At 42.3% G+C, this 144179-nt stretch overlaps 1 protein-coding gene across 1 annotated transcript; it reads right to left on the minus strand.

Annotated features, from left to right (window-relative positions):
* Positions 1-58913: 58913 nt before the first annotated feature.
* On the minus strand, positions 58914-119099 carry kcnk9 (potassium channel, subfamily K, member 9). Its single transcript, XM_041190443.1, has 2 exons — positions 118550-119099; positions 58914-59755 (listed from the first exon to the last, which is right to left on the minus strand). The coding sequence occupies exons 1-2, from the start codon at positions 119097-119099 to the stop codon at positions 58914-58916; spliced, it is 1392 nt and encodes a 463-aa protein (XP_041046377.1).
* Positions 119100-144179: the final 25080 nt, after the last annotated feature.

A 144179-nucleotide genomic window follows, 5' to 3' on the forward strand; every position in this document is an offset into this window, starting at 1 on the left:
GAGGAACTGTTTTTGAAGGTAGCATCATCAGAACAGATGCAGCGCAGGCAAAGGAACTGAGAGAATGGGATGGAGTCCTTACAGGAAGTGGGGTGTGAGGAGCTGTAGTCGAGGTAGCTGTGGGAGTCGGTAGGCTTGTAATGGATATTGATGGACAGTCTATCACCAGAGATTGAGACAGAGAAGTCAAGGAAGGGAAGGGAAGTGTCAGATATAGACCACGTGAAATTGATGGAGGGGTGTAGATTGGAAGCAAAATTAATAAATTTTTCCAAGTCCCGATGAGAGCATGAAGCAGCACCGAAGTAATCATCGATATACCGGAGAAAGAATTGTGGAAGGGGGCCGGAGTAGGACTGGAACAAGGAATATTCCGCATACCCCATAAAGAGACAGGCATAGCTGAGGCCCATGCAGGTACCCATAGCCACACCTCTTATTTGGAGAAAGTGAAAGGAGTTGAAGGAGAAATTGTTCAGTGTGAGAACAAGTTCAGCCAGACGGAGGAGAGTAGTGGTGGATGGGGATTGTTCGGGCCTCTGTTCAAGGAAGAAGCTAAGGGCCCACAGACCAGCCTGGTGAGGGATGGAGGTGTGTCACAGAGGTGTTCATCTCCAGCTTTTGCCACAGACACATCCATCCCTTCCCCTATCCTAACAAAACTCCCTCACCCCCTCCCCACAGGGCCAAGACAGGATCCTTCAACAGTTCAGCGTCCCTAGCACTAACTTCAGCTTCTCCATGTCCAACCTATCTGCCCCCCTCTTGATGGCCTTTGCCAGCACTGCCAGGTTTAGACTGCCCCATTGGTCCTCACCCTCTCATGGGCAGTGTGGGTCCTTTTCTTCTGCAAAGCCAATTGGACAATGATGAGTTTCACACTTGGGGGAATCAACTCCTCAGCATGGTACTCACAAGATCTGGTGCTTCTCTCCCCTGTGTCGCATCGCACGTGCTGTGCCATGTAATCTTCTCCACCCCCATGTCATGGCACCAAAAGTCCGGCAGGGTGCAGATGCTCCATGAGTTGTCATTGCGATCCTGGCTAACATCTCCACACACAACACATGCATACCCTCCCATTGGTACAGGCCCAGATCAATCGTTAGGATTCTCACTCACCTTTGCAGGAAGGAGAAGGCCAGACAGCCTTTTGTGGCACTGAAGCCAGTCCTTCAGATGACCCACAGTTACTGACTACCTCTGCCATCTCCATCTAAGCTTTCTTGGTCAGGAAGTGAAAGTGTCTCTTCCCATCCCAATCTCCCACTGTTTGGTCACAGCCTAGAGAAGAGCACGTAGGGATTTATCATCAAACCGTGGGCTGCCCGGTATCTTGCCTCTACCATTGTTCTAGGTATGTGGTAGTATTGTCTTTCACAGTCTGTACAGTGGGTGAAGAAGTGGCAACAGCCAATGATGATGTTGAGCCCCTTAGGAGGACTGGGGTTGACAAGGATAGCAGTAGCTCCTCTGTCGCAGCAAATTTTTAATGATTGGCCCTACACTGCATGCTGCCTTCCTGATGCAATCCCTCTGAAGGCCTTCCTGCACACTGCTGACAGCTCTTTAATCTGCCTGAGGGCAGCTGCTCCCTGTTCAGCATCCACTCCCGTCACTGCCTGAAATTCTGCTCTGGGCCTCCTATTTGCCAGCAGTGCCATCATCTAGCCATTAATTGATGGGCAAGTACTTAATTACAGCAGGACCACAGGGCTGGGTGTGCTGCTCACTTCCACTGACGTCACCCCTCCATAGAGCCTAAAATCCCAGCCATGGTTATCAGTACTAATACTAGCTTTTTATTCCAGAATTAGTTAATTAATTGAATTTAAATCCTCCAGCTGCTGTGTTTGTTTTTGAACTCATGTCTGCCGATCATTAGTCAAGGCCTCTGGATTACTCGTCCAATAACATTACCACTATGCAAACATCACCTCTTCGTTCCACAACCTCAAAGGCTACCATTTCATTAACATCCAGTTGGTGTATGACCATGCCCAGAAGACCCTGTCGGTGAATGCTGCTACCCTGGCATCAACTCATCTTGTGCCAGCCAGCCATGTCCGCCATCTTTAACCCAGCACGAGGAGCCAGAGACTGGTTGCTTGGTAATAAGGCATATCTCATCTACACCTGGCTTACAACTGTCCTCTGCCACCCAATCATGCATGAACTGCATGCCTACAATGAGAGCTATGGAGGCATCAGGAGTGTCATGGGACAAGCCACAAACATCCTGAAACAACAGTTCTGCTGCGTGGACTGCTTGGGTGAAGCGCTCCAGTACTGACTGGAATGTGCCTCCAAGTATAGAGTGGTCACAAAAACACAAGAACACAAGAAATAGGAGCAGTGGTAGAACAGGTCAGCTGCAGCCTCCACAGTCTCAATCTCATAAGTGCAGAGCACTTGCCACTGGGCTTGCGGAGATTAACAGGAAAGGAAGACACTGCGGAAGCAGAAGATCAAGAAGAGGAAGGGAGAAGGATCCAGGGCCTCTTCACTCTATATAAGCTGCCCTTGAGCAGATATTTCGACTCCATTTCCCCTGAGGTGCCATCCCCACATCACAGATGTTTCTCAATTCCCCACCATTCAATCCATCTGCCAGGTGCCATCAAGACATCCTCTTCGCCAAATTCCAGAAATAAAGCCAGCAATAATAAACCATTCCAAAGTTTATCCAACAATAACACATAAAGAATAAAACTGTTCACCCTTAACCCCTGTTTTGCGGGTACTCTTGCTTGTGTTAGTGCTCATACACAGTACTACCCAATGGCTGCAGCATGGTGGTGAAAGGATTTCATCGGGCGAGGCTGCAGAAGGCCTTGCAGGACTAACTGAAGCAGCTCTGGACCATGTGGGTCCGGCTCCAAGCTGTTCCATATCAAAGTGGATTGCAGCAGTCTGAGCTGACTGGCTCAAAAGTAACAGCAAGGGCACTAGCAGAGTGGCAGTGGTGGGAACACAGACACTGACATCCTGAGAGAGAACAGCAGATCAATGCTCCAAGGAACCATTGGCACTCCCTGTGGGCAGCGCCTCAGTAATCTGTTGGAGGGCAGATTGTTGACTCCTGAGGGAACCCTTTGAGCATTGGGTTCTGCACCCATGATGGCAGCAGCCTGAGTCTACATGGCACCAATCTGGACTTGCATGGCAATAAGCATAGATCTCAAGACTTCAGACTGAGCTTCTACTGCAGCACTAGGATTTTGGATAGCTACAACCTGTGCTGCAGTGGAAGCTGAGGCATCGGCCACCAGACACACATCGTGGGTGGATCTGCAAGCACTGTTATAGAGTTGGTCACCAAGTTCTGTGGAAAGCCCTGTGGCTGGTTGCAACCAGATTCCTCCATGCTCTATGACAACGATAAGAGGCTTTATGGTTGGTTTGCCAATGCACCAAGCATATTGGTGTACATCCTCATCACTGTTCTCCTGCATGCTGCCTATGGAAGTCCTCACCTGAGTTCCTCTGCAGCAGAACTCATCTGAGACTGCCCCCCAATGGGCTGACACATGAACTATCCTTTCCCCCTGGCCCGGTTGCAGTCCATTCATGCATGGTGACTCACCACACACAGATCATGACTCTATATAATCCTTTTAAGGTATGAACAGTGACAGTATTTGAGTTGGTGGCTATGAGTGTCAGATCAAGTGAAGGTGCTTTTTCATCAGAGATCTGATGTAACTCTTGCCCTTCATGGTGATGCTATGCTAGCTGGTCAGGCAGCAAATTTGGGATACCTGAAAGCAGAAAAAACAGAAGGGGAGGGTTAGGCTGATGGAAGTGGGATGAACTGGAATGCAAGAGTTCCATGGTCACACCATCTGCAGCTTGCACTTCATGCTAGATAGCAGGATGAAGGAGAAGTTGGATTTGAGAAGGGGCATAAGGAAGAAATGTATTGCAATCATGAATGTTCTTGATGACACTGAAGTCAATGCCCTCAGTCACAGACAGTCCCATGATGTGGAGCACTAGCTCCTCCAAAGGGCTTGGCCTGCCTGCCAGATCTGTGCTGCTCCCAACAGTTATGTGTGATTTTTTTTCCTGAAAGAAAAATAGCAAAACTCTGCTCTGGCCACACCTGCTGTCATTTTGCACAGAGTATTTACAAGGTTGGCCAAGTGACTAGACTAAACCACATAGGAACCTTATTAAAGTATACAAAACAAGGTCCTGTAGGAACCTGACTGTAATTTTGCGATGTAAAGACGCAGATCTTACTCATCATTTGCATTAAATGTAATTAGGTGATGTAACTGGTCCAGCTGAATTGCAGGAGATGGGTATGAGGCTGGCAGCATTGATATGTGTGTGAGGGTGAGATGGAGTCTTTGAATATTAGGCATGTGCCTTGATTGCTTCTGGGTGGGTGACAGGGTTGTGGCACATTAAACAATGTGTGCAGTTGCTGGTGCGGTAGTAGGACATGTACTTTGAAGTTGCATTTGCTGACCATGCATGTGAGGCCATTGAATTTTTACCAGCACTGCAGCCAGGTTCTTGGGGCCAGGCTCCAGGAATTGACCTTCCTGACCATCAGCTCCAACTGCCCTCTCACTGTCTGCTTTGCGGGCCTCTAGGCCTCCCATGAAAAATTGTTCTTTCTCCTTTTCCTTCCACCTAAATACTAAGGCTTCCTGCTCACATCCAAAAACCTAGAAACCCTTGCCAAGATCTGTTGCTCCATTTTCTGTCCTGGTCTTTCCATCCAAGACTCCATGAGACTGTTGCAACAGTTGTTGTATTCTGAGTGCAGCTCCCCTTTAAGGGAGGCAGGATTGCTATGCACCATGCTAGCCAAGCATCCTCCTAGTTCCCTTGTTGAGCATTTGGCGGTCAGCAGTGTGTTCCATGCTAGGCTGCACACAACAATCATATTGCTGAGCAGGCAGCACAAAGTTTGCATGCTGTTTGCCTCAACCAGACAGGGCACAGGATAATTGCATATCATGAGTTTGTGTCCAAAAATGAACCTTACTGAATATTTTCCCCAAAAGCATAAATTTGACCTTTTACCAGCTCTCTGTGCTGAGGAATTGTAAAGGGTGAGGTGTTTTTCAAGCCTATTACCTCAAATCAGAAACCTCCCACATGGCACCAGCATGGTTCAGCTAAGACCCATGATGTGCACTGTCAGGAGAAAGTAATCCAGCACCACACCTAATTTCTTCTCTTGTGTGTGTTAACATAGCTGATTGCCTTGAACTGGTGTGGGATGCAAGAAGTACTCAGGATGAATTTATCTCCAACCACCTTGGAGGAAAAGGTGGTAGTAACCTTAAAATTTGAGCGCTGTACTTACTCTGCTCTGGCCACACCTGCTGTCATTTTGCACAGGGCATTTACAAGGTTGGCCCAATGACTAGACTGAACCACATAGGAACCTTAGTAAGGTATACAAATCAAGATCCTATAGGAACCTGATTGTAATTTTGAGATATAAAGACGTAGATCTTACTCATCAGTTGCATTAAATGTAAGCAATCTCATCAAAAGGACAGCAAGAGGTAACTTACAAAGTGGTCCAGGTTGATCTATAATTTTTGAGGTCACTGTTACAGGGTTGGTCACCTTGAACCTACAAAATAACCCTATCCATTGTGGCACATGTGAGGGAACACACTTAGGATCACCTCACTTTCCCAGGCTCCAACTTGGCCAACTCAGTGTGAGATCAGCTAATTTCATTACCTTCCAGAACCAATGTGTTGCAACTGGCAACCATTTGGCACCCTCATTTGGAATGGAAATAAGAGCTGGACCTCTAAATGATATGCACTTCCTGCACCTAAGAGTATCCCTCCTCTATTTTCTCCACCAGTAGTTCAATTGGTCTTACTGTACCACCAGCCACTTCAGCTAGATCTAATTCACCATCCCAGAGAAAGGGTGTACTGTGTGGATTTATCTCCTGCAAGCTCAATTTACTTTAACAGGTCGATCATAATATAAATTAATTGTAGGACAGATGATTGAAAATCCTGATTTACCATTCCTTGTTGCATGCTGAATTCAATATTAAGATAATGCAGAGGAGCAATGTGATAATATCGGTCCAATATTGATAGAAAATTAATTTTTGTCTCCAATTAATGCTGATTTCCAATACTATGAACAATGAGTGCCTGGGTCAAGCTTCTAATCTTAGGGGCAGAATTTTACATTGATCAGGCGGGCACCACCCGACCCAATCGGACATGAAATCATGCAAGATTATCTTGGGCGAGCATCCTAACGTCATCCCGCGCTCACGCGTTATTTTGGTAGGCAGCCAGGCGCAAAAATTGGAAGTGCACTCACCGACAATTAAGAGGCCAATTAATGTTATTAAAGATGCAATTGTCTCCAATTTTTCATGGCCCATCAAACCTTATGGTTAGTGGACGAGCACATCTGCCAGGCGGACTTTTGCATTTTTCATGAAACCTCATCCAAGGGTGGGATGAAGTTTCCGTTATTAAATGAAAGAAAAAGAAAAATCTATGGACAGTATTTTTATCATGTATATGTTCATGTGACAGATTGTGATGCTTGGACCTTTTTTTCCTGATTTTAAAAATGCTATTTAATGCTTTTCAGATCTTCGGCTCCCTGAGGCAGCTCTCTGCCTTCAGGGAGCTTTCTGTCAGCGCTCACCCATACCCACGCTGACATCAGTACTCTCCCCGCCCTTCCTCCCGCCCTCATCCTGTTAATTGGCTAGCTAGCGTGAAATTGCAGTCAGGGGCCCGTCGTGGTTGGTGGTCCACTCCCAGCTGATCCCAGACCAGCCAATCACGCCCACCAATCGCGCTTGCTGACCTAAAGATTCTGCCCAGGAACAAACAACCTAGTCCCACCTCTTTCCATTCAAGAGTGGTGAATTGCACAGGGAGATATTAATAGGCGAAGGAATTTTTTAAATGTCAAAGGCACTGTGTTTTATGTTACTGAAACTTAAAAATCTAAATTGTTCAATTACCTACTGTGTTATATGAGCATTTCAATCAGTTCATTTATCATAGAGCATTGTAATGCATAATACATAGAGTGAATTAAATCCTCAGCTATTAGTTATATCCTGTGAAAATTTCCCAAGAATTTTTGCCATTGACTACCTGCTCATTTAACAATAAAATTGAAACCAAATATCTAATTCATCAGAGCCTGTTATTTTCATCCATTTACAGTCTGCTGTAGTTTCCCCCTCAGCTTTCATTATGCTACCTTATATTTGAAAATCCACTGGCAATAATGTTTTTCATCTTTTTCACTTCTGGAATGATGTTCTCGCAAGGAAACTTAGAAGGAAGCCATTTTGGTGATTGTGCCCCTTTAAAAGGCTTTCCTTGAGTTTCTTGATCCTGAAACCACCCAGTGATCACCCTCTAGCTGTCACGAACATTATTTACACACAGCTGTCTTTTACCCAATGGCACTCTAATGGGAGTTTCCTTGACTAACTCCTTAGTGCCTTGGGAAAGTTACACCTGCTTCCAATAAGCATTGCAGTTGTTGAATCAACTGTTCACGGCAGAAGAGATGAGTTCTAGACAGAGAAGAGCCTGAAGTTCCTTTATTGAAGATTTCTGAAGGTGGAATTATTAAATTTTGGCCTTCATATCCTGTGAACAAATAAATAAAAATAAATTTGCCTCTGAGAACAGTTTTATGCAAGCCACCACCACCACCAACCGAACATCAGGGGTAGTCTGGTAAAGCCATGGCATTTTCTTGTGGCATCTACTTGTATGCTTGTTATAGGTCACACCTACAGGTCAGAGCTTTGGCAAATGGTTGGCTCCTCATGCTATATAAAAGGATCCTTGGACTGATATGGTCATTGTCTCATCGCAGCAGTCACCTGGCTGAGAGCAGCTGGTGACTGCAAACTCTGATAGGTGCTCCTAGACAGCTGGTCTCATAGAGTCATAGGGCGGGGCCCGTTTGTTGACACATCAAATGATGCGGGATGATGGGTGGAACCCCCGACATCACCATGCCCCGTTTAAATTTTCAGGAAGGCGGGGGAGCAGCAAAATCAGCTGCGGGCCCGCCGACCTGTCAATGGCCAATTGAAGCCATTGACAGGATCAATTAAGCAATTAAAGGACCTGCCCATCCTACCTTATGGTTGGCGAGTTGGCCAGGAGCCCCGCCGGCAAGTAGAGAACACATGAAACCTCAACCAGCGGCGGGATGAGGTTTCATGTAGGGTTTTAAAAATTGTAATAAAGTTGTTATGGAAATTATGAACATGTCCCAACTCAGATGACATTATCACATAAGGGGATATGTAAGGGATTTTTTTTCTCTATTTTTAATATTTTTAAAATTCAAGGCAATCTCTCTGAGGCTGCACTTAGCCTTAGGGAGATGAGTGCGCTCTTTCGTGCGCATAGCGCCTCCCTGCGGATGTCATGCTGGGCGGGCCTTAATTGGCCGCCAACATAAAATGGGCGGTGCGGCCCCGATCGCCCACCCGCAATTGGGTCAGCTCTACCCACCCGACGAACGGAAAATTCAGCCCATAGAGTTTTACAGCACGGAAAGAGGCCCTTCAGTCCATCATGTCCAAGTCAGTCATCAAGCCCCTATCTACTCTAATCCCATTTTCCAACACTTGGCCTATAGCCCTGTATGCTATGGCATTTCAAGTGTTCATCTAAATACTTCTTAAATGTTGTGAGGGTTCCCGCCTCTACCACCCTTTCAGGCAGTGAGTTCCAGATACCCCCCACCCACTGGGCGAAAAAGTTTTTCCTCACATCGCCTCTAAACCTCCTGCTCCTTACCTTAAGTCTATGCCTCCTGGTTATTGACTCCTCCACTAAGGGGAAAAGTTTTTTCCTATCTACCCTATCTATGCCCCTCATAATTTTGTACACCTCAATCAGGTCCCCTTTCAGCCTTCAAGGATCTATGGACATGCACACCAAGATCCCTCTGATCCTCTGTACTTCCTAGGGCTCCTACCATGCATCGTGTACTCCCTTGCATTGTTAGCCCTCCCAAAGTGCATCACCTCACACTTTTCAGGATTAAATTCCATTTGCCACTGTTCTGCACATCTGACTAGTGCATCTATATCATCCTGTAGCCTAAGGCTTTCCTCCTCGCTATTTACCACACCATTAACTTCCATGTCATTTGCGAACTTACTGATCATACCTCCTATGTTCATGTCTAGATCATTAATATACACTACAAACAGCAAAGAACCCAGTACAGAACCCTGTGGTATGCCACTGGACATAAGCTTCCAGTCACAAAAACAACCTACAACCATTACCCTCTGCGTCCTACCACTAAGCTAATTTAGGATCCAATTTGTCAAATTGTCCTGGATCCCATGGGCCTTCTTGAATAGTCTCTCATGCGAGATCTTATCAAAAGCCTTACTGAAGCCCATGTAGACTACATCAACTTCACTACCCTCACTCCTCAAAAAATTCAATCAAATTTGTTAGACATGATCTCCCCTGACAAAGCCATGCTAACTATTCTTGATCAATCCTTGCCTCTCCAAGTGGAGATTAATTCTGTCCCTCAAAATTGTTTCCAAAAGTTTCCCTACCACTGATGTTAGACTCACTGACCTATAGTTCCCTGATTTATCCCTACCACCCTTGAATAATGGTACCACATTAGCAGTCCTCCATTCCTCTGGCACCTCTCCGGTGGCTAGAGAGGATTTGAAAATTAACATCAGGGTCCCTGCAATCACCTCCCTTGCCTCCCACAGCAGCCTGGAATGCATCTCATCTGGGCCTGGGGATTTATCCACTTTTAAGCCTATTAAAACCATTAATACCTCCTCCCTCTCAATGCTAATTTGTTCAAGTATATCACAGTCCCCCTCCCTGATTTCTATACCTACATCGTTCTTCTCTATAGTGAATACAAATGCAACCTACATCTTCCAGCTCCTCACACAGATTGCCACTTTGGTTCCTAAAGGGCCCTGGATATCCTCTTGCCAGTAATATATTTATAAAATGTCTTTGAACTTTCCTTTATTTTACCCGTCAGTGTTTTTTCTCTCGTAATTCCTTTTTTAAGTAACCCCCCCGCATTTTCTATACTCCTCTAGGGCTTCCGCTGTTTTGAGCCCTTGTATCTACCCTAAGCTTCCTTTTTTTCTTCATCCAATCTTGTACATTCTTCGACATCCAGGGTTCTCTGGACTTGTTGGTCCCACCCTTCAACTTTACTTGAACGTGTTGGCCCTGCACTCTCACTTTTTCTTTTTTGAATGACTCTCATGGCTCTGATGTAGATTTTCCTGCAAGTAGCTGCTCCGAGTCCACTTTGGCCAGATCCTGTCTTATCATATTAAAACTGGCTTTCCACCAATTCAGAACCTTTATTTCTAGTCCAACTTTGTCCTTTTCCAAAACTGTACTAAATCTTACTGAGTTATGGTCACTATCACCAAAATGCTCCCCCACTGACTCTTCAACCACTTGCCCGGCTTCATTCCCTAAAACTAGGCCCAGCATTCTCTTGTAGGACTTTCTGCGTGTTGGCTAAAAAAGCTCTCCTGGATACATTTTAAGAATTCTGCCCCCTCTAGACGCTTCATATTTTGTCTATCAAAGTTAATATTGGGGAAGAAATCCCCTACTATCATTACACTATTATTTTTACACTTCTCTGGGAATTGCCTACATATCTGCCCTTGTACCTCTCCCTGACTTCTGGGGCATCTATAGTACACTCCCAATTATGTGATTGCCAATTGCCATCTTTTTGTTTTTAAGTTCTACCCATATGGCCTCATTTGAGGTACCTTCTAAGATATCATCCCACCTTATTGCAGTAATTGACTCCTTGATCAATATTGTAACACCATCTCTTTTACACCACCACCGTGCTCCGCTGGCACTGTTCACCCCCAGGCTCACTCTGCTCTGCTCCCGCTGCTGCTCCGACTGGTGTCATCTCCCGCTTTCTCCTGGCATGGTGCAGGAAGGATGGGTAGAAAATAAGAATAGGTGAACATGTTTCTCTTGGGATTAAGAAGGCAGTGTAGGGATGTAAGGTTTTAGCTGTGTGATGTAGCACATGGTAGGATAACTGTGTAGCTGCTCAGTCATTAACCTGGTGCAGCAAGATGCTGCCAACCTTAATGTCTCCCATGTCAAAAGACGAGTGACTTGCCACAGGCTGCCTGACCTGGTCCTCAAAAGAGGTAAGGGATTTGTAGGTGCAGGAGCCCCCTCAGGTAGCCTGCTTTTGATGGTTATTGTATAGCAATTTTACCAGCAAAAGGACATATAAATGTGGATAAAGTTAGGAGTTAAGAAATATGTAGCAAATGGCATGGAGATGTGAGGTAATAGATTTGATTTGTACCATTGTTAAAGTGAAGGAAAAGCATGGTGTCAAGCCATTGTTTTGCATTAGGTGAGCTTTGTAGTTATATATGCAGGAAAGTGAATGGAGGATTCCTTAACCAGAAGATTGGGGGAAAATCTTTACCTGGAGAAGCATGTAGGTTTACGTGTGGGTGGAGGATTAAAGTCATCAAAATGTGATTGTGTCCAGAAAACAGTTCCAATCCACCTACTTCCTCATTTAAATCAGGTGCATCAGGCTGGTTGTACTAATCCCCCTCAAGAACAAAGCGAGGATACATGGCAACTGGGTTGTATTAAAAGTGATGCAAATGTTCCAATACATTCTCAGTGTGCATAGGTGCTTTTTTACCTACTAATGGAAAAGAATTTATTCACAGTAATTTTGCTAAAAGCTTGCTTACTGCTCTTTGGATATTTTCTGAATTGCAGCAGGATGGGTGGTGGTTTGGCTGCCTTTAACTGGACATCAGGTGAGTAGCAATATGACTAATAGCGGCAGCAAAAGTCTATGATTGACAGACCTGCTGTTGCATAGGAGGAGCAGCAGAGAGGGGAGCAGAGGATCAATATCAGAACCACATGCGATGCCTGCTCTGCCCATTCACCTTCCACTCCCCAGTGGCACTGACACAGAGCATTCCAGCAAACAATCGACCATTCATTACATGTCTCTCCATCGTCCCCAAATTCATGTTTTATCATTTATCGTCAAGTAATTGAAAAGGTGAATTGCCAGCTGGCAGCCATGAATAGGCAACATGAAAAAGTGACACAAAGTAATCAATTCTAAAGAAAAAACAGTAAAAACTGGAAAATAAGAATACTGGTCTGAACTGGTCCTATTTCCTTAAAATGGAACACCAATAAAAACTGGGAAATAAGAGCACTGGTCCGAACTGTTTTTCCTTCTGGGCGTGACCAAAGAACAGAAGCTTCATAATGTAACCTTTTCTCAAACATTGATATGCACACTTTTGGTGAACTACAAGCTTTATTTTTCCTTTTCCTACCACACCTACCACTCCTGAAGTTATTCTGAACTTGTATTGCACCTAGGTTAGACAGTTGGAGCACTGTGTTTAGGTCTGGTCACCATTTTATAAATAGAACACAGAAACACTGGAGCGATGCAAGAAAGGTATACGATGATGATGCCAGGAATTTGAGGTTATGCCTATGAGAAAAAGATAAACAACCTGACTCTCTTTACTCTTCCAAAAGAGAAGCTTTAATTATTACTAGATAAAGGTCTTTAAATTTATGAAAAAGTTTGGATGGAGCAGACACAGAAAGAATGTTTCCACTTGCGGGGAAGAGCATATCTAGAGGTATCAATATAAGATAGTCACCAAGAAATCCAATAAGGAATTCAGTCAAAATTTCTTTATCCAGAGAGTGGTGAAATTTTGGAACACACTGCTACAGGGAGTAATGGAAGAGAACAGCATAGATTCATTAAAGGGCTAGGAATGTATGAGGAAGAGAGCATAAAAGGATATGCTGATAGAGGTAGATGAGGAAGGATGGGGTTAAAACTCGAAGTTGAGCATAAATGCCAGCATGGAGAGATTGGGCCGAATGTCTTATTTTAGTGCTGTATATTCTATGTAATTCTATGTAACCCCTCTGGCTTTAGCTGGGGTAAAAACAGGCAGCTGAGATACCTGCCCTGATTGTTGAAGTGCACTTGGCCGACGGCCTCTGGATTTTGGGGCCTATGAGGGCTCCACCAAAGACTGCTCCACCTGCACCTGCAAATGGAGACTCAGCCATTGGAAAATGAGGTAATATATCAGGTACTGACTAAGGGTGGGGATGGCAAAATTTGAGAAATCTTTGAGTGGCATCCCCGCATCCATTTTTCCCATCATCTGTCTCATGGACAAGGACACTTACTGCTACCACTCTGCTGGGCAGCAATTTGGTACAGATCAATGAGGCAGAGGGAAAGTAGGGCAAGCTAATCCAGAGCTCCCTGGAGGACAAAAGAGATAAAAATTAAGATGAGGAAGAAAAAGTGTGCTTATGTCAGGTGTCAGGTAGAAACTACAATTGAGAACCAGGCTGAATACAGACGATTCAGAGGGGAGGTGAAAAAGCAAATAAGAAAAGCAAAAAGGGAAATTGTTAAAGAGACTGGCAGTCAATATAAAATGGAATCCCAAAGTATTCTATAGGCGTTTAATAGTAAAACAGAGGTGTCAGGTAAAAGAAGGTGCAGGGCCGATTATGGAACAAAAAGAGGATTTACACATGGGGGTAGAAGGCATAGCAGAGGTATTAAATGAATACTTTGCATCTGTCTTTGCCAAGGAAGTAGATACATCCCAGGCCATGGCGAAAGAGGACATAACTCAGACACCAGAATGGTTTAAAATTAATAAGGAGATATTGGTTAGACTGTCTGTACTTAAAGTTGATAAGGCACCAGGACCAGATGAGATCCAAGGATACTGAGGAAAATTGCGAAGGCACTGGCCATAATTTTTCAGTCTTCCTTGGACTTGGGGTGGTGCCAAAGGACTAGTGAATTACAAAGTTATTCCTTTGTTCAAAAATGGCTATAAAGATAAGCCCCAAAACCACAGGCCAACAATTTAACTTCAGTGATGGGAAATCTTCTAGAAACAATAGCCTGGGACAAAATTAATCATCAATTGGACAAATGTAGGTTAATTAAAGAAAGCCAGCATGGATTTCCTATGGGGAAATTATGTTTAACTAACTTGCTGGAGTTTTTTGAAGAGTAAGAGAGATGCTTGATGAGGGTAATGCTGTTGATATGGTGTACATGTACTTCCAAAGGGCCTTTGATACAGTACCACACAACAGACATGTGAGCAAAGTTATCGCTCATGGAATAAAAGAGACAGTAGCAATGTGGATGTGTAGTTGGCTGTGTGACAGGAAACAGAGAGTAGTAGTAAATGGATATTTTTGAGGCTGGAGGAAGATTTGTAGTGGATTTCCCCAGGTGTCAGTGTTGAGACCCTTGCTTTTCCTGGTATATATTAATGACTTCAACCTTGATGTACAGGGCACAATCTCAAAGTTTGCCGATGATACAAAGCTTGGAAGCATTGTGAACTGTGAGGAGGGTGGTGTAGAACTTCAAAAGGACATAGACAAGTTTTTGGAATGGGCAGATGAAGTTCAATGCGGAGAAATTTGATAGGAAGAACACAGAGAGACAAAATAAAATAAAGAGTACAATTCTGAAGGGGGTGCTGGAGAGAGGAACATTGGTATATATGTGCATAAGTCATTGAAGATGGCAGGGCAGGATCACAGTGTGGTTACTAAAGCATACAGTATCCTGGGCTTTATTAATAGGGGCACAGAGTACAAGAGCAAGGAGGTTATGTTGAACTTGTATGAGACGCTAGTTTGGCCTCGGCTGGAGCATTATGTCCAGTTCTGGCTGCCACACTTTAGGAAGGATGTGGAGACATTGGGAAAATCCAGAAAAGATTCGTGAGAATGGTTCCAAGAAGGAGAAACTTCAGCTATGAAGATGAATTGGAGAAGTTAGGACTGTTTTACTTGGAGGAAAGAAGGCTGGGAGGAGATTTGATAGAGGTATTCAAAATCATGAGGGGCCTGGACAGAGTAGATAGGGAGAAAATATTCCCACTCATGAAAGGATCGGAAATGAGAGGGCACAGATTTAAATTAATTGGAAAAAGAAGCAAAAGTGATGTGAAAAAAGCATTTTCACACAACAAGTGGCTAAGGGCTGGAATGCATGGCCTGAGTGAAATGAGGCAGTAGTCAACAGGCAATTAGACTGCTTTCTGAAAAGGAAGGATGTGCAGAGTTATGGGTAGAACGCAGGAGAATGCCAGAAAGTGAATTGTTCATTTATAGAGCCATTGCAGTCACGATGGGCCGAATGGCGTCCTTCTTCTCTGTAACAATTCAGTGATTCTATGATTCGGGAGACCCTTAAAAATGGGTGCAGGACTCAGGAGCAAACGTCCTGTGCCCATTTCTGCCAGGTTTTATTTTTACCAACAGATGGAAGGGGTTGAAACGTGAATCACACAAGCGGAAACCTGAACTCAGCAGGGTCACTTGAAATTAGTCCTGAGCTGTCAGACCCTGTTTTTGCTATTGCAAGGGCCTGATCCTGCAGTGTGTGAGCCACAAATTTATAGAGCAGACGTAAACACTTGTCAAGGGAGGATAAGGATTGTTTAAGTGTCATGATCTGAATATTATTAAATCCCCAGTCCTTGAAACATGAAATAATGGGCTGAAGCTGTTAGTTAGGGTTAAAAAAAACCATCAGCTGGACTGTTTTGATTGACAGGCCATCTGGTGTAGGTTATAAAACAACCATTACCATCCCTGAAGAAGAGTTATACGGACTCAAATTGTTAACTCTGTCTTGCTCTCCACAGATGCTGTCAGACCTGCTGAGATTTTCCAGCATTTTTTGTTTTTGAACCATTACCATCTGTTCATACAGTTCCAATGGTTATTTGTTGACATTTCCCAAGGGTTGTTATTACAGCTGAGGTAGTTATGAATGTATTGCTGAGCTTCAAAAGCTACAAAAGCATTCATTTCAGTGGTAGTGATGGGGCTGAATTCACATTTTGTTTGACAATTTAAAGAGGCTTTTAAAGGATTAGCTGTCTTTGAAATGACTGCCATGTAATTGGTGTGCACTTGGCAAGCTTAACTTCTTTTATAGCTTTGAGGTCCGTAGATGTTGCATTCTGCTTCTTGGGAACCTTGCATAACTTCACTTGAGTGTCGTCAGCAAATGCTGCACCAAGGCTGGGCAAGGGAGGTAGGCAAAGGCTGGAAGGGCTAGAGGAGGTTAGGGTGGAAGTGTGGAGTGAAGGCTGGACAATGGAGGCAGGCTAAAGGGGGAATGGTGAGGAGAGTGTCCAGGGAAAGAGGGGGAGATTGTCCAGGGAAGAGGGGTAGTGTCTTAGAGAATGTGGTTGGTGGTGTCAACAGTGGGGTCCTTGGGGGGCGAACTCAGGGTACTGCTGATAGTAGGGAACAGTCACAGTCAGAGGAGGCAGTGTATGTGGTAGGGTGGCAGACCCAAGGTGAAAGTCTTGTAGGTGGGGTTCTCATCGGGTGGGTCACAGAGGGGACAAGAGAGGTGGCTTGAATAGTGGGAAGAGGCATGGTCGCGTGGGTATAGGGACAGGGTGTCAACTCTGAGAGGAGGAAAGGCTGTGGAGGTGCATCATGATAGGGTCCATGGGATGGCGGGAGGTTCAAGGGTGGCAGAGGGGAGAGGAATGGTGATATTAGATGGGTCTATGGTGATGGGGGAAGTTGGTGGGTGACTGGGGATAAGTAGAAAGTGGTGGAGCGAGATTGAAAGGTGACATACACCATTTTTCCAAACTGATGGTGACCACGCAGTTGGTCAGTCAGTGAGATCCCTTGAGGTGGGAGGAGGGTGTTTTTGGATGGGTGGAGTTCAAGGTCAGCGCATGCAGCTGACTAAAGGGACATCCTATTTACTATGAGGCAACTGGATGTCAAAGATACTTATTGTGTCCTTTCTATGATGAATCTTGGATTGCAGCAGGTTTGTTCCTGACTCATGGGTCTCATAGCATCGAGATCCCAGCAAGCTGTGGAGCTGCCATTCATTCCGTGCAATATGCCATCAGCTGCAGTCAGAGGCAGGGATGAAGGGAGGAAGGGAGGTGGTGCCTCCAAGGGGCATGGCTGGCGGAGGGCAGCCAACTTGTAACTCTCAACATCTTCCTGGTGAATGGTTATGGCTGACAAGGGATCACGCAGTTACTCTTTCTATGCTGCTTAGCACTTGCCTTCTCGCTTTGAGATGGAGAGAAACCTGTCAAGGACATGCTCACTAAATGTATAACTGCTTTATGTTCACACAACCACTGAGGCGTTGATGATGCAGGCTGTAACCTTGGTGCTGGCTCTCATCCAGATGAGAAGGATGGCCCATTGGAGGCTGGCACAGGGCGAGGAGGAGCAAGGGCCTGAGCAGCAAGTGGCAGCAGGGCCTCAAGAAGTTCAAGATGCTGGTGAACAGGGGATCCTGCAATGGTGATTATTGGCCCGACCATGGGTGTATCGCAAGGGGTGTTCTTATCCACAGATGAGCAAAAGGCATTGCCAGAGTCACCCTTGTAAGTCCCAGGATGTGGCTGCTCACATCTGCCAGCTTCTTCAGTACGAGCTGTGGTCATAAGGCTTCTGGCGGAGTAATGCGGAGCTCCCGGCCTGTATTGAGTGAATGGCTGTTCAGGTGGCATTTAAATATGGCACCAGGACTTTTGAACCCATGAGGTAATGGCAGGGCAGGTGACCTCCTGCCTGCTCCACTTCAAAATACACGGAGCTCCTCGCTGATGTTTAGTGAACTGAACAGCAGAAAATCGCACGCATTTGGCTGTCACACCGCACAGCAGGAACCAAGCCATTTTTCTCACCCACCACCAGTCTTCGACTCCAGAAAGGAAAACTCCACCCATTGATTGTACGCTTGAGTGAATTTACAATCTTTGAATGGCTTTCATGAATGGGAGTTTTTTTCAGTATGAAGCATGTAAGAGTGAGTGCTCTATTAAATTGTTAGAAGTGGGCAAGGGGTTTGTGTTGGCATGGATCGCTGGGTCAAAATCCTGGAACTCCTTCCCCAACAGCACTGTGGGTGTACCTAAACCATAGAGACTGCAGTGGTTCAGGAAGGCAGCTCACCACCACCTTCTCAAGAGCAACTAGGGATGGGGGATAACTGCTGGCCCAGCCAGCAAAGCCCACATCTCGTGAATAGAAAAAAATGGAAGTGGGTGGTGAGTGAGTTGGGGTGAGGGGATGTGAGGGGCGAGGACTAGAGAGTCGAACAGTTTTTAAAATGACTGGGACAAAGTACCAGAGAACCAAGGAGGGCCTTCTACCCAGCCTGCCTCAGCACTCGCCCGAAACCCTGGTTTCCCATGATCCGTTTCTAGGGTCACCAGCCCAACTCTATCCTGGCCCCTCCTCCCCGGAGAGAACATTGAATGCAAAGGAACCCATAAAACAAAGGCAGGTAGCTTGAGCCTGGAAATATTGAAAATCTGGCCTGAACTGTAAGCCAGATGCTAAGATAACTTTTATCCTTTTAACAACAACACTACAACAACAGCTTGCATTTATATAGCACCTTCAGTGTAATAAAATGTAATAAGATATTTCACAGTAGCATTATAAGGAAAAATTTGATGCCAAGCCACATAAAGACATATTAAGGCAGATGACCAAAATCTTGATCAAAGATTTTGGTCTTTGGTTATAAGAGCATCTTAAAAAAGGAAGAAGTGGTAAAGTGGCAGAGGGGTTTTGGGAGGGAATTCCAAAGTTTATGCCTGGGCAGCTGAAGGCACAGCCATCAATAGTGGAACAAATAAAATCAAGAATGCTCAAGAGGCCGGTATTAGAGGAGTGCAAATCCTGGAGGTTTGCGGGGCTGGAGGACATTACAGAAAAAGGGGAGGGGCAAAGCCATGGAGAGGTGTGAAAATAAAGTTGAGAATGTTTTTAAAAGAGGTATTACTTACCAGGAGCCAATGTGACTCAGTGTGCACAGTGGTGATGGGTGACTAGGATCTGGTGCGAGTTAGGCCACAGACAGCAGGGTTTTGGATGCTTTTTACAGAGGATGAAATGTGACAGGTTGGCTAGGCGTGCACCAAACTGGTCAATGAGGTAAACAAAACATGCAAGAGAGTTTCAGCAGCATTTGAGCTGAGAGACCTGAGGATGTTACAGAGGTGGAAATGGGTGATATTTATGATGAGGTGCTAAACATGTTGCAATAAAGAGTGTATACGGCCATGGTCAATGATGTATGGACACTTTTCTTCCTCTTGTGCTTTGAATTGCTCTGAATTCCAACTTTGGTTGAACACTTTAAGTACTGGAGCTGAAACCACATCATGTGGTTCCACACCACACCAGCTGTTGCATAATCAACACCAAACCTGGAAGTAAGATGATAATGAGGTGCCTGCATTAAAATGTCACAAGCAGACCTGCTGGACTTACTTCCAGATTTCGAGGGCAATATTGAACCTTGGAGTTAATATTAGGGATATTATGAATGGTTCATTATGGAATAATTGCTTTAAGAGGATGAAGTGTGTTGCTAGTGCCCAGGGTGGGAAAGGAAGGAAAGGGATAGGTGTGCGGTGTGTTGCTTTTCCTGCCCTGTGAGGATGTGGTGCACTTTGTGGCAGTGTTGTACAGTCCTAGGGGTGGTAAAGTTGACAGTCACTGCCAGTACCGTCTTCTTCCAGGTGGCATGAATAATAATTCTGGGTGCATTGTTGGCATCCACACCCAATACTCTGTTTGTCCTCCTTTCAAAGCCCCCAAGATTGAAGTTGTGCATTCTTCACCTCTTTCTTGCTTTGCTACCCTCTGGGAACAGATGGTACTTGAATATTCAGAGCACTGTCCAAGTGTAATAAAAATTTTAGTAAGACAGGAAATGAAGAGAGAAATTAAAGAGCCAAGCAGCATTCCTGTCTGTTACTAAAAGCTAATGTATTGGTATAAAACATAATTTAAAAAGCAAATAGAATGTTGGCCTTTATCTAAAGTGAATTGAAATACAAGGGGAGGAAGCTGAGAAAGTGGGAGGTAAAAGAGAAGGTGTTGCACCTCAAGCACTTGCAGGGGGTGGTGCCATTGGAAGGAGAGGGATTATTGAGGGTGATTGAAGAGTGGACAAGGGTGCCACAAGGGAAGGATCCTTCCTGAATGCTGAAGGGGAACAGAAGGGGAAGATTTGTTAGGTCGTGATAAGACACTGGAGGTGATGCAAATTGGGGAATATAATCTGGTGTTGTAGAAGGTGAAGACAAGGGATACTCTATCATAGTTCTGGGAGAGAGGGCATCCAATCCTTCTTTACCTCCATCCACCACAAGGATGACCTGAAAGCCCTCTACTTCTTCCTCGAATGGAGGCCCAACCAGCCTCAGCCACCACCCTTCCCTACCTAGCCAAATTTGTTCTTACATTGAAAAGCTTCTCCTTTCACTGCACTCATTTTCTTTAAATAAAGGTGTTGCTATGGTAACCAGTATGTGTCCTAGCTATTCTTGTCTTTGTTGGATATGCAGAATATTTTTTGATCTAATCCTACTCAGATCCTCTCCTCACCTCGTTTTCTGGGATGTTGATGGTGCATCAATGCTGTTTCCTGCTCTCATCCCAAACTGGAAAATTTCATCAACTTTGCTTCTAATTTTCATCCTTCCCTCACCTTTGCATGGTCTATCTCCAACTCTTCCCTTACTCAACTTCTGTATCTTCATTTCTGAGACAATGCTGTTGTCCAATTTCCACTGACTATCCACCAATTTCCACAGTGACCTCCCATATTTCCTCCCACTGTGCTTCCTGTAAGAACCCTATTCCATTTTTCTAATTTCTCTGCCTCTATTGAATTTGTTCTGGTGAAACAAACTTCCACGTCAAAGCTTCCGATACACCTTTCCTTTTCCTCAACTAAGGATTCCCCTTGAATTGACAAGACACTGGACCATGTCCACCCCATTCTCTACATTTCTGTTCTCACCATTACCCTCCCTTCTAGGAATACATTCACCTGCACACATATTTTTCAGTCTAAGTGGCTACAGCAAGAAAAGTTGTGTAAATTCAGGAAGCTTACAATTGCCATTGATTTAACTGGTGGAATGTGGAGCTATAATAATCAGCATTTTGTGGTTATGCAAAACTCCCAGAAATTTTTGCTAGAGCATGATAATGCCATATCTCACATCAAAATTACAGTTTTACAATGTTAGGCAAGTCTAATGCCATAGATGTGGCATTCCAATGGTTAAATTCTCCAGGAAATACTGCACCAATGTATTTCCCATTATTTGCACCTTAGCAATACTGGGTGCCAAGAGTACATTCCTGCCATCTAACGTTGTTAAACACCAGGGGTCAGGGTGGGGTATTAAATTTTAAGATACCACTTTCACTAAGGTCACCATACCTGAATTGATTGCCTTTGTCAAAGGGTTAAATTTTAAAACATTGAAACAATTGTTTTCCATGTTCAGCTGGCAGCATTAACAATATTGCATTACAGTTAGGTATTGCAGCCATTTCCCTCCCTGCACTCTCATCCCGTGGTGCCCACCCCATCCCACGCTTTGCATTGGAAATGCCCCCAGCTTCCACCCTACATTTCTAAATTATCCTGAACTTAGGGAATGGGCCAGAGTCAAGGGTTGGTTACTTGTCCTGCTCTGCCAAAGATCTACGGTTTTAAAAAAACTATGCCGAGACCTTTAACCTCATAGATTACATGTTACAAGACAGCTGCATATGTGAGTTCGAGATGGCGTAATTAACAGTAGCTTATGATGGCACTTTAATTGCTCAATGTATTAGCACTTTGAAGCATGCTCAAGACAAAAACAACAGGCAAATTCTTCAAACTTGATTGTAATTGCACATGCAATACCTGGTAATGTTCAAGCTACTGACGCCACAGAATGTCTATTTATTTTTCATAAGCATGCATATTTTAAATACATATATGTATAAATGCCCAGAGGCATTAGTGATTTAACTAAAGACTTGTAGAGGTTATTTCAGATATAAGATATTTGCCATTAATAATAGATTTGAAGAAAAGTTTCCTTTTCTTTGTATTTTTCCATGTTTCCCATTAAAGGCTAATAAAAGATACTCATGGGCGCTTATCTTTATGTGGAGAGTGTTATCTTGAGACTTCCTCCCACACAATGAACATTGAATAAGACATCATTCAAAGCATTTTTATAGAGTAGTAGAGAATTGAAAGGCAACGCGCTTTATTTCTAAGTGCCATTAAATGCTTTTCTATGTGCATCATACCCAAGTGATAAAAGAAGCAAGAAAGGAACCACATTGAAAAAAAGTCTTTATTATTAATTTTAAGATTTATTGGAATGTATCTAACGAATGTCTTTACTCAGCTGAATACATTAGCTACATATTTTATTCCTGCAATGGGGCCAGCCCAGCTTCCATTCTGAGCATTTAACAACATTTGAATATTTTATTCAATGCTATTAGTGCTATCCTTTATTGGTCAGGAGAAAAGCGCTTACATGGAACAAATTTCAAATGGTGAGAGTACAGATTAAATTATTACTTGCTTTACAAAATTAAGATTTCCAGCAGCACAATATGTTGGAGGTGAAGGAAACCATCATTGCAGTCCTGCCTGTGACTTAACCTGGATGGCAGGTAAGGAAAAATCATGCCAAGTTTTCCAGTCATATCAAAATACTGTGCATGTCACACAAAGTTCCTTAATGTTGTATTTTCAGACACTTAGCTGAGGTGACTACTATTCTGGGCAATTGGATGGAAATCAACTTCTGTCACATTCCTCTTTCCAGCGCATGATGCCTGCTTTTAGGAGCCAGTACAAGCAGATGAGACGGGATTCACAAAAGCTTCAACTCTCATAATAAGGAGAAGGATATTGAGATTCTGGGCATTGAGACAATGGGCAGGATTTTTCCAGCCCTGGGGTGAGTCACAGACTTGAAGTAGGAGAGGGGGTGTCCAGGAAAATAACGGGGAGCCACTTCAGGATAACTTCCTGACGTATTCCCACCACTGATAAGGTTTTCCAGGGGTGGGCAGGGGTTGGTTCATGCCATGCAGGAAGCCAAGCAACTTTAGCTGAGCAGTCTGGTATCAGGCAAGACCCTTGACTCTGAACTTAACAGTGCTCCTCAGCATGGTGGAACTGTCTGTATTTCCAGCAGTTGTCACCATTCATGCCTGTTGCTGCTGGGACTGCAGAGTGGGTTGACAGGGTGGATGTCTGAAGGATGTTTCCCCTTGTGGGAGAATCTAGAACTAGGAGTCACTGTTTAAAAATAAGAGGTCATCCATTTAAGACAGAGATGGGGAGAATTTTTTTTTCTCTAAGAGGGGTGTGACTCTTTGGAACTCTGTTCCTCAAAAGACAGTGGAAGCAGAGTCTTTGAATATTTTTAAGGCAGAGGTAGATGGATCCTTGATAAGCAAGAAGATGAAAGGTAGGTGGGAATGTGGAGTCTTAGTTATAGTAACATCAGCCATGATCTTATTGAATGGCAGAGCAGGCTCGAGAGGCCAAGTGGCCCACTCCTGCTCCTAATTTGTATGTTCATATGTATGTTTGTATGTTTGGCCAATCTGATTGGTCAGCAGCTCTCTAAGATGGGACTTCCTTCCAAGAAAGCGGTGGAAGCCTCCCCTTAAAGCATTTAATTCTGCTCCTAACGTTAAATTGCTGCGGACCGGCCCTCAGGATCATGGTTGGCCTCCCCACTGACTTCTTAGCTGGAGGGAGGGGGGGGGCAGGGACGACAGCGCCCATAAAATCCAGCCCAACAAGTGAATAAGAAACAAAAATAAAAATACCTGGAAAAACTCAGCAGTTCTGGCAGCATCTGCGGAGAGGAACACAGTTAATGTTTCAAGTCCGTATGACTCTTAAACAGAACTAAATAAAAATAAAAAAGAGGTGAAATATAAGCTGATTGAGGGGGATGGGACAGGTAGAGCTGGATAGAGGGCCACTGATAGGTGGAGGTAACCAAAAGATCACTGGCCCTCTATCCAGCTCTACCTTCCCCCACCCCCACCCCCACCCCCCTTTAAACCAGCTTATATTTCAACTCTTTTCTATTTTTCCTTAGTTCTGTTGAAGAGTCATACGAACTTGAAACGTTAACTTTGTTCCTCTCCGCAGTTGCTGCCAGACCTGCTGAGTTTTTCCAGGTATTTTTATTTTTGTTTTGGATTTCCAGCATCCGCAGTTTTTTGCTTTTATCTAAGTGAATAAGAAACTTGGTGAAAGGTCGGAAACAACAAGTACATTTTAAAACAATTTTGTTTGATTGGGGGTAGCTATTGACTGTGATGCCTAAGGTCTCTGGTTTAGAAGCACAATTGTTTCAAAATGTATGTAAGTGACCTGCGTTCAGAAACTCAATGCATAATGATTGAATTTGCATACGATACCAAATTAATGGAGGGCAGCAGAATTGGAATAGGGGATTCAAAAATTACAAAATGAGTCAGGCAATATATGTAAATGAAGTAGCATAAACAGTGAAACAAACCTGTCGGGCCAAATGGCCTGTTTCTACACTGTGAATTGCATGTAAATGGGTTAAGCAATGGAGATAAATTTCAATGCAGACCAGCAGTGTAATGCAGATGCAGTGATCAAACTTAATAACTGGTGCCTTTTACATCAAGCATGTGCTCCATACACCAAAGCAATGCACAATCCCCCACCTTTTGTTGCCATAGCTGCAAATGGGTGGGTCCCCTGAAAGGGTAGTGGAGAAGTGTATGGAACTGAGGGGTAGGGAACAATTAAGCTTTCTTAGCTGGGCCCAGAGGAGCACTCCTGCTTTTATTGGCCCCGCCATGAAAGTTAATAAAGAAACATGTGGGCACCACATTTGTTAACTTTATTAACTCCTTTATTAACTCCCCCTGGTTCCTATTGCTGTAAAATTGTCCTGGCCATTGTGACTCCCTCATGTGGACCTCCAGTTAAAATTGCATTTGGGCCCTGATAACATTATAGGAACTCAATCGTCATATTTCAAGAAGGACCCCACTGGCTTCTGGTAAGTGCCCTTCACCTCTACTCAAAAGAAAGATTAATATCACAACCAGCAGAAAAGCAGTGGGATCAGAGCTGGACCATCTTAACTGTCCACCCATAGTTTTCGCTGGTGAGGACAGTAATAATCAACCCCCTTACTTTTAAAAATCTAGAATTTTCCTTAGGAACGAGCCCCTGGAGCTCTTCATAACTCCCTCAAAATGTAAAACCAATTTTGTGATTTAACCCCTTCAGGCTTCCATATACTTATGTCCTTTCTCAGTCCATTACCAGTGAAGGACTGTTGGGTGCATCTTCAGCTTACATTACAAAACCCAGGCCGGGATTTTCCTGCCCCACTGCGGTGGGACCTGCTGCAGAGGATGCGGCAGCCCAGCCAGAAGTCCATTGACTTTCATGCGGGACCAGATGATCCCGGCATTGGATGGAGCTGGAAAATCCCACCCTATGTAACTAAATGTTAGGATCATTCTTTAAAAGCCTGGTTTTGGGGACTGTGATAACTTGTTTCAAACTGTTGGCAAATCTCTGCTGAGGTCCTCAGTTGTATGAAGTTAAATTGAAGATATCATCAAGAAACAGATTGATTAAACCCTTATTGAAGTTAATTGACTGTACCCTTGTGAATTAGAGCTTAAAGTAAATTAATAATTACAGGAACACTCTAGAGGGACTATTTAAAAGTAAGTCAAACAAAACTTTGAATGGTTTCTTCTCCCCTTATTTTTAACCTCCAGGGTTATTGCTGCTCAGCATTAAGCTATTCCAGATCCAGTACAACTAGATGCTGAGTTAGACTTCTTCCATTCTGCCTTAACAATGTGCCTCAGCCACAAATTCAGAAAAACATAACTTACTCTGCCAGTCTGATTTTTCCTTCCATTTCCCACAGCCACAGGGTGCAATCGTCCCAAATTTGCACTAAGTGCAGTCGCAGGCCAGGAAAGTGACGTTTTACCCACTGGCCGCAATGGCGGCTTTTCACACTGTATCATCCTAAACCCGTCGCATTAATTATGCATCCACGGGAAACACGCCATTTCGATGGCGGGCAGATTTTCACTCACCAGCCACTCCATCACCTTGCTGCTTCATTACACTGGGCACCACATTTAAAGTGAAGCCGCGCGCACACCTCTCAGAACTTCCAGCCAGGACTGTTGCACAGAAGGCAGGATGGTCCTGAAAGGCAAAAAGACTGCAGCCCCCAGTTCAGTGATGCATCCCTTGAGCGCCTTTTGGATGCTGTGGAGGCCTGCCATGATGCCCTCTACCCCAGCTCTGGCTACAGGAGGGGCAGCAGCATCACAAATGTGATAAAAGTCATCAGCTACTTGGGCTCCTGGTTGAGAGGTATTTGCCAAAACCCACCATTCCCCTCAAGCTTGGTAACAAGGATGCTGTTGGCAAGATTTGTCAGACTGTTGTCTACTGACATCATTGGGTGGACTTCCCTCTGCAGTTCTCACAGAGCCTAAGGTGACCATTGGGTTTGGAACTGTAAGCAGACCGGAAAACCACATGGTTGGTGTATGACTGGTGAAATAACAGCACTGCAAAACATGGTCAAGTTCCTCCTTAACCTTTGGCAATAGAGGATGTGGCACCCTTCTGGGAGTAAACAGGCACACTGGCATGGAATTTGGGAGCAGAGAAATGTATATCCATTTTTCAGCTTACCCAGCCCTTGAAAAAGATGCAGAAAACCCTGAATGAATGTGGTCCTGGTGTCCTATGGAAAGATTTCATTGACTTTCTGTATGATGCCCAATTGTACACACGCATTCCTGCTAAGTAGAGAAATACTTTGGTTGTGCAGGACATTAAGGGCCTCTATGACCTGTCACACCTTGTGGCATAGTGTGGATGTAACCTGACTCTTGACATGAAGGTTAGTTCCTCCTGGCCCTTGAGTTTAATATTTGGAGGCTGAACAGGAATTGTGTTGAGTCATGTACGGTGATCCACCTGTATGATACCCCTGCAACCATGTCTAGTTTGAAGCAGGTTGGGAACCCTTTGATCTCTAAATTGACCAATCAGAAGAGTTGGGAATGCTGTTGCACTTCTCCTAGGAAGTGTGAGATGGGCTTTATCTGCTTGTGGTTCATTTCCTGGGAGAACTGTGCATTGCAGTGATTCCGTTGTTTTCTCCATTTGTTGGAGATTTCAACGAGCAGAAGCATTGGAAAAGTCCTGTCCTGCTGCATCTGAAGCATTCCCTGCTGGGCAATCCTGCCATCTGTGTTGTTGTTTCATGCCACAGCTTAAATATTTCAAAGGACACGTGTATACCACCCACCACTCACACTTTGGTGGGACCAGTTAGTCCGATGGTTGGGTTCTCACCAGATGACTGGTTACAAGTGAATCGAACAGATGGTGGTGGCAGGCACAACAGTGCAGAATCCATGTTGAAGAATGAAGCCGTCTCCAAGCTCTGCTCTGCTGGACATAGATGCTGTACCTCAGGGCTGTTGATTAAAAGGATAATTATTGAGCCACAGTAGACAATATGGGATGCATTGACAGCCTTCAAGCACCCTGACCAGGATTGCGGATAGAATGGATGAGTCCACCACAAACATGAATAGTTTTATGTCACAGGACATTGTGATGATAGAATGACGGGTTTCATGGAACATTAAACATTTCAATCAAATGAGTCCATGCACCTCTTGACCATGCCCATGCAGATTCTGGGTGACAGATACCTTAGCCGTGGCCTTATAATTCCGTACAAATCTGCACCAAGTGCTCTCCAGGAGAGTGGCAGCAGTGAAATGCAGCTGGGCCACGAGAGGGATGACAGCAAAAGGGAATGAGGAAGTGGGGACTCTCAAAGGATGTCCACATCTCACCCACTGGTCCCTCAATCAGTCAATACCTGACATGCTGTCACATCCAATGGTCAAACCGCATTGCAAAGAGCAAGTAGAGCACACTTTGAATGGCCCTTACAGGTTCCAAAACCCAGGAGTCATTGGCCAAGAGCGCCTCTGAGCAGGGATGTGAGCAGCCTGCTTCTACCTCTCCTCAAGCAGCAGGTTGCATCCTATAGGAGCAGAAGGAAGAGGAAATCTTTGTAGTTTTACAAGGGCATGCAGATAGGTGTACAATAAAATGCAATTTTGCTAAGTTACTATTATTTAGTTAATCTGCATAAATTTAATGTTTTTGCACCAATTTCCTATTGTGTTAATTCTTGGTTACTGGATGGAAGTTGTAATGCTTTCGAGTACAAACACGTTTCCATCCGTTCCTATTCAGATGAAGTTACATTGTTTCATAGTTTGCCATTGTGAGATTTGAACTCTTGATCTTGGGGTTACAAACCCAGTACCATAACCACTTGGCTATTTAGGCCAAGCCTGGATGGAAGTTGTATTTTAATTAGTTTAATGATGACTGGGAAGACATTAATTGATGGGGACCAATGGGAGGATGTACAAGGAAAGGGTGATTGATTATTTCAAAGACTGCTCTGTGTCAATGGTATTGGGCATGCAATGGGAAGAATGGCCCTAGCATGTGCGTCTAACATCCCTCCAACTGATGCAGCCTAAGTAAGCTTTGCATTAAACCTGGCATCCTGGACAGCAAGGTGAGCAGCTGGGATGCTTTGCCATCATCATGTTCCTCCTCATCATCTTAGTTCTCCTCCGTCCCCTTTGAATCATTCAAGGAGGGTCTGAGCTCTTCACTTTGTTCCTTAAGGGAGTCCAAACTCTGTTGCTATAAAACCATAAGAAGAAGGAGCAGAAGTAGGCCATTCAGCCCATCGAGTCTGCTCCGCCATTCAATGAGATCATGGCTGATCTGATAATCCTGCACTTCACTTTCCTGCCTTTTCCCCATAACCCTTGATTTCCTTACTGATTAAAAATCTGTCTATCTCAGCCTTGAATATATTTAACGACACAGTCTCTATAGCCCTCTGCAGTAAAGAATTCCACAGATTGACTACCCTCCGAGAAAAGAAATTCCTCCTTATCTTTGTTTTAAGTGGGTGCCCCCTTACTCTGAGATTATGCCCTCTGGCCCTAGACTCTCCCACAAGGGGAAACAACCTCTCTGCATCTACCCTGTCAAGCCCCCTAAGAATCTTATATGTTTCAATAAGGTCGCTTCTCGGTCTTCTAAACTCCAATGAGTACAGGCCCAACCTACTCAACCTCTCCTCATAAGAAAATCCCTCCATACCCAAGATCAATCTATTGAACCTTCTCTGGACTGCCTCCAATGCCAGTATATCTTTCCTTAGATAAAGGGACCAAAACTGTTCACAGTATTCTAAGTGTGGTCTAACTAGTGCCTTGTACAGTTTTAGCAAGACTTCCCTATTTTCATACTCCATTCCCTTTGAAATAAAGGCCAACATTCCATTTGCCTTCCCTAATACCTGCTGAACTTGTTTGCTAGCTTTTTGGAATTCACACATGAGGACCCCCAAATCCCTATGCGTTGCAGCCTTCTTCAGTCTTTCCCCATTTAAATAATATTCAGTTCCTCTATTTTTCCTGTCAAAGTGCATAAACTCACACATTCCCACATTATATTCCATCTGCCATGATTTTGCCCACTCACTTAACCTGTCTATATCCCTGTGTAGACTCTTTGTGTCATCCTTAGCACTTGCCTTCCCACCCATTTTTCTGTCATCTGCAAACTTGACGATAGTATATTTATTTCCCTCATCTAAGTCATGAATATATATTGTAAATAATTGTGGCCCCAGTACTGATCCCTGTGCACTCCATTTGTTAGAGTTTGCCATCCTGAAAATGCACCTCCGTATCTCAGCTCTCTGTCTTCTATTAGTTAGTCAGTCCTCTAACCATGCTAACATACTACCCCCAACGCCATGAGCTCTTATCTTATTAAGTAGCCTTATGTGTGGTACCTTATTGAATGCCTTTTGGAAATTCAAATAAATTACATCTACTTGTTCCCCCTTTATCTATCTTGCTTGTTACCTCCTCAAAGCATTCTAATAAATTTGTCAGGCATGATTTCCCCTTCATGAAGCCATGCTAACTCTGCTTGATTAGATTATGCATTTCTAAATGCTCTACTATTACATCCTTTATAATAGACTCCAACATTTTCCCAGTGACAGATGTTAAGCTATCTGGCCTATAGTTACCGGTTTTTTTGTCTTCCTCCCTTTTTGAATAAGGGCATTACACTGGCAGTTTTCTAATTCTTTGTGGGATTTTCCAGAATCTAAGGATTCTTGGAAGATTACTACCAATGCATTCACTATCTCTGCAGTTACTTCCTTTAATATTCTAGGATGCAACCCATCAGGTCCAGCCTTTAGGCCCATTAGTTTCCCTAGCACTTTTTCTCTAGTGATAGTTATTGTATTTATTTCCCCCCAACCTTTTGCCCCCTGATTATTTAGTATTTTTCACATGCTATTAGTGTCTTCTACTGTGAAGACTGATGCAAATTATTTATTCAACTCCTCTGCCATTTCCTAGTTCCCCATTATTATTTTCCCAGTCTCTTTCTCTAAGGGGTTTATATTGACTTTGGCCTCTCTCTTCCTTTTTATATATTAAAAGAAATTCTTACTGTCCATTTTTATATTGCTAGTTTACCCTCAAAGTTGATTTTGTCCCTCTATTTTTTTGGTCATCTTCTGTTGGTTTTTAAAATTTTCCCAATCCTCTAGCTGACCACTAACCTTTGCAACATTGTATGGGCAGGATTTTCCCCCCATCGGGGGGGGATGTTGAGGTCCGGGTGCGCAGAGGTGCGCCTCCAATCAGAGCCACAATCGGGGGCCCTCTGCCATTTTATGTGGGCAGGCCAATTAAGGACCGCCTAACGTGACGTTCACACGGAAGCGCTATGCGTTCCCTGTGTGGGCGGGAGGCGGAATCCCTAAGTGTTGCCCCAGGGAGATCGGCTCTACTGTCAAAAATATTAAAAATAGAGAAAAAAAATTCCCTGACCTGTTCCCTCATGTGAGACTATCACATGAGTTGGGACATGTCCATAACTTTTTCAAAAACTTTAATTACATTTTTTAAAACCTACATGAAACCTCATCCCGCCCGTGGATGAGGTATCATGCTTTTTCTGATTCCCACCTGGACTCCTGGCCTGCCCACTAACCTTAAGATAGGACGGGCAGGTCCATTAATTAGCTTAATGACTCTGTCAGTGACCTCAATTGGCTATTGACAGGTCAGCGGGCACAAGCTGATTTTGCTGAACCCCTGCCTACTGGAAAATTTAAATGGGGAGCTGTGACGTTGGGAGTTCTGCCCGACGTCACCGTGCATCATTTTAAGCGTCGGCAAGCGGGCCCCTCCGCCCCCCCCCCCCCCCCCCCAACTCGCCAACAGGAAGATCCTGCCCTATGTTTTTCTTTTCACTTTGATGTCATCCTTAACTTACTTGGTTAACCATGGTTGGCTTATCCGCTTCCCACTGTCCTTCTTCTTCACTGGGATATATCTTTGTTGTGAGTCATGAACTATTTTCTTAAATGTCTGCCATTGTTCATCAACCATCTTTTCTGCTAAGCTCCTTTCCCAGTCCACTCCAGCCAACTCTGCCCTCATTCCTTTGCAATTACCCTTTTTTAAGTTTAGCACAGATGTTTCTGAAATAAGTTTCTCACTCTGAAGCTGAATGCTAAATTCCGCCATGTTATGGTCACTGTTTCCTCAGGGATCTTTTACTCTGAGATCATTTATTAAACCTGCCTCATTACACGTTACCATAGCCTGATCCCTGGTTGGATCCACAATATATTGTTCTAGGAAACTGTCCCAAATACATACTATGAATTCTTGCTTGTGGCTGCCGCTGCCAGTTTGATTTCTGTACAATGTTGTGCAGGGTGCAGCACACAGGGACCATCCTGGAGATCCTGAGTAGTGTGAATTATAGGCCACCTCCCTGTCTGTCTAGAAACCTGAAATGCAACCTCAGCATGTTGATAGCTTGTTCAATTATTCATCTGGTGGTCATTTCACATTCATTTAGTGCTGGTGTGCTTCATTGTTCAGGTTTCTGATGTCCTCAGCCAGTTTTGAAGTGGGTTTCCCTTGTTCCCTAGCAGACTTAAGAGTGCTTGCCAGTCCAAAGGCATCAGGGAGCTTGGAATGCCACAGGGCAAAATAATAATGGCAACTTACCGTGAATTTTGCAAACATCTGTGATTACACTGCTGTGATTATACTTTTTTAAAATTAATTTACAGGATGTGAACGTCATTGGCTAGGCCAACATTTATTGTCCATCCCTAATTGCCCTTGAGAAGGTGGTGGTGAGATGCCTTTTTGAACCACTGCAGTCCCTGTGGTGCAGGTACACCCACAGTGCTGTTAGGGAGGGGGTTCCAGGATTTTGATTCAGCGACAGTGAAGGAACGGCGATATATTTCCAAGTCAGGATGGTGAGTGGCTTGGACAGGAACTTCCAGGTGGCGGTATCTGCTGGCCTTATCTTTCTAATTGATAGCAGCCGTGGGTTTGGAAGGTGCTGCTTGGTGAATTCCTGCAGTGCATCTCATAGATAGTACACACTGCTGTTACTGTGCATTGGTGGTGGAGGGAGCAAATGTTTGTGGATATGATGCCAGTCAAGCGGGCTATTTTGTCCTGGATGGTGTCAAGCGTCTTGAGTGTTGTGGGAGCTGCACTCATCCAGGCAAGTGGAGAGTACTCCATCGCACTCCTGACTTGTGCCTTGCAGATGGTGGACAGGATTTGGGGATTCAGGGGGTGAGTTACTCACTGCAGAATACCTAACCTCTGGCCTTCACTTGTAGCCACAGTATTTATATAGCTAGTCTCATTCAGTTCCTGGTTAATGGCAACCCCCAGGCTGTTGATAGTGGGGGATTCAGCGATGGTAATGCCATTGAATGTCAAGGTGGGGTGGTTAGATTCTCTCTTGTTGGAGACGGTCATTGCCTGGCACTTGTGTGACACAAATGTTATTTGCCACTTGTCAGCTCAAGCCTGGATATTGTTCAGGTGTTGCTGCATTTGGACATGGACTGCTTCAGTAGTTGAGGAGTCACAAATGGTGGTGAACACTGTGCAATCATCAGCAAACATCCCCACTTCTGCCCTTATGATTGAAGAAAGGTCATTGATGAAGCAGCTGAAGATGGTTAGGCCTAGGACACTACACTAAGAACTCCTGCAATGATGTCCTGAAACTGAGACGGTTGACCTCCAACAACCACAACCATCTTCCTTTGTGCTGGACATGACTCTAACCAATGGAGAGTTTTCCCCTGATTCCCATTGACTCCAGTTTTGCTAGGGCTCCTTGATACCACACTCGGTCAAATGCTGCCTGCAAATGCACACCTGTGAATACACACCTGTGATCACACATCTGTAATTTCACACCTGTGATTACACACCTGTGATTACATGTCAGCTTGACATTAATGGAGTGATTCACAAACACTCCTGATTGCTCTATGGATGCCCGGATTGCCATGTGCTCAGTCAATGATGTCCTGCACATGTGGAAACCTCTGGATGTGACTTTAAATGTAAAGCTAAATTGAAATAATGCTCCAAATGAGTTAATTGAGTTAAATGAGGTAATTGGTGGGCTGGAGCTGGCTTCCTAACACACCTGCATTTTTGGGCCTTTTTAATCTACACTCATATCTAAACCCAGGGGCTCCTCCAGGTTGAAATTCCTCCCAGGGTGCCAGTGCAACAAAAGATTTTCTGCATTATTTAATTATGCTGAATTATTAAATTGCTTCCTTAATTAATAATTAGCAGGTTCAGGGAAAATTTAAATAATAACGATAATAGGATTTGGTGACCGCAAAATGTACATTGAAGTGATTTGATAATTTGATCTGCTTCATCTCTTACATGAAAAAACTGTAAAATTATCTCTTGCATGACAGGAATGGTTATATTTGCTTGCCTTGAAATTTGTTATTACTATTATTTTAAGAAGCTTTTTAAAATAATAGTACTTTTTAAAGAAATGAAGAAATATATGTCCAAAAGTGGGGATCACGTTAGAGCTTGAACAAGCTCTGAAAGTCAAAATGAATATTTAAGTGGATATGTCAGGAGTTTTACAATGTGGTAACCAACCAAAGCATTTCTATTGATTCAGCAGTGATCTAATCACTACCTGTCATTGAGCCATTAGTCATGGTAGTTACTGCTGCAACCTGAGGTGTAGTAACACAAGCTGAAGGAAATAATGACCCTGCATCATGCTGATTTCACACATCATGATGGGTTCTTACCTTTTATCACCAAACAAAAAATTATTGATCACAGAACAGCCACCTATTTGAAAAGAAAATTAGGCAAGATGCCAAATGGGCAGTTAATTCACAGTCACCCATTTTACGCCCGTGAGAAACATTAAAATAATCCCCTTTTTAGCTGTTTTCTTTTGCCCTCCCTGTGTCTCTCACTTATTTTTCATTTTCTCCTCAAATGCTTCTCCCCCTTTCTGTATGATTCACAGACCATTCTCTCCCTTCATCTCTGTATGTTTATCAATCTCTCCTTTCTTTTCTGCCTAACAGAGTTCTGAAGTTAGAAATATTATTGTCTTTTACTGAGTACAAAATCTCTACTTTCAACCTGAACACCACCTTTATCTCCAAAATACCATAATAATATTTCAGTCAAACTATACAATAAAAGACCTATATTATCACCATCGCCATCAGTGATGACCTTTCACAATGCCTTCTCCAGCATTGTCAGGGGACTAAGACCTCACACTCTACATTTTTATAATATATATATATGTAGATATCCTCATGGCTAATTTCTTAAATCTTAAGACTGGATGAAGACCTTTTAAAATGGCCAAAATTGTGCCTGTCTGTGACCCTTGAACAAAAGAGGCCACCTGGCATTTTCGCAGAAACTGACACTTTGTTATCTTGAAAAGACACAAATTACCCCATTTGGGCTGTGGAGACCAAATTCAAAGAGAACTGTACAAAGGCCATTTGCATTTCATAAGCCAGACCTGTCCAACCAGAGCCTAATTGTCTGCCAGGACGAAGGACCCCGCAACCTCCCTTTCAAGTCTTAATGTTTGGAACATTTTACAATCTTAGGGACCCAGATAAAGGGATACACACCCTTTGTCAAAGCCAGGGTGGAGAGGTGGGGGTCATGTGATATGAACCCCTAGCTGGTGGAACAAGTTATATTGCCTTGATGTACTGCAAATTCAAGTCTGCCATTTTACCATTCATAAGCAGCAGCACAGAAAAGAGGTTCTGCTCAGATTAAATACCTCACCCAATCTACACTGTTTTTAGTGGAACTTCTGGACTATCGCTTACAGGACTGATTTATCTCTACATACCCATCACCTTGTGTGACATCAATCCAGTGGAAAAATGAATTACACAACATCAGTTTATAGCTTGCTGAACTATCTTAAAGGAATACCTCACTGGACTTTAATTCTGCACTCTGGACACATGTGAAACAATAATTCTTTTCTCTGCAGCCTTTGCCCTGTAAATCTCTCTTTTCTCTACCACTCTTTTACTGTATGAGTGCACAGGGGGCTAAGTGGCAACCCCCTCCTATGTTTTGAGCGTGTGCAAATAAATTAACCCTTTGAGCTCACCCTTTCATGAGTTTTCTGTGGGGTTATTAATAGAAAGTGGATCACAGCAAAACTGAGGGGTTGGGAAATATACCACTGCTTATAAAGTGGGGAAGCAAATCAAAAACACCTTTCTGTTTATGGACAAGTGACGAGAGGAGAAATCAGGGCGGTTTAAATTAACCCCTCTCCTGTCCATAACAAGCATCATCTGGTTAAAAATCTTTTACTTGATATGAGAGAGAGAGAGTGAGAACAAAGTTAAATCCAGTAGTGACTCCTGGGACCCACCACTTGCAAACCTATTCCAATCCAAAAAATACCCATTTATACTAACTCTTTATTTTCTTTCAAACACCCTTCTGACCATATTCACAGATTTTGGCTTGTACATTAACCTCCAATAGTTCTATGATCCAATTCACCTTCCCTTTGAAAAATTGAAGGAAAATAAAGCAATGGTTTTACTGGATTAATCTGTTGCTGCTAATTTGCTAAATTAATATAAGAAACAACAAACCTGGATTGATGCAATACCTTTCATATTCTTGAGCAAGCCCAAGGTGCTTCAGAGCCAATGAATTATCTTTTGATGTGTAATCACTGTTATTTTATTGGGAAACCCAACAGTTATTTTGTGCACAGCAAGATCCCACAAACAGTAATCGACATGTGTTTAGATAATGGCCCAGGTTTTGCAGACAGCAGTGAAAAAATGACCCCTTCCTTCTACCTCACTGACAGCTGCTCACAAATGTTTCACTATGGGCAGGATTTTGCCCTAGTTTGGTGGGCAGGCCCCAACTGCTCGGCGGTGGGCGGGCATCCAAACTCCGCCACCAAAGCGGGCCCCGCCACCATTTTAAACAGGCGGGCCAATTAAGGCCCGTCCAACGGCCTGCCCAACGGGAAGCACTATGCACTTCCTGTGTGGGGGAGGAGGGATTCCCCATCTGTCAAAGTGCACTCTTTTACGCGAAAGAGCGCACTGCTCCCTGAGGCTAAGTGCTGTCTCAGGGAGACAGTGAAAGTTTCACAAAGTTAAAAAATAGAAAAATAAAAAAATTATTAACAGGTCCCCCTCATGTGACAATGTCACACGAGATGGCAATGTTAATAAATATCACATAAAATTTATTAAATATTTTTAAAGTGGACATGAAACCTCATCCTGCCAGAGGAAGAGGTTTTATGTTTTTTCTATTACCCACTGGGGCTCCTGGCCTGCCCGGCAGCCTTAAGGTTGATTGGGCAGGGCCTTTAACTACCTTAATTATTCTGTCAATTGGCTTAATTGGCCATTGACAGGTCGGTGGGCGGACAGCTGATTTCGCTGTCCACCCACCCTCCTCAATATTTAAATTGACCGGGATGACTTCGGGAGTTCCTCCCGACATCATCCAGCATCATTTTCCTGTTGGTGAGCTTGGCCCTGACCCCAAATCGCCGACGGGAAAATTCAGGCCTATGTTTTGTACACAGACCTGCTCAAATCTGGTATCTGATCCAGTGCGGTGCTCTTTACAATGAGCTAGTGCCATCTGTGAGCAACCAGGCTTATTAACCAATCACATTAAAGAATCCTACTGAGAAACATGGGATGGGAGAAATTTGTTTGCGTAGCAGCACTTCTAATCTGCACCCATTTTTGGGGCCTATCCAGTTTTGATGCCCATTTGTCCAAATAGATTATTTCTGCAGATATATTTAAATAGTTTATATATAATATCCAAATGCATACATGTGTTCATGCATTAATGGGGTTGAGTTTACTCATCAGAGTCACGAGCCCAACATGAGCTAAATTTTAATTCATGAGTCCTAATATGTGTGTGGCGAGATATCTGGTACAATCTTCCCAGAGGAGGCCAATTAAGAAGCTACCTCTGGGATCATGTCCAAGAAAGAATAGTGGGTAGCTTGAAGATGCAGGGTAGCCAGTTAGAGTGCCCAAAGTGAAGGGCAGCTAGCAGACCTACTGTGAATGTTGTGTGCTGCTCAGGTGAATGGAGAAGGAGAGGGCAGCACAAACTGTAGGTCTCACTATTGATGGGACTGGCACCCAATTACTCACACTCGACACTATCTGGTGGATTCATTTGCAGGGGACAAGCAAACAATTGTAAGAATTTCTCTATCGATGTCCTAAGGTTTGCCATTTCTATTCTTTGAAGTTACTACTACAGATGAATCTCATGGTGCTCTGCCCTCGCCTCCCATGAAAGACAAGTTGCAGGCACAGCAGGGGTCCTATGGGCTTCCTGAAAAATTCCATTGCCTTCCAAAAATGCACGTTAATTGCCTCCATAATTACCTTGTTTGGGTTTCCCTGCACTGCTGACTGGGGGCACTTGCCAGGATCAGATCCAGCCCATTCTGGGAAAAGCACAGGGAGGCAAGACCGCATTAGAGACCCAGCTCAACACATTTTTTTCAAACTTTGCCAGCAATCCCACCTCCAAACCTGCCTCCAAGAGGCTGGGAAAATTTCCTAAGTCTGATCTGGTACCTTCACACAGTGAGGGGATATCTGTGGTTTTAGGCCCCCATTAACACAGGTACAGAACTTCACTTTCTGCAATAACAACACTCACGCTGAGCTCTAACTCAACCAAGCACCTCATAAAATATAAATGGTAACCTGTTTCAAGGAATACTGCATGAGAAACAGAGTGCTGAAAATGAATGAGAAGTGCAAGATAATAATAATCAAACAGTTGGAGGGCAGATGTCTTGCAGGTTGCTAGATCTTTTTCTATTCTTCTATTATTATTCCACATGCTTACCTTATATGACCAGTTTTGAGCTATAACAACAACTTAATCAGTAATTTGAATTTACATAGTAATAAAACATCCTATGGTGATTCAGAAGAGCATTATAACACAAAATATGACACCAAAACACATAAGGAGATATTAGGACAGATGACCAAGGGCTTGATCAAAGAGGTAGCTTTTAAGAAACATCAAAAAGGAGAGGTAAAGGTGGATAGCTTTAGAGAGGAAATTCCAGAGCTTGAGGTCTAGAATTGCTAGAAGGCATTCAACATATTGAAAAATGAAACATAGTCTAGCGAAATTTCTTCAAACTAACATAGGCTGCTTTATGATTAAAAATCACAGACATGAAATGTTAACTTTGTTTTTTTCTCCACAGATGCTGTCAGACCTGCTGAGCATTTCCAACTTTTTCTATTTTTATGCGCAGCTTTAGCCTGTTTGGAGGATAAACAGGTAGCCACAAGGGATAGATTCCTGGAACTCATGGATGCCCATTGCTGAACACTAAGGGAGATCGAGGGCCTTGTGGATATATACAATCAGTCATGGCAAGAACCAGAAACCCAAAGCAACAATTTGACTCTTGCTTCAATTGCAATACTGTGCCATCATATAGCTCTGCACAAGTGACAACCAGTACAGCACCTGAAAGCACTGAACCCCCATTGATTGTGCTAAAGAGATTCTTGGTACAGATGCAGGGATGCAAATATATAACAGGAAGTCACATGAATCTAGCCAGCGATATGAATATTGCATATGGCTGCCTGACTTAGTAAATGTCTACATCTGCTGCTTCAGCAGGAGGTGCATTTAGGATTGGAATTCCTAGTGAAGCTCCATAAAGATGTGCATGACTGAAAGGCAGTGGTTAAAGTGGAATTTATTAAGAGGTGTACACTGGAATAAACTTTGACTTTTACAGAATCACAGAATCACACACTACAGAAGAAGCACTTTGGCCCATCAAGTCTGCACCAACACATGAGAAACACCTGACCTACCTACCTAGTCGCATTTACCAGTACTTGGCCCATAGCCTTGAATGTTATGATGTGCCACGTGCTCATCCAGGTACTTTTTAAAGGATGTGAGGCAACCCGCCTCCGCCACCCTCCCAGGCAGCACATTCCAGACTGTCACCACCTTCTGGGTAAAAAAGTTTTTCTTCACATCCACCCTAAACCTCCTGCCCCTCACCTTGAATTTGTGTCCCCTTATGACTGACCCTTCAACTAAGGGAAACAGCTGCTCCCTATCCACCTTGTCCATGCCCCTCAGAATCTTGTACACCTCAATCAGGTCGCCCCTCAGTCTTCTCTGCTCCAACGAGAACAACCCAGGTCTATCCAACCTCTCTTCATAACTTCAATGTTTCATCCCAGGCAACATCCATGTGAATCTCCTCTGCACCCCCTTCAGTGCAATCACATCTTTCCTATAATGTGGCGACCAGAACTGCACACAGTACTCCAACTGTGGCCTCACCAAGGTTCTATACAACTCCAAAATTACCTTCCTACTTTTGTAGTCTATGCCTCAATTGATAAAGGCAAATATCCCATATGCCTTTTTCACCACCCCACTAAAATCCACTGTCCCCCAATCCAAAACATTTTTTTGCACGTGAATTAGGTCCAGTACTGTGCCATCCCTTGTTGGACCCTCTACATATTGACCTAAAAAGTTCTCTTGCCTCTCCAAGTGGAGATAGATTCTCTCCTTCAGAATTTTCTCCTAGTTTCCCTGCCACTGACGTGAGACTCACTGGTCTGTAATTCCTTGACTTATCTCTACAACCCTTCTTAAACAGCGGAACCACATTAACTGTTCCCCAATCCTCTGGCACACCACCCCACTCCCTGCCGTGGCCAGAGAGGAATTAAAAGTTTGGGTTAGAGCCCATGCGATCTCCTCCCTTGCCTCCCTCAGCAGTCTGGGACGCAAATCATCCTGACCTGGAGATTTGTCCACTTTTAAGCCTGCCAACACCTCCAATACCTTGTCACTCCCTATATCAATTTGCTCAAGAGCATCGCAATCTCTCTCCCCAAGTTCGATACCTTCATCCTCACTCTCTTAGGTGAAGACAGATGTGAAATATTTGTTCAACACTCTACCAATGTCCTCTGGCCCCACCCATAGATTGCCTCCTTGGTCCCTAATAGACCCTACTCTTTCCCTGATTATCCTTTTCCGATTGATATACTTATCGAATATCTTGGGATTTTCCCTACTTTTACCAGCCAGAGCTTTCTCATATCCCTTCTTTGCTCTCCTAATTGCTTCCTTAAGCTCCACCCTGCACTTTCTCTACTCCACTAATGCCTCCACTGATTTGCTTCCCTTGTACCTGCTAAAAGCCTCTCTTTTCCTTTTCATCGTATCTTGAATATTTCTGGTCATCGATGGTTCTCTGGGCTTGTTACTCCTTCCTATCACCCTAGAGGGAACATGTTGAGCCTGTACCCTCCCTATTTCCTTTCTGAACACCCCCCTCTGCGCTTTAGATTTCCCTACAAGTAGCTGTTCCCAAACTACTTTGGCCAGATTTAAGAAGTTGGATAGCAAAGAAAAAAGGCAGAGTGCACCTCTTACCTCTTCCCCTCTGCACCAAATTCCCACTGTGCACCAAATTGCCAATACCCACACTTATTCTGGCTGTGTCCCACTCAGGATGAGGTCTCTCTCCTGCTTGTGTGCAAGCTCACTTATCAGGTCCAGGTATTTTTTTCCATTTCCCATGCACACTTTACTAAATCAATTAAGTTCATCATTTGAGAATTATCTTTTTAAAGGCAAGGAGAAAACAGCAAAGTTGATCTGTTCCAAGTTAAAAAGAACTTGTTCAGTGAATTTGAGTGAAACAAGGAATGGAGAAAGGTGAGTAAGTTTCCTCATTAACAGAATGCAAAAGAGTGGAACTTCACTCCCTCAACCTGAATGACTGAAATTCAGTTTAGCCCACTGTGATCCAAATAGGTGTCATTGAGCTGAATGATTCGACTTTCTTTACCATGAATACAGATTTACTGAGATCACATGTTCATCAAACTTATCTGAGTGCCTTGTTTGACTGATGAAACCGCAATAGGTTTGTGCAGCTGAGGGAAGAATTGGGATGAATTAACTGAGTACAAAGCAGCATTTATACAACAAAAACAACTACACTCTTGGTCGCTGTGACTTCAAATTGAAGAACTTTGACTCAGATTTATTGGACTGGAGTCTGGGGTGTAGATATTGTGGTACATTAGAGAACGGGAGGGTTGGCTGTACACTTTGACGGAGGAGGTCACACACCTTAGGTTAGGTAATGGTTTAGACTTGGTTAGTGGTCAGGTACAAGAGGATATGACTGTGGCTCAGGCAAGTAAGGGGACCCCGGGTTCTGGTGGAGTCTCAGCCTTTGTCATTGTTCAACAGGTACAAGGTACTCGCTACCAGTGTGGGTGACAACATAAACTGCGGGGAGGAGGAGCCAATGGAGCATAGCAACATGGTACAAGAGGCCATTTAAGTGGGGAAAGTGAAAAGGAATGTAGGCCTGGTAGGGAGATAATATGGTCAGGGATATAGATACTGTTCTCAGTAGCCAATACCAGGCATCCCAAAAGCTGTGTTGCCTGCTTGTGATTGTCACATTTGGAGGGAAACTCGTTGAAGGATGTGAAGGCTCCCAATGTCATGGTTCATATGGAAACCAATTACATAGGTAGAACTAAGAATGATGTTCTGCTGAGGGAGTTTGAGGAGCTAGGGCACAAATTTAAAAACAGATCCTCAAAGGTAATAATCTCTGAATTACTACTGAGACACACATAAATTGGCATAGGGACAGACAGATTAGAGGTTTAAATGCCAGGCTGAAGGAGTGGTGTGGGAGGCAGAGGGTACAATTCCTTGGGCACTGGCATCATTACTGAGGAAAGAGGATGTTGTTCCAATCAAGTGGAGAACACTTAGAAATTAGGCTGGCACTAATGTCCTGGCACATTACATTACCACGTAATAGATAGGATTTTAAAATAAGAAGGGAGTGGGTCAGGTAAGGCTAAATCTAAAAAAATTAAGAGAAAAATTATCTCTGTAGAGAACAGTGGTGATTTGGGTAAAATCAAATAGATTGTGTCAGGAAGGAACAGAGAGTTTATAAATGCCAGTACAGCATTCATGACCAAGGTCTCATCAGAGAAAAATTTTTTAAAATGTAAAATTAAAGCAGGAAGCTTTCACGTATAGATGAAGTAATGGCAGAAATAGAGATAAATGGGTTTGTTCTAGGAGATATTACTGAAACTAAATATTCCAGGGTACCTGACTTTTCAAAGAGAGGGGCAAAATGGAAGGTGGGGTAGACCTGATATTAAAAGATGAGATAAGATATGTAGGGAGAAAGGATCCTAGCACAGAAAACCAGGGTGTAAAATCAGTATGGGTGGAGATATAAAATAACAAAGAGCAGAAAACATGAGTGGGAGTTACTTTATTGGCCCTCTATCAGTAATCATGGTGTAGAGCAGAAGATGAAATAGAAAATGACAGAATGTATTCAGGTTAAGGTAACAATCCTGGGTAACACTAATCTTTACATAGACTGAGTAAACCAAATTGGTAAAAGTAGTTTGGAGGTTGAGTTCATGGAATGCATATGAGATAGTTTTATAGAATAATATGTTGAGGAACCAACTAGAAAATAGGCTATTTAGATCTAGTAATGTGTAATGAGATAGGGTTCATTTAAAGCCTCTTCCAGGGAGGGGTGATCATAATATGATGGAAATTTCATATTAAGTTTGAACGTGATGTGGTTAGATCCGAAATTAGGGTCTTAAGTTTAAACAATGTGATTATGGAGGCTTGAGGGGCAAGTTGCTGAGGTCGATTGGGAAATTAGATTAAAAGATGTGATGGTAGATAAGCAATGGCAAACATTTTTAAAACATTTTTATTCTCAAAGAATATACTATCCCTTGAGGAATAAACACTCAACTGGAAGTTTGTGCTACTTGCTCATTACCATGGTTGCAATGTGCAGCTAGCACCAACATGCTGTTGATTGGCTGCATGTTTCAGCAGGGGTCTCAAAATCATGAGAGAAATCAAAAACACAAGCTAGAACTAGACTGCACTGCTTAACATGTAGGCTGCACCTCTTAAAGGGGATTTGCATTGTGTCTGAGGCAGTTGGTTGAAGTCCTTATACAATTCACTCTGACATGGAATGACACAACATGGGAGAAAGCATGCTCCAAGTTTTTCAAATGCTGCACTGGAAGCTTAGTGGAGCTTGTACAAAGGTGGAGAGAATACTGTATCCACAAAGGACTAGGAGGCCCTCCAGACTCCATGCTAAAAAGGCAATATGAGTAGATAGCTATAGAGGTCAATGCTGGGAATCAAGCCCTAGTAAAGCAAAAAGTTCAATGGTCACACTAACGTGGTCAAAGTCAGTGCGTTCTATTCAGATGTCATATCCTACCATTTGCCTCATGAACCTCATACACTGACCAATGCACCATAACCCTATCACTCTGCTGCCAGCAATTTTTATCAATCAGGACACTTACCTAACTTTCATAGCTGCACCTCATCCTCACACACTTCGTGCTCTTGAAAGCCACACACCTACATTCCACAACTTACACACACTGTCAGCAGTTCAAACATTACAGTCAAATCACCAAAATAGAATACATTACACTCACTGAAAAATTCCCCCTCTCTCAAAGACAAGGGTGGCATCCAAAGAGAGGTGGGACCTGCACGTGATGAGACAATGTATATTAGTGACCTACAGACAGGCCGTGGAGCAAGAGGCTTCACATGATTTTTGATGCAGAGAACTCTGATCAGCACTTTGACGGGATGGCTACAGAAGAAGGCCAAGGGTATCCATTACGAAAGCTTGCTGCATTAAAGGGTCTGCCAGAAATCTTGCAAGCAATGGCAAGGAAGATGAAAGAGTCCAGCACCAATTTTGCACAAGACTTGGAGTCCATTCTTTCCAGCGTGGAAGTGACAGACAAATCCATTAGCAAACTTGCAGATCCAATCATGATGCAACGTCTGATGGCTGATGTTTCAGCTTCCATTGCAGCATGCAGAAGTCACCCAACATCTGGATGCTGCAGTGGAAGATCAGACTGAAATGCAAGCTCAGCTTGCTGCTATGTTTAGGGCAGCATTTGTCCTCCCACAACTATCACAGCAGCAGTACCTGTGCTGTTGCTTGTCAGCCAGCCAGCCCAGACTGCTGTCACCCTTACCAAAGTGGTGAAGTCAAAAGGCAGGCCTTTTAGGCCCAGAGCTATCCAAGGTCCTCCTCCAAGGCCACCAGCAGTCCCTCCACCACTGAAAGTCAGCAACCTTCCAGATGGTATACTGCAGCCATTGGGTTAGCATTACGTAGGAGCACTAGGACAGGCAAAGGTACACAGAGGGGATTTGTTTACATTTGTATGCGGTATGGCATGGCATGGCTTGATTTATAAATTTGGTTAGAAATGTTTTTTTTTGTTGGCTTTTATTTTTGTATTGCAGCTAAGAGGATGCTTTGATGGCCAGTGACAAGGGAAAGATAAGGTATGGAACTGTTGGTGAATGAGGGATGGGATTTAAATTACTGGTATCACAGTCAGATGAGTTGTTTACAGGCAGCCTGGTCAGAAAGAGGCTGTCTAGGTTGCCCCTTCCCTTTGTCTTTCTCCTCCTCCTGCTCCTTAGCTGTTTACCATATATCTGATGGCAAGGTTGCACACCATACAGCAGACTACAACAAACATTAACACTTGCTCTGCTGAATATTACAGGCTGCTTCCAGAGTGATCCAGACAGTGGAAGCAATTTTTCTGCACACCATTGCTCTATCACATTCCATGTGGCAGATTGGCTTTAATTATATGGGTGCTGCCCACATGTGTGTGGTTTGCATACCAGACTCACAAACCATGTTGTCAGTAGTTAGCCCTTATCACTCAGTAGCTATCCTTTGGTTTGCTGTAGTGGCTCAAACACCGATGCCACAGCAGATTGCTAGGAATGAAGACATTATGACTGCTGCCAGGATACCAGGCACTGACCTGCATAACTGGCTGCCCACACTCACACACCAGTTGGACACTGAGGGAGCAGAATCCCTTTTGTTTGTGGTACATCTCATAACTAACCTGTGGCATCTATAAAGCAACATGTATGTAGTTAACCACCCTGCAGCATGGGGATCACTGCAATCCTCACAAAGATACAGGCTTACTCCATCTATTGATCCCTGGCAAGAGAAAATTAAATGCAATCATCTGTCTCTGAATAGAGATCCTCAGCGACCTCCTTTACCCAACAGTTGGATGGTAAATGGCGAGATGTTACAAACATGTCCAGGTCCAGCCTAGAAGGGTCCAGATACATAAAAGTTTATCACTACGGTCACCTCCACAGCCAATAGCATGCAGTCCTTGCCCCTTTCTGAAGTTGCAGTTCGGACTGCAACAGGATGCAGATTTCAGTGACAGCCTCCTATCTGAAGACATTTCGCACACTGTTTCTTATGAGGTTCACATAGGGGAATTGCTCCCTGAACACCATGGATGGATATGGCCTCCTCCTAAGAGACCTTTTTCCTCTCCTCCTCCCTCTTCTAGCAACTTGTCCTACTTCACATCACCTCTACCTATTCTCCCAGTCATGCTGTATTTCATAAGGAATGCCTACTATTGTAACCATGACAGGGAGCAGAAGCTTGAAAGTCAGGGCCAAGTCCTTTAGCATTGGCCACATTACTCCCTGTAGACTATAGCCACTTTAAAGAACTCTAGAAAGCACCAAACACTCACACAATCATAGCAACAGAAGAACTCAATCAGCAATCACCCTAAAAGTAGTTCTGATCCCTTTAAATAGCACTGGTGGGGGTTCCTTCCAGCTGTTGAATCCATGTTCAGCCATACGTGTTTAGGAGAGGGCCTTAGCTAAAGTGTGGAGCTCCAAAACATCTGCACTAGGATCAAAGCAACGATTGATGTCATGATCTGACTACTCCGCTTAATTAAAGCAGAAGCACACTGTTTACGCTCTAATGCCATCACAAATATAACATCTGGCATGACTTGCACCAGAAGTGTGTGTGTGTGTGTGTGTGTATGTACACACATTGGTGAGACCATAACTAGAGTACTGTGTGCATTTGTGGTTTATTATACCATTGTGGTATATGAGACATTCATTAGACCTCAGCTGGAATATTGTGTACAGTTCTGGGCGCCACATTATAGGAAGGATGTGAACATATTGGAGAGAGTGCAGAAGAGGTTTACAAGATGGTTGCAGGGATGCAAAACTTCAGTTATGAGGATAGGTTGGAGAGGTTGGGACTGTTCTCCTTGGAGAGAAGAAGGCAAAGAAGAGATTTGATAGGGATGTTCAAAATCATGAGGGTGCTGGATGGAGTTGGTATGGAGAATCTGTTCCTGCTCTTAAAAGGATCAAGAACAAGAGGGCACAGATTTAAAGTTATTTGCAAAAGAAGCAAATGTGGCATGAGAAAAAACTTTTTCACATAACAGTTTGTTCAAGCCTGGAATGTGCTGCCTGAAAGTGTGGTGGAGGCAGGTTCAATCGAAGCAATCAAGAGGGCATTCGTTGAGTCAACCCATGAGTGATTCTGGCCTCATGCAAGCACTCTCACACGCACACAGATCCTTCACGTTTCATACTCATCTCAATGTCCTGAGTATTTTCAATGCTGCCTGCTGGGATTCACGTTGTTGTTCACCTGAGTTGACCTGCATCTCCGCACACCCAATGATCACATTCCCATGCAGCACCTGATCTCACCCATCATAAATGTCTTTTCACTTTCGATTTGGACAGCATGGTGCTGATTCAGTTTTACTTTTGCTCCCCTGTCCTTTACCCTTCCCCAGTCACCCATTTCCTCTACCCCATCACAGTTGATCCCCCCCGGCATCACCTTCCACTTCCCCTCTGTTTCCTACCAGCCCCAATCCTATTCCTTTGGGGATGTCCAGGTGAATGTGCATGTTCCCTTCCTTCATGAAAATCCTACCCCCATCCACATTCACCTCCCTGATCTTCTCCTGCCCATCCCCAGGGTCCAAGTCCCCACCAAACCCCCTTACTGTCCCTCCTATGGCTATCATCGAACGCTCACCCTCCCGCGATACCGTCTCACTCTGCCTTTGGTCATTCTCATCCTTCCTCCAGACCATGCCCACATTTAGTTCGCTCCTCAGGAGGCAGACATGGACAAATCAGACCTGTCCCATGCATGTTCACCTGCACAGCCCCCCTCCGCACCCCTCCCTCCGTTGGAACCCCTTCCCCACCAGAACCCCTTCCCCCTTCACACCCCTTCTCCCCTGGAATCCCTTCCCCCCAGGAACCTCTTCCCCTTCCCCTAGTCTTCCCATCCCCTGGACTCCCTCTCCCCGCTAGTCCTTCCCCACTCCAGATTCCTTCCTCCAGCCTTACATCTTCCTCCAGCCTCACTTCTTCCTCCAGCCTTATTCCTTCTCTCTTCCTGACTCCTTCCTCCACTCTTACTTTTTCTTCAACCTTTATTCCCTCCTGTCTCCACACCCCGTCCTCCCCCTGGACATCCTCCCCTCGCCACACTCCTTCCTCCCCCCAGACATCCTCTCCTCTCCACATTCCTTCCTTCCCCTGGACACCCTCCCCTCTCCTTCCCTTGCACCTTCCACCCACCTTACACCTACCTCCCCAGTTGTGGCCTTCGCCCCGGTTACCCCCTTTTCCCCCTGTTTTCCCTCCCCCCAGCACCTTCATTCCCCACCTCCCAACCTCACCCCATCCTGATACCTTCATTCCCCCCTCCCGACAAACTCCCCCAATCCTGACACCTTTATTTCCCCACCCTCCCAACCTCAAACTCCTCCAATCCCGACACCTTAATTTACCCCCTCCCAACAAACCCCCCCACCCCACATCCTGACACCTTCATTCACCCCCTCCCAACCTCCTCCCCCCAACACTTCTTCCTCTCCCAGCCGATCCTAGCCCTTCCTCTCCCATCACCCATTGTGAATATCAACGTTGACTATCAAACTTCCATACGCTGCTTCACAGCAAAGCCATGTCCACGAGAATCCATCCAGTATGCCATGGACGTTCCTCCAGTGTGCCACTGGTGTCGGGCTCCAGCATCTTCTACTCCTCGGATGCCCACAATGTCAGCAAACCCCTGGCAGGTAAGTACCAACTTCTGCACATCACATTTGTTAAAATGTGTTCTATACCAGCGTGCTTTCCCGCCAATGTGGGCAGACGATCCAGTGGATGGGGGGCAATTCCAGTGGGCAGGCCTCAGAATGATATGTTGATGAATTACAATGAGGTTCCCAGTGTCCAATGGCAGAGATTGCGAACTGGTTTCACGCTGTCATGAAACCGATCGCGCCATGTTGTCAGCTCATGCCTGATGCCAGCTGGCATGAAAAATCCTGGCCGTTGGCACAAATAGATTGTTTGTATAAAATATAACCCAATTTTGCTAAAGCAGGCCATCTAATAGTGTCTATCATGAGACAGACACAACAATGCACCCTTCAGTTTAAATTTTAATATGTTAAAAATTTGAACTATGACTTTTTAAAATTTACTAAAACAGTTCACATCACGAAAGAGTGAGACTCCACGCTCATAATAGTTAATGTTTGGTGTCGGAGAGGCGATTGGCAGTCATTATATTTTCATGTCATTAAAAGGGCATCCTTGTAATGACATTCGTAATTACTATCCCTAAATATCTGTGGCCTATTTGGTCCATGCAAATACAGCAACTTCATGACATTCAATGCTTGTCAATCCTGAGGAAGACATTGAAGCACCACAAAGAGCAACTTTTGGATTTGCGCATTTAAGTGGGTATCTGCTCCCTGCATGTTGCACCATTAGCCTCACCATAGTTTGACAGTAATATGTGGCCCATAATAGCTTTCAGCTATTGGCGGGTCATACTACTATTTAAATGCATAATTGAATCTGAAGGTGAGCCTCCTTAATTGTGAAATGATTTTGCATTTCTAATGTAACAACATACATAAAGATAATAGAGAAGGAAGCAGATGTGCAGCACTCTCAAAGTCATAAAGGAATTAATAAAAACTGACCGAGAATCTCATAATCAGAAATCAGTTGACTGATCAGTTATAATGAATCATAACTTTTTCAATTCTCTGTATTGCTTGAAGAAGATTTTTGGTTAAACATGATGACTTAATTGTAGCTTCTGGTTTAGCACATACGTAACTGGTACTGAGTCATTCCCAAGTTTGATTGTATCTTTATTCAGGTTATTTAGCTTCCTTGCAATTAGAGTCAGTAAATGCTTCAAGTCAGTACTCTATGGTGATATCATTACCAGTAATAGCTGAACAGAAACAGTTTAAGTAAAAAAAATCTGACAGAAATAGTCAGAACCATTGCATATCACAGTTAATTACAATTTTGTTGCAATTATTTGATTTTTGAAACAAACTCAGATGCTGTGATTTCCAATTCCATTATTTTGCTTAATTCTAGTCAATACATCAGGCAAAACTTTACCTAATTAGACTGAGAATCAAACATAAATACTGTTACAATTTAAAATCCATAATATAAGTTGCTTGGACCCATATGTCATATAGATAGGCTTTGTGAGCTATAATTAGTTGCATATAGTGCTTCAGCCTAGGGCTGGATATTCCTGACACCTTGGAGACAGGGTTGGAGGTGAGAGGGCTGGAAAAATTGCAGGTTGGGTTGGTTCCCCAGCACATTACTGCAACTGGGGAAGTTCCGCATGGGCAGGTTGGGAACAGGATCAGCTGCCCGCACCATGGAGGCAGGCAGCCACTCAGGGTGATTGAGACTCCAATTAGGGGTGATTTTACAGCCTTCCCAGCATCTTGCTGCTGGCAGAATGGTCACCCACTGTGTGCAGAGCCTGCCAGCTCAATGGAGAAGGTTTTCCTGTAGCAGACTGGGGGCCCATCAGAACTAGAGACTCCATACCCCGTTGACGGCACCTCAAGCATGAAATCAGCAATTGTGGCCAGTCCAGATCCAACAGAGGGGTTTCTCTTCCATTCAGATGGACCTGCCAGCCTCGATCCTGTTAATTTCTGCACTGCAGTGGAAGCCAGCGAGGGTGTCTGGCAGTCCTTGACCTGCCTCAGCAGCGCACACCATTCTCAGTGGGGCTGCCAAGGCTCTAGTGTTGCTGGCCTTCTGATTGGGCTTGCCCATCCACCATCTTTAATTGAACAGTGAGCTTGGAGGTGACTGATTAAGAGGCTGCCTCCCAGAAGATTGCCAAGCCAGACTCGCCGGCAAGTGTGGGCTGAGGACCCCTATTTGGTCCTGACGTAAGGGTCCTAAAAACCATGGGAAAGTCCAGCCCTAAAATTCACTAACCTAATCTATTTCAACAAAATTGTCACTTAAATTATGCATTTAGGCAACTAGGCAAAACAATGACTTGCATAGGCTCATGTTCTGGCTAAATGCTTCAATTAAGTTAACTTCCTATTAAAGACAAACTTTTGAAGACCAATAAATTATTGTAATAACATTAATGTTAAGGGCATTTCTTTAATTTAGCTAAAACATGCACTGAAGCAGGTTTGTGTAAAATGTGATTTTTGAATTGGAATGCTATACATAGGAATATAGGAACAGTATTAAGCCACTCAACCCATTGAGTCTGTCTTTCTATTTAATTAGATCCTGGCTGATCTCCATCTACCAACAATGTACTTTTAAAAACTAAACAATAAAGATGTAAGCCCTGCTTGAAGTATATTCATATGCTGAAGCAACAAACTCAAGACCTTCCTGCTGTATGTCTCAATTATTAATATGGCTTTGGGAATTCCTAGTGTTGACACTGGAAAGCAGGCAACAACCAGAGAGCCTGAAGCCTGACAATATCCTAGGGAGATCTAAGAAATAAATAACTTCCCTTCTTCTTTTCTCTCAGGCTTCTCTGTGGACCCCCCACAAATGCTCTGATCCATGGAGGCCCTGGTACTATATCCAATTCCTGGTTTCTTCAAGCACTTTGTTGATTGGACACCCAATGGAATGATACGAAGGAATATGAGGTAAGGGGTGGTAATGCTTCTCCCACTTCATTTGGATTTCTGAAAGGTGCCTACCTCTTCTTTAGTTGCAGGCTCAGCTACTTCTTGGATAAGTCACAGAAAGTCCAAGGCAAAGTAAAGCAGGCAAAGCTTCAGATCTTGTTTCCTGATCTTTGCACCATAGAAATCGGCATGCAGGCCTTTATCTCCTCATTGTCCTTTATTTTATGAGGAGTTAAACACATTGGCCTGAATTTTATTCTTGGCAGGTGCATGTGATCGGCGGGCCCAGGAGCGTCTGGGAAACAGACCCCTGACTGCAATTGGCCCTTGACTGTGATTTCATGCTGGCTGGCCACTTAATGGCTAGCTAGCATGAAACACCCGCTGAAAAGCTCAGCGTTGTCAGGGTGGGAGCGGGAAGAGGGCAGGCAATGACATCACTGCGGGGGCAGGTGAGTGCTGCGAGAAAGCTCCCTGAAGGCCTTAGGGAGCTGCAGACCTTCAAATATTTAAATAAAGGTTTAAAAAGCTGCAAAAGAAATGTCCATGCATCACAATCAAGCACCTGAAAATATATCTCATTAAAATGCTGTCCACAGATGTTTATTTTTATTTTATTTCATATCAGAGATTTCATCCCGTCCTTGGATGAGATTTGATGAAAAATGCAAAAGCTGCCTAGCCAATTTGCTCATTCGCCAACCGTAAGATTGGATGAGGCATGAAAAATCGGAACTAATTGCCCACTTAATTATCAGTGAGCGTGCTTCTGACTTTTGCGCATGCCCACCAAGCAAAATCTCATGCAATTTTATGCCCGATCGGGTCAGGCATGCACCCGCCCGCGGGATATAAAATTCTGCCCATTGAAGCTCTGTCCAGTATGTCAACACCCTGCATCTCATTTTCTGTATTTCTCTTTCTCTCTTTGGAAGGTGGGTGTGAGATTTTGGAATTTTCTTTCTTGCTATCTCTTACTTGAAAGTAGGAAAATAAGTAAATGCCGGGCTATGCTATCAGTTGTAATACTGAAAGCCCTCCATTAATATGATAAATTCCATCTGAATTGAGAATTTTCAGTCATTTTTTACATATCTCACATTTATGTGTTTTGGGATAGCCCTATCTACCTAGCAGTGCTTTGAATTACTAACACAGTCTAAATATCTATCCTGAAGCACTTATTAAACTCCTGAATGTAGACGAGTTAGTAGGTTCCTATCTGTGTCCTAACTGTTCTACATTGGCAAATTGTCACAAACTGAATGATTTTGATGGTATTGACTGATTTGATTGATAGTAACAATCATGATTACATGTAACTCCCTTATTTGTTATTCTCCCTCACTTTCGCCATCTCTCTTCACCCACTCTCCTCCTCCCCTGAAAATAGGAATCCTAATTGCAACATGGCTCCACAGACATCCAATTTCTCACTCAAGGGAGCATTTATTATATGTGAGTCTTGAGATTGAGTTTTGACAGGCTATCTGTCCAAGAAAGGCAACTAAACTGAGACTGATTTTTCCCTCAACTAAATACACACATGGGGACAGCGAGCTGGAGTTAGTAAATGGTGATCAGGTCTGGGATCCAAACTGTTTTTCTCCTCCCTAGCACAGAGGCACCAGCCACCAGTAGAGGTCCACCCCGAACCCAGCTGAACTCAGCTAAGCTCATGTATTAAACCAAGGACTAACTGGGATCATGATTGTTTATGTTACACATATGATTTGGATGCTGAGTGTCAAATAAAACAGGTAAATCACTGATGATACAAAATAAGGGGAGGGGAAGAGTTCAAAAGTAGCAAATAAAACACAGGGAAATTGGATCATTTGGAAAGCTGAACTCAAAATGGCAATGGTCTGATGCAGCAATGTCCAATAGAAATCACTGACTAGCAACAGCTATGGCTACAGTGACACTATTTTGCCACATACACTGAGCAGAATTTTGCTGTCAGCAAGCGGGGGGTGGGGGCTTACTTGCGGGCCAGCTGACCTGACAGGATCAATTATACAATTAAAGGACCTGTCCGTCCTACCTTAAGGTTGATGGGCAGGCCAGGAGCCCCGGAGGCAAATAGAAAAAACATGAAACCTCACCCAGTGGCGGGATGAGGTTTCATGTAGGATTTTAAAAAGTTTAATAAAGTTATTACGTAAATTATGAACATGCCCCATCTCATGTGATATTGTCACATGAGGAGGACATGTTAAGGATTTTTTTTCCTATTTTTAAAACTTTTAAGAGTGTCAGTTATCTCCCTGAGACTGCACTTAGCCTCAGGGAGATGTGCGCTCTTTCGTGCACATGCGCAAAAGAGTGCACTCTCGCTTTTGGGGAATTCCCCGCCCCCACCCACACAGGAAGCACATAGAGCTTCCCGCCGGGCGTCACGCTGGACGGGCCTTATTTGGCCCGCCCACATAAAATAGCGGCAGGGCCCGCTTCTCTGGTGGGGATCGGCTTCCCGCCGGCCAGAGATTGGATCAGGCCTGCCTGCCAGACAGGCAGAAAATTCTGCCCACTAACTTTATACATACATGTGCACAATACAGGTAAATGTGTTTCACTTGTATGTTTACTTAACAAACACTTATCATCATTCACTATGAAACTTTGGATTTTCTTCTCTTTCCCCAAAGTTTGGATTTCTGGCATGAACTTACCGGACACACACATCTTACTGCAGCTTCTAAGATTTTGCCCAGCAGCATCGAGCAGTATTTTGAGTCCATCAGAGTGACTGCTGAAAATGTCCTCTTGCACAACAAGATCCATCAGATCGCATGTGCTCCCGATCCAGTGGCTATATTGGACAACAGGAGTCTAATGTCAATAAATGCAGAGTATGGCAAAAAGGCAAGAGTAAAATTAGAAAGAGTATAAAATATTGCTGAAGAAAGACATTTTGTTGAAGCTTTTCATCTTGCACTCATCAGAATCGCAAGAATGCCAATGTCAGAGGAAGCAACAACTTTATACTGTTGGTGCTTCCCCTAACATTGGTATTCTTGCAATTGTGCTAATGAGTGCAAGATGAAAAGCTTTGACAAAATGTCTTTTTTCAGCAATGCTCAAGTCCTGTATAACCAAACAACTAAAGAATATAAACTTAGTAGTCACAATCTAAAGGATGAGATACTGGAAGGTTATCTAGAGGCACTAGATGAAACAGTAAACACAGCAAACATGATTTTGCATAGAAATTCAAAGGATTAAATCATACATATCAGGATATGGTACTGAATTTTATGCAGAGTATTGGTCTAACCTTCTCATAGAAACTATAGAATTCTAGCCACTGTACTACAGTGGGGACGTCTATGTCCCAAATTTCCTGTCAGGCTATGCTGGCTGGGCAGAAGAGATAAAGTTCTCAGACAAACATACAACCTCGAGCCATAGCACTTTTTCATTTACTGCTGGAAATTATATCAGACATAAAATACATCCACCCTACTCAAATAATATAGTGAAAGGCATCAGAGAAGTCACTACATTTTGAAGTTTTTTTAAGAAAGTGTTCAGAGACCCAAGATCAGTATACCCTTTTGCAAGATGCTACCATGATTGCCCTCCCTCTCATCCAAGGTAGATGATGCAGAAGCACTGTAAATGGCCCAGTCACTGGCCTCCTTCCCATCCTCCTGACCCACTCCTAGTCTTTCCTCTAGAAAATTACCATCTGCAACCTCCAACCCCTCCTGTCAGACTATACAACATTTCTGCTCCCTCACACCCAATCCTCCAACACACTCTGCCTATCTAGTCAAATTTTGCCCCTCAAGACAAATTTCTGGCCTCCATCCCAGGTTTTCAACCTGCTTCCAACCCCCTATCAAGAAAGATTTCAACTCCTTGCCAAAATAGAAATAGTTTGAAGAATGTAAGTGAAAGGATGCAGCAATTATGTTAGATATTGAAATGTTGAAGGAACAGTATTTGCCTGCATTTGATTAAAATGAACAGCAAAGAAACTTCCCACCCTATACCTGCATCTTTCCCTATGACTTAGAAAGCAATTTCCTTCACTAAACAGATATGACGGATCCTTCCCAATTAGCAGTAAGTCATAGATTGCACTCTTCCCTATGCACTCATTGGAAGTTCCTGTTATGGAAACTGACTTTACAAAATTGTCACATTGTAATTATAACCTTCTGCCAGGGGTGATGCTGCAGTGTGCCACTTCTGTGTCTCTTATCTCCTCAATCTGTATTGCAGAGAAATACATGAACTCTAACCAGCTCTACATCTCTGTTTCCCAAACTGCCTGTTTTGTTATTTAAATATATCAATCAAAATATAATATTAAAATATTATGACTTTAAAATATACAGTGAATATGTATATACTTTATATTATGTGGCCCTGACTTTCAGCGGGCTTTCAGTCACAGCATTGTGGTAACCTCGCTGATAATTTAACAAAAACCCATCTTCAGGAAACACGCCTTCAGTGAAGTTAGGGGAATGCAGCAGCAAAATGTCCAATGAAATTCAGGGTGATATAGGAGGAGGTGATAGCATAGTGGTATTGTCACTGGCCTAGGGTTCCAGAAACCCAAGGTAATGCCCAGGTTTGAATCCCACCATGGCAGATGGTAAAATCTGAACCCAATAAAAATCTGGAGTTAAAAGCATAATGATGACTCTGAAACCATTGCCAATTGTTGTAAAAACCTATCTGGTTCACTTCCCTTTAGGAAATTTGCTACTTTTATTTGGTCTGGCCTACATGTGATTCCAGACCCACAGCAATGTGGTTGACTCTTAAATGCCCTCTGAATTATGGATGGATAATAAATACTGGGTCAGCTAGTGATGCCCACAACCCATGAGCAAATTTTTTAAAAATCCTATTAACAATGTTGCATATGCTGGTCTAACTCTAACCTCTATCTGCAATGCGCTAAAGACTGCCCTTGGTCTGACATCATCCCATTACCATCCCATCTCCTCCTATGCAACACTATGGGGCATTGACGAGTATTAATAATGTTTGCTAGGTCACAGTTAAAAATGCTAACCTATTTATTTTAAATTCTTAATGCCTCCATTAAAATAGTAGACAAAGGAATGCACTAAGCATTCAACCATTAACATCGCCAACAATAATACCTAGTCACACATTTTATAAGTGAAAAAAAACTCTAACTTAAAGGGCAAAAGATACGGAGGCATTAAAAATTACATTGCTTTACACACATGATAGGGAAGGTACGCAATAGACCGCAATGGAAGACTGTGGTATGTTTAAAGCGAGCTAAACGGTTAGTTGGTGAAGGAAATGAGTGATGGGGATAGGAGGTGAGGTTGTATACAACATTTTCTGACTTTGCAGAATGGTCTGAAGAATCATTATCCAGTCCAGTGCTTTCCAGTCCATGTCTGTACAGTTCAACTGCACACTGGGCCATCAAAGGAATGATACGGAGTTCGTTTATTGAAGCGCATACAGCAGTAAATGATGGTCAAGAAAGGTTTTTTTGCACTTATCTGAAGTTGATCATTTTGATAATTTGTATTACATCAAAGGTTTGTTTCTTACAAAGGCTGATTAGGCTGGAAATGTGACTTGATATCTGCAGGCCATTTATGTACAAGTGCATGAAGATCTCTAGCACTGTACATCATAATAAGCTTGTACAGTGCAGTCTGAGTGAAGTCAATCCTTTGCGCTGGTAAAGCTAACATGAGTTTACTTTGACTTCACTATGTGGCCTGTACTGAGTGTAATATGTTATTACAATCAAATTATGAAAAAGTTGCAGGCATTTCTTTAGCACCTGTCGTCACTATCACCCATAGTTAAACAATTAAACCAAAAAGTTCTTTAATCCATTAATGAAAAAAATCAAACTCTCTGGCCATATTTGTTAACACAGGTGCTGCCATTATGTTACATGGAAGAGAGGGTACTGCATGGGAAACTGATTATCATTTATCTGTGTATTCATTTGTCCAATCATTGTAAACGATGACTGAGATTGACTATAAAGTTTAATTGACTGTAAATCTGATTTGGGAAAGTTTGTGAATGTCACTTTGCACATAAGAGTTGTCAAAAATGTAATTTTTATTGCATGCAAAATATTTGTCATTTATAACATCTCTTTATACTTAAATTCATCAGTTAAATCTTCTCTGTACATTTTCATTCAAATTTGAATATATTATATATATTCATAAATCTCTATGAAGTCTGTTCTTTTGTACAAAATACTACTACTGAAGTTAGCTTCTGTGGTGCAAATTTACATGATTTCTGTTAACCATGTACATTCATTATAAAAGCAACAATGTACATCTTGAAACGTGCCATATTTTAATGAAAAAATTAGAAAAGTGCATTATTTTACAACATCGCAGTAATTGGAAAGACAATGTAAAATATATACATGTTAGTGCAATCATTACAAAAAAGAAGCAACCCCAATAATTACATTTTGTACATAAGTCTGAGAGCTACCTTGAGTTGTAAACATTTTGTTACAGCTTCCTATCATTTGAACTATATCATAGAACAGCAAAAAAAAAATCAGTTTTGGAAATAACAGTTAAAATCACTTAAACTGTTAGACCTTCTAAAGAGGAAAATCTTTTTTGTTGTTGATTTTCTAGTCTTATTGTTTTTATCCAGGCATTCAAAAAGTAATTCCAGGTCATGCCAGTCATAACTGCACTAAAGTTACTAAATGCAACTCCAGCCATTCATTTTCACTCCCCACACTCCACCAAATCCCCACAAAAGGCAAGAAATAACGAATGGCTGGAATTTCTGCAAAAGCATAAATACTCATCATAAATCAATAAATGTTAATGGTTTTATTAATTTCATTGCTAGTTAAGTTGTGTTTTCAGGTAAGTTACAATGCATACCAGTTGTACAAAGCGCATGCATTTTAACTGGCATGCTAAAATGATCTTTCTGCACTTTACAATCCAGTAATAAAGAGCCAGCTGTTGAAAATACAATGGCACATCCGGTATACCGGCTGCTTCATGTGTTATCGCGCATGCTGTTTTGGCAACAGGATTTGGGTTCTTCTGTTCTGTTAGTCAAATCTGAAACTCAGTATTTAAACTGTTTTACAAAATTAATACCTGATGCATTGTTTCCACACACATCCCACTTCCATAATAACACTCTCTCATTCTAACAGTTTACTATCTTTGCCAAGCAGATTAATGCCAATCTATTGAGTCCTCTTGCTTGTAGTTTCAGTGGATGCGCAACGTGTTGCTTGTTCCTAAAATTCCAACTGCCACCTGTAAGGCATTTTGTCGCTACTGTAGAGCTTTTATTAACCATGCTTCATGCTTGGTTTCTGAGTTCCAGAGAAAGGTTGCTTTATTTTCCTCATCTTCTCCAGCACGCTCAAAAACAAATCAAATTAAAAAATGTTTCAAATGGACTTTCTCCTTCTCATGAGCCTGTGATTCTCATTGAAGCTATGTAAACCTGGTGAAACAGAACTCACCGGGGACGGGAACAGACTGTTTTTCAATGTGCTCGGTGAAATCTCTTCTATCTTGTAAGATACTGAGTGAAAGTACTGTGGATTGAGTTGGGAACTGAACGAATTCTGGTGAGATACCACCTGATTGGTATATTCATGGGACCTGTAGCACATGCAAGAGCAAACGGACTGCAGGTCTGTCACCTCGGTTTTGTACCGCTGCCGACCCTGTTGGGGATCCTCCTGGATGTGGATGATCATGCTGTTCCTATTTCCCGCCAAAGAAGCTCGCTCTTCGGCATCCCGCCGCTCGTCTTCACTGTTCATGGTCAAAAACCTGAGAACTACCAAGTTGAGGAAAGCTCCAATAACCGTTAAACCCACTAAAATATACATAAAGCTAAAGGCCACATAGAGTGGCCTTTTCTGCAGAGCCTTATCTTTTTGGAGAGCCACAAAGTCCCCGAACCCTATTGTAGTCAATGTGATGAAGCAGTAGTAATATGCATGAAAAAAGTTCCAGTCTTCATAATGTGCGAAGGCAGCTGCTCCGATGCACAGGGTCCCCATGCAAGAGAAGAAGCCCACGGTCACCATGTTCTCCATAGACACATCCGTGCTTTTCATGCCAAGGCATTTCTTTATTCGTTTCAAAAGGTATTTCACAAATGTGTTCATCCGTTCTCCCAGACTCTGGAACATGACTAGGGTCAGTGGTATTCCCAGCACGGCATAAAACATGCAAAAAGCTTTACCTGCATCAGTGTCTGGAGCTGCATGGCCATATCCTGCAAAGCAAAAAAAAAACACATTCATTAATCAAATTGCACTCAGAATCTTTGGGTGTTTGTGGACTTAATCTTCAAATCTTACAAAATTCCCTGGAGAGTTAATATCAGCCATTTCTGACTGGAATACATATGTTTTATTTCTTGTTGGCCTTTGGCACCTGAAACAGGTATTGTGCTCTCTCTACGTTGCAACTTGTTTGTCTTTGAAATGTTTAAAATGTGCGCATCACCAACACATAGGAACATAGGGCTGAAAAATTCTCAGATGTTTTTGTCATTAAAGTATGAAATAACAAATGTCTTTAATTTCTAAATGATTTCATATCAATTTTGAATGTCAACAACAGTAAAATGAAAGCATAGAGATAGTATAAATTAAATAAACACAACAATCCAAAAACAGCCTGGGGTCTGGCAAATCTAAATTTTCATGTTTTAAGGAGAAAACAGCTGAAAATTATTATACTGTGAATTCATGTTGACTTGGGAACTGGAAACTGGGGACTTGATTGAGATCAACCAAACTCAACTAAATTTAACATATGACATTGGTAAAAGCAATGTTCATTACCAGAACATTCATGGACCCATGTCTCCAGAGGTTTCAATTTACAACATCACTCAACTTCTACATATGTACTCTTCAATCCTAATAAATACTTAACTGGATTGCCAAGGTTTGAACTGTGATTTCTATACGCAATAGACAAAAATTGCCTCTAGCTATTCTTTCATTCAGTCAGCAATTCAAAAATATATGTGGCAGAAAATTTTAAACAAAGAGTAGTTTGGCTTCTAAAATGTGATGCAATTTCAGGTTAAATGTAGCAACATATTATCAAGTAACCTGTAGATTTGTAAGGAAAAAAGAGAGCAATTTATTTCTGTGCATTGTCTTGTTTGGTCATTTTAAACAAGGGCGAAAAATGGGAAATGCGTTGGTACAATTGCTTTTTACATTTAGATCCCCCAAAGTGAACAAAGGTTATTCAAGTTCTAATAATAGCATGAATAACATTAATAACATTAATAACAACCATGTCAGGACCCACTGCAGTGTCAGAGGGTAGGCCTGTCCCACTCTTCTGATTGAAGGGGAAATTGGCATGGAGGGAACACACAGTAAAATCACTGTATGAAACATTCATTAAATGAAGGCAAAATTACAGTTAAATATTTGAAGGCATTTGATTTCTTCACATCTACACAAACTTGCAAGATTCTTACATTAATCAGCACCAAGTAACATATTAGCCAGGAGTTTCCTGGAAAGATTTGGTGTAATTACACCGTGAAATTAGAATTGTGCCATTTTGTACCAAATTTTCACATTTCTGATTTACACCAGTTTTTCCTCAATTATTTGTGCCACTCTTTAGTTATGTCTGCCAAAATCCAAATTAATGCAGATAGCCCTGTCCAAAAGTCCAGAGAATGTAGGTTACTTGCAGTTGTTCTGAATGAACATAAATTTCTCCCAAAGGTATAGGTGCAACAGGATCCAAAGTCACTATTTCTGGTGTTTTATACTGATTTTTATTTATTTCTCCATACTGTGACCAGCTCTGCATTTCCCATGAGCAGAATTTTCCGCTCGTCGGGTGGGTACGCGCCCGACCCGAACGAGCATAAAATTACGTGCGTAGCCTTTGGGCAAATGTCCCACTTGCATGATATTTTGGTCGGTGGGCACACGCAGGAATCAGCAGTGCACCTGCCAACAGTTAACAGGCCTATTAAGGCCAATAAAGTAACAAAGTACCCATCCAACCTAGCAGCCTTTGGATTTTTTGGGAACCCTCATCCACGGACAGGATGAGGATTCTAACAGCAATTAAAAATTAAATAAAAATGTTAACATTTCATTCATAACATGGTCCCTGCTCATGTCACAGAGTCACATTAGGGGACATGTTTTTTAACATTTTAAAATGCTTTATTTTTCATTTTTTAAATCTCCAGCTTTCTGAGGCAGCTCTGAGCCTCAGGGAGCTTTCATTGCGTGCACTTGTGCTTGAACTTGTGCGCTTGCCCTCCTCCTCCTACCCACCCACCCCCCCGCCCCCCCGCCACCGCCCCCCCCAACTCACACACAGGCATTGCTGAGCACTGCACATGTTTCACAGTGAGAATGCCTTAATTAGCCCACCAGCGTGAAATCATGGTCGTGCCCTGATCGCGGGCAGCAGTCAGCTTCCCACCCCTGCCGAGCCCGCCCAACGAGGGAAAAATTCTGCCCTATATCTTTGAAAATTTTTCTGAATTTATAACGTTAAAAAGACAAAAACATCTGCTATGATATTTTCTTTGACATGCAATGCTTAATGTGGATAAATGATTATGTGATAGCTTCAAACTTTATTTTTCAGTGCATCAATAAGATAAGGAAGATAACTAAAGAAGGAAGAAGACCTATATTCTGCACTTTTCCTTGTGCACCAATTGTTTACACTGCTTTCCGCCTGTATTACACTATTTTTTTTAATACTTACAGGCACTGAGACTGTCAGGAAATTCTAGCGTGAGTTGTCATCATCAAGCTCAGTATAATTTTGTCATGAGTCAGCTTGAGGAAATCCCTTCCCATTAGTTAGTTTGTCATCTGATTGATGCCTGTGGGATCTTCTATTACATGAAATTGCTGCTGCATTTGCCTACATAACAACTAAATACCTTAGCCGATTATTTTTACAATAATAGGCTCTTAATACATTAAAATTGTTGCTGTAGGCATTGTGCTTCATGGGAAGTCATTGTATGTGAAATATTTTGAGACATTTCAGACATATTTAAATAAATGCAACTTGATTTTTACCCACAAAAATACCTTTACCAATGTAATTCCTTCCACCTCACACCTCACACCTCAAAACAATTAGGGATTGAGATTCCACCATTTGCTAAACTGTTGTATCTTTGCAATGATAGGAGTGTTGGAGCAGGCATAGGCCACTCAGTCCCTCAGGTTTGTTCCATCATTCAATGAGATCATAGCTAATCTGTGACCTACCTCCATGGGCAAAATTTTTAACTCGGTGGGCAAGCACGTGCCCGACCCACTCGAGTGTAAAATGATGCACGTTGACGTCAGACTGAGCCCACTGGACAAGGGCTAAATTCTGTCCCATATGACCGCTTATGCTCCAAATCCCTTACTGCTTTTGGTTAACAAAATCTCCATTTTTTAAATGTATCAATTGAGTACCAATTGCCATTTGTGGAAGACAGTTCCAAACTTCTATCACCCTTTATAAGTAGAAGTGTTTCCAAATTTCACTTCTAAGAGGCCTGGCTCTAATTTTTAGACTATGTGCCCTTGTCCTGGTTTTCCAACCAGCAAAAATAGTTCTTCTCTGTCTGTCCTTTCTGTTGCCCTTAATATTTTGAATTCAAAGCTATACAACACTTGTTTGTGTAATTTGACCTCATAATTTAACCATCGGAGTTAATTTAAACCTATGCTGCATGGCCTTCAAGGCCAATATATTCTTCTGAAGGTGTGGTGTCCTGAAATGCTCATAGTACTTCAGGTGTGGTCTAGGCAGGGCTTTGTATAGCTGAAGCAAGACTTTTACCCTTTGTCTTCCAGTCCCCTACCTATAACAGCCAGCATTCCATTAGGCTTTTTGATTATTTTTTTTTAACCTGTTCAAGACATTTTAATGACCTATATATCTGGACCTCCAAGAGTCTTTGGGCCTCCATTGTTTTTAACCTTTCACTATTTAGAAAGTACACTGTCAATTCTTTTTAAGTCCAAAGTGGATGACCTCACTTTTGTCCATAGTTTTGCCTGGTTGCTTAATTTATCAATATCCCTTCATAATGTTATGCTTCCACCTACACTGCTTACAATTCTGTCTACGTTTGTGTCATTGGCAAAGTTGGATTTGTGGCTTTCTATCCAATCATCAAAGTTGTTAATAAATACAGTAAATAGTTGAGGCCCTAACACATATCTTTTCAGGACACCACTGGTAACATCCTACCAATTTGAGTACTTGTCCATTATCCTTGCCCAGCCAATTTTTAACCAGATCAATACTTGGCCTTTAGTTCCACTGATTTCAACTTTAGCTAGCAGTCTCTTATGAGGGACATTATCAAATCCCTTCTGGAAGTCCATATAAATAATATTCATAGATATCCTCTATCCACTACTTTCATCACCTCTTCAAAATTTCCATTAGATTTGTTTAGGGATGACCAATGCTTTAGAAATCCATGTTCGCTCTCTCTGATCAACTGAAAATTTATAAAGGTATCCAGTCACATTATCCCTAATTTAGAGTCTAGTAATTTCTGGATGACAGATGTCAGGCTAACTGACCACAGATTCCTTCACTCATCTTCTTTAAATAGCGGAGTGACATGTGCAATTTTCCAATCTAAGGAAACGGTTCCTGAATAGAGAGAACTTTGGAAGGTGATAGTTAGGACATCCATTAAAGCTTCACTTACTTTGTTCAAAATCCTGGGATGGAAACTATCTGCTTCTAGAGATAGGTTGGTTTTTAGTGTCATTATTTTCTTCATTACTGTTAGTTTATGTTAGTTTGGGTGTGTCACTGACGCTGACTCAATATTAGTTTTCTTGGAGTATCTGGCATTTTTAAAATTCATTTCATGGGATGTGGGCGTCACTGACGAGGCCAGCATTTATTGCCCTTCCCTAATTTCTCTTGAGAAGGTAGTGGTGAGCTGCCTTCTTGTATCACTAGTCCATGTGATGCATGTACACCCACAGTGCTGTTACAAAGGGAGTTCCAGGATTTTGACCCAGCGACACTGAAGGAATGACGGTATACTTCCAAGTCAGGATGGTGAATGGCTTGGAAGGGCACTTCCAGGTAGTGGTGTTCCCATGTGTCTGCTGCCCTTGTCCTCCTAGATGGTACCGGTCATGGGTCTGGAAGGTGCTGTCTAAGGAGCCTTGGAGAGTTCCTGCAGATCATCTTGTAGATGGTACACACTACTGCCACTGTGCATCAGTGGTGAAGGGAGTGAATGTTTGTGGATGGGGTGCCAATGAAGCAGGGTGCTTTGTCCTGAATGGTGTCAAGCTTCTTGAGTGCCAATGGAGCTGCACTCATCCAGGCAAGTGGAGAGTATTCTATCACACTCCTGACTTGTGCCTTGTAGATGGTGGACAGCCTTTGGGGAGTCAGGAGGTGAGTTACTCGCCACAGGACCCATAGCCTCTGATCTACTCTTGTAACCACAGTATTTATATGGCTAGTCCAGTTCAGTTTCTAGTCATTGGTAGCCCCTGGGATGTTAATATTGGGGTATTCAGTAATGGTAATTCCAAGGGACAATGGCTAGATTCTCTCTTGTTGGCAATGGTCATTGCCTGTCATTTGTGTGGCGCAAATGTTACTTGCCACTTGTCAACCCAAGCCTGAATATTGTCCAGGTCTTGCTGCATTTGAACATGGACTGCTTCAGTATCTGAGGAGTTGTGAATGGTGCTGAACATTGTGCAATCATCAGCAAACATCTCCACTTCTGACCTTATGATAGAAGGAAAGTCATTGATGAAGCAGCTGAAAGCTGTTGGGCCTAGGACACTATCCTGAGGAACTCCTGCAGTGATGTTCTGGAACTGAGATGATTGACTTCCAACAACCACAACAATCTTCCATGGAAGTAGGTATGACTCCAACCAGTAGAAAGTTCTCCCCCTGATTCCCATTGACTCCAGTTTTGCTAGGACTCCTGGATGCCATTCAAATGCTGCCTTGATGTCAAGGGCAGTCATTCTCACCTCACCTCGGAGGTTCAGTTCTTTTGTCTATGTTTGAACCAAGGCTGTAATGAGGTGAGGAGCTGAATGGCCCTGGCGGAACCCAAACTGAGCAGTTATTGCTAAGCAAGTGATGCTAGAAAGCGCTGTTGATGACCCCTTCCATCACTTTACTGGTGATCAAGAGTAGACTAATGGGGTGGTAACTGGCCGGGTTAGATTTGTCTTGCTTTTTTGTGTACAGGACATACCTGGGCACTTTTCCACATAGCCGGGTAGATGCTAGTGCTGTAGCTGTACTGGAACAGCTTGCTTAGGGGTGCGGCAAGTTCTGGAGCACAAGTCTTCAGTACTATTGCCGGAATATTGTCAGGGTCCATAGCCTTTGCAGTATCCAGTGCCTTCAGCTGCTTCTTGATATCACATGGAGTGAGTAGAATTGGCTGAAGACTGGCATCTGTGATCCTGGGGATCTCCGAAGGAGGCAGAGATGGATCATCTGCTCGGCACATCTGGCTGAGAATGGTTGCAAATGCTTCAGCCTTACCTTTTACATTGATGTGCTGGGCTCCCCCATCATTGAGGATGGGATTATTTGTGAAGCCTCCTGCTCCTGTGAGTTGTTTAATTGTCCATCACTATTCATGATAGGACGTGGCAGAATTGCAGAGCTTAGGTCTGATCCGTTGGTTATGAAATCACTTAGCTCTGTCTATCATTTGCTGCTCATGCTGTTTGGCACAAAAGTAGTCCTGTGTTATAGCTTCACCAGGATGACTTCATTTTTAGGTATGCTTGGTGCTGCTCCTGGCATGCCCTCCTGCACTCTTCCTTGAACCAGGGTTGATCCCCCAATTTGACAGCAGTGGTACAGTGGAGGATATGCCAGGCCATGAGGTTACAGATTGTGGTTGAGTACAATTCTGCTCATGCGGATGGTCCACAGGGCCTCATGGATGCCCAGTCTTGAATTGCTAGATCTGTTCAAAATCTATGCCTTTTAGCACTGTGGTAGTTCCACACAACATGATGGATGGTATCCTCAATGTGAAGACAGGACTTTGTCTCCACAACGACTGTATGGTGGTCACTCCTACAGACACTGTCATGGACAGATGCATCTGCGGCAGGCAGGTTGCTAAGGATGAGATCAAGTATGTTTTTCCCTCTTGTTGGTTCCCTCACAACCTGCCACAGACCCAGTCTAGCAGTCATGTCCTTTAGGATTCAGCCAGCTCGGTCTGTTGTGGTGCTACTGAGCCACGCTTGGTGATGGACATTGAAGTCCGCCACTCAGAATACATTCTGCGCCCTTGCCACCTTCAGTGCTTCCTCCAAGTGGTGTTCAATTCACTACTGTAAATGCAGAAGCAAAGTTACTGCTTAGCATGTTTGTCATTCCCATATTTTCATTAATAATATCACCATTATCAGTTTTCAAGTGGCCCACATTGCTCCTGAACACCCTCTTTTTCCAATGTAATTATATTTTGTGTGCTGATTTTGATACCTATTGCAAGTTTTATACTTCCTTTCTGTAGCTCTTATCTGTTTAGTCACCCTTTGCTGTTGTTTGCATCTTTCCCAGTTGTCACAATCTGTGCAATATTTTGCATTTTGTATGCTTTTTCTTTCAGTTTTTTGCCTCTTACCTCTTTAATTGTCCATGAGGTTACGATCTCTGTAGAAAACAATAACTTTTAAAAAGAGATTCAAACTTCCAGTTATTAGCTGAAAGAATGACACAAGATTGTATGTTTTAAAGCTTTTACTGCAACAAATGATTAAATAAAACATTAAATACTATTTCCTTTTTGGCAGCAACTTATACTTTAAACTACAGAAAGTGACGTTCCCCTTTTATACTTATCATCCATTGCACTCTCCACGGAATTACAGTCCTTTTAGCAAACAATCCACAGTTGTTCCCAGCTTCCAGTGAGTTCCTATATCCACATTTCTGCAAGTGATAATTTTGAGTGACTGTCTCCAGGCACTTTCCTCAGTTTCAGAGTGTTTCTTAAATCCACCACTGGCAGTGAAGCCTGTTCTAATGATTCTTCTTCCCCTTACCCATGCCAGGATGAATCTCTCAGAACCCTTAGATGGCTATAGGATACAGCTCTTTGGCTAGAGACTGCCTGTCTCCCTCCTGCATCTGGCAGTGGTAGTTTGCAAAACTAAAACAGCCTCTTCTCTCTGCTGACCACACAGAACTGCTGTTGGTCTGTGATATTCATTGATTTGTAGGGAAGCTTGTAACCTAATCTCAAAAATGAATTCCTCTGCCCTCTTCCCCATGGCAACATGAAACACATTAACATTGCATCCAGGTATAAATGCTGATTAGTTATTTGTGACCCCAATTCTTTTATCTTGGAAGTAAGTGGGCAGTTTACAGCACAACTGTTTACAACCCAATACCTCCAACATTTTTCTGGGACTTTGGGAGACTCAGAGTTGACCCATTGTGAACTCAGAAAGTGCTGCTATTGTCTCCAAGCATAAATATCTTGCACCTTCTTCCCAGGGAAACAATCTAAGCCTTCCTTTGGTCTCTGACAATCAAATTACCCAGACTTACTATCAAGCAGATTTCAGAATAGGTCACATGACCCCTTTCATTTAAAGATACAGTCCAAAACATAATAATCTCATAAACCTGATGACTCTAACAGTGGTTGTTTTGCCCCTTTTGGGTATAAATTGTTTCTGTATTGCATTAAATTATTTTTGAACATCTCCCACTGCTTTTACCCATGTCCAGATTTCTCCAATATACTGTGGATGATTATTTTTTTCCTGTTGCAATTTCTAACTGAGGTAGTTCAGCTATTATTTTATATATCTTCAACTCTTCCCATGTCTTGGTGGCACATGAGGCAGAAAAAGCACACATGCCTATGTCTGTTTCATACAGCTAGGTTTTACCTGGAACAGGTCACTATCCAGTGCCAGAGGTTATAGCTTGAGGGTCACTCTTCCACATCAAGCATAGCTAACCAGAAGTTTCTTATGCTCTTACTACCTGCCATAGACATTGGAAGGATCTACAGGTTAATAATCAGCCTGTTTGGCCACCTTCCATGCCATCAAGTCCAGGAGTGGAAGTCAAACCCAGATTTTCTTGCCCAGGGGCAGGGACACTACCCTCTGCTCCACAAGACTTCTCATGTTATATATGGCCATGTTTATTATGTTCTGTATTGTTCATTTTAATTTAGGATTGTTACTGATTGATAGCATTTTCAATTGAAAGATTATACTGGACACAATGGGCCAATGGCTCAGATGCTTAGAGTGTGGTGTTTAATAACCCCAACAGTGTGGGCTAAATCCCTATACTAGCTGAGGTAATTTTGGGACCTACCTCTTCTATATGCCTCATTGTGATATTATGGCATCCTGGAAAAACTGTAGAGATAGAAATGTATAGCATGATAAGCAGCCTTTAGACAACCAAAAGAGAGAGAGAGAGTACTCTATACTGTATTTCTTTGAAGGCATATATTTAAGATATGGGCACATAAATACTATTGTTTCTTTGGGTATAGATAAATATTAAACTGTCAAACTGTGAGAGCAAAAGTAGAACAGTACAATACCTCAAACCCAGCTATCTGAAAAGCAGCAGTGTCCGAAAACCAGACATTTTTTTAAGCAGACCATGCAAGATTTTTAATTCCTATTAAATGAGTGAAGACACTTACTAGCTTGTTCAAGGAGTTCCTGCATTAGCATGGTGGCCAATAGTTATCCCATTTGTGCACCTGACATTTCCTGCACTCCAAGTGGCTCCACTTATCTTAGTTTTCTGCAGGAGTGGATTCACAATGAAACACACTGGGCAGAATTCCCCCCCCCCCATTGGGGGGGATGTTGATGGGCGGGCGCGTGCAGGCCCGCTTCCAATCGGAGGCACGGTGCCATTTTATGTGGATGGGCCAATTAAGGCCCGCCCAGTGTGATGTCTATAAGGAAGCGTTATGTGCTCCCTGTGCAGGCCGGGGGGAATGCCTAAAATCGAGAGTGCGCTCTTTCGCGCATGCACACAAAAGAGCACATTCATCTCCCTGAGGCTAAGTGCATCCTCAGGGAGATCACCTCTACTTTTAAAAATAGAAAAAAAAATTACCTTACTTGTCCCCTCATGTGACAATGTCACATGAGTTGGGACATGTTCATAATTTCCAAGAAAACTTTATTAAAATTTTTAAAACCCTACATGAAACCTCATCCCGCCTGTGAATGAGGTTTCATGTTTTCTCTATTTGCCGCTGTGGCTCCTGGCCTGCCCGCCAACCTTAAGGTTGGACGGCCAGGTCACTAATGACTTTAATTGATCTGACAATGGCTTCAATTGGCCATTGACAGGTCGGCTGGCGCGCAACTGATTTTGCTGCACCCCCGCCTTCCTGAAAATTTAAATGAGGCGCGGTGACATCAGGAGCTCCACCCGACATCACCGCACATCATTTTACATGTCAGAAAGCGGGCCTGTGGCATGATGCCCACACAAAGGAGAACCCAAAATTAATGAGTTTCAAAGACATTCAAACTGGGTGCGCGAACTGATGCTGCATTTGCAAAGTTAAAAAGGGAAGCACCGAGTTAATGAGTTATTTTTGGGACCAAGTCCCCTGTGTGACGGGAATGACAGGCACCCAGAGTGGTCTCAGCAACATCTCTGCCTCTGATCAGCTACAAAAACATGCCTGAAGAAAACACCATTCAGATGCACTCGCTTTACTGACAAATGATCAATTCGCAAAGCGGGTCTGTCTCAGTCTCTGTCAAACTTTCACAAAGTAACTAGTAAGACTCCGCTATTCTACCAGGAAAATTATGCTTAGAAAAGTAAGTTTGAAATGAGATTGAAGTGTTCAGAAATGATATTAACAGATAACTAAGAATTTTTCCTTTTCTAGCCAGTTGCTACAGCAATTATATTTCCCCTTTTTTTTGATAATTTCCTCTCCTCCCACATACACCCTCTCTCTGATACAAGGCATGCTACTTGCTAACAAGCATAAAGCAGACCACAAGGGGCACATGGTGAGTCAACTCGCTTTACCCGACAGTAGTGAAATCTGAAACAAAAACAAAAACAGCTGGAAAAACTCAGCAGGTCTGACAGCATCTGTGGAGAGGAATACAGTTAATGTTTTGAGTCCGGATGACTCTTAATCAGAATAGTGAAGTCTGTCCGCTCCCCTCAGCCCATGATCGCCAAAACAAGTAGGAAGCTCACTCATTTGTTTGAATGAATAGCCAGGGCCATAGATTAAAAGTTGTCGGCCGTGGCTCCAGTGCTGGCAGTCTAGCCTCTGGGTCAGATAATTGTGTGTTCAAGTCCCACTCCTGTCCAATCGGACACTCTAGGGAAGTGCTGACCTGTCAGAGGTGCCACCTTTGGCTGTAAAAGATCCCATGAGGCTATTTTGAAGAAGAGCAGGTGAGTTACCCTTGGTGGTCCGGCCAATATTTATCCCTCAGTCAACATCACACAAACCAGATTTTCATCATTATCACATTGTTTGTGGGAGCTGACTTAATGCAAACTGGCTGCGGTGTTTCCCATATTTCCACTTCAAAAGTATTGCATTGGCTGTACAGCTTTGGAACTTCTGGTGGTCATGAAAGGCACTATATAATTGCAAGTCTTTAAATTTTGGTATGGCCATGAGGTGGTTTTAAAAGTACCAGACCACCATGCTGGGACAGGAGGATTGTCGGCAACACACACACTTACAGCAAGCTTCTTACCTCAATAATGCCAAGTTAGGACAGAACAGGAAATAAATAGAGACAATGTTGGCCTGACAATGCTCTGGGCTATATCCTATCAGCTGGTTTCATAGTCACATCTTCAGAATCATTCCTTGGCTCTCACTCTGGACATTGTGTCCAGAGAGACACCAGTTTCTGGATTGGAAAACAGACCATGGTCGGATGTTGGAGGGAAGGTGCTGGGCATTCCCAGAGCCTCACTCCACATATTCCCATTCTCTCTTAATAATCAGCAAGCTTTGATGGGGAGAGGAGTTTCAGTAAAACCTCGGACAGTTTGGTCAGAGGTTAAAGCCTTGACCTCGAGCCGAGTTTTAATTTGATTTTAATTGAAATGATTGCAATGCGGGCCAGCCTGAAACCACAACAGCAGCTCATGCTCAGTGTTCACTGAGTGACACTATTATGAGATTTTCTAGCGAGTGATGAGGTCTCAGGAAATTGCAATGTTTCTCAAATCTCCTAGGTAACAGATGTGTTGTCAGTGACGTTTTACCTCAGTAAACTGCTGGCACCGGAGCAGGACTCCAGTCTGCTATCTCCATCTCTGAACAAAATTATACCAATAGACTGACATATCGATGTTCGAGTGGGCATCAAGTCAGGTCCCCTCTCCTACCTGCAAACATTCTCTCTCTCCCTCTCTCTCTCTCTCCATGTACAATCTGTCCTTGGTTTTTGGCTTTTCTCATCAGCAAGTTCCATGTTCGCTTGCCTCGCATTGCAATATTTACAATCTTTACCATCATTCAGACAAGAGGTAAGCTTAGATTTCATCAAGGCAATTGTTCATGCAGGCATGTTTTTATCTGAAGAAGCACTGATCAATTTGTGTATTTTCTTGGCTTCGCCTTTTGCGTCCTGGTGGTGGGGGAGGGAGCGAAGGGTGGGGGCGCAAAAATGAAGTTAAGCACAAGGCCCCACTAACTGTAAATCTGCCACTGATTTTCCAGCAGCTCCACTAGCACACTCGTAATTTAAATCCAACACACCCTGTGAGTCAGCCTTGCCTACCTTACCAGTGAAGACGGCTGAACTATTTCCAGAGTTGGCCGAGACAATTGATGAAAATGATTGGAATTTGAATGAAGTCAGTGCAGATATGGCAGAGATGGTTCAGCTCAACCAGGAAGAACAAAAGATGCTTGCAGAATATTTACCTATGTATTCTGCCCGGAACATATTTTCAGTAAGGATAAAATCAGCAGCGCAATTGTGGAGAAAAATTAAGAAGTTAAAATCCAGCAGAAGAGTGCAAATTCATCAGTCTGCACTATAAGTAAGAAAAGTCTACCTGAAAATAAAATCAATGTGTCAGATCCATCTTTGTTAACATCAACAGAAGGGACTGGTGAAGCACCTTGGCAGGAAAGTGTTCTAGAAAGGCTAGAAAATCTGATAGATAGAAAACACTTCAATTTATATTCTAAAGGAACTTATTCTCTTGATTTAAAAGCAAAATACTGCAGATGCAGGAAATCTAGAACAAAAACAAAAATACCTGGAAAAACTCAGCAGGTCTGACAGCATCTGCGGAGAGGGACACAGTTGATGTTTCGAGTCCATATAAGCCTTCATCAGCACTAAGAAATATAGAAATGAGATTAAATATAAGCTGGTAGAGGGGTGTGGGACAGGAGGAGATCGATAGGGGGCCAGTGATAGGTGGACGCCAAGAAAAGACTGCCAAAGATGTCATAGACAAAAGGACAAAGGGGTGTTGGCGGTGGTGATATTATCTATAGGATGTGCTAATGGGGACATTGAGGGTAGCAAGCAGGACAAGCTAGTGGCAGATGGCCCTAGCGGGGGTGGGGGAAAGGATCGAAATGGGCTAAAAGGTGCGATGAAACAATAGATCAAAAAAAATTGAAAAATAGGTGGGAAAAGAAAAATATATTTGTAAAAACACATTTCTAAATTATTGAAAAAAGGGGGATCGGAAAGAGGGTGGGGATGGAGGAAAGATTTCATGATCTGAAATTGTTAAACTTAATATTAAGGCCGAAAGACTGTAAAGTGCCTAGTCGGAAGATGAGGTGCTGTTCCTCCAGTTTGTGTTGAGCTTCACTGGAACTTTGCAGCAGGCAAAGGATGGAGATGTGGGCATGAGAGCAGGGTGGCATGATAAAATGGCAAGTGACAGGGAGATCTGGGTCTTGCTTGTGGACAGACAAAAGGTGTTCTGCAAAGTGGTCACCCAATTTGCGTTTGGTAGAAGAGACCACATTGGGAACAGCGAATGCAGTAGACTAAATTGAGGGAAGTGCTGCTTCACTTGAAAGGAGTGTTTGTGCCCTTGGACAGTAAGGAGGAGGGAAGTAAAGAGGCAGGTGTTGCACCTTCTGCGGTTGCATGGGAAGGTGCCGTGGGAGGGGGTTGAGGTGTAGGGAGTGATGGAGGAGTGGACCAGGGTGTCCTGGAGGGAACAATCCCTGCGGAAAGCCGCCGGGGGGGGTGAAGGGAAGATATGTTTGGTGGTGGCGTCATGCTGGAGTTGGCAGAAATGGTGGAGGATGATCCTTTGAACGCGGAGGCTGATGGGGTAATAAGTGAGGACAAGGGGGACGCTATCATGGTTCTGGGAGGGAGAGGAAAGTGTGAGGGCGGATGCGCGGGAGGTGGGCCGGACACGGTTGAGGGCCCTGTCAACCACCTTCTGTGGAAAACCTCAGTTAAGGAAGAAGGAAGACATGTCAGGGGAACTGTTTTGGAAAATAGTATCATCAGAACAGATGCGACAGAGGCGAAGGAACTGAGAGAATGGGATGGAGTCCTTTCAGGAAGCGGGGTGTGAGAAGCTGTAGTCGAGGTAGCTGTGGGAGTTAGTAGGCTTGTAATGAATATTGGTGGATAGTCTATTACCAGAACTTGAGACAGAGAGGTCAAGGAAGGAAAGCGAAGTGTCAGTGATGAACCACGTGAAAATGATGGAGGGGTGGAAATTGGATGCAAAATTAATAAATTTCTCCAGATCCATACGTGAGCATGAAGTGACACCAAAGCAGTCATCGATGTACTGGAGAAAGAATTGTGGGAGGGTCCGCAGTAGGACTGGAACAAGGAATGTTCCACATACCCCATAAAGAGACTGGCATAACTGGGGCCCATGCAGGTACCCATAGCCACACCTCTTATTTGGAGGAAGTGAGACGAGTTTAAGGAGAAATTGTTCAGTGAGAGAACAAGTTCAGCCAGATGGAGTAGAGTAGTGGTGGATGGGGATTGTTCGGGCCTCTGTTCAAGGAAGAAGCGGAGAGCCATCAGACAATCCTGGTGGGGGATGGAGGTGTAGAGGGATTGCACGTCCATGGTGAAGAGGAGGCGGTTGGGGCCAGGGGACTGGAAATTGTTGATATGATGCAGGGTGCGAGAGGAATCGTGGATGTAGGTGGGAAGAGACTGGACAAGGGGATAGAGAATGGAGTCAAGATAGCAAGAAATGAGTTCTGTGGGGCAGGAACAGGCTGATACGATCGGTCTGCCGGGACAGTCTTGTTTGTGGATTTTGGGTAGGAGGTAGAAGCGGGCCGTCCAAGGTTGGGAGGCTATGAGGTTGGAAGCTGTGGAGGGAAGATCTCCAGAGGAGATGAGGTCAGTGACAGTCCTGGAAACAATGGCTTGATGTTCAGTGGTGGGGTCATGGTCCAGGGGGAGGTAGGAGGAAGTGTCGCGAGTTGATGCTCAGCCTCCACGAGGTAGAGGTCAGTGCGCCAGACAACAACAGCACCACCCTTGTCAGCGGGTTTGATGACAAAGTCAGGGTTGGACCTGAGAGAACTGAATGTGGCAAGTTCAGAAAGAGACTGGTTAGAGTGGGAGAGAGGAGCAGAGAAATTGAGATGACTTCTCAATATTCGCTTGATTTCATGTGCCCTTATTCATTGAATTAAGATTCCAATCTTTTTTCGAAACTAGCAAAATCCAAAATTCGGCACGGACTCAGTCCTGAGGTTTCCAGTTTTGAGAACTTCCTGTAGAAGGACTGCAGTTCTTATAATATAACAGTAGTATGTGCCCAGAACTGCAATATGATTGTGGTTCAACAAGAAAGGTGGCAATGATGGACCTAGCTCTAGGAAATTGATTGGAGCAATAGGTATTGTAAGGGATGATGAACATCCAGGAAATAATAACCATAATATAATTAGGAAGGGGACCAATTAGCTGATGGCTAGCATGTGGTTCAGCTTAATGTAAACAGCATGGGTTTGATCCCCATTCTGGCTGAGTAGACTTGGGATTTACCTCCTCGACTTGCCCTTGAGGCTGGAAGGCAATGGCAAAGCACCACTGACAAAACTACCAAGAAAATGGTTCTGGATGAAGCATCAGCAGACAATGAGTTGGGCCTGTTGTTGGGCAGAACACACATGAATGAATGATTGAAAAATATAATCCGGTTTAGTATAAAAATTGAAGTTAAATGTTAACCATACTTAAGTTAAGAAAAGCCAATTTTAATGCGATAAATAGTAAACTATTTTGGATAAATTAGAAATAAGAATTGGCAGATAAGAGGGTGCTTAAACTGTGGGAAGCTGTCAAACAGGAGATGCTTACTATATAAACCAGAGGCAGCTGCACATGAAGCAAAGTTTTTTTTAGCAAAAGCTGAGGCTCCTTGAATGAACAGAAAACTTAAAAGGGTAATAAAGAAACAAATGACAAATCTATATCTAGTAGTAGAAAAGAAAATCAAGCAGAATGTTGAAAATAATATTATGAGGAAGGAGAAAAAAGAGCTTAGAAGATTAAGACATGGTATGAAGAAAAACTGATGTATGGTATAGAGGGAAATACAGTTGCAAACAGTTAAAACATTCATTTCCTATATTGGCCAAAAAGCAATAACCATTATACAAAAACAGAAAATGCTGGAAAAACTCAACAGGTCCAACAGCAACTGCGGAGAGAAAAACAGAGTTAACGTTTCAAGTCTGTATGACTCCATATGGACTTGAAACGTTATCTCTGTTTTTTTCTCCACAGATGCTGTTAGACCTGCTGAGTTTTTCTAGCATTTTCTGTTTTTGTTTCAGATTTCCAGCATCCGCAGTATTTTGTTTTTTGCTTTAACTATTATACGTTTATATTACTGTCAATTTCAAAGTTGCTGTTTATAATGTTTTTAGTGCTACTTTTATTTCAGACAGAAACAGTTGTGTTTACTCAGTTGTTCACGTAATTATATAAAATAAATCTGAGAATCAAATCCCACAATGACTTCCAAGTATATTAAATCCATAAGCCTCTGTTGTCTATTTGGTGTAGCACACCTAATACATTAATTAGGATTACATAGGATAAATGGCACAGAAATAGGCCATTCGGTCCAACCAGTCCATGCTGGTATTTATGCTCACTCAAGCCCCCTCTGATCTTTCCACATCTAAATCTGGCATCATAACCCTCTATCCCATTCTCTATCCCTTAACTGCATCTAGACTATTCACTTCAACCACTCCTTCAGGCAGCAAGTTCGACATCCTCACCACTTCTGGGTCAAGAGGTTTCTTCTGAAATCTGATTGGATTTCTTGGTGACTATCTAATACTGATGGGGTATAGTTATTCTCTTCCCCACAAGAGGAAACATTCTCTCTGTATTCATTCTATCAAAACTTTTCATAATTTTGAAGACCTCTATTTGATCACATTTCAGCCTTCTTATTTTGAGAGATAGACCAAACTAATCAACCCTTTGCTTATATGTATACATATGCTTTTCTGGTATCAACCTTGTAAAATATCTCTGCGCCCCATCTAGTGTCCCTATATCCATGGCACAATATGACAACCAGAACTGCATGCAGTACTCTGGCCCAGACCTTCCTAGAAGTAGCAATGATCATGGGATTGCCACTTCGCTTGTAAATTCCCCCAACTTAACACTGCTTTGCATTTCTTCCAATGCCTTCCGAGCCCAGCTTCCACAGAAATACGCAACACAGTGCAAATTGGGGAATTCCACAGTAGATTAAGGGGAAGACAGGACACACCCCTCTTCTATGGCACTAACAGCGCATAATGAATTTAATGGTCCTGTTTGAATGTTAGTGAATGAATATTATGAGTGAATGAGTAAGTGGATGAATGTCAATGGGTGAATGACTGACTGGGTAGGATGAGTGAGGTGTTAGGTGGGTGAAGTGAGTAGGGTGGGTGAGGTGGGTGCTGTGGGCATGTGTGCAGAGTGGGTAGAGGGTGGTTCGGGGCTGAGATGGTAAGTGGTTAAGGTGAATGGGTAGGTGGGTATGGTGGTTCAGGTTGGGGGGGCAAAGGTGGATGAGGTGGGTAGGGTGGGTAAGGTGGGTGAATGTGTAGTCAGATCGAGGGGTAGTTCGGTCAGGTCAGGGAGGTAGTCGGATGGGCTAGGGTCGGGAAGTAGTTGAGCTGTCGGGGGGCTAGTCTGGTCCCGGGGGTAGTCGGGTTAGATTGAGGACATAGTGGGTCAGGTCAGTTGGGTGGTCCAGGGAGATAGTCAGGTGCAGGGGGAGGGGTAGTCGGGTCAGGTCAGGTAGATTGCCGGGTCCGATCGGAGTGGGGTAACTGGTCGAGGAGGTAGTCAGGTTCTGGGGTAATTGGGTTGGGGGTAGTCGGGTCAGGTTGAGGGGTAATGGGAGGCACCAGTTGTGTAGTTACCCAGGTGTTAGACTAGGCTTTAATTTGCCTAATATTCCCTGGGTAACTATTCAGGCAAGAAGTGTGGATCTATCCAAAATCTGCGACTCTAGCTCAGAGTCAGAGACTTTCATGCAGGGTCTCAAGGAGCACGGGAATTTCCCATCAGAAGTGAAAATTCCAACTCCCACATAGAGAACAGCACTTCAGAATTTCCACAGGTGCCAGATGCACATCTTCAGTTGCAGGTCTGGTCTCTGGCGATTTGGAGACTGGAAGATTGGCCCTCTAAGTGTGGTCTAATCAAGGTTCAATACAGAGTTAGCAAAACTTCCCTACTTTTCAATTCTATCCCTCTAGAAATGAAATTTAGTGTTCAGTTTGCTTTTTTTATGGCCTTGAAAACCTGTGATGCTTCTTTTTGTGATTGGTATATTTGTGCTCAGAGATCCATTTGCTCCTCTTCCTGACCTAGACTTCCACTTTCCAAGTAAGGACTGACCTTTCATTTCTCTTACCAAAATGCACAACCTCATTTTTTTTTTTCTGTGTTGAACTTCATTTGCCAATTATTTGCTCATTTTCCAAGTTTGTTAATGTCCTCCTGTAATTTGTTGCAGTCCTCCTCAATATTGGCTATCACCACCACACCCCCCCCCCCCACCCCATCCAATTTGGTGTCATCTGCAAATTTAGAAATTGTGTTTTTGTTTCCAAAGTCCATATCATTCATGTAAATCGCAAACAGCAGTGGCTCCAGCACTGGCCCACTCTACTTTCTGCCTTGCAATTCATTCTGCCACTTGTCTCCTGACTCCACATTCTCTGACCTTATTCATAAGCCTATTATCTGGCACCTTATCAAAAATGAAAATCCAAAAAAGTTACATCTGCATCTTTACCTTTGTCTATTCTCTCTGTTACCTGGTCAAAAATTCAATAAGTTTTGTCAAGCAAGTTTTTCCCTATTTCAATCCATGCTAACTATTCATTACCATATTTTTTAAATCTCTAGATGTTTTCTATTCTCTCCTTTGGTAGGGATTCATTTATTTTTCATCTCACCAATGTTAAGCTAACTGGTCTATAATTCCCAGTGCATGTTCTACCCCCCTTCTTAAATATAGGAATTGCATTAACTATCCTCCAATCTACTGGCATTACATCTCTTCCTAATTGTTAAACATATGTAGTAATGTCCTTTCTCTAGATTCTTTTAAAATATTTGGATACAATCCATCCAGACCAGAGGTAATATCCTTTTTATGTTTGATTACTATATTCAAAAATATTCTTCTGTTTCATTTTAAATGCATTTTGCTCATTTCATCAGTTAGTGCCATGTTTACCTTTTCCAAAATAATTATTTAATGTTTCTGCCATCTCTCTATTAATATGTGGTATTTTGCTGTCTATTACTTAATAGTCCTATTCCCAGCACAGCCTTCCTTTATTATTGATGTGCCTGTAATATATTTTACTGTTTTGTTTAATGTTCCTTGATAATTTCATTACTTGTTCCTCTTTGCCCTCGAAATTGTTTTTTTCTACTTCTCTCCCAAATGCTTTTCTCTCTTATCATGCACTCCTCTGCTGTCTCTATCCTTCATGTATATCATTTTCATAACATTCAAATGTTCCCTTATGTCTTTATTCATCCTTGGAGTCTCGCTAGTGTTTAGTTTGTTCTTTTGTTTTCGTGGAATATATATTTTCCCGCACTCTGTTGAACACAGTTGTTCTACGTGATTTTTTCCAGTATGGTTGTCTATTTTATTTCCTTAAATTCTATTCTCTGCCACTCATAATCAGCTTTTTGCCAATCTATAAAGCTGGTTTTCATCATACATATGTCCTTCTCTATCGTCATCTTAAAGAGTATGATTATCCAGGAAGTTAAAAATGTTTTAATGCTGGAGTAAAGTGGGCAGTTTGTGCATTCCTAACATGATAAAGTATTTTTTGGGGAATAGAGCTCTTTGCGTATGACCAAAGATGGTCTGCTAATGTGTATTGTTACAATCCTCATGAAGAAAATAACTTTTTAAAAAGAAGGAAAACCACTTGACTCCAATGGAAAGGAAAGCACTGGGCAAGATTTCACTTTTTAAAACTTCTACTGTGACAAATCAACTAACATGAAAACATAATTCAAACATTAATTAACAGGTGAAGGCTATTGCAAATAAGAAAGGTAAGTTTCACTTTAAAAAGTCAATACAACAAAGATAAGTCTCACACAGTTACACTCACGTTACTTCCTGCACAAATGTGGGACCACATTCAATCTCTGTCTATCCAACTCAGCCTTTGCTTTGTACGATCTCTCACTCCCACTCAATCATTTTTGCCCTTGAATCACATTCATCAGCAGTTGCATTCCACCGAAGACCCGCAATTCGGTTACTGCCGACAAGACTCAGGTGTGGGCCCCCTCTTTCAGTCAGGTGTCCTGGCACTGTATCCCCAAAGATTCCCTTCTCCAACCCTTTTAGATAGTCCAGTGAGCTCTAGCAAAACTGAAACAGCAGCAATGGGTCTTGTCCAATCCATTGCCCTTCCTGTCTCCAGTTCACTGCTCTTCCAACAGTATAACAAACACAGTAACATAGTCTGTGCTCTATTCTCAGAAACCTGCTTCAACGCCAGGACCTGTTTGAAGACTGGCAAACATAAAATTGTTCCAATTGGGGAGAGCCTTGCTTGTTTTGTCTTCACCTGAATTCTCAATTTGTGCTGAATTGCCAAACAGAAAAACACAGGCTGACCCAATCCCATTGCAGTTAGCTTTCTTTTTACCCTTTGCTTCTAAGCTGTTCATCCCCATAATAACATCAGGTCAAAAGGGCACTTTTTGAACCTAATAATGCCATAATCAGAAAATCAATTAACCCTTTTCCCGAATTCTTCCAAGCCCACTTTGGTCTAAAAGGGACATTGCATAAAAGAAAATACAGGGGCCTGAATTTTTCCCGCTTTGGGTGGGCTCAGCAGGAGGGGGTGGGGGCAGCCGGGGAGCTGAACCGCCACCCGTGGTCAATTCTGCACCGCACTGCAATTTCACGCAGGTGGGCCAATTAAGGCCCACCCTGCATGGATCACGAGCATGGAGCTGCCTCAGGGAGATTGAAACGTTTTTTGAAAAAATTAATAAATACAATAAAAATTCAATGAAGCATGTCCCCTCATGTGACTGTGTCACATGAGATGGGGCATGTGTTCAATTTCCAAAAAAAGTTTTTATTTAATTTGTAATAGCTTCAGGAAACCTCATCTTGCTCATGGATGAGGTCTCCTAAAAAATGTAAAGGCCGCTTTGCCTTTTCGCCTACCCGCCAACCGTTAGGTTGGACGGGCAGTGTAAATTTCAAGTTAATTAGGACGTTAATGGCCTTAATAGGCCTTTCAATTATCGGCAGACACGCAGCCGACTCCGGCACACACGTGCTGATCAAAATATCGTGCTAGCGTGCCATGATGTTGGGACGCACACCTGATGTCATCGTGCATCATATTATGTTCCAGCGTTCGGGGGTGCACCCACACGCCAAAGGTAAAATTCAGGCTACGCATTTCTCAGCACATGGATTATCACATTATTGCACTTCACGCATTGTAGTTAAAACTGCATCAAAGTTGTTTTTTGTCCCCACACAGGACACTTTGTCTTAGTCATGACATTAGTCTTTACTTACAAGTTCTACCCAATAACTACACAGGAGCAATTAATGGGAATGATTTTTAATTTTATTAATATCACCACATTTTACAAGCCATCGGCAGACAAATTGCTCCCATATGAACACAGTGACTAGGAGCAATAGGGGCGATAATGAAGGATTTTATTTTTTTAAAAAACTAAAAGAACAGTTAATGGAAGTGTGGCACTGATCAGAGATGGAAAAGGAATTCTCACAGAAGATGAAGGAATGGCAAAGATATTAAATAAGTTATTTGTCTTAATTTTCATAAAATCATGATAGTGAAATTACATGCATCTTAGAAGGCTGGAAAATCTCAGAAAAATACTATCAACGGCTCTAGGCAACAATCCCTCAAACACCCTTTGATATGAATCTTACACCAGAGAATAGAGGGTTGCCAATGTAACATGCTGTTCAAGAAAAAATAAAGAAATTGGGTAGCTTTATTTCAGCCAGCCCAGAATTGGTAGTGGGTGAGTTATAGAGGCCATAGTATGGGTGAAAATGAATACTTACTTAGAAAAACATCTTTTATTATGGGCAGCCAACATGAATAGACTAGTTGTACCTAACAAATGTATTAGACTTTTTTGAGGATAAAATAAGTGCATTGTTTGATTACAGTAGTCTACTTTCTTTTTCCTTTCCACCTTTTATCTCCTGAAGAATTAACTCCATATAAATGTATTCTTCCATTTATGCTAGCTAACCTTCAGTACATCTCCCAAATGTTCATTATTTAAATGTGAATACTGCCCAAGTCAAAATTAATTGGCTTAAAAGCAAAAGCAATATAAGAAAAAAGCTTTTTCATGCAGTGACCGTTTAAGGTCGGGAATGCACTCCCTAAGAGTATGGTGGATGCAGGTTCAATCAAAGCATTCAAAAGGGAATTAAATTGTTATCTGAAAAGGAAGAATGTGCAGGATTATTGGGAGAAAGCAAGGGAATGGCACTAAACAAGTAGGTCATTTGGAGAGCCAGTGCAGACACAATGGCCTCATCCTGTTCTGTAATAATTCTGTGATTCCATGATAAAGAAGACTGTAAGCAACATTAGAAGGAAATGTTAATAAATTGGGCACATACATATCAGATGAAATGAAATGCAGGGAAAATGCAAGGTGATATATTCTTGAAAGGGAAATAATGAAATGTGCACTAAATGGTAGAATCTTAAAAGGGGTATCATAACAGAGAGATAGATATTCAGAAATGCAAATCCTTAAAAGTAGAAAGATAAGCTGATAAACCTTTGGATTTTTTAAATTGAGCAACAAGTACAAAAGCAGAGAGGTAATGCTGAACTTAATCAACTCACTGGTTATTCCATTAAAAATTTGGAATATGATTTCCAGCTTTGGATGCTATGAAAGGGTACAGAATAGATTCATTAAAATACTACAAGGGATGAAAGATTTTAGTTATGATAGCGGACTGAAGATGCAAGGGTTCATGTTAGAACAAAAAAAGGTCAAGGGGAGATATAATAGAGGTGTTCAAATTATGAGGGACTCTGATAAGGTCAATAGCGAAAAATTCTTTCCACTGGTTGGTGAGTCAGTAAACAGAAGTCATGAATTTAAGATCATTAAAGAACAGATGAGAGGTTAGACATTTTTCATGCATAAGATATGTTAGGATACGAAGTACCCTATCAGAAACATTGACAGAAACAGGTTGCATAACAATTTTTAAGAAGAGAAATAGATTAAAAGGTGAAAAATATGATTTTTAAGGGATATCGGGGAAGTGTTGGGCTAACAGATTAACTGGCCAGCAATTTAAGCAAGCTGGAAATGGGTATGATGGGCCAAATAACCTCTATCTGTCATGTAAAATTCTACAATCTCATAAGTTACAAAAGTCATAAAACACAGGAAAGTTGACAATTGTCAAAAGATGGCCTACTACTCACAAGTTTGGAACATCCACCTTTCACCTTGGAGACCCGAATTATACCAGGTTTCAGTGCAGACTGAATCATGCTTAGGTTTCCCCTAGGGCCATACAGTGCTCAAACAGAGATCCTAATGGATGGCCCATTGGAAGTGTCATTAGGTTGGCCCATTTCATCCTCCTGATAGATAATATTACATAGAAGTTTAAATGTTATGAAGAGACATAGCTTTTGAGAAAAGAGAGAAAGCATAGAGAGAAGAATTACTGGCCAACAATTAGTTATAAAAGTGAATTTACTACTGTTAATAAGATTAAGCCAATTTTTTGACTAAATTTTTAAAGCTCTTAGCATAACTTTGTTGAACAACAACTTGCATTTACCTAGCTCTTTTAATATAATAAAACACCACAAAGTGCTTCACAAAGAGGAGCTGAACATCAAGCAGGAATTGAAGGAACTTTATGACAGGAAAACACAGATGGATTTAAAAAATGAGGTTTTGAAAGTGTGAGAAGATTTTGACAATGGTGTGCCAGAATATTGAATGTCCAATATTGAATGTCAATTTCATTAGCATTCCCTTTTTTAGTGTTGTGACTAAACTCAGAACTTGAAGTAGTTTGAGAATAGCTTTTAGTACCTAGCTATGGACACTGTATGTCCAAAATGCAAAGTGTTGTGTTCCTAGCACTAACATCCTTTACTGATAACTTCAAAAATATAAAGCACAAAACTATTTTTCTAGATTGTTTTTCTCACTGTGAGGATATAAATTGATATCACCTGTGGTTAATTTTGTTTCAACATCTGACAGAGGAAAATATGATTGAGTTCATTCTGCATGTTGATATTGCACTTTGTGCAAACGTTATATGAAACAAAGTAATATGTCTTTCTATTAAGGAATTCTATTATGTGTCATCTGGCACAAATGTTCCAAAGTCCTGTATCATCCAATTTCACAAAACTATTTAATTCTGTTGTTTGTGTCACATTGCATTAAACAAAGTTCTTATACATTTTTTTCCTCAAATCACATCACAATCATAAATAAAAGATCATAAATATTTTAATACATGACTTCCTGGTTTACAACATTCCTCCTATTTTCTATACCTTGTATTTAGTATAGCTAATCACCACTCACACAATATAAACAGTGATAAAATTTGAATCAAACATGACTTTTGTCACATATTTCTTACACCTAATAACAGTTTTCTGGTTGAAGCTGATGGACAACAACTCATTTCAAAATGCCTACTTCTGAAAAAGTCAAGTTAAAAGTTGAATTTTGCCACTTCTAAATATTCCAAGAACTATGTCAGACTTTGGGGAATAGGAATACTCAGATTTCTACAACTGTGGGAATTGTCATTTGATATGTAGGTCCATTGAAAACTTTAACTCGTCATTTAAATATTCCCGTGATATCAAATTGGGCAAAGACGCTAATAAGTAGAGACAAAGGCACAAAGACCAAAAGATCCAAAGTTTGATTCCTACAAAAATTGATATCAGTTAGGTACCATTAGGAGTGCTGTAAATTCTCTTAATACCATGGGGCAGAAAGAAAAACAAGAGGGTTCCCAGTTCCTGATCGCTAATTTGCTGAAAACTTGTGTGCATGGAAGTCAAATAATGCAGGAGGCAAGAAATTTGGATCGTTTGTACATTTTATGGGGAAATATGAGTGCTCTTTGAGCTCCCAGATGGCGTCCATGATGCATGAACAAACTTTAGGGGGAGGTGGTGGCATGGTGGTAATGTTATTGGACTAGCAATCCAGAGGCCCAGATTAATACTCTGGGACAGCAGCTGGTGGAATTTAAATTCTATTAGTAAATCTGGAATTAAAAGGTAGTGTATCTATGCTCCTTTTGGCCTTGTGCTTCTAGGTGATAGCGGTCAAGGGTTTGGAAGGTACTTTGAAGAACGCTTGGCAAATTGCTGCAGTGCATCTTGTAGATGGTACACACTGCAGCTACCTTGTGCTGATGGTGGAGGGAGTGAATGTTTAAGGTGCTGGATGGGATGCCAATCAAGTGTGATGCTTTGTCCTGGATGGTGTTGAACTTCTTGAGTGTCCTAGGCAAATGGATAGTGTTTGATTATACTGTTGACTTGGGGAAAGTCTTTCAGAAGATAGGAGGTGAGTTACTCTCCAAAAAAATACAGAGCTTCTGATCTGCTTTTATAGCCACAGTATTTAGATGGCTGGCCCTGTTAAGTTTCTGATCAATGGTAAGCCACAGAATGTTGATGGTGAGGATTTCAATGATGGTAATACCACTGAGTTTTAAGAGGAAATGGTTAAACTTTCTCTTGTTGGAGATGGCATTTTTGAATACATGAATAATACTTTCCACTTAATAGCCCAAGCCTGGATCCTTCAAGGCTGTAGCTGGAGGTATTTGCAACATTTTGCAGTTTGCTATACGTTTTACATAAGGGAGGTCACTGATGCTCTGTACTGATTGACAGGTAGCTACATTTTATTCTTGCTTCCCAGAAATAAGTAGACAGAGCAAGCATGCTGCTTTGCTAGGATTGCATGCTCCTCATGTTGCACTGTACCATCTTTGAGAGGGCTGGATGTCAACTCTGCCTTATACTGGAACCAAAAGAAATTCCGCTTCCTCAAAGTCCATCTGCTGTGTTACCATAGGCAAAGAATTATTCATGTCAATGCCCGCTTTCCTGTGGCAGTTTCCTGTACCAGCTACCACAGCTAATCTAACGGGGGCTACTGGGGAACAAGGCTATTTGCTGACAAAATAGATGATAAATCCAACATGCAACTCACACACATGTGCACAGCAGGCCGATAATGAAAGCCTTGCTGTCATATGAAATGTGATAGAAAGGCCATTCACATACTGAAACATTGCGTCTGCTGCCTGGACTGCACTGGAGGAACCCTGCAGTACTCAGTAACATGGGTGACAAGATCCATGGTGGTTTGCTGCATGCTGCACAGCTTCACTATCATGAGGGGACGTCTCTTGCAACCAGCTATACAGCGAGCAACTCAGGAGCAAGAGCATGATGAAGGGAAGAATGAGCAGGAGCATGAGGAGGAGCAGGAGGAGAGGAGGAAGAGGAGAACGAGGAAAACAGTTGGCAATTTAGATAACCTCATTCTGACCAACTGCCCATGAAGAGTTCATCTGAGTGCAATACCAGTAACTACGATAGGCCAAATTACCTCCTTCTACACTGTAATAATCCCTGATTCTGTGATTCTGAATTACCACCCCAGCTCCGTCTTCACCAACAGTCCCACATATTACCTTTCCTCTGAAACTGACTGTCACAGCATCCACTTGACCACAATGCAAAAATAAAAGCCAACACAAAATAAACATTCCAAACAAAATTTATAAGTGAAATCATGTTGTATTGCTTACAGAATTAAACTAGTCATACTTCTGCATTTGTTTGTGGCTGTTTTCCGTTTGCTTCTGCCTGTCCTAACACTCCTGCATTGCTGCATCTGTGGCTGCAGCCTAACTGGCAGAAGGTTGCTGACTTTCAATGGGTCAAAGAGTGCAGATGACCTTGAGGACAACCTCAAACAGCTCTGGGCCTAGGAGTCCTGGTTGCAGACTCCACTGTCTCAGTCTGGCTGGCAGGGTTGCAGGATAAATGTTGCCCTCTTGAGAAAGGACAGCCAGTTTATGTTCCATGAAGCCACTCCCTCAGGGCAGCACCTCAGTAATCTGAAGAAGGACAGATTGATGGATTGCTGTGAAGCCCCTTTGCAAATTGTATTCCACAGCTACGATGGCAACAGTCTGAGCTTGCATGGCTGTGGTCTGAGCTTTCACTATAGCATTCAGATATTGGATGACTGCTGCTTGTGTGGCAATAGAAGTTGCAATATTACCATCAGATGGGGCATCATGGTTGGGTTCACACTATGTGAATGGAGTTGCTGACCATTTCTGGAAAGGATGTACTCCAAGCTCTGTGCAAAGCCCTCTGCCAAGTTTGTACTGGACCCTGCCATACTCCCTAATGTTGACTATAATTTTTCAGTCAGCTTACCAATGCACCAAGCATTCATTATGCATACCCATTGGTGTTCTTAAGTAGGTTACCCCTTTGAAGTGTTTTGCAGCAGAACACTCATGTCTGCACTCATGTCTGTGTCTCACCATGTGCAGATATTGCCTCTATGCTATCCTCCAAATGATATGCAATGTCAGTGTCTGAATTAGTAGCTGCAGATATAAATTCAAGTAATCATGTATCGCCTTCATCACTGTGTTCTTGCTGTTCTTCCACTACCTTGCCAGTTCATACTTCTTGGATATGTGAAGGGAAATAGCAAAGGATAAGGTTGTGTTGGAGCAGGGGTGAAAATAAGAGGTGCGTACTTACATCATCTGTAGCTTGAAAATCAGTATAAGTACGGGGTGAGGGTGAAGTGTGATGTGCGAAGGAGGATTTGTTATGAGGATACCATCATATTTGAGTTACAAGCCCATCGAACGAAACTAAAGGACAATAAAAGACATCTTCAGTAGAAATGCCAAACAATTAAATATTGAATAAGGACTAAAACCTGAACAGCATACAGGATTTTTCTATGATAGAAACTGAAAACCCCAGCATTGGTCACAGCCTCAACAATGGCCATTCCAATATTGGCCAGCACCATCATCTTCGTAGGTATTAAGCCATACACAGTTGTCACAATGTGAGAGTTTTCAACTTGGAATCATGATCAAAATAAAGTGACACACTTTACGGGTTCTTAGTTATTCTAAATTGGTTGCAGTAGTGTTAACACACTTTAAGTCTGCAACTTCCGTATGTCTCTTTCTACTTTGCATGAACAGCAGACAAGGAGGCCCAAAGATCTGACAGATCCACTGAAGCAGAAAACAAACAAGGAAAGAAAAAGAAGAGACAACGGTGAATAAAATGACCAGGCAAAGGCTTGACAGCTCCAGATGCAAATAAGTAACAATGAGGAGGGCAACTGTACTTTGAAATTAAGACAAGGTTACATTGAGAACTAAAGGGAGAATGGTGGAAAAAATATTTGGGATCGCGGAGAACACCTTTGTCCTCATATCTACTAATCTAAAAATGTCATTATATGTTCTCAAGAACTGGCAGCCATATTGAGTATTACTAGCCTGCACAGAGAATTTATTTTACTTATTTAGAAATGCAGTTTCTAAATTTGGAAAGAATTTCTTTTCTTTGGAGTTACAGGCCCATCGAATGAAACTAAAGGACAATAAAAGACCTCTTCAGTAGAAATGCCAAACAATTAAATATCGAATAAAGAGTAAAACCTGAACAGCATACAGGATTTTTCTATGATAGAAACTGAAAGCCGGTTTGGGTTTAACTTAACCAATTAATGGGCAAGAGATTTTTTTCCCAGTAAAGCTTCTTCAGATTTTAGTTGAAATTCCTAAATTTAAATCTGCACACTTTGAAAACAGAAATGATCTAATTATCCCATAATTATATCATCATCCCATAGTTATAGTGTTTATGAATGCAGACTCAGACCATATTACATTTTGTGCATGTGGTCAGGTAAAGATTTGTTTCAACATAAACTTTAACCCTCATGTACAACTAGTATTCCTTTGTGATGTCTCCAGGCTATTCAAATAGAATTTGCAGCACGGAAAGAAGCCATTTGGCCAACAGGTTTATCCTGGTGTTTATGCTTCAAACAAAACTCCTCCTGCTCACTTCATCTCAATCTATCAGTATTGCCTTCTATTCCTTTCTCCCTCATAAACTTATCTGACTTCCCTTTAAATACATCTCTGTTTTTTGCCTCAACCACTCAGTGTGGTTTTGAGTTCCACATTCTCATTGTTCTATGAATAAAGAAGTTTATTTTGTGTTCCTCATTGAATGTTTGCTTTATTTATACGGCATTTATAAAATTCTTAGTTAAAATTAAATTTACTTTTATCAAAAATAACCCAAGCAATTAGTGGCCTGAAATCACATATGTCCTGTCTTTTAACGTTATGTTGCAAATGCCATTTTCTTAAGAAAAAAAGCACGAAAACAGATTAGCTGATCAAGCCTGTTCCTTGCCTAAGTCTGTGTAATCTACCCTGCTGTGGACAATATTTCACTATTTAATCATTTCAGAAGAAATGCTGCATAAAATCTTACTTTATTTAATTCATTCATGGGATATGGCCCATCCATAATTGCTCTTGAGAAGTTGGTGGTGAGCTGCCTTCTTGAACCACTGCAGTCCCTGTGGTGTAGGTATACCCACAGTGCTGTTAGGGAGGGAGATCCAGGATTTTGACCCAGCGAAGGAACGATGATATATTTCCAAGTCAGGATGGTGAGTGGCTTGGAGGGGAACTTCTAGGTGGTGGTGTTCCCATGTGTCTGCTGCCCTTGTCCTTCTAGATGGTGGTGGTCATGGGTTTGGAAGGCGCTGCCAGAGGATCCATGGTGAGTTCCTGCAGTGCATCTTGTAGATGGCACACACTGCTGCCACTGTGCGTTAGTGGTGGAGGGACTGAATGTTTGTGGATGTGGTGCCAATCAAACGGGCTGTTTTGTCCTGGATGGAGTCAAGCTTCTTGAGTATTGTTGGAGCTGCACTCACCTAGGCAAATGGAGAGTATTCCATCACACTCCTGGCCTGTGCATTGTAGATGGGGACCTAGCCCCTAACCTGCTCTTGTAGCCACAGTATTTACATGGCTAGTCCAGGTCAGTTTCTGCTCAATGGTAACCCCCAGGATGTTGATAATTACCGTTGACCAGAAGCTGAACTGGACTAGCCATATAAATACTGCAGCAACAAGGGCAGGTCAGAGGCTTGGAATCCTAGGAACTAATCCTCAAAGATCTCCATAATATTTATCCATCAACTCAAACCAACAATGATCTGCTGCATTCTGAGCAAAATTCTCTCTCTCATGGCTTAGCAGCACAGAAATCATTTTTTTCAGTGAAGTACTGTGAGACTGCTGATCAAATGAATTTGTAATGAAGCCAGGTCACCTGTTGTCAATTATTATTTCAACATCATGTTCAGATTATAAATACTATTAGGTAGCCATCAATTAATTTAAGCTACAAATCTAGTCAAGGGGTTTAAATGGCATGTAAACTGTTTGAATTTATTGTCATCTAAACAGCTCAGTTGGATCATTTGTCTTGTTATGCACTGAGAGATGATTAGTGTCCTCCCTTCCTCCCTACACTTTTAACATAAACATCCACATTACTTGAGTTGACTGATTGTGAGAATGCTTTTACAAGTGATTCCCAAGTCCAACAAATTATCAATGCTTAACATCAATTATAAAGTATCTCTTAGAGATGGAAGAGGTAACTCCTGTAAATCACACCAATAAATATTGAAATGAACATTTTTAAGTATCTATAACAGCAAATTGTGTCTAAAGAGGATAGAGCCATATCTTTACTGGAAAGAATGCACAAATAGATGGACAAATAATGAAATATGTGCAATGGTGACAATGGAAGTTTGAAATGAAAGTTATATACTTAAAATTGTGGGGTTGATTTTAACTCTCAGGCAGAACACAGGCCAGCAAGCAGACGGTGCATCTCAAAGTGAAACCATGGAAGCTTTGTCAGCTTTAGTGAGCAGGCCTCATTTACATTCTGCAAGATGGTTTCTCACACGAACTGAATGGGAATGATGAAGATACTGGCAGGAAGACAGGAGCAGGAGATCAACACCAGACACCCAAGGAAATGGCCTCCAGCGTCAAGTAAGTGATGATGAAGAGGGCCAGAGACGATGACATGAAGCAAAAGGAAAGACCACAATTTCATTATGAGCCTGGAGAAGCACTTCTCCTCCTTCTAGCCCAAAAGGAAATAATTTTGTTTTCAAACTTACTTTGCCAGGCCGCTTCTGACCCTAACTCCTGTTTTGGGCAGGTCTGGTGTGATGGGAAAGCCATGTGGGTTTCCTCCTGCAGGCCTGGGGTTAATATTGACATAATTGGAACCCAATCTACATATTTAAACAAGGACCATACTGACTTCCATTGTATGCCCTTAGCACCTGCAAGTTAAATTACAGTCAGCAGGACCCAGGCAGGAAGGGCCTGGGTAATACCCCTGCTCTAATTTAATTGTCCAGAAACCAGGCAAGGAGTTAAAATTTTCCCCCTATAACTCTTATAACCATACATTTAAAATAACACTACTTATATTGCCATATACTTAAAATGACACAATATTTGTCACCACCCCCTTAAATGAAAGTACCAGTATTAGTCTATACTTAAAATGACATACCAACATTGCTATATATATAAAGTTATATTACCATACATTCAGACATTCAGAACCAGTAAATGCCATAAAAAAGAATAAGGGAAGAGGCTTGACTTTAAGATAAACAAACTTGTACAGTTAAATGGAGTATTAGTGAGAGGCAGCATGGTTTTCATGTCTCACTAACTTGATCGAGTTTTTCGAGGAAGTGACAAAGATGATCAACGATGGAAGGGCAGTGGATGTTATATACATGGATTTCAGTAAGGCCTTAGACAAGGTCCCTCATGGCAAACTGGTACAGAAGGTAAAGTTGCACGGGATCAGAGGTGAGCTGGCAAGATGGATACAGAATTGGCTTGGTCATAGAAGACAGAGGGTAGCAGTGGAAGGGTGCTTTTCTGAATGGAGAGCTAGTGGAATTCCACAGGGATCAGTACTGGTACCTTTGCTGTTTGTAGTATACATAAATGATTTGGAGGAAAATGTAACTGGGCTAATTAGTAAGTTTGCAGACGACACTAAGGTTGGAGGAGTTGCAGACAGTGAAGAGGATTGTCAAAGGATACAACGGGAAATAGATCGGTTGGAGACGTGGGCGGAGAAATGGCAGATGGAGTTTAATCTGGACAAATGTGAGGTAATGCATTTTGGAAGGTCTAATAAAGGCAGTAATTATACAGTAAATGGCAGAACCCTTACATGCATCGACGGGCAGACTGATCTGGGTGTACATGTCCACAGGTCACTGAAAGTGGCAACGCAGGTGGATAAGGTAGTCAGGAAGGCATATGGCACGCTTGCCTTCATTGGTAGGGGTATTGAGTATAAAAGCTGGGAAGTCATGCTGCAGCTGTATAGAACCTTGGTTAGGTCACACTTGGAGTATTGCGTGCAATTCTGGTCGCCACGTTACCAGAAGGATATGGAGGCATTGGAGAGGGTGCAGAGGAGGTTTACCAGGATGCTGCCTGGTCTGGAAGTTATTAGCTATGAGGAGAGGTTGGAGAAACTCAGATTGTTCTCACTAGAGCGACGGAGATTGAGGGGCGACTTGATAGAAATTTACAAAATCATGACTGGCATGGACAGAGTAGATAGTCAGAAGCTTTTTCTCAAGGTGGAAGAGTCAATTACTAGGGGACATAGATTTAAGGTGAGAGGAGAAAGCTATAGAGGAGATATACGGGGCAAGTTTTTTACGCAGACGGTAATGAGTGTCTGGAATTCGCTGTCAGAAGAGGTGGTGGAATCAGGTATGATAGTGGTGTTTAAGAGGCAGCTTGACAAATACATGAATAGGATGGGAATAGAGGGATATGGACCCTGGAAGTGCAAAATGTTTTAATTGACGGGCAATATGATTGGCGCAGGCTTGGAGGGCGGAAAGGTCTGTTCCTGTGCTGTACTTTTCTTTGTTCTTTGTTCTTTGTTCTATATTGTAATTGAGACTCTCTGCTGAAGTGTACAATTATTAATCATTGTTTCCATCAATTCAATGCTTGTTAATATGACTGGGGTTTCAAAATGTAATACCCAGTCACCAGCTTTAACTGATTTTTAAATTAATAGTAGACTGTTAATAAACTGGAAGGCTAGCTTCAAAAATGGGTTACTTTGCTTATCTTTTGAAAGCTGAGGGAAGGGCATTACGCACACATGAAATGAGTTGCTAGAACCTGCATACTTATATGCTAAACTTCAATAGTTTCTGAACTATTTTACACAGCACAGATGAGCTTTGCTCACTATGTGATAACCTGAATATTTGGAACTAGTTTGCTCCAATATCAATGTCCCATTTAACTTTAACAGTGTAAATTCAACTCTATTTTTATATAAACACAGACTCTATCATTGTTTGTGAACCATAAAAGGATTAAAGGAAATGACGTGGCTGACAAGAAACAATTAAGTGCCATTTCCAGTCTGTGTCTAAAAGTACTTATTATCTGCAATATTTTTAATGATTTACGTCAGTTGTATATAACATTACATATTATGGCTGAGAAACCTACTTCAGGTCAATCTATAATGGCTTTAAATATATCGTTGCTAGGAAACACTGCATTAGAATCTAGGTGGTATTAGGTTTTTTTTAAGTTCAACACCAAACACTGATTTGAATAAAGTGGCAAGTTTTTCCTACAGTGGAAGAGGCTTTGTACAAATATGTCACAAACTCTTGTGCTCTATAACCTTATTTATAAAACCTAAATTATGTTGGCCAAATTATGGTATTTTCTACCTGATGTCAATTTTTTGGGAATTATTTATTTGCATCCCAAGGTGTCTCTGCTCCTCTAAATGCATCAGCACCTTTGAATTGATTTCCATTGTTGCTTATGCCTCAAAATATATTACCACACTGTATTAAGTAGTATCTGCCACATATCTATTCATTATGCTAACTTATCTATGTCTTCCTAAAATCTGCTACAATCCTCCTCACAGTTTGCCAACACCATCACCCAACCCTCCACCGCACCGCCTCCCCCTCCCCCCACCCCGCCACCCCCCCCCCCACCTCCCCCACCCCCACCCCCAACTTTTGTACATTTGTGTTAGCAGGTTTCAATATTGTGCTTCCGAATCTAAAATTTACATCATCTAAGGAGATTGCAAACCAAAATGATACCAGCAAGAGTTACATTATTTCCAATCCTTCTCCAATTCCCAGGATTGGGATTCAATTTGTACACTGATGCACTGTGTTGAAACTGAAATCTGTGAACAACAATTATTAGAAGTTAAAAGAAAATGAGAGAAGACATTAGAGAAATTATAGCATATTCTACTAAATGACCTGAAAATATTCAGAACAATTGGTCAGCCCAACTCTACCCTGCCCCCAATCTATTATCAGGGAACATATTGAAAAGCAGGATTTGCAATTTGTATTGAGTTCAACTTTTTAACAGCTCTTTACATTTTTAGTGCAATCTGAAGTGTGGGGAAAATCTAAAGCTGAATTCCCAAATAGACTTTGGTTGATTAGTGATGCAGCTTTCTGAAATTGAAGTACAATTCAGCAGAAATCCTATTCAAAGCCACTGACCTATCATAAATGTCTTTTTGTTTGTTTCATTAATTTTCTTCTCATTTACTGGGATCAGATGAATTATATTAAAAGCTGCTATTAAATTACTTTGAAGGCACTACTCAGTGTAATGTACCAAGTCCCTGGCCACATAACAGATGAGATCAGATGTCAAAATCTACTCATTGCTGCATATGGATCTGAACATGGCTTTTTTAATATTATTCATAGCACATATTCTATCCTTGGAGCCTTGGTATTTCTAAATATTGCTCCACAGTCATTATCTCAGTGCAGAGGAAACTAATGGGAATATCCTTTTTTATTTGCTGATACATAGTGATTGAGATGTCAACAATGAGCATTAAGAGGATTCATCTCATATGCCCAACAATGATTAAGATTATAGGTTACTCTTACACACAAATCGTGATGTTCCTATATATGTTGTAGATTGACTGGGGAACAATAGAGTAATAGGACTTGTGCATAATTAAATTCAAGGGATTGCTTTTTCTCCTTTCAACAAGAGAAAAGCATATTTTCATCCCAAAACAAAGTATTTAATTTTTTCCAATTCTACCATTTCTTCACTAATTTTCCTATTTCATTCTCATTCGAAAACTTGCTGCTTTGCTGAGAAAACAGGTCCTCAGCCCTCACTCATTTTCCTCCAGTTCAGCATATTGAAGGTATTAAGGGAAATGGGAAAAAGGTGAGTATCTGGAGTTAAGTCACAAATCAGCCATGGCCTCATTGAATGGCAGAAGAGGCCCATTGATGTTCCATACGTTATATAGAGGGCAGAATCTTCTGGTCGGCATGTGGGGTTGGGCCCTGCATGCTGAAAAGTAAAATGACACACAGTGATGTCGGGCATGCGCCCTGACATCACCGCGCACCATTCCAATTTTCAGTTCAGCGGGTGCACACTGGAATCAGCTGCACAGCCACTGAACTGTCAAAGGCCTATTAAGGCCATTAATTATCCCATTAAAGTCATTGCCAGGGCTGCCCGTCCAACCTTAAGGTTGGTGGGCAGGTGAAGAGCCCAGGAGGCCTTTGCATTTTTCATGGAACCTCATCCAAGGGCGAGATGAGGTTTCATGAAGGGTTTACTAATAAAATGTTTCATATAAATTGGTAAACATGTTCCATCTCATGTGACACATGAGAGGACGTCTGAATCATTTTTTTCTTATTTATCACATTTTTAAGACTTTCCTTAATGTCCCTGAGGCACGTGTGTGAAAGAGTGCACTCCCGACTCCCTCCTCCCCCACCCCGCACAGGTAGCACTGAGCGCTTCCAGGTGTGCATCATGCTGGGTGGGCCTTAATTGGCCCGCCCACGTAAAAAAGGCAGTGCGCAGCCGATCAGCTCCGCACTCGCCCATGCCCGCTCCCACCCAGCCCACCCAACGGGGAGAAAATTCTCCCCAGAGAGTTGTAAAAAGTATGTGGCTGCATTATTCAGTCAAAGGCTTCAGTTTCACATCATGTGAAGTCTGAGATGAGATGAGAGATATTTAGATTAGTTTAGAAGTTAGAAATCTGATGTGATGAAGGTCACAGGAATGCTTTGTGCTCATTAAATGTTCACGCGTGCATTATTCCTGCACTGATGTCAAACCTTATTTCAAAGGAAGTCTACTTTAAGGAAGTGTCCTATCTGCTTAATTTCTTTTTTCACACTTCTCAGTCAGACAAATTAGCACTTTATTACATTTAGCTAGTACATAATTTAAAAGTCATGGGCTGCAGTTCATTTGTTTTTTGTTTACTCTTCTGAGTTGGATGTTTTTAAAACAAAATCCAGCCAAAATTCATGACTGATGTAAAGACACAAATTATCCAATCACTTCTTAAAAGGAACATGGCCCAGATTTTACAGTCAGTGGCAAAGTATGATCTAAACCAGCACAATGCCCGCAACAGAGGATTTGTAGTATATTTGAAGCAGTGAGGCTCTTCCACCAATCAGATTGAAGAAACTAGGACACTCAGGACTGATTTTCCCTGTGGGCTTCTGAACCCTTTTGTCAGGCTCATATTGGGGTCAGAAGCCTGCACTATGTGGGAAACAGATATCCACCTGTGCTTTTCCCCAAGTTGGCCAATTAATAGCCAGAGGGTGAGCTCACCATCCAATTACAGATGGTGGGAAAGTTCTTGAAGCTGCAAGTTCTGTCGAAGGGTCATGAGGACTCGAAACATCAACTCTTTTCTTCTCCGCCGATGCTGCCAGACCTGCTGAGTTTTTCCAGGTAATTCTGTTTTTGTTTTGTTATCAGAGGCCCTCTCGCTTGAAAGCAGGATACCATAACATTTTTTTTTAAATTACCTTTGCTGCCAAGTCACCACTGTTTGAATGGGGAATGAAACCCATCTAAAGGGCAGCCTTCAGCTGTTTCTGCACCCAGGAAAGGAAGGAGGATCCCTAGGTCTGCCAAAAGCCTGGCTCTCAGGAGGCTGGCTCTGGGCAGTTAAATTGGTCCCCACTGCCTGCAGTAACATGGAGGAGGACTGGAAAATCCTAGCTGCCCTCCTTCAATTGGCCTTAAGTGCCTTTAACAAGCTTAATGGGCTACCCACTACTTGCAGGCGTGTAGCTCAGCCACACGATCCCGCCACCACCCACCACCACCCGCCCCAAACATATTGCACCTTCAGGAAAATGGCCCGGGTGTTGGGGCTGGGTGTGCTTGTGGAGCTGGAGAGTAGGCACCTAGGCCAGGACTATTTTTAACGTCCACCTACTTCTGTTCCCAGCCCCAAAAATCAGACCTGCAGTTTTAAAACTAAGAATTATACATTAGTCAGGAAATGAAATAAAGCAAGGGAATGAAAATTGGGAATAAGAGAGGGACAAAAGAGACAGAGTGATAAAATTGAAAACAAAATTATTTTACACAAAGTAAATTCTGAAGGAATGGGATTCCATATTTGTAAAGTTCAATTTGCAGAACCAGAGAGATTATTTGGCGGTGATTATGACCTAGCATGCCTTTAAAAATTAACATATACCTGAATGCAACAGTCTAACTTTTTCTGCTATGTTTAGTGATAAGCTAGTGGGCAGGCACCACAACTTCACACCCTTGGAGTCATTAACTATAAATGTGTTTGTGCATATTAGTGTGCATAATTGTCAATAATTATGAATGCGTTTGTGTACCTATTAGTGTATGCATGTCAGCAACAATGAATGTATGAATCTGTGAATATGCATACATGTTACTAATTACAACTGTGTCTGTTTGTGAGTCCGTGTGTATATCATTGACCACAAATTTGTTTCTGAGTCTGTGGATGTATTTAGCTGCGACTGCATTTGAGAGAGAAAGACAGAAAAAGAGCGTACGATCTGAAGAGGATGAAAATATCGGCATTTTTCTGTTAGCACCTTCTTATTTTGAGGTGAAGAATACAGTAAATATTTTATGACAAATGTAAAGGACACAGATTTATTACTTCAGTATGAAAAATGTTCTGTTTCCCATATCCAGATGAGAATTTCCATTGTGTGACATAGAACCTGAGGAAATACTGCTCAGAGTAATGTGATGTAAGGGTACACAGCTTCATAGTACAAGATTTGAAACTATTATGCGACAGCTTATTTTTACTGCAATTTTTGTATACAATATTCTATATTTTGCTATTTCTATTTGTTATGAAGCAGGAAACTGCATAGCCAAGAAATAAACCTATAAATCAATATCATGTTAAATTTGTAACATCTAATTTAAATACTGCATTGGTTGCCTTAGTGATTTGGTATTTTAATATTAATACTCTAATTGTTTTTTTTTATGTTACAAAAGGTTCCCTGAGCTTATTTTCACCAAGCCTGGCTTTTTCTTATATTTCACCACTTTTCTATTTTTCCTTAGTTCTGTTGAAGAGTCATACTGACTCGAAACGTTAACTGTGCTCCCTTCCACAGATGCTGCCAGACCTGCTGAGTTTTTCCAGGTATTTTTGTTTTTGTTTTTGGCTTTTTCTTTAATCTGTTAAAGGAATATTTTAATTTTAATAGCTATTTAATTTATTCACAGTTAGAGTTTTTTAATCCAAAATTGGATAAAGGTCAACAGCTAAAACAGTACAGGATTGAATTTTTTGCTTCAGAAAGTATTTTTAGTATGCTTCTTATATTTTGAGGTGGGTAGCCATGATGAATGAACTAGAGGTGGTTATAAATTCAAATCTCAATGCTGTCAGGCATTTGAACATATCTGTCCTCATTGGGAAAACTCTTTGCTGAGCCAATAAACACAATTTTCAGGAAAATAATGTGTTTCATCTTAGACAAAAAAAAAAATGACACATCCAGTACATTTTCATTCCTTCCTCTAACTTCCAACCCTTCATGAAGAATGCCACTCTTCTGACAGATTACAGAATGGCATTGATGGTGGTCAACAGGAAGTCCAATCCTGTTGTTTTAGTTAGAGAAAACAGTCAGCATTCGGAGCCACATTGGCTGATCTAACATGAGGAAAAGTCAGTGATGAAATGTAATGAAATAGAAATGAGGCCCCAGAGCCTGGACCCTTCCTATATTATTATATTTCGAGCATGTTATGAAGATAGCATAGCATCCTACAACACAAAAGGGGACCATTCGGCTCATTGTGCTAACGCTGGCACTCTGAGAAAGCTGTCCAATTAGTTCCATTCTCCGGCTCTTCTCACTTAGCCCTGAAAAAGTTTCCTTTTCAAACATTTATCCAATTGCCTTTTGAAAATTTTGAAAGCTTAATTATGTGTGTGCCTTTCATTATATGAGTATGAATGAGCTTTGAACAATATGTAGTCAGACTGTATCAGGAAATGTTCTAGTAAGGCCTTACCAATTTTAAAACTGTCGCATACATTCCTTGCCATGTAATCCATAGGGAGACAATCTGTAACATTACTGTTCATGTACTGCAGTTTTATTGGGCCCTAAGTAGCAATTCCACTACCAAACAAACTTATAGTTCACTAATGGCTTCCAAGGGACAATAATGATCAGAGTGATAGTATGAAATAACATTATTAATTGGACCATTATCTATTTTGTCTCTTTAATTAACTTTGTAATAAATCTAGTCCTTGAAGTTATTAGCAAAGTTTTTATTTCATTGGCTTGCTGGATGACATATTGTTTCATTTAATTTTGCCTGAGAATCTACAAGTCTAAAATTAAATTGGCCATTCTATCATGATGAAATGATATTGTGACACCAGAGTATTTTCAGCTCCTGAAAAATAAATGACTGAATAGAGAATTATATAAGAGCGATGGAGAGGAAAAATATGAAATTGCACAGAAGAGGCTAACTTTAACCTGTGACTTGAAGAAACCATAAATTCTTTTCTTGCCAGTAGTTTCTTTATGCCTTACAAATTCAAGGATATTTATTAATTTAATTTGGTTTTCAGGTTGAGACATCATTACAGAAAGGTTATTCAATAATTTCACATGCAATATTGCACTAGCAATCAGTTGTAGTTTGTGCTGTTGTTGTAATGGGGAGCATTTATAATTTACCAAGAGTTCATTGTTACATCTTTCAGATTGGACTTTTGAATAACCCAAGAAAGTGAAACCTCAGTATGGAAAGACTGTTGTAATTGCATGTTTATCCTGATTTAATTTACTGAGTGGTTAGTAACCAACATACATCTCTGAGACTGATATTAAGTGGCTCAGGCCTCAACTAAGCTCTTACCAAGTTTTTTTGACTAACTGCCAGGAAGGGATTTGGTGCAACATGATTTGGAATGTTGGTCTCACTTGAATCCAGCTCTACTTAACAGGCAATGCAGAGCTTATCTTTTTAGCTGCCAATAGGGATTGCATGCAAATAGAATTAATGTACGGAATGCCTTTTTGCATGTTTTAGAATTTGCATTCCTTAGTTGGCCAAACATTTAAGATCTCAGGTGGCACTGATTCAATGCAATACTGTGCGTAAATTGCCTAGCCTGGTGGAGTAACATTTGTGAGGGTTGAGTGAATGTGGTATGTACAGTCCTTATGGTGTATCATCCTGATTAGGCCCTTTTGCATTTTACTGCCTTTGGTGATATTGAGAGACTGTGTCCAAACTTTTGACCCATCTTCCTACATTAACCAACGACCCAAGTCTTGTTCTGAAGCATTTCTTCGGGCAACATTTTTCAGTCGGCATGCCCAACACACCGACACGTAAAATGATGCGCGATGACGTCGGGCGTGCTTCCCAACGTCATTGCGCTGTCTCGCAATGTTTCGTTTGCCAGGCGCACGCCAGAGTCAACAGCTCACCCGCCAATATTTAAACAGCCTACTAAGGCCATTAAGGAAGTGATTAAAGTCATTATTCACAGTGCCTGTCCAACCTTAAGGTTGGCAGGCAGGCAAAAAGCCAAGCTGTCTTCATGCTTTTTAGGAATTCTCATCCACAAGCAGGATGAGGTTTCCTAAAGCTTTTATTAAATAAATTTTAAAAATGAAATATAAAAATATGTCCCATCTCAGGAGGGGACATGTTTAAATAAATTTTCGATACATTTATTTATTTATTTGAAAACTGCCTCAATCTCCCTGAGGCAGCTCTGTGCCTCAGGGAAATTGAAGCACTCTTTTGCGCGCATGCACGCAAAAGAACGCTGGCCCCAATTCTGTCTCCTTCCCCCGACCACACAGGTAGTGCTGAGCGCTACGGCTCGTGCCTTACACTGGGCGGGCCTTAATTGGCCCACCTGTGTAAAATGGCAGCGCAGTGGCAATCGGCTCTGCTCCCGCCGAGCCCACCTGCCAACTGAAAAATTCAGGCCTTCAAGTTTAGTGTGCTTTTTCTGTCATGAAGGTGAACAAAGTGCACAGGATGCAGATGTTTCTAGGGGCTGGGGAATAGACAGAGTTTCAGGGGTCATCTCACAATAGAGTTCATGATCTATCATGAACTGGATTCTGGAGAAAGTATGAAATTGAAGATAACAGCTTAGTTTTTTCTGGATAAGGTGAAAGTAATTGGTAGAAAAATAGGATATGGTTCTTGTGGAAGAGGTTGGTTTTATTTGGTGAATTTTTTTTAACCCCAGGATCTAAATCAAGGCTTGCAGAACATAGACAAGAATTTTCCCGCCGGCGAGCGGGGGCAGGGCCCACTCGCCGACGCGTAAAATGATGAGGAATGATATCGGGCAGAACTCCCATGTCATTTGCATTTTCAGGTCGGCGGGGGTGCAGCCGAGTCAGCTGGGACTGCAGAAATATCAAGCCCATTCACTGGAGGCCCTCTTGGTTTTCTATCCCAATGGCCCACCTTCGAAATACTCAAACTACCTCATAGGACAAGAATACAGACCAGTATGAGGAATCTACCCTTGGACAGCCAAGGACAATAACCCTAACTAATACAACTATTTGCAAGCAATGGTAAATTGGCTTCAATTGTACAGCAACTTGAGAGATTCATGATTCACAGGATATCTCTTCCTCACCATAAGTTGTTAGCTGATTTGACCACCAATAACAATGTGCATCATTCACATATCATCATTTCATTTCAGCAAATTCTGAGCCAGTACTTGCGCATTAGTTTAGGCAAGAAGATGGACCATTCACATGAATAGCCTCAGAGAAGTCGACATTTAAAACAACAACCACAACTTATATTTACATAGCACTTTTAACATAATGAAACATCCCAAGTTGCTTCACAGGCACACTATAAAACAAAGTATAATGCCAAGCCACATAAGAAGATATTAGGTCAGATGACTGAAAGCTTGGTCAAAGAGGCAGATTTTAAGGAGTTTCTTGAAGGAGGAAAGTGAGTTAGAGAGGCAAAGAGGTATAGCAAAAGATTTCAGAGCTTGGGGCCTGGACAACTTAAGACATAGTCACCAATGGTAAAGTGATTAAAATCAGGACACTCAGAATTAGAGGAATGTACATATCTTTGGAGGGTTGTGGGGCTGGGTGAGATTACAGAGATTGGGAGGGGCAAGCCAACAAGGATTCAAAAATAAGGATGAGAATTTGAAAGTCAAGCTATTGTTTGACTAGGTCAGCGAGCACAAGGGTGATAAGTGAACAGGATGTTAAGACACAGACAATTGAGTTTTGAAAGACCTCAAGTTTACAGAGTGTAGAATATGGGAAACCAGCCAGGAGCATGTTAGAATATTCTAGTCTAGTCTAATCTTGAGCTAGCAAAGGCATGAATGAGGATTTCAGAAGCTGATGAGCTGAGACAGGATCAGGTGATATTATGTAGGTGGAAATAGGTAGTCTTAGTGATAGCGTCAATATGAGGTTGGAAGCTCATCTTGGGATCAAATATGACACCAAGGTTGCAAGCAGACTGGCTTAATCTCAGACTGTTACAAGGGAGAGGGATGGAGTCATTAGCTAGAGGTAAGAATTTGTAGTGGGAATCAAAAACAATGGCTTCAGTCCTCCCAATATTTAATTGGAGGAAATTTCAGCTTTCCAGTACTGGATGTCAAATATGTAGTCAGATAATTTAGCAACAGTAGAAAAGTCAAGAGAGGTGGTGGTGAGGTACAACTCGGTGTTGGCAGCATATACGTGAAAACTAAGGCTGTGTTTTCAGGTGATGTCATCGAGAGGCAGCATGTTGATGAGAACTGGAAGGGGCCCAAGGCTAGATCCTTAGGGGACACCAGAGTTTATGGCGTAAGAGCAGGAACAGAAGCCATTGCAAGTTCTTCTCTGGCTACAGTTAGATAAATAAGTATGGAACCATAGCAGAGCAGTCCAAACCAGCTGGAAAATAGTAGAGAGTCATTGAAGGAGGGTGGTGTGGCTAACTGTGTCAAAGGCTGCAGAACGGTCTATGGAACCATGTCCTAGTGTGAGTTATGCCTTCAGAAGACATTGGTGGAGAGTTAAGGAAAGAAAAAAATACTTAAGCAACTGCATGGATACATTGCCTTCTGCTTCTTGCAATGTCCCACCATAAAAGCAACTCAACTTTTGTTTATTTCATGATCGTCCTGCCTGTGAGGCCTTGCTCATGGGATGTGGGTGTCATTAGCTAGGCTGGCATTTATTGCCATCCCTAATTGCCCTTGAACTGAGCAGTTTACTAGGCTATTTCAGAGTCAACCACATTGCTGTGGGTCAGGAGTCACATGGACAGCAGATTTCCTTCTCTAAAGAGCATTAGTGAACCAAATAAGATTTTTACAACAATATTTACAGTCATCTTCAGACTTTTCATTATTGAAATTAGATTCCACCACCTGCCATGGTGGGATTTGAGCCAGAGAATTACTCAGGGTCACTGCATTACCAGTCCAGTGACCATATCATTGCACCACCATCTCACCTGAAACGACAATGATCTTTTGGAAGTTTAGACACTCTCATCTATTATCGATACTATGTTTTCATAACTAAAACAGAATTTGCAGAAGAGTGGAAATTCAGCATAATATAAAAGAACAATAACATTTTTAAAATGGCATCAAATTTCATCAGACACCAGGGAATACATTGTTATTGTAATTGTGCATATTAAAATATGCACATATCTATTATAAAAATAAATCAATTTTCCCCTAATTCTTCATATTTCAAATATAATAAAATGACAATAGCAAACAATTGTTTTCATTTCATTTAAATGCAAGGCACAAGGCATTGATGAATATTTTGAATCACTATTACTGAACTCAAATTCAATCATCGAGTCAATTATTTAGAAAAGACATTGTTGTACGTTCAGTTTTAAGGAGGATTTCTTCAGTACGAGTGGTTACTTATAATGGGGAGAACTGACACTGCTGGATGGTGGAATGATTTTTTTTGCTCAGTTAAAGCAAAGTCCATGCCAAGTAGATGCCTCACATTGTTTTTTCCTCATGTTGAACTTCATGAAATATTCCTGAAGTTCCAAAGCAAAATTACACTTGGTACAATTTAATTAATTTTAATTTAGTTACAAATTGTGCTTTTAAATATGTGCTATATATTAATTTTTTTGAATCTTATATTTATTAATATTTGGTGTAGGCTTTGCCTGTGGATGACAACCCACCATAATATGGGAGAATGTATGACATTGAGTATTCCTGGGACATGTTCATTCTGGTTTACTGCAATGCCAGGCAGCATCGCAGCTATCCTTCAAACAAAACCCACAACTGCCAGCTTTAAACGGTACACTATCTTGCGCCAGCTCACTATATGAATATTGAAAAACACTGGGCTGAATTTTAACAGCCTGTAGGAAGGCCTTGTAAAATGGCAAAGGAAGGCATTGTGAGAGGAGCCCAACATCTTCCCATTGCCACACCATTTTCAATTATGGGAACATCGGTAGCATGGCCTCCCCCAAACCAGAACCATGAAGCCAATTAATTGGCCAATTAACAGCCACTTCATGCCCCTGCTGCTATTTTCCCAGTGTCGGGATGAGCCTTCACTACATGGGGAGACCACCAGGTAAACCATGGTGGCCTCCCAGAAGGTTATCAAGGGGACTCCCCTTAATGGCCAATCCGTGGTCCTTGAAGGGGCCCCCAGTGGCCACGGCCACCCCCACGGCTCCAACATCATGGCTCCAACTCCTTGCTCCAACACGGTAAAAAAAAATTACCTGACCTTTGAGAATGCCTCAACATGGAGACACTTTCTACCTCTTCCTGCCCCTCAGCAGTGGCTATCTTTATTGGTGACTGTGCTGGGTCTGCTGAGCTGTGGGACCTCTGATTGTCCCAGCAGCTCTCTGATATAAGCTGCCACCTGGATGGTGGTCCTGGCAGCATCACCCCCACCCCCCACCCCCCTGCCAGCTCCTGGTAGTGAGACAACCTGAGATTTGATAATATTCTAGCCACTTGTTTAGACTTTTACAGTACCAAAGAAAACAGCACAGTTGGTGCACTAACAACATGCAAGCTTCTGGAGTTATTCATCTATAAGTCACTATTACATATTTATCTTAAATCATGCAAAGTAATGTTGAAATGTAACGTGGCATCTTAGAAAATATCGAAGAGTTTATATCCAGGTGGTATGTACTTTAAAATATTTGGTTTCCAGGCGTTATTACATTGATACATTTGTTCAAAATTATGGTATACTTTGTCTTTTCTTAGCACGTATCTTAACTATTCTTTACACACAAGGTCTTCCTTGTTCTTATTTTTGCATGAGCAAAAGATCAATTAATATCTGCACACTCCATTCTTACACCTACCCTTTGTTTTTGTAAAGGCAAATGCTTCAGGAATGATTGCTATTTTGCAATGATATGACTTGGGAATGAAAAGTCATCCCATGTATTAAACATGAGCAATAAATTGAATGTCTTTAAACTAACATTGAGACTTAATAACCACAGAATCCATCACTGTAAGACATATGTCAAAGCCCCACACTTGAAAGATTCTATGACATATAATAATGTTGCATGTAGAGAGAAAAGTTATTTAAAAAATAAATTTGAATGAGACTCTGATGTTAGAGTTTAAGATTGCCAATGCATGGTGACATATATGTTACAGCAGGCATGAAACTCACCAAGACTAGTGAGTTCCTGATCTTACCTCACTGCTGTCAGGAGGATTATATACTATTGTATCTTCCAGTGCACTGTCCACTACAACATAGCCTTCTAAACATCCTCCTATGTTGTTGTGAACATAAATTAGAGGATCGTCCTTCCCATAGTAGCAAAGCTGAGATCAGGAAATAAGTGATTGTGATGAAATACACACATGCATCAACATTTTATGACTTTAGGGCATGATGTATTACCATTTACAAACTTGATATCAGGGAGCTACCTTCTTCCATAACTCCTGCATGTTTTAGGGATGTCAGACAACTGAAACAAATCAAGGGGCATACCCCTGATCCCCTGCAGGTGGATATGAAGGTGCGGAGGGTGGCACGTAGAAGCCAGCAGGTGGCCTTACTGCCATCTGCCTGCTGGCCCTCGACTGGTCTGAAATTTTGAGGGGATGGGGGAGGCACAGGCAGCTCAATGCTCTTAGGCCAATTGTAGCAAGTAACTGGCCAATTAATGGCCTCCTCCCACCGCCACTGGTATTTTACCGAGCTGCGTGGGATGGTGATGGGCCAGGGACAGGAACCAGCTTTACAGGCCCTCAGTGCCCATTGGAGGTACCCTGCAATGGTCATTCTCCCCTTTAACCTTGTTCCCTGGTGTCTTGAACCCATCCCCTCACCCAGGGCACTGAGAGCATTTTCCTGGAATAAACTGGGCTCCTTGGTGTGGTTGGATTGCCTATAGTTCCTATAATGGCCACAGTTCCTGACTGGTATTGCTGGGACTACAGAGAGCTCTCTAAGGCAGGATTTCCTCCTGAGAAAGGGGCGGAAGTCTTGATTTAAAGCAATTAACAGTACTCCCAGTGTTACATTGTTGCAGGGCAGCCGTTTGGCTCATGGGTGGGCTCCCTTCAACTTTTTAAGAGGGGGTGTGGGTATTGTAACATCCTGTAAAATCTAGCCCAACGACACAATTTTAAAAAGTAGAGTGTGTATGATCACTAAACTTACCATGTTTTCTCTCTACTGCTCAACAAAATTAAGATTTATTTTGATATTTCTGAAGGCAATAAGTTCAAATGTTTAACAAATAAATGATTATGTAGACTATATGTTAATTCAATGACTTTTTATCAAGGGTTTACCTAACAGTGAGGTTTTTTTTGTAATGTGGGATTATAAAATGTTGCTATACTAATATACCTCAGAGAAAGTATCAAGCAGATAGAGGGGCTGGAGTTTTATACCCCCACCAGGTAGGCAGGCAGGCAAGGGAGGTATAAAATCAGAACGTGTCGGAGAACACTGTGCCCATCACCTACCTGCCTCCAATGCTATTTTACCAGTGGTTGAGAGGCATCAGGCAGCCCACCCACCCTGAGGCCAATTGAGGCCCTTAGGTGGCCAATTAATTACCACTTAAGCTCTCCTCCTACCACCACTAGTAGTTTCCCAGTGGCAGGAGATGCCCACACCACATGGTGAGACTGCTGGGACACCTGGCATCCATGTTGCAAGCTGGAGGCGGGGTCCCTCCTGTTCAAAGTCCCTGTGCCAAGCATATGCACCACAAACAGAGTCATTTCCAGCTCCGCTTGGTCATCCTTTTGGCAGCCCCTTGCTGGGGCTTACTCAACAGGTCACAACAAAACAGCCCCACTTACTTTGGTGTCCAGCCTCCAGTGATGCTCTTCATTGGTGACTCGCTGCAGTCTCAGCAGTGGCCACCACTCCTGGCCATTTGATTGGCCGTGGAAGTCTTGCCCTGGGCCAGTAATGGCCCAACGGCCATAACATCAGCTCAGGGTTTCTTGGTAACATCTAGGCTAGCTTGGTCCTAGCTCTTCAGCCAGAATGCAGGGCCAAAACCTCAACATAAAGTTATGGCCAGGGCTTCTTTGGAGTGATGGAGGGAAAATCAGACAGTGTCAGTGCTTAGTTGCACTTATATATCAATGACCAGTTTCATTGCTAAAGTCATCATAATAAAGTCACAGTAAGAATATTAGAAAATGTTCCTCAACCAACTTTAAAAATACAAATCATAATTAGAAAATTGCAGTGTCAAAATGATCATTTATGGAACTGAAATTGAGATAGATGGTCAGTCCAGCCTTCCTTGAAATATGATCATTTATGCGATATGACAGTAAAAAATTAATAGTACCATCCCTGTGATTGGTATAGCCCAGCAACTACAAATCATTGCTTTAAGCAATGGAATAGGAGTTTCAATAATAAGAATTCCTTGCTGAACCCCTAATCTTTGATTAATTGGTCTATTATATTTTTCAAAGGTATTTGATTGGAAAACATTTCTTGTGGATTACATGCTTATATAATCAGCTACCTACCCACCCTTGCTGGATCCAGTACAAAACAAATAGTTAAAGGCAAAGTCCTGCAGATGCTGGAAATCTGAAACAAAAACAAAAAATGCTGGAAAAACTCAGCAGGTCTGACAGCATCTATGGAGATAAGACAGAATTAACATTTCGAATTCATATTACTTTTCTTCAGGGCTAATGGGAAGTAGAAATGTGGTGAAATATGTACTGTTTAAGGTAGGGTGGGACAGGTGAAGCTGGATAGAAGGCCAGCAATAGGTGGAGGCAAAGGAGAGATTGCAAAAGATATCATAAACAAAAGGTCAAAGGGTTGTAAATAGTGGTGGTACTGGCTAAAGGAGGTGCTAAGGGTGACATTAAGAGTAGAAAGCAGAATGCGATAATGGCCGGACCAGGGTAAGCACTCTAGAAAGTGACAGATGACCCTAGTGGGAGTGGAGTAGGGGGAGGGGACAGTGGTGGGTAAAAAGATCAAAAATAGGCTAAAAGCTGGGGATAAAATAATAAATAAAAATGGAAATAATTTTTTTTTTAAATAATAATTTTGAAAATAAGTGGAAAAAGAATAAAAATAAAAATGAATATAGAAGAAAGGGGGATCAAAAAGGGGTGGGGATGGAGGAGACAGTTCATGATCTAAAGTTGTTGAACTCAATGTTAAGTCCGGAAGGTCATAAAGTGCCTAATCAGAAGATGAGGTGCTGTTCCTCCAGTTTGCGTTGAGCTTCACTGGAGCATTGCAGCAGGCCAAGGATGGACATGTGGGCATGACAGCAGGATGGGTGTGTTGAAATGGCAAGTGACAGGGAGGTCTGTGTCATGCTTGCAGACAGGTCAAAGGTGTTCCACAAAGCAGTCACCCAGTCTGCATTTGGTCTCTCCAATATAGAGGAGACCACATTGGGAGCAGCGAATGCAGGAGACTAAATTGAGGGAAGTGCAAGTGAAATGCTGCTTCACTTGAAGGGAATGTTTAGGCCCTTGGATGGTGAGGAGGGGGGAAGTAAAAAGGTGTTGCACTTTTTGTGATTGCATGAGAAGGTGCCATGGGAGGGAGTTGATGTGTTGGGGGTGATGAAGGATTGGAACAGCATGTCCCAGAGGGATCAGTCCCTACAGAATGCCGACAGGGGGGGTGAAGGGAAGATGTGTTTGGTGGTGGCATCATGCTGGAGTTGGCGGACGTGGTGGAGGATGATCGTTTGAATACAGAGGCTGATGGGGTGAAAAGTGAGGACAAGGGGGACCCTATCATGGTTGTGGGAGGGAGAGGAAGGTGTGAGGGCAGAGGCACGGGAGATGCGTCAGTCACGGTTGAGGGCCCTGTCAACCACCGTGGGTGGGAAACCTCAGTTAAGGAAGAAGGATGACATGTCAGAAGCATTGTTTTGGAAAGTGGCATCATAGCAACAGATGCAACAGAGGTGAAGGAACTGAGAAAATGGGATGGAGTCCTTACAGGAAGCGGGGTGTGAGGAGCTGTAGTCGAGGTAGCTGTGGGAGTTGGTAGACTTGTAATAAATATTGGTGGACAGTCTATCACCAGAAATTGAGACGGAGAGGTCAAGGAAGGGAAGGGAAGTGTCAGTGATGGACCATATGAAAGTGAAGGAGGGATGAAAATTGGAAGCAAAATTGATAATTTTTTCTACGCCCAGATGAGAACATGATGTGGCACCGAAACAGTCATCAATGTTATGGAGAAAGAGTTGTGGGAGGGGGCCTGAGTAGGACAGAAACAAGGAATGTTCGACATACCCCATAAAGAGACAGGCACAACTGGGGCCCATGCGGGTACCCATAGCCATACCTTTTATTTGGAGCAAGTGAGACGAGTTTAAAGCGAAATTGTTCAGTGAGAGAACAAGTTCAGCCAGACGGAGGAGAGTGGTGGTGGATGGGGATTGTTCATGCCTCTGTTCAAAACAAATAGTTGCTGCTATTGAGAAATCAGCAGCCAGGATTTCACAATTAACAGTAAAGCGACAGTGCTCACTGCAGACCTTGAGGAAAATGCCCACAAAGCTCTAGTGATCTCAGTGGTGTGGATTTCCCCTTTTCCAACATCAGTTTGAATTGAGCACCAGGTCAAGGGGATCACCAGGCATCCAGCAATAGAGATGTGATCAAGCAGGATAAGCAACCCACCATGAAGTATTCTCACAGACAGCAAATCAGGAAGTTTTTTAATTAAGGAATTGTTTTTTATTCATTCATGGGTCATGGGTTTCACTGGCATTTAGTGCCTATCCCTAATTTCCCTTGAGAAGGTCGTGGTGAGCTGCTTTCTTGAACTGCTGCAGTCCATGTGGTGTAGGCACACCAACAACGCTATTAGGGAGGGAGTTCCAGGATTTGGACCCAGCAACAGTGAAGGAACTGCAATATATTTCCAAGTCAGGATGGTGAGTGGCTTGGAGGAGAACTTCTATGTTCCCATACATCTGTTGCTCTTGTCCTTCTAGATGGTAGCAGTCGTGGGTTTGGAATGTGCTGCCTAAGGAGCCTTGGTGAGTTTCTGCAGTGCATCTTGTACACACTGCTGCCACCATGCATCAACGGTGGAAGGAGTGAATGTTTGTGGATGGGGTGCCAATCAAGTGGGCTACTTTCTCCTGGATGGTGGCAAGCTTCTTGAGTGTTGTGGGAGATGCACTCATCCAGGCAAGTGGGGAGTATTCCATCACACTCCTGACTTGTGCCTTGTAAATGGTGAACAGGCTTTGGGGACTCAGGAGGTGAGTTACTTGCTGCAGGATTCCTAGTCTCTGAACTGCTGTTGTAACCACAGTATTTATATGGCTGGTCCAGTTCATTTTCTGGTCAATGGAAACTGCCAGGATGTTGATTCAGCCATGGTAAAGCCATTGAAATTCAAGAGGCAATGGTTAAGTTCTCTCCTGTTGGAGATGGTCATTGCCTAGCATTTGTGTTGCTTTCCACCTGTCAGCCCGAACCTGGATATTGTGCGGGTCTAGCTGCATTTGGACATAGACTGCTTCAGCATCTGAGGAGTCGTGAATGATGCTGAACATTGTGCAATCATCAGCAAATATCCCCACTTCTGACCTTATAATGGATGAAGCTGCTGAAGATGGTCGAGCCTAGGATACTGCCATGAGGAACTCCTGCATTGATGTCCCTGAACTGAGATGATTGACCTCCAACAACCACAACCATCATCCTTTGTGCTGGGTATAAATGCTAGGACATTCAGGTGGAATTAATATAGAAGCTGAAACACCTGTACATCATCAATCTTAAAATATTATTTTAAAATGTGATTTTTTCATCATTATGGAGAAATTTAACATTTCACAAATATAAAAATAGATCATCAGGGCTGTTCAGTAGTGATTATGAACTTAGTCGGCCCTTAAGAACCCCGTCAGACCTCATTCAACAAGATGTAACATTTTTAAGGGTTTTTATAAGATCAATTGCATAAAAGGGCAAGTTCTGCCTGGTTCATTGAAATCCTGTTATTGCAATCTGGGGCGACTTCAACAGCACACCCTACGGGGAAGCCTAGAATCACTAACAACAACTTCTGAATTTCTGTGTTTTAATTGTGCATGTGTGGATTCCAGAAGTTGCCTATAATATGGCAGATATGTATTTGCGTGTATGTGAAAGGTGGCACAATCTGTGTAACGTGGAAATGTTTGATTGTGTGTGGATGAGAAAGAGATTAAATAATCGTGTGTATGGCATATGTGAAACGTACGTGTGTGTGGCTTGCGCAATAGTTGTGTACAGGTGAATGAAATATAGCACCACTGTGCGCGTTTATGTATACATTTAGAGTTTCCAATTCATAACAAAAAAAAGAGCCGAACCTTCTGGGTGAATACGTGGCCATGTGCTTGCATGAAATGTGCGCTGCATCGGTTAAAAATATAGTGCAAAAGATGCTTTCCTTTTTTAATGTTTACACTATGAGCAGCACGGGGGGATTCCCGGGAGTGACAGGAGGATACCAGACCGCACGCAATAAGTTCTGAGCTCCAAAAGAAACCGGTCCCATTTGACGCTTTGCAGAGATGTGCAAATGTTAAGCCCGCGACTGAAGAAATTGTATTCCAGAGCGTTATCCCTGGAGGTTGTGGTAAGGTTTAGCAGCACTTTGTTCAAGGGCGTCCTCTATAACCTGGACAGCCATGAAAAAGGTTCAGAAAAATCAGAAAGAACATCGTGCCAGGCGATGAATGTACTTATCATGTGAATTTGAAGAAGATCCGCTGGTTGCTCGGCGTTAAAACTGTTAAATAGTGCTCCGGTGATTTAATGGAGCTTTTCTTTCATTTTCCGTAATTTTGTTCTGAGAGTGACCAATACGTGTTTTAATGCATTTTCAAACACTTTAGATTATTATCCCTGCCTAAAATGAAAACAAAGCAAGTTTTGTGACCCAAAAAAACAATCGGAGGTTGGGGGGGGGGTGGGGGGTGGGGGTGTCGGTGAATCAAGTTGAAGACTGCAAACCAGAACGATGAAAAAAGAGGAACGCGGGGAGGTGAGAAAGACAAGGTGAGGAAAGTCAGGAGGGAGGAAGAGAGTGAATAGGGATGAGAGGATGATTGAGGTGAGGCTTGTAATATTGCAAAGGTAGAACCCTATAACCGAAAAGAAAGATTGGAACAGAACCAGAAAAACGCGTGGAAGGGAAGACAAGTAGAGAAAGTGCAAAGTGTTGTGCTCAAGTTCTGGCTGAGACACCACTTCTGGAGCCGAATCCACAGAGACACAGCGATCAGCCGGTAACCAATACAAACAAAACACCAGAAAAGCATTATATAAATAAAGTCGTGACGTGGCATGGTTTAACCCCTCCCTGACTATGTAGAAAAATAAGCACAAAACACTAAGTCATTAGTCACCCCACTACTCACTGCCCCAATAATAAGGAGCAAGATCAGAACCCAGGTAAGGGTGAATGGGGAAGTTACTACCCCAACTTGGACTACTCAGTAAACTACCGCACGACCTTCAGCGTAAAACTAATCAGGATACAAATCGATTTAAAGGCATATCCCAGCAGTCAGATCCTTTGAGTAAATCACACCGGAGCTTTAATTTGTCTTCAAAAAAATTAACTTTTTTGCTATCCCTGGGTAAATTGGGGTATACCTCTGAGTTCATAGCGGGACAGAGGCAATGAGTTTAAAAGATTCGGTAACAGACCTAGTTCAAACTAACAATTGGAATCAACCGGTTTTGCTAAAGATTTATTCCAAGGTGAGTTAGCAGTCATGTATTGAGGGATGAGACAAAATACAAGGTAAAGAAAGAAAATGTTAAACACCAAATTCCAATAGCATTAACGGTGAATGGAGACTACCCTTGGATTGCCAACATCTGGGGAGCGATTTTGTGAAGTTAAAACTGAAAAAAATTGCTTCTTGTATTGGATAAGCACCTGAAGGTAAAAAAAATGCAGGGAAAGAGCGAGGGAGTGGGACTAGCAGAGAGCTGGCAGGGACCCAACAGGCCGAAGAGTCTCCTCTTGCGCTATGATCCTACTACAAATTTTGAGCCGTGTTGTTTTTTAGAAACTGTGCGAGAAACAAGAATCTACCCTGTCTCTCTCCCCAATCCCCAGATGAGGAGGGAGATAGTTTTGGTGCCAGACTGACCATGAAGATCTAAAAGGATAAAACTATTAGAGCCGCATCCCTCCCCTGTGTGCCCAGTGGTAGCTCTAAGTGGAAATGTCCCCTGTGTGCCCAGTGGTAGCTCTAAGTGGAAATGTACCTCTCAATTTCATGTCGTCATCTCTAAATTCCAGCCTTTTGTTCCCTCCTGTTTCTCGGCTTGTTTCATCAATTCAAAATGTTCATTGCTGCCCACTGATGATCTGAAATCAAAGCTTTGTGAAATGCCTCCCTAACCTCCAGAATAATCACTCTGAGCTCCAGGACATCAATCTAATATTGCAATATACATTATTCAAGTCTGGTCATAGATGGGATTTCCATGTGCAGCAAGGGAATCATCTTGTTCCCACTGGGAAGGCTGAAATGACCTACTCCTTCCCCTATTTCCTCTGTCTCCATGTCTTTAATCATCTCCAGTTCCCTTCTTGAACAGATATATATCTATCACTTTTAGAAAGCTGTCAAACAGTTAAAGCTTCAAAAGTTTTTACTAGGAGTTGACTCGATATATTTCCATACTCCCTCCATTTTCTCATTAACTTCACCTGCTGTAAGGATTAGGGAAGCTGGTGCTGAATGGAAAACAAAGGTTCTTTGGAGAGCAGATTAAAAAGGCTGGGCCTTTTCAAAATTTGCAGGAGTAGAGTCATTATCACCCATCTCTCCATTCAAAGTTATTGCTTTTCAAAGTAGGACATTTGCCCCTGGATCTTTTTCCCATCCATTTACTAGAGTAGTATCAGATATCTCCATTAATTACTAAACAAAATTATGTGATACATCATTTCACAGAGTCATTGTTTATATCACCTATAATTATCACCTCTAGTTTTGGTTATTTATTGCCCAGGCACTATTAGTTTTCAACAATTATTATGGAGAGTGCAGGCTGTGTTGAATGGACTATGGATTGGAGAGCATAGCTGACTAACAACACTCCCAACTAACTAACAGGGCTCCAACAACACTCAAGAAGTTCAACACCAGCCAGGAAAAAGCAACTGCTTGATTGGCATTCCCTCCATCAACTTAACATTTGCTCCCTCCACCAGCAATGCACAGCAGCAGCAGTGAGTACTATCTGCAAGATGCACTGCAGCAACTCACCAAGGCTACTTCGACAGTGCCTCCCAAACCCATGACCTTTACCATCTAGAAGGACAAGGGCAGCAGATAAATGGGAACACCACCATCTGGAAATTCCCCTCCAAGTCACTCACCATACCGACGTGGAAATATATTGCCCTTCCTTCACTGGGTCAAAATCTGGGAGCTCCTTTCCTAACAGCATCATGAGTGTACCTACACCACATGGACTGCAGCGGTTCAAGAAGGTGGCTCACCATCACCTTCTCAAGGGCAATTAGGGATGGGCAATAAATGCTGGTCTAGACAGCAAAGCTCACGTCCCGTGAAAGATTAACAAAAAAAAACTGCTTGTCAGTTGTGAGATTAAAGAGAAGAAAATTGTTTCCCAATGCCGAAATTAATCCAACTTTCGAGAAGTTTAATCAAGTTCCAGTTGATATTGTCTTTCAAGTAGAACGGAGCAGGCAAGCTATAGGTTTGGGGGGGTTGGCGGGGAACGTGTGTGGGGATCGGGTGTAATATTCTAAATGCGTAATGTACTCTTATTGAGGCGCTACAGATCTCTGCCATTAACCTTGACACTAAAAGACTGTCCTATAATAGATTACTGAACCGTTTGCCTTCGCAAACATAAAGAATGCACGAGAGTGCAATCTAGGTGATGACAGTTTATGTATATTCTAACCTAATTCGAATAGCTAAATATGTTTGTTAATGGCTTTGAGCTTCAAAGCACAAGATAATTTCTAACTTCAACAACTGAATCATTCCCATATGTTGAACTATGAGGTATTACAGTATCACTGAAACACTCATCTTCTCGCAGTCTGTATATGTATACAATCGATTCAAATAATATCGTATGCATTAGGTTCTTGATACACAAAGAGCTGAAATAATGTATACATTATGTGTTTTTCTTTGGCACGGCGGGTGCAGTCTTCAGGTCCAATGATAGTACACCAGGATATACAAGGTATTCAAGATAAGAGAAACCTCTTGCCAAATGATCTGCACCTGAATGTGTGTGGGTACCCCGCCGAGCTCTGACACTCTGTTGTGATTCTAACTTAAATGCATCTCCAAGCCTGCGCTTGTTGTCGGTAATTAAATAAGCAGCGTTGGTGGAAACATTTAAAGCAATTAATCAGGAAAAGTGCACTGGATCGAGTGACGGGAAGGCGGATGGAAATGTCATTTCTTACACTTAGGGATCAGCAAAGAGGAGCGGTTGTCAGAGCAAAGGCGGTACACAAGATTTAAGCATAAATTACAAGAGGAATTTTCACTCAACTGGGGAATCATGCCGTGGCAGCTGGGATTCCGTCTTTTGACTCTCTCCAAGAAAACTAAACAGCAACTTGCATTTGAAATGCGCCTTTAACGTGGTAACACGACACGGGCCTCTTATAATGTACTTGTCTGAAAGTTTTGGGAAATAATTAAATATAGAGATCTCACAAAGTGGCTGGAGTGGGCTGCAATCAGATCCAGCATTGGTGTGGTCAGATTTAGTCCATTTTGCATGAGGAAATTGTGATGTTGCGTTTACATGTTTTATTGCAATTCCGTGACTACCTCTAAGACGTAACGTCCCCCTTCGTGTTCAGTATGAGAGCATGGATGATATGGTAGTGATTCACCTCCCCCTATCATCATCCACCGACCCACCCCATCCACTCTTGCGCATTTCAGTTAAATGACATTATCATTGGTTATTGTTGCAATTTCAAAAGGGGAGGGGACAGTTTGTGTATCCCAGGTACTGGGCATCACTTGCTGCAGTGCTTTGTTCCAAACACAAATCTACTGCCTTTGGTGCAGAGGGAGGTTGGTTTTCCCCCTCGCAGGGCCTGTTATTAACACACGCCGCCAATAATGACCATATTCTTTTAATATCTGAAAGTATCTCGGTCTAATAAAAATCTTTAAAGTATTTCATATCCTTCTCTTACTGTCCTATCCACGACGAATAGAAATTAAATCTTCAGCTCCTTTCTACAAACTGCCACATGCATCTTCACTAAAAACTAGGTTGCGCACCTCATTGAATGTCCTCCCATATATGTTTATTCCCTGCTCGTACAATAGCACGTCATTTTTCGCGCTTGCTGCACTGCACACACATGGGAAGCAGGTTTATTACATTTTGCTCACATTGCGGTTTTCTTGAAAGCGTTTCCAATTCATTCCTCCTCGTTATTTCGGATTTAACGAAGCAACACGTCACACAGTGAGAGGAACTGGGTTCAAAGAAGCAGCCCAACTTGCCCCTCACCAGCCCCCCCCCCCCACCACCACCAATCGCCTCCCCTTACACTTACAGATACTTTTGGAATCTCCTATTTGGATCTTCTATAGGCAACATGAGCACTGCAGCTTTACATTCTGCCAGCTGGTTTAGTACTCCGCATGCAACAGGACACAAGTTCAGTGAAAAGACTCAAGCAGATGCGAGTGCAGTTGCGATGTGATCAGGACCCATCACAACGAAATGATAGCCGTCCATCCAGGAGGACTCTTTGAAAACCATGCTAAGTGTGTGTTCTCAATACGTATAAACATTACAATAATGAAAAATAGGCATGATCTTATTTCAAACAGACCACGTAGAGTAACCGAGAAGTTGCAAGTCACGGCGAAAGCCAAGGTGCCTGGCTTTGTATCTGAAGTAATGAGTCTGTCCAGCAGTTTCATTGCGTCTTTCAGTGAAACTGTACTCAGAGGCAGCAATTTATTTACAGAAACACACAAAGGTGAAGGGCTCTCTTTGTAACTGTATTTGGGGCACTGTTACCCAGGGAAAGGGTTTAAACTAGATTTGGAGTTCAGACTTGGAAGAAGATCGCGCTTATAATCGGTTCCATCACCAGACAGTTTTGTGTATCTGCCAAACACGAACTAAACAGAAACCTCTTTTCCCGTTATATGACTTCTCTTGCTATCTTGTAAAGTGGTTAACCCAGCAAACCATCAGGGTTTTGGAGGGTATCCCTCCCGGTTTGTCGCTGTTCATTCAGCACTAAGGTCAGCACAGAAATAGCACTTTTGTTTATGTGTGTGTTCGAAGTGGAATCACAAAGCATAACCTTACCTATAGTTGTGATCACTGTAATAGCAAAATAAAAAGAGCCGGCGAATTTCCACTGAACTCCAGCTCTGTGGGGCTCCGCTTGCATGATGATCACCTCCAGTTGCTTGTAGTCTTCATCGCTAATGTTATACTTGCCCTTGAGCCCAATCTGCTGCTCCTTCAGCTTTCCACCCTGCTCCATTTCAAACTCGGACTCGAGGGCATCGAAGACAGCGGCTCCCACCAGCAGGTAAGTGAACGTGCAGATGATCAAGGATAGAGTTCGCACGTTCTGCCGCTTCATGGCCTCCAAAAAGCGGCTTGTGAGCGGCTCATGTCCGCTCTCCCTCCTATTCTCCAAACGGCTGAGGTCCACCGAGAAAGCCCGGGTGCAGCAGCCAGGATCCCGGCAGCGGTTGTTCAAGTTATCCGAGACGTACTGATCCTCGTCGATGGCTTTATCGGAGGCGGACAGGCAAAGCAAGCTGCTCGATCGCCGGGACCAGGATCCCTGCAACCTAACTCTGCGCAAGACCTGACCAAACCAAGTCGTCCCAGTGCGCAGGGCCATCAAAACAGCACGCTCTAGGTGGGGGGATAATGTTTTTCGCTGAGCGATCTGTTCACAAAGGATGCGATCGGGTGCCCAAAAGCTGTGGAATCTGCGTCAAAGCCCGCTGGTGACAGTGGAGAGATGCTGATGGCGGATGGACTGAGTGGGTTTGGCGGATTCCTGGTGGATCTGGATGGGATACCCACCAAGCTGGGTTGGGTGTGATTGCTGGAGAGCTTTTCCTCCCCCGGGTCCTCTGTCCTTTCTAACTACACCCAGTGGGATCACAGCCATCTCATATCAGGGTTCCTCCATCTATTCATTCATTTAAAGAGCAGCTATTTCCAGATGGATTTTTATAAGGAAGAGTCGCTACCAGGCAGCAGGCTGATGTCATCTCCATATTTGTACTTGAAACGCGAAAGGCGGGAATTAAATAACCTGTTAAAGGGGGCGGCGGTGGAGGTGGGGGTGGGTATTAAGTCGGGTCAATCTGAAGGAGAGAGGGCGGGGACAAGGCAAGTGGAAGGCCATCAACGGGAACTTTCTTACTAAAATGTTAAATCCTGTTGTGCATAAACTTCTACATCCCCACCCCCACCTCCACCCATTCCTCATTTCACAATGATCCCCTCAGAGGCAGGCTGGGTTAAAAGCCAGTAGCTTGACATTTAACACGATAACAGTCGAGCGGGCTAAGTGTGTTTGCTTCCCATTTTTACGTTGTATGCATGTTTTGATGAGTGCTCAGTGTTGTATCACTTTTACTTAGAATTTTTGGGTTATACTTGTCATCCCGAAATATATTTTCCTTTATAAATGTATAGTGAATCAGGACAGATAGTTCGTGACACTGAGCATTAGCCCTCATTACCAGGTACAAACGGCAGTCGCTATCCCTTCGCTGTTAAACCTTTTTGAATTCAAGTACCCGGGAATCGTGATTCTCCGTATCTCCACCTATCTACCACATGATATCTCCAACCATGTGTTTTTTATTCCCTGACATGTCATTTCGACTGAAAGAAAGGCAAATACGGAAGGATGCAGCAGTGAAACAGAGCCCTAGAGCGGCGCTATACAAATGTTTACCTCATTAAATGGAGTATAGCTACAGGGAATTGATACAACCTAGATTTGGATCACACGCCCGAATAATCCGGTAAAGTTAGTGCTGTGAAAGTATATGGAAGAATCCAGCAAGTAAAACAACAGAAGCGTCCTAGGGTGGTTGAAAACATTGGGAGATAGTCCCGAAGATTTTGTACATAATTACTCATAATACTGCCAGCCCATTGCCCTTGCTACATTCTGTTCCTTGTCCAAAGTTGCTTGCTCCATTTAATCGCACAGGGAAGGGGTTGTAGTCAACTTAATCTAACACTAAAAGTCTGATGCTTTACTGTGTGGGAAAATAAATCTCCTTAAGATCCTGTTACATAATAGATAATTCAATCCATGTTTTCTGCCCAATATATAAATCCTGATTTAAGTGTAATCTCGATTCAAACGTGACATTATTTGGCCCTGTAATCATGCCTTTGTTAAAAAAAATGGTGTATCTCCAGAACTTGAAGAAACACATCTGCTGTAAATGGGGATTTTTTTTTTTTTGCAATTGATCGTGCATTAAAGGAGTCATGATTCATGCAAGATCCAATTGTTGTCCCAAAATGGCGTTGGTTATGTGGAACCATCGTTGTGAAATGGTAATTAGTCTAATAATAAATAGCAGCCTCATGGAAAAGAAGCCACGTTGTCTCTTTGTTGTTTCTGCACTGTCCGTGGTCCTGAAATGCAGCGTAAGGCACGAGCTCCAGGGCGGGGTTTTCCTGCTGTGCGTCACCTGCAGCAGAAGAAATTGACATCATGGGTGAGATTCATGGAAATCAAAAGATACAGGAGGAGAGACGTGAAATGGTGTGGCCGAGTCAGGCTTCTCTCTCTGCTGAGTCAGCGACTACACAATGCCATTAGCCGCTGAAACTTCAGCCAGCCTCAAACAGCTTCTTCGGGGCTGATTAGTTTAGCAGGCGCACTGTAAATTGACATACAGTCTCCACTGACTAAGGCGTTCATTTTTTTAAGAAGTCAGTAAACGACCAATTATTCAAACCACAGCTCAAAGTGCTATTATTTTAAAAGTGCAACTTGTGTTGGAAGGAATAGTTTAGTTTCAAATGAATTGTTCTCCTGAGTTCGACGCAACAGCTCATTGAAGCTATAAAGTAAATTGTTCCGCATAATCTGATCCACGAACAGGACCATACCCCATATGGACACCAGGTATTGTTGTTCCCATATCGTCTTGCACATCTTTTAAGCAGAGTTCGCAGGAAATATGTGTGATCAGCAAGACTACTGTAAATGTAACCATTTTACTTCCGGCTAAAATATTACCCTTGGACCGTGTGCAGGAATAGGCTATGCCGAAGGATTAAGTACATCTTACTGCCCCACTCACGTGTGATGCTTTAAGACGTCCGTTTTATATGCTCAAAAAGCAATCCTCATTGACACTGCTTATCCTTTGACTTTTCAAGCCTGTTAGATAACTCAGATTGCCAATACCCGACGAAAATTGAGGCTAGTTTGCTTTAGTTGTGCCCAAGATTGCGAAAAAAAACAATTAAACGAAAAAAATCTCGCATTCCTCATCTATTTTAACAATTGTTTGGTCCATTTCATCGGGACCCCAATAACAGGCAGAATTTGAAACACATGCGTTTCTTGTTGCAGTAATATTTGAGTTAGAGGAAGGTGTTGCAATTACAGTGCTGCCTAGTCTCTTTTCTGACCATTATTATGACAACCACGCAATCAAGTGTGGTCGGAGAGCTGCTATTAATACTTTTGCAGACATGCACACGTTTTTATATTGACCAGAATAGAGGGAACAGCTTGCAGTTAGTATCGTTGTTATAATTATATTTTCTATGAAGGGCTTGACCTAAGGATATTACAATTCACAGTAAAACGGATGTGAAATTTACGCGCCACTGGACAGTTGCTGTGAAACAGTTTATAAATGCAAATGATCTACCCTGCGTCTTGGACTCAGCCTGTAACTTAGCAAAACAAAACACACAATGACAGGGAATAATCGTTGCACCTTTTTGACTGTTCAAGTTACAGGATGAGGACAATTGAATGCAAGAAGTTTTTTGGGGGGGGAGTTATGGTAATGTAAAAGAGATGCAAGAGAATAGATAAGGCTTAAAGACGGCTCTTAGTCCCACTCACCTTAAAAGTACTCTTTTTTAAAGAGTGCTTTATTCTGAATGTTATTATGAAACTGAATATATTATTGAGGCGAGCAAGTATAACTCCACCATTTAGCGACTTTAGGGACGCCTTCTCGAAACAAAATATTTCGGAAGTGAAGGGGAGCACATCACCACATCAACTCCAGTAAAGAATGGGCTGCGTTTTAACCTTTTACAGTGATACATATAATTTCAAAGTACAAAGTATTTTTTATTTACTTTATTGGATTACCATAGTACAGAGCCTTGCGTTTGAAGTGACAAATTGATTAGTGCGGTCACGGTAATCAGTAAATTCACAGCACGGGTTGGACGTTGTGCAATGGTTCTCTTGAGATGTTTTGTTTTATATCTCCAACATCAAATATCAGGTCCCCTCATGCATTATCTCAGACTGGGTTGGGGAAGAGATTAGTTGAGAAGGTATATTTGTCCGAGAACCAGTTGCTTCAGATCCCCTTATACATATCTCAAAATAGGTGGCAAAAGAGACTAAAAACAAAAATAGCTGGAAAAACTCAGCAGGTCTGACAGCATCTGCGGAGAGGAACACATTTAATGTTTCGAGTCCGTATGACTCTTCATCAAAACTAAGGAAAATAGACAAGTTGAGGTGATTTAAGTACCTCAATACTCGTCACAGAACCACTTATCAATATCTTATACGAGATCGGGGAAGAGATTAATTGAGGTGGCATATGAACCTGAGTACCTGTTGCCCCAGATCGCCTCATACGCAGCTCAACCATGGTTGCGAGGTGAGTATTTCGGGTGGTATATGTACCCAAACAACTTGCTCTAGATGTCCTCAGACATGTCGCAGACTGGATTAGGTTATGATTTGTTTTTAAGGCAAGAGTTACCTAATTTGAGAAAAGTTCTTTCATCCTGTTAAAGTTAAAAATTAAATGGGCTGACCGCTAGTTCGCTCCCCGGGGATCAATTTTCAAAATTCTGTTTCCTAAAGACTGCATTCTGCATTTTAAATGTATTATTTACAAGCATTTACATTTTAGTTATAATATATACTGTGTCTTTTCTGTAGGGCTAGAAATGTGAATGAAACAAGAGCACCAATATTTACTTTTAGGTGTCCTAGATTATGGTTTGGGATGGGTTGGTTAGCGCAGTCAGCTAGTTGACTCCCTCTTCACAACCCAAATTTGAGCTGAGGATGAGGGAATCTGGGGCAACAGGTACTCGGGTACATATACCTCCTCAACTAATTTCTTCCCCTACCTCGTCTGAGAACTGGGTCCATGACAACAGGTGTTGAGGTACAAAAATCTTCTCAAATAACGCGAACAGTGCCCGTAGCAGCTGAGGTAGGTCTTGGGGCCTGCCTCCTCGCCTTGCCCCATAGCGGTATCATGGCATCGGCCAAGCATTCCTTGGACAAAGAGGAAGCTACAGAGAGAGGATTTTCTAATGCTACTGTGTGCTCTGTTTTAGCACGTAACCTGATGAAAGAGTTGATCCAAATTATTGGAGTGAGCTGAAGATATATATTTATGATATACTGTTCTTTAAATGTATTTTGCCTCTGTCTTCAGCTCACACCTCCTGCAAAAGCTAATCTCTTTGTAGCCTCCCCAAAGCTCAGTTGGGGCCAGCTCAGGTAAACAACGATAAACCCTGCCCGCCCTTTCTCACACTCTTGTACTCACACTCACTGCCTTTCAAATACACACCAATATTATCTTCGTCCTCCTTGTCTGTTCCTCAGTTTTTTGTCATCTATCTTGTGCTGTCGTTTTTTTCCCTCAGTTGATCAACTTCTGGATTGGGTCTTTCCCCAACTTAGTTTCTTACTTGTTTCTCTACTTATATTTAAATTAACCATCTTTACTTTTCACAATCGCTGTTTTTGTCTCTCATTTTTGTTTTTCAATCTAACCCTCGCTTGATTTTTTTTCTCTTTGAATTATTCTTACGTTCAATTCACCCTTTCTTGAGTTGATGAAGTAGCTCCAGTATTACAATAACCAGCGACAATGCACACACAAATCTATGGAAACAGGCTGCTAAGGTAACGTCAACTGAGGGTATGTTGTTCCCTTTCTAACCTGCTGTCCTTATAGCGGTTCTTAAAATAACATGCAGTCTCACAACAATTTATTTTTAATTGGATCTCAGAAACTGGGCACCATTATAAAATTGATCAAGAACTTCCTTCAAACACACAGAAAGAACCGATGTGGATTGGTAAAGGATCTCTCATTTTCTCGAGTATTCGGAATTTTAATTTTACATTGAATCAGAAATTGTATGGACTGGAAATTAAATGAAACTAGATTAGCAACAAATGTTTCTTTCACCAATTATTGGAATATGATTTCATTAGTGTTCGCCGTGCTTCAGGATCTTACACACGGTCATTCTTAAAACGTGGTCGTCGACAAAGTCAAGCGGTTCTTTGATCATGAAGGACTTCCCAGCCACGTTCAACGCTCTCCCCAACAGATGTTCATACACTTCCGGCAGGGGTCACTATATAGGAATCAGGAGCAGAAACCCGAGTAAACGTTCCTCTCTGAGCAGGAAACACCGAGTTCCTTTATGGTGCTCACACATTGTCCTGTTGTATATCAACTAATAGAGACCCAGATCAAAGATTGAGGCTGGGTTCAGCAATTCATGGAAGGACCATCGCGGGAACTAGGCATATCATTCTGAATAACATCAGTCGATACGCAGATTCCTTTTTGATATTACGTTTACACGGAATACAATTGTGTTAATTAATGGCGACATAATCTACAAGATCTTAACAAGCGATTTAATGATTATCCCGTATTGTTAATATGTGTTTTGTTATTCGGTGACAGGATTTAACTGTTGTTCAGATATATTGGCTAATGAGAAGATTGGGGCAGTTGTGAAATGTCTATATCCTTTATAGTTTAGGGCTACAAGTCCTCTCTGGCTCTTTCTGGGAAATGAATTAATGAGAAAGTCTCTTTTCGGATTTCATAAAGAGAATCTGAGGGATGTATTTTGGTACTATTTGGAGCGGATTTTTAGGAGAACCTTGAGGGCATTGGTCCAACAATAGCAATTAGTAGATTAATCGAACTTTTACCTAATTCAGAGTGCGTCGTATGGTAAATGCCATGAGACCAAATATTATGTTTATAGTTAAATGGTATAAAGCTGGATGAGTTACTTAGAGGGAAACTATTTCCGATTGGATGGCATGCTGTAAATGCAAATTTTTCTGTACTACCTGGTGGACCGAATGCCCACCAAAATCAATTTTAGATGCACTAGAAATATAATTACTGAATTGCAGAGGTGTGGAGAAACATTCTTTCTGATAACACGAGTTCGCCATTGTGTTAGAGCGGTTATAAAAAATGTTAGTGGCCAATATTCAATCACCATTAAAATATAACGACGAGTTAGAATACTTATGCCTAAAATCTCTGCTCATGCATTTACGGTAGATACTCGAGCAAAGAAAGAGACTTCTGGTCTTATAGTGAGCAATTCTTTTCCTTGAATATAGGTGGAAATCCACATCCTGTAGTTAAGATAAGTTATGAAACTTGGAACATCATCGAGCCTTAATTCAAAAAGTTAAGAACCATGACTCTTTCCCTTGTAGCTCTCGAATTCAATGATCTGGGAATGTGCATGTTATTCCGCTCCTTCACGAGGGGGAGCCCATTTCCTCCGTCCAAAAGATTCGGCTTTTCATTGAATGATAGTCAACACCAGACAAGAAAACTTCAATTTACCTTTTCCTGACTCTAAGCCGGTTTGTGACGAGTAACCTGAATGTTCCAGTCAGTAAATTGGGTAACTAGTTTTCTCCCAGATACTTATTTTGAATTTCACAGATGTGCCTTGGGAAAATGTTAAAATGGTTGAGAAAATGAAAGTACTTATCTCCCAAAGGGACCTGGGAAATAGATTCACAGAACCATTATTTAATGTAAATATCTTGATTCCAGAGATCTATGCAAAATCGACAGATAAAGATAGATTTCGCCTGCTGGCTTATTACTTAAACTGTGAACGTTGTCCGATTAATGGTAATGATTCCTGTTATTCCTACCTACACCTCCTCTAGATCCATCCTTTCTTTCTTTACAAAAACTAAGTGCAGTGAATGCTGGAAATCTGAAATAAAATAAGAAACGTTGGAAATGCTCAGCAGGTCTGGCAACATCTGTGGAGAAAGAAACAGAGTTAAACTTTATGGCCTTCCATCAGAACTTGTCCCAGTACCATCTCGTTTTGCCTTGCACCATCATCATCTTTGACATTTGAGCTCTTCTGCCTTCCACCCGATCACAGACTATGTCTTGTTCTCCTCCCCCACCCTATCTTTCCCTGATCCTGTACTTGCTTAAAATCGGTCCAACATTTTTCCCAAGTTCTGACAAAAGGTTAACCATCTGAACCGTTAACCATTTCCTTCTCCATAGATGCTACCTGGTCTGAATATTTCCAGTATCTCCTGTTTTGTTATATTTCAGATTTGCAGCATCCGCACTATTTTGCTCCTGTGTTACTTTATACCCAGCTTGCGTATTGGGTCGCAGAAGCAAAGGTGAGCATTACTATCCCAGTTCTTGCAACAGTCAAACTACCTGACACATCCTGCCTTTAGTGACCTCACTATGGCTGATTGCCATTTTTAATTCGAATTTAACCAATAGACACATCTATTTGAGTACTCTGTCTTCAAATTGCCCCCTTGGTCTCATATAAAGCTACCCCCGTCTCTATGTGCCATGGAAAAATCACGCCCCGGAAGATACGAAAGTGGAATCATAAGAAATTTTGTGGGGCCGGAAACATCTTATCCTGTCTGTGTGAAATTGCTGCGGTGTTCCACTTGTCCCCGATTACACAGAACGTGAGACAAGTGCGCTTTTGCGAGAAGCCGGAATGTGCTCTGGTTCAGCTGGTCCACTCCTCAAATAAGCGAACAGTATCAATTTAATATGGCACTCCGCTCATGAAGGGAAAACAATTACTTTACTTCCTCCTCTTTAAACCTTACTTTGACTTCAAAAAAGGGACATCTTCACGTCAGCCAATAGTAAAAGGGTACGCTCGCACTATAATTACAAATGGAGAGGATTCAGTCCATCTCCATTCATCTACCAAGATTATGATATCTCCTCATAAGGGCAGCCAGTGATTCCTAAATTAATCCAGGATTTTGACTTTCACTGCTCCGATAGCCTATTCTGCGGTATCGCCTTTTGTTAGTTTAAACCTGCGACCCCTTGATCTATCTTCACAGTTTCATTTATACTAATTTTCCGGACTTACCTTTTCCACGCTGCTTATTGTCTTTCATATTTCTAACATCACGTCTCAGAACTGTTATTCCCAGGTTAAAGAACCTAAATTCGCTGCGTTTCCATATGACTGAGGCCTCTCGGACAGTTTTGCCGTTCTGCTTTATACTATTTCCAGGCAGTGAATATCTCCCGTGTCTTGGAGCTCAGAAATGGGCATTGTCCGTAAGATGGAGTCTGTCGAAAACACTTCACAATTTAATCACAATTCCCTCTGAATTGTAATCTACTGTTTTCACTAGTTATTCCAATGTTCTACTGGTTTTGCCGATTACTGCTCTACATTGGTTTGACGTTTGGAACATTGACTCTACTAACTATGTTTTCAACTTCTTTTGATCCATTAAGCCATTTAGTGCTATGTCATTTTAGTCCGAGTTTCCTGGGTAGATGTGTACATTTTGTGCGCTCAATGTCTTCATGTGAGGTATTATTGAACAACTTCCCCAATCAATTGGTTTAATTTGTTTGAAATCAGTTATTTTAATGTTATGTACCTCATTCCCAACCTTTGATATTTCTGGATCCCAGAACATCTTAAACTTTATCAGTGTGGGGTTGTTGGCACCCAGGGATGCCACCTTTTGTACTTTGGGTCATTTATAAATACCAGGTCCTGATCATCACTCCCACTCATAGTTTTTCTAACACCTTAAGCCATGAAGCCATTCTGCATTTACCAGCTGACCCTAGAAAGATTAGTGCTTCTCAATTTATTTTAGGTGATTAAGTCACCTGTGAAACTATCTTTCCAGTTTTTCACATTTTCATCCTATCTATTCATAAAGCAAAGTTCCTTTTTTCTTATACTCAACTAGAAGCCTATACCTTTAGTTTTAATTAGAGGTTGTTATGATAGACATGTCTACACAGAGTAGTCTATTTTGTATACAAGTTTCTCTGACATAAGGGGCCACACCAGTTCATTTTCTGTATGTTCTATCTTATGTCCTTAATATTCTTTTCTTGGGATGTCAGTGCCACTGGCAAGCTCAACATTTATTGCCCATCCCTAATTGCCCTTGGGATGGTGGTGGTCAGCTAATTTCTTGAGCTGCTGCAGTCCATGTACTATTTTAGGCACACTCACAGTGCTGTTTTGGATGGAGTTCCAGGATTTTGACCCAGCAACAGTGAAGGAACAATTATATAATTCCAAGTCAGGATGGTGTGTGGCTTGGAGGGAAATTTGCAGGTGGTGGTGTTTCATGAGTCTGCTGCCCTTGTCCTTCTAGGTGATCAAGGTCCCAGGTTTGGAAGGTGCTGCAGTGCATCTTGTATATAGTTGATATTGCTGCCACTCTGTGTTAGTGGTGGAGCGAGTGTGTATTTAAGTTGGTAGATGAGTGCCAAACAAGTGGATTGCTTTGTCCTGGATGGTGTTGAGCTTCTTGAGTGTTGTTGAACTGCACTCATCCAGACAAGTGGAGAGTATTCTGCCTTGTATTTGTAGACAGACTTGTGGGGAGGGGATCAGGTAGTGAGTTACTCTCCACAGAATTCACAGCCTCTGACCTGCTTTTGCAGTGACAGTATTTATATGACTGGTCCGGCAAAACTTCTAGTTAATGATATACCCCCACCAATATCTTAATATTAATTTTCCTCCTTGCCTGCTTCCCAATATTTGCCTTTTCCTGGTCACAGGTTCAGGTACTGTGATTTACTGTATCTATTCCCATCTTCTCATTATGTTTGACTCTACATTGAGTATCATCTGAGATCCTGCCTTTTCCCACATGCACCTGGTTTAAGTCAATCTTGATTTTTGCTTTAATGCTATTCACAAATGTTGTTGGAAACATATCTCTCAAGACTGCATTTTTCTTTTACAAAATGGAAGGACTTTGCGTTACCTGTACATTTGGATGCTGACCTGGAATTTTTTAAAAAGGTCATAAGTTCATCTTGGAGCTGTCAGCAAGCAGGCCTTTTTCAAGGAATCATTTGACCTTTATGGTACTTGAGGAAGACCTGGTTGTTTGTTTTGAACTGCAATCAGTTTAGTTGATGGGGAGAAAAAAAAACTGAAGAAAAGCAAAGGCTAGTAATTTGACCAAGATCGGGAAAAGGGAACTCCAAGTTGACAGCATTGTGACCCTGTGCACTTTATCCTTTACTTTATAACACCCATCCTCCCCTCCCAAGCCCATCTCTGCAGAGAGGACTCTATCTCTTTGTCCTTTGTTTGTCTGTGGGTGTGTGTGTGTGCCGGGGAATTCTTTAGGAAGAGATAGATGGTTAAACTTCCTGATTACAATTATGTGTTAACCAGTACTTGCAACTTGTTAAAAGATGTTTTGCTTTATAATAAACAATCGTTTTGAATTTGTTGAAAGAAACCCAGTTGAAAACTCTTTTATTCCGGGCATCAGTAGGAGAAATAAACAATTGGCTATTTTGGTGAGAAAATGAAACATTTAAATGAATGGTAAGGCCCGCAGAGTAGTGGGGCTAGACCATATATGCACTCTGCCCATCCCCATCATAACTATGTCTTTGTTCCTACTTTGTTTAGCTCCAGCCTGTCCCTCCTTTATCTGTCTTCATTATTTTGAAGAAATTGTTATGATCCTGTATAGACCAACAAGAATTAACAGGCAAATGGTGGCCAATGTATTTTCTAAGTTACACATTAAAGAGCAGATTCAACAAAGATAGATCTCAAGAATTTGCTAGGCAGTCCATACAGCATATATGGCAACAATTCCAGTCACAAAGTCTTTCAAGGCACTGATCTTCTTCAGGTGGAATTCTAAATCTTTTTCTTCAAGGATTCAGACAATGATTCTCATCTGACAGCAGCTTCCATTCAATCCAAGTTCAATCAGCACAGTCTTCACCAAAATAGCACACCTCTCCAGAACCTTTTCAGCTTTGCTCATGAACGTCTTGATGGTATGGATCTACCAGGATCACCTTTAACCAAACCTTAAATGACAACCTTGTGCATTTTATGACAGGTTCTGATTGTTCAATCACTTTAAATAACAGAAACAGCTGCTGCAACTTAATATGTGCCTGTTGCCAGCCTTCATTTTCAACTCTTTTCAGTTGTGTCACAACTTCTTCTCTTCAGCTGACCCAAAAAAACCCTTAGTCACGTTGGGTCTGTTTTCACCTCAGCCCTTGGGTCATGTCAGCCCATTTTACGACCTATTGGAGGTTGGGCCAACATCCCTGGCCTGCTGAGCATGTGCACAGTATCCAACAGCAGCATGCCACCCCAGGCCTGCTCCCCACCAACTGTGGACCCCATCACAATATCCCCAGTATTCATGAACACAACATTGTCATTCATACATTATTGATTCATAACCTGAGCTTTCTTGATGAATTCCTCTTTTTTCAGTGAAATCGAATGTATGCAACACAGCCTTACAAACAGCATCTTTGGGCTTGGAAGCAATCCACGAGTAAGTGACTTTTAAGAATCCTACATTAATGCTTTTTGTTTCCTTTAACCCATCAACCTACTTAAGTCCCTCCAAACCAAGCTAATAAGGAATTCACATAGGTCAAGTTCCTGCTTGCCAAGACTTGTCTTCCCACTCCATTTACTTAAATCTTAGATATAAATGACAAACAACCGAGGCTTAAGGACACTCAAACAGGAATGTGTACTGATGGGCTCTGGAGCATTGCAGACTTGTGTGTCTTGAATACTGCACGAAGGATGGACTCAATTCCAATCTTCTATCGCCACACATTCAAGAGGGCATTGGATGATTTTTTAAACAGAAATAATGTGTAGGGTTATGGGAAAAAGGCAGGAGATTAGCACTAAGTTAAATGCTCAGAGAGCCGGTGCAGACATGATGGGCCAAATGGTTTCCTTCTACACCATAACAATTCTGTGATTCTGTTCAGCATGTTATCTTAACACCATATTGACCCTAAAGAAACCATATTTAGCTCCCTCCAAGGAAAATAATGACCATTTCCTGGGTATCCTAAGCACAGCTTTGAGCCCTTCTTACATAAGCAGCATCTACCAACAATCCCTCATATAGCAGGATGAAATTCATAAATTACCATAAAGTGATCACAGCACAGACACATAACGGGCCATAACTTCCGAGTTCCCCAGCATTGAATTTGGGGGATGGGTACGCTGGAGAATTCCCTTCGGAAGTTCCCAGGTAAGGACTTGCACAGCAATTGCCCAGAAGAGCAAACTTCCTCTGGTTAATTGACCTGCTCAGGGAACCATCCAAAAATGCAATTTAAATCGCAAATTTCGGGTGGTCCTGACTGCATCAATAGCTACCCAGAAAACGTTAGAAAAATTAAAACCTCTTCAAAATTCTGGGTAATTATTGTGAAGACCCAGACCGACTCCCCCACAAGCCATCCTCAGCCCCCCACCCCAGGAGACTCACCCCACTCACCGACAACCCACCCCAAGGGACTCACGCCAGCCCCCCAGGGGAGTGCCCCCACCCCTCCTGACCCTGCCTGGGATTCTCCCCACTGGTACGGAACACCTCCCACTTCCCGCAGGCCCAACATGACCTAATTCCCCTCGACCTGACCTGACCCCACCCGACAGACCCTCCTGACTCAACCCAAGATCCAACCCCACCCCATGAGGCTGAACCCGACTCGAAATCTGACACCCCTCCCAAGGCCCGACTTCCCCAGCCTTTGATCCCCCCTGACCTCCGTTCCCCCAACCCCCAAATCCTTTCAACTTACTTTAGACATTCACCTGTCAAGGGCATTTAAATTTCAACGAGACCTTTAACTTACCTGGTTTACGGCAGCTAGTGATTTAAAAAAGGGGGCATGTCCTCCTTCAATTTGACTTCGAGCTGGACTTCGATGCTGGGCCTCAGAGACGAGCTGCACTGGCTGGATCTCACCTGGCCAGAGTCAGTAGGTCAGATGAGACAGGATTGGAAGAAAAATCATTTAAGTAATTGGACATAGAGTGGCAATCTGACGAGGATAGCCACTCCGAGGAAGTTACGGCCCAACATGTCCCATTGACTGGTGGTTGCACCAGTTGTAGGGGTTGAGGCTGCTTGGCTTTCTACAACGCAATCATGATAGGCATCATACCCTTGATGTGTGACCATGTGTAGCCATGCTATTGATAGTGCAGCATTTTACTTATGCTGTAGTGGATATTACACCATGTGCCTTGCAGTGTACTCAATGTTGTTGCATGGTTCACTTGCTGCAGCAGATATTATAATGTGAGTCAATAGCAATAGACATTGCACCACATGTTTCACTGCATTAGATATTCCCTCTTTGCTCTCACACTGATGCAAATACTGCAACACAACTCTCAGTACGATGCATATGGCACCATTTTATTGTATTTTGAAGAGAACACAAAGTTAGCATACAGGTACAGCAAGCAATTAGGAAAGCAAATAGCATGTTGTCACTTGAGAACAGCGAGAAAGAGCAAGAGGAGCAGGGCTTAAAACAGCATAGGAGCAAGCAAGGCATCGCTCAGTGGGAAACAAAGAGAAAGGAGAGGGGCTTAAAATGGCACAGGAGAGTTCGAGACTTCACATCAGTGTGGTGGGTAACAGCGAGAGAGGAACAGGGCTTAAAACAGCGTAGGAGCAAGTGAGACATCATTCAGTGGGGAACAGCGAGATGAGAGTGGGGCTTAAAACAGCACAGGAGAGAGCAAGACTTCACTCAGTGATAGCAGAGCAGGGCTTAAAACAGTGCAGGACTGAAAAGAAAAATCTTCAGGAAAAGAAAAATCAAGGTGTGATATCATCGGGATGCAGGTAGGGGATTGGCTGGTGAGTATTTCCTATTTATCTTAGCTAAACTAGGGAATAAAGTGGTGAGTCATATCTTTCCTTTTTTTAAAGCAAGATTTATTACTATGAGTAAGTTGTATAGAGGTTTATCAGTATTAGTAAGGTTTTTAGTATTGGTAAAAATTTATTATCAGTAGTAAGGTTTAGTTGCAGCAGCAAGGCTGTTAACTAACAGATGGAGGAATAGCAAGACTGCTCTAACCACTAGAGTGCACATCCTGTGCTATGTGAGAAGTCCAGTACACTCTTTGTGTCCTCTGTGACCATTTGTGCAGGAAGTGCCATCCGTTGCAGCAGCTGAGCTCCTGGTTTCAAAACTTGAGCAGCAGCTGGTGTCATTGCGGTGCATCCATGAGGTTGAGCTTTGTGCATAGCATGTATAAAGATGTGGTCGCCCCACAGCTGAAGAATATGCAGGGGGAAAGAGACAGTCAAGTAGAAACAGCCAGGTGGTGCAGGAGTCCCATGACTGTATTTCACTTTCCAACCGATATTCAGTTCTGAATGCTCATGAAAGTGATGGTTCATCTGGGCAGTGCAGCTACAGCCAAGTCCATGGCAACGTGGGTGGATCAGCTGTACAGGGGGATGGATACAAGGAAGCCTGGAAGAGCACTAATGTTAGGTGATTTACTAGTTAGGGGAATACATGGGCATTTCTGCAACTTCAGGCGTGAATCCAGGATGGTGTGTTGCCTCCCTGTTGCCAGGGTGAAGGATGTCATTGAGTGGCTGCAGAGCACCCTGAGGGGGAGGGGTGAACAGCCAGCAATCATGGTCCACATCGGTACCACTGACATAGGCAGAGAGGGATGTGGTCCTACAGTCATAGTTTAGGGAGCTATGTAGGAAATTAGCAAACAGGATCTTAAAAGTAGTAATCTCCGGATTATACTCAGTACCATGCAGAAGTGAGTATAGAAATAAGAGGATAAAACAGAGGAATGCATGGCTAAAAAGATGGTGCAAGAGGGAGGGCTTTAGATTCTTGGGGCATTGGGACATGGGAGATGGGACCTGTTCAAGCCAGATGGGTTGCAGCTAAATAAGGCCAGGACTTATTCGTGGGAATTCCTTTGCTAATACTATTGGGGAGGGTTTAACCTAACTTGGCAGGGGTGGGGGAACCAGGAGCTAATATCAGTGAGGAATACTAAGGAACGCAGAATACTGGGAGAGATAGGTCATACTAGATTTGGTAATACTAAGTTATTAGGTGGGGCCAGAGTAAGCAAGAAAGTTATAAAGTCTAAGTCAGGATTAATGTGCAGATATGCAAATGCTCGGATTGTGGTTAATGAGATTGGTGACTTACAAATACAGATTGACATGTGGACAAATGATGTTGTGGTTAAAACAGAGATCTGGCACAAAGAAGGGGAGGACTGTGGATACAGGGTGTTCAGGAAAGATTGAGAAGGAAGAAAAGGGAGAGCTCCCTGGATGACAAAAGGGATAGAGATTAAGATGAAGAAAAAAAAGTGTCCTAATCACAGATGTCAGGTGGATTACACAATGGAAAACCAGGCTGAATATAAAAGGTTCAGAGGGGAAGTGAAAAAGCAAATAAAAGAAGCGAAGAGCGAGTATGAAAAGAGACTGGCAGCTAACATAAAAGGAAATCCCAAAGTCTTCTATAGATTTATAAATAGACAAATATGGGTAGTAAAAGGAAGAGCAGTATGATTCGGGACCAAAAAGGTGATTTACATATAGAGGTGGGGGAATGGCTGAGATACTAACTGAATCTGTCTTTACGAAGGAAGAAGATGCTACCCAGACCATGGTGAAAGAGGAGGTAACTAATGCACTAGAAGTATTTAAATTTGTTAAGGACGAGTATTAGATTGGCTGTCTGTACTTAAAGTTGATAAAGCACCAGGACTAGATGAGATGCATCCAAGGATACTGAGAGGAGTGAGAATGGAAATTGTAGAGGCACAGGCCATAATTTCCAGTCTTCATTGGGCTTGGGGGTGGTAGAGGACTAGAGAGTTGCAAATGTTACACCCTTGTTCAAAATTGGGTGTAAAGATAAGCTCAGCGACTACATGCCAGTCAGTTTAACTTCAGTTGTGGGGAAACTTCCAGAAACAATAATTTGGGACAAAATTAATAGTCTCATGGATGAATGTGGATTAATTAAGGAAAGCTGCACAAGAACAGCAAGTGCATGTGAACACAACCACTTGCAAGTTCCCTTCCAAGCCACACACCATCCTGACTTAGAAATATATCACCGTTCCTTCACTGTCACTGGGTTAAAAACCCTGGAACTCCTTCCCAAACAGCACTGTGGCTGTACCTACACCACGGGGGCTGCAGCAGTTCAAGAATGCAGCTCACCACTATCTTCTCAAGGGATGGGCAATAAATGCTGGCCCAGCCAGCAACACCTACACCCTGTGAAAGAACAAAAAAAAGAGAAAATCACGTTTAACTAACTTGCTGGAGTTTTTTGATGAGGTAACAGAGAGGGTTGATGATGGTAATGCTATTGTTGTGATGCACATGGACTTTCAAAAGGCATTTGATACAGTGTCACACAACAGAATTGTGAATAAAGTTATAGCTTGTGGAATACAAGGGACGGTAGCAAAATGGATACAAAATTGGCTGAGTGACAGGAAAGAGAGTAATGGTTAATGAATGTTTTTGGGCTGGAGGAAAGTTTGTAGTGAAATTTCCTAGGAGTCAGTGCTGGGGCCCTTGCTCTTCCTGACATATACTTATGACCTAAACCTCAAAATTTGCAGATGATACAAAACTTTGAAGCACTGTGAACTGTCAGGAGGATAGTGTAGAGCTGCAAAGGACACAGTCAAGTTGGTAGAATGGACGGACAAGTGGCAGATGAAGTTCAATCCAGAGAAATGTGTAGCGATTCATTTTGGTAGGAAGAACATGGAGAGATAATATAAAAGGAAGTGTACAACTCTAAAGGGAGTGCAGGAGCAAAGGGACCTGGGTATAGGTGTGCATTAGTCATTGTAGATGGCAGGGCAGGTTGAGGGATCAGTTAATAAAGTGTACAATATCCTAAGTTGTCTTAATAGGGGCATTGAGAAGAAGAGCAAAAAGGTCATGTTGAACTTGTATAAGACACTAGTTAGACCTCAGCTGGAGTGTTGGGTCCAGTTTTGGGCACCACATTTTAGGAAGGATGTGAAGGCTTTGGAGAAAGTGCAGAAAAGGTTTATTAGAATGGTTCCAGGGAGAGAAATTTCAGTTATAAAGATAGATTGGAAAAATTGGGACTGTTTTCCTTAGAGAAGAGAAGGCTGAGAGGAGATTTGATAGAGGTATTCAAAATCATGAGGGGTCTGGACATAGTAGATAGAGAGAAACTATTCCCACTAGTGAGAGGATCAGGAACGAGAGTGCACATATTTAAAATAATTGCAAAAGAAGCAAAAGCAATGTGAGGAAAATCTTTTTCATGCAGCAAGTGGTTAAAGTCTGGAATGCGCAGCCTGAGAGTGTGGTGGAGGCAGGTTCAATTGAGGCATTCAAGAGGGAATTAGACTTTTATCTGAAAAGGAAGAATGTGTAGTGTTATGGAGAGAAGGCAGGGGAATGGCACGAGGTGAATTCAAAGAGCTGATGCAGACATGATGGGTCAAATGGCCTCCTTCGGTGCTGTAACTCTTTGATGGTGACCTTTATTGCTTAGGGATTGGAGTACAAGAATAAAAAAAGTCTTGCTATAATTGACTGTGTCTGGAATACCATATGCAATTTTCGTCTCATGTTTAAGGATCGATCTACTTGCATTGGAAGCAGTGCAGCGAAGGTTCACTAGATTGGCCCCTGGGATGAGAAGGTTGTCCTATTATGAGAGGCTGAGTAAATTGGGTCTGTAGGGTAACAGTGACATAGTGGTAATGTCACTGGACCATTAATTCAGAGGCCCAGGCAAATGTCTTGGGTACACAGTCCCACCACGGCAACTATTTAAATTCAATTAATTAATAAATCTAGGATTGAAAGCTAGTCTCAGTTGAAACTATCACTGATTGTCATAAAAACCCATCTGGTTCACTAACATCATTTAGGAAAGGAAATCCTTACCTGATCTGGTCCTGGCCTTGATGTGACTCCAGGCCCACAGCAATGAGGTTGATTCTTAACTGCCCTCTGAAATGCCTAGCCAGCCACTCAGTTGTACAAAACTGCTACAGATAAGTCTAAAAGGAACAAAATTAGACAGACCACCAGTCACTGATTTAGGCACCAGAAATGACAACAGCACACCCCTCCCTGTTGATCCTCCTTACTAACATTTGAGGGCTTACCCCAAAATTGGGAGAGCTGTCCCACAGCCTAGTCAAATAACAGCGACATAATCCTACTGACAGAATCAGACACCTTCCTTGGGTAATTCCTGCCCCAGGCAGACCCAGCAGAGGTGGCGGGCACAGTGGTAAAAAATTGGGAGGGAGTTGCCCTGGGGGTCCTCAAAGTTGACTCTAGACCCCGTGATGTCTCATGGCATCAGGTCAAACATAGGCAAGGAAACCTCTTGAGGGTTATCACCTACTGCCTCCTTCAGCTGATGAATCAGTGCTCTTCCATGTTGAACACTACTTGCGAGAAGCAGATGTGGCAAGAGCACAGAATGCATTCTGTGTTAAGGATGTCAGTGTCCATCACAAGACTGGCTTGGTAGCACTGAGCTGGCCAAGTCCTAAAGGACATAACTGCTAGACTGGGCCTGTGGCAGGTGATGAGGGAACCCACAAGAAGGAAAAATCTGCTTAACCTTATCCTCCTCACCAAACTACCTGTTGCATCTGTCCATGACAGTATTGGGGCACCACACAGTCCTTGTAAAGATGAAGTCCCGTCTTCACATTGAAGATTCCCTCCATTGTGTTGTGTGCACTATCACTGTGCTAAATGGGATAGATTCAGAACAGATCTAGCAGCTCAAAACTGGGCATCCGTGAGATGTTGTGGACCATCAGCAGCACAATCTGTAATTCAACACAATCTGTAATCTCATGGCCCACCATATCCCTCACTCTGCCATCACTATCAAGCCAAGGGATAAACCCTCACTTCAATGAAGAGTGCAGGAGGGTGTGCCAGGAGCAGCACCAGGAATACCTAAAAATGTGGTGTCAACCTGGTGAAACTACAATACAGGACTACTAGCAAGCCAAACAGTGGAAAAAGCATGAGATGGAGCTAATGATCCCACAACCAACAGATAAAATCTAAGCTCTACAGTCCTGCTACATCTAGCCGGGAATGATGGCGAATGATTGATGGCAGTGGACGATTAAACAACCAACAAGAGGAAGAGGGTCCACAAATAACTTCATCCTCAATGGAGGAAATAGCACATCAGTGCAAAAGACATTTGCAACTATCTTCAGCCAGAAATGCCGAGTGGATAATCTATCTCATCCTCCTCCTGAGGTCCCCAGAATCACAGATGTCAATCTTAAGCCAATTCGATTTACTACACATATCAAGAAATGGTTGAAGGAATTAGATGGCTATGGGCCCTGACAGCAATAGTACTGAAGACTTGTGCCCCAGAATTAGCTGTACTTATGGCCAAGCTGTTCCAGTACAGGTTCAACACTGGCATCTACCTGACAATATGGAAAATTGCTCAGCTATGTCCTGCCCACAAAACCAGGACAAATCCTATTCAGCAATAACCCCCCCCACCCCCGCCCCCCCCCCCCCACCATCACCCTACTCTCGATCATCATCATCAAAGTGATGGAAGATGTTGTCAACAGTGCTATCAAGTAGCACTCACACAGCAATAACCTCCTCACTGATGCATGGTTTGGGTTCCATGTGGCTCCAGACCTCATTACAGCCTTGCTTCAAAGATGGACAAAAGGGCTGAATTAAGAGGGGAGTGACAGTGACTGCCCTTGGCATCAAGGCGGCATTTGATCAAGTGTGATATTAAGGAGTGCTAGAAAATTGAAGCCAATGGAAATTGGGAAAAAAATCTCCACTGGCTGGAGTTATACCTAGCACAGAGGAAGATAGTTGTGGTTTTGGGGGGCCAATCATCTCAGCCCCAGGACATCACTGCAGAATTTCCTCAGGGTGGTGTCCTTGGCCCAACCAACTCCAGCTGCTTCATCAATGACCTTCCCTCCATCATAAGGTCAGAAGTGGAGATGTTCATTGATGATTGTACATGTTCAGTAATTCACAACTCCTAAGATACTGTAGCATTCAGTGTCCATATGCAGCAAGACCTGGACAACATTCATACTTGGGCTGACAAGTAGCAAGTAATGTTTGCACCACACAAATGCCAGGCAATGACCATCTCCAACAAGAGAGAATCTAACACTCTCCCCTTGATGTTAAATGGCATTACCATCACTGAATCCCCCACTATCAACCTGGGGCTTACACCATTGACCAGAAACTGAACTGGACCAGCCATATAAATACTGTGGCTACAAGAGCAGTTCAGAGATTAGAAATTTTAAGGTGAATAACTCACCTCCTGATTCCCCATCTACGAGGCACAAATCAGGAATGTGAAGGAATACTCCCCACTTGCCTGGATGAGTGCAGCTCCAATGACAGTCAAGTAGCCTGACACCATCCAAGCAGTCCACTTGATTGGCTCCCCATCCATCACCTCCTCCAGCAACCTGTAGTGGCAGCAGTTTGTACTACATATAAGATGCACTGCAGCAACTCACCAATGTTTCTTTGACAACACCTTCCAAACTCTCTACCTCGACCACCTAGAAGGACAAGGGTAGCAGATGCATGGGAACATCACTACTTGCAAATTCCCCTCCAAGCCACACGCCATCCTGACTTGGAAATATATTGTCGTTCCTTCACTGTTGCTGGACCAAAATCCTGGAACTTTCTTTCTAGAGCGCTGTGGGTGTACCTACACCACATGTACTGCAGCAGTTCAAGGCGGCAACTCACCACCACCATCTCAGGGGAAGTAGGGATGAACAACAATGCCTGCATCCCATGAAAGGATTAAAAAAAAATCTCTGGGGCTTAAAAGAATGGTGTCCTCAATTGATAAATTGAAGATTATGAAAGGACGTAGGTACGGAGACATTGTTTCCTCTGGTTGGAGACTCTAGAACACTGGGACACAATTTCAGGATAAGGAGTTGTTCCTCTGGGACTGAGATGAGGCAAATTTCTTCAAACAATGGATTGTTCATCTTTGAAATTCTCTAACCCAGATGATTGTGGATGCGCCATATATTTGAGGTTGAGCTGGACAGATTTTTAGTCTTTCGGGGAATCAGGGGGCACAGGAAGCGGGCAGGAAAGTGGAGCTGAAGCCCAAGTTTAGCCATGATCACATTGAATGGTGGAGCAGGCTCAGTAGGCCGTAAGGTCTTCTTTTGCTCCTATTTCTTATGCCCTTAGTAGATAATACATTGTGACTCACATTGTCGTAAATATACCACGTCTTAATGCAGTGCATGTTGCACCATGTGATTTACTATACACAGTATTGCACCTGTTGACCAACTGCAGTTGATATTAGGGTGAATTTCTTCATAATCCTTAGAAAATGATGCAAATGCCGTTTATGTTGTTTCTTTCTACGTTCAGCGGATAATATTACAGCCAAGCAGGAGAACCTTCAAGGAAATCCCTGGTGACTGTTTAACACCTGCAATAAATAATGCACCATCTGTCTCATGCTGCAGAACATATTTACAAACTGAACAAATATTGCACCGTGCACCTCACACAGAAATAGATATTACGATATATGAATTACACTGCAATCAATATGCCACACATATTGCAGCATGTGACTCCATATGAGGTAGATATTGCATATTACTCGCAGTGCAATATTTAAGTGACATACTATAAATGATGCAGCATGTGAGTCACTATGTAAACCCACACTTGCTGCATGTGGTCTAAATTGCAGTTGACGAGGCACCATATGTCTTTGCTGGCAGTACATAGTGCCCATCAGCACACGTTCCTCTATATGCCTCATGCTGCAGTCTATAACTCTGCAGGTCTCTCACATTTCAGTGGACATTTTGTGGTCATCGTGTGACCCACGATATTCAACATTTGCTTCCCATTGCAATAGCATCACATATCTCTGTTCCAACCTCAACCCAACACCTGAAATCCTCCTCTGTGCTTTTGTTATTCAAGATTCAACTATTCTTCCTACCTTGCGCCCTCTGTAAGCTTGAGCTCATCTAAAATTCTGCTGCTCGTATCTTGGAACAAACCAAGTCCCACTCAGCCATCACCCCTGTGTTGATTTACCAATATTGACTCCCTGTCTGGCAATGCCTTGATTTTAAATTTCTTATCCTCATTTTTGAAACCCTCCTTACCCCTACAATCCTCTCCAGCCCTACAAGTTTCCAACGTATCTGCACTCCTCCAATTCTGGCCTTTTGCATATCTCTGATATTCATCGTTCCATCATTGGCTTCAGTCCCTTCTTGTGCCTAGGTCCTAAGCCAGGCTAAGGCAAGCTATGACCTGTGAGACATTTCCGGCCCCTGGGAGCTCTCAATCCAGGCCACAGGAGCTCTCAGTCTGGCCTGTGGCTGCAACAGGGAAAGCACACAAGATGTGCCAGCGAACACAGTGTACGCTGAGCGCACATGTGAAACTGCTCCTGGCACCTGGTTAATCAATGTCAGGAGTTGTGAAAGTAAAATTCTGGTCAACCAAATGCCCTCCAGCTAATTTCAAGCTGACCAATGATTGGAGACCAGAGGCAGGTTTTTCTTGGAGAGTGCAAGCACTACGTTAAAGGGGTGAGCACCTTTGGAGCAGCAGTGAAAGCAGCACAAGTGTAAGATTTTGATCATACTACTAATTTTTAGGATTGTATGTTGGTCTGAAGTAACGTTTGCGGATTTTGTCATGTCTACTTTTTAAACAGTTCAGTTTGAATTTCTGCTAGTGGGACAATTTGTGCTTTGTAAGGAACTGGTGTTGATGATATAATTACTTTAAAGGTACCATAAAGTCTGGATTCAAGGAATTGTATTTGTTTTAATTACACTGTGCAAATGAGGGCTTCTTTGTCAGTTTTGAAGAAACAACCAAAACGTTTGAGCTCAGCAGCTTAAATTTAGGATGATATCTTATCTTTAAACAAAACCATGTATTATTAGGTTTAATTGATTAACCATATCTATAGGACATAACATCTGTATTCACAGAAAACATTTTTTTTCGTGACATTTTGGAAGGAAGTGTTATTAACACCTGTTCTTAATGGCTTTAGTGTCCATTGGACTTGGGTTAAAATGTATTGATGTGAATTGTTTATGATAGGTTGTATTATTGATAAGGATGTAACATTGTCTGCACAACTGCTCTATATCTACAAGGATGTGTCATTTGTTCACAATGGAATGTACCTTTGAGGGCCCAGGAAATAAGATACATTTGTCTTCAGTCTACATGACTCAAGTTATGGAGGTTGGGTGACACCAGATGACCCCTCACCCTAAGCCAATGAAATAGGTTAATTTGGACTATTTCCAAAATAAGGGATGAGGAAGAGTCAGAAGTAAAGATAAAAGTTGGAAAATCAAAGTCTTCATTGGGACAGTTTTACCATGGCTTCTGTGGTATAATACTTCTGAGACACAGTTCAACATATCATCACTTCAGAGACATAAGAAGAAAGGCATTGCTGTGTTGGCAGCACCCAAGGAATCCTGGGACCTTGAGGGATAGGAACCTTCCATGTTGTCTTCACTGTGTTTTGTTAAGTTTGTGTAAATTCTTGCTTAATAAATGCTACTTGGTTATTATACTAGTTATTCGTACTTTGTTAGATCAGGCACAATTGAGGACCCCATTGTTAAAACTTAGATATTTTAAGTAAAAGGGTTTTAGACCTCAAAGCCTCTAAATTTCCACCAGGTAAGTGAACATTTAAGATTACTTACTAGATTACTGCAATTTTGATTTGGCTTTTTAGCTTTATAAGCATATACATTGTTATTTCAAAACTCCATTTATTTTACACTTAGGTTTTAACACTCCATAAAAAGTCAAGTCGACTCTTATATAGTTTTGCTTCCACCGTTTTTCTAATTCCTTCAATTAAGCGATTGATTCCAGCACTGAGATTTTATTTCTGATGCCATGGGTGCTGGCAGACCAGGATTTGAACAAGGGACCTTCATGTTTTGCACTAACATAGTAATTCACTGAACAGTGCCTTAACCCACTAGAATGGATATATAACTCTATTAAAAAATCATGCATTATTGTGTATGTCCTGTCAACTTTTTACATTTTAAATTCCTATAGCCACGTTTATAATGAATGGTACCAGCAATATGGAACCTCAGTTAAATGGGGAGATGAGAAAAGCTGGCATTGTTGTCTTTAGAGCAGAGAAAAAGGTAAATTTAATAGAGGTATTCAAAATCATGAAGGGTATGGATGAGGTATAAAAGTGGTAACTGTTTCTGGTGGCAGGAGGTTTGGTAACAAGAGGACTCAGATTTAAGGTAATTGACAAAAGAACCAATGTGTAGAAGATTTGTAGACACAACATAAACCTGGTCTACAGATCTGCTGGTAGGCAAGGGATTGAAATATTGAAACATAAATACTGCTATCTGCAACGAGACCCAAGAAATGTATGACTGAAGGTCTCTGCAAGCAATCTCAGTTTAATATTTTCAGATTGGTATCTTAGCGATTAGTTGTTTATGCACTTCTGAAAATAATAGTTGA

The sequence above is a fragment of the Carcharodon carcharias genome, chromosome 6 (genome assembly GCF_017639515.1).
Source record: "Carcharodon carcharias isolate sCarCar2 chromosome 6, sCarCar2.pri, whole genome shotgun sequence".
In the NCBI taxonomy this organism is placed as follows: Eukaryota; Metazoa; Chordata; class Chondrichthyes; order Lamniformes; family Lamnidae; genus Carcharodon; species Carcharodon carcharias.

Coding starts and splice junctions, on each gene's coding strand:
- kcnk9 (XM_041190443.1), bottom strand. CDS start 119,099: ATGGCCCTGCGCACTGGGACGACTTGGTTTGGTCAGGTCTTGCGCAGA. Junction 59,756..118,549: donor TACAGTGATCACAACTATAG/GTAAGGTTATGC, acceptor TTTGCTTTGCAG/GATATGGCCATGCAGCTCCA.